General features: G+C 34.7%; 1 protein-coding gene across 1 annotated transcript; it reads left to right on the top strand.

Annotated features, from left to right (window-relative positions):
• Positions 1 to 32,570: 32,570 nt before the first annotated feature.
• BCHE (butyrylcholinesterase) lies at positions 32,571 to 95,883 on the top strand. The gene is made up of 4 exons (XM_003256400.4): positions 32,571 to 32,684; positions 38,867 to 40,391; positions 82,483 to 82,649; positions 95,281 to 95,883. The coding sequence occupies exons 1-4, from the start codon at positions 32,636 to 32,638 to the stop codon at positions 95,403 to 95,405; spliced, it is 1,866 nt and encodes a 621-aa protein (XP_003256448.2). The 5' UTR covers positions 32,571 to 32,635; the 3' UTR covers positions 95,406 to 95,883.
• The last annotated feature ends 48,296 nt before the right edge of the window (positions 95,884 to 144,179 follow it).

The raw sequence follows: 144,179 nt of genomic DNA, 5'->3' as shown, positions 1-144,179 counted from the left end.
CCATCCTTCAACCATCCATGTGACCTTCTTCTTGGGCACTGGACAAGAGCTTGGGACCCATTAAGTCTGGGTACACAGAAAGGCTGTCACACCGGCCCTTTTCCTTTGCCTATGGAGGGTAGCCACCTCACATGATGGGGCAAGGGGTCAACTGAGCTGCTAACACATTGCTGTCCATGGATGGCAGAACTAAGGGAGCACTGCACCACCACCTCCGGGGCTTTGGTGTCGTGGGCACCCTCCCTTGGGTGCCACTGCATTCCCCCACAGGCTACATGCCTGGTCTGGCTGGGGTACCCGCGCAGAGCTTGTTCCTATATTGGTGCCTGGATCCCACACCTGCTCAACTCATGTGCTTCCTCCTATGAGGGGTTGAGCCCACAGGCCGGGTAGGGGGGTGCCCCTCCAGGGAGTTCAGTGAAGGGGCTGAGAAAAATCCTGCATCACATTTTTATAAATGTTGTAGATTGCTAAGCCATTTTAGGAGAGGAAAAAAATTAAATTATAACTGTCTGGAAAAAGCCAGCTGAAATATCTAAGATGAGTGAGCAACTTATCTTTGTAAATAAATTTATATTTCCTTTCTTATGATAAAAGTAAACACTCCAAGGCTGGTAGAAGCTCTTCTACAAAGAGGACCCACATATATAGCTCTTTACTCTCCTGTTATGCCACACATGAGGCCATTGAAAATTTAAAGAGGTACTCTGATTACTTAACTAAACTGTCTATGTCCAGCAATTCCATCTAACAATAAGGAAAAAGCTATCTGAAACACCTAACTTAAACATAGGTCTCAGGTGAAATCTTTTGCCTTCAAATCAACAATGGGCAAATTGATGTTTAAGACTGATGTTTCATCCAGGGATATTGAAAGTAGGTGTTCGCCATTGCACTCCAGCCTGGGCGACAGCAAGACTCTGTCTCAAAAAAAAAAAAAAAAAAAAAAAGTAGGTGTTGTGTTGCTTCTAGGGGTTTGATTAAATGTTCTAGGTGTTCCACCCATTTTTTTCACTCTTAAAGCATTTATTTTCACAACACATTCTCAGAAGTTAACACTCTTAAGGCAGAAGTAAGACATACACCCTCAGTTTCCCATGTGTTTTGTGTGAAGAGATGCTTTTTGAACTATACCCAACCCCAGAAATCCTGATATCCTTCTAAATTGGGTTTTCCACTACTTACATTTTTATACTATGCCCTCAAAAATCATATTCTTTAAAGGACACTAGAGGCACCCTGAGGTCATGGAACAACTTGATTGCCTGTTGGTTTTATGGTATATACACTGGTCAAAACTTATTAAACTATACAATTAAGATTATGCATAAATGCCCCCAAAATAAATCTTCTTCAATTGAAAAAAAAACATGGGTTGTGTTGGTATTGTTTATTTGCATTTTAAGATAGACTTTTGCACTTGCCATTTATTTTTTATTAACAGAGATAAATATGTGCTCACTTCTAGGTAAATCAAAAGGAATTAAGCTTGAAGTCTGGAATATGTAGCATCATTTTCACCTAGTAGCAGTATATTACTATTGCAAGATTGAGATTGGCAAGGAATTTCAGCACAAAGCTGAAAACAGTGAAAAATCATGGTTTCACAAGGATATAGCCACCTTTTAATTACTAGGGTTTCAGATTTCTTGTATTATCTCAGGACCAACGTCTGCTTTAAATCTACAAAGAGCGTCTAGAGTTTAAAGAGGCCTAATAAACATTTTACATCACCCAAATGTTTCTAACAGATTGAGAAAAAAGGCAAAAAAGTACAAAATGTCAGTTTTATAAGCCTATCTTGATTGATAGAGTTAAGTGAGATCATGTGGGCTTAGTATCTAATGAGCTTCCATCCAGGCCTGGCAGAACTCACCTGGGGAAGAGTTTAAGTCTGCAGAGCAAGTGCTCCTGTTTTGTTTTCTGTTTTACACTGGTTTGAGATGGAGATGGAAGAAGAAATACGATCCCCAGTGTTTATATTGTTTGGTAGATTAGCTCTGTCAAATAGAAAAATGCATACCAACAGATTTTGTCCAACAACCAGGTAATTGCTTACATCTGTGTGGATAAAAGTAAGAAGTGGAGAAAGGGAGAAGTGTTTAGGGAACATTAAAATCCAAAGGATGAAGGTGGGTCATTTCCCATTTAAAAATAATTAAAAGTCATATACTGAAAATATATGAAATTAGAATATGATTTTAGGCATCACTGCCCTCTGTCCCTGACTTACATTATACAGATCACTATCATCAGATTTTAGTGACCTGCAAATACATCAAAATTGTCCTTTGCCGACTTAGATTTTGTTTTATGTTCATATACTACAAAAACATCAATATAAAAAATAAAATTTTAAAGCACATTCCTCAGGTACTGCTTAGTTAAAAGGCAAAGGTATTTGTCAATCCCTGAAAATTATTTCCCAGATCATAATCCAGCAGTATCACCTGCTGGAATTAGGGGCAAATGCAAGGTCGGGAGATTTCTGTATGTTTGATAGGATTATTATAGCTTGGAGGTCAGAAAGAGTAGGAACTGAAATCAGTCACAGAGGAGGACACTGAAGCCTCCTTGTAGGTGCAGCATCTCACCAATAAAATTTCCAGGCCTTCTGTTACGTGTCTAAACACTCCAATAGCTTCTTATTTCACTCAGGGTAAAAGCCAAAGTTTTGTTAATGTCCTAGAAGGTCCTACATGTTAAGGTCTTTCCTTACTTGTCTGTTCTCATCTATAACTACATACCCCTTGTTCAGTCTCCTCAGAAAACTTACCTCCTTTTTATTCCTCAGACACAGCAGATGTGACTCCATCCCAGGACACATCTGTACAGCTTATGCCTTCACTTTCTTCAATAATTTGTTTAATTGTCACTCTCAGTGAAGTCTATTTTATAGTTTACTCAATGCTTCTGAAACCCCTTGCCCTATTAGTTGTTTTCCATGGGACTTATCAACTGTCATTATTTAATGTACATATTTATTATATGAAAGTCTGATTCCCTTGACTAAAATACCAGACACCACAAAAGAAAGTGTTTTCATCTCTTTTATTGACTGCTATATTTGATGAATGAACGAGTGGCCTCACATTGGATGACTAAAGCAGAGGGCATTCAGGATTTCTTGATGCTGTAGGGCACATCTTCTGTCTACCACAGTCTGTTACACTCCTGACACGTGCAGCCAGCTCACCATGTGGCAAGCATTATCTTCAAGAACAACCTCCTTCTTAGGGATTTTCTCAGAATAATACTCCAAAGACCTTGCTGCTTAGCTGTCTCTTTGATCCTTAACTATATGCCTCAGGACCGAACCTCAGTTTCTGGTCGCTTCATGTTGATGATTGCTTTGGAATACCATTGAACTGCTTGCCCTTCCATCTAAGTCTCTATATTACATCCTTGCTCACCATTCATCCAGAATCACCTCCGCCATCCTTCCCAATGGAGGAGGAGCAGCCCGCAGCCTGCTTCACATACATTTACGTCTTTAAAATATGCAGCCCTCAGGGGATCAATTTGCCACCTACAATTTTGTACTTACAGCCAAGTCTGCGTTTTTTAAAATATTCCAGATAAAACATGTAGAACATAAAGAGAGGAGTCTCCCTCCACTCCTGCCATTTCCTTCATTTTATTGTCTTATTTTCTCTGTTGCTCAGTTGATTTTCCAATGCTTTCTGTTGAGTTACTTTCTGCTTGCCTTGGGGTCTCTCTTCCCAGACGGTGTCCTGTGGGCCTATTTCCCATGCCATGCCTCTCTGTATTTGAAATTTCAGAAGCAGGTGTGGAGTGCAGGCATCTGAAACACATCAGCTGCCAACTAGGTACAGTGGTGAATACTGAGTGAAGGCCAGGGATGAAGCTGGGAAGGGGCTTGAAGCCAGGGCTGAACTGACTCATGCTGCTAAGCTGTGTAATAGAAGTCAAAAAGCCAAGAAAAAGAGGCAGATACAAACTTTTCATCATATAGAGGTTTTAATTCTGGGAATAAGAGTGATTTATTTTTAAATACTGGAGTCATCATTTGCTAGTGATGTTAAAACTTCAGAGAAAGTTTTATTTATGCTGTTTTCATCTAGGGCTGATAAAACCTGTTTTTAATGAATACATACACCCAACAAGCTCGGGTCTTCCTGAGGTTCACACCTTTGTGTAATAATCTCCCTTTGATTGTGGACAGGAGGTGTAACTTGCTTCTAATACATAGAATTTGGCAAAGGAAAGTGAAGGGATGTCACTCCTATGGATATGTCGTATTATATAATACTCCATCTTGCTTTCAGACTGGCTCTAGGGACACTCCTTAGTGGCTTGATGAAGTAAACAGACATGTTAGGAAACCCAACATGACAAGGCTGGTAGCCATCTGCAGGAATTGGGGGCAACCTACAACAGCTGTGGGTGATCTCTAACCACTACCCAGCCTGAAGCTGGGGCACTTAGTCATACAATTGTGAAGAAAAATGAATCTTGCCAAAAATTTGAGTTAGCTTGAAAATAGATCCTTTCTCTGTCAAGCATCCAGATAAGACTGCAGCCCTGGCAGACCTATGCTGCAACCTTATGAGATGCTAGGCACACAAAAATCTCAGCTTAGCTCAGGCTCCTGACCCACAGAAACTGTGAAGTGATGAATCCTGGTTGTTTTAAGCCTTCTATTTTTTTGTTTGTGATAATTTGTTACCAAGCAACAGAGAACTAAGACCTAGTGGCTTCTCAATGACAAAAAGAAAAGAAAAGAAAAAAAAAACATTAAAGGATACTGTCATATCAATAGACCCAATAGGAGCCCTGAATTTTATCAGATGAGATCATTTTTCCTACTATTCCAACCACATTAGATTATACTAGGATTGAGCAACTGCCAGTTCCTAGACTAAGAGATGTTTCGACCTTACTGATCACACTTAAAAATTGAACTGGACCAATTAGATTTTCTTTATGCAGTTGAAACTAAGAAATGTCCTACGTGTCTCACCGGTTTTTAGAAAGAGCATAAAATTTGAGTGTGCATGTGGATGTGTTTGCTATAAAGTGCTGCTCTACCCACAAATAAGATATTAATATTTCATTTTAATTATGACTTTCAAAATAAAATGTGCCTAAACGTCAGGTGTAGACAACATAGATTTATAATTATCTCTTCCGGATTGTGTTGATGTTTCCATGTAGATGGATTTTTTAAAAAAAAACCTTTGGTGATGTATCCATTTATATTATTCAACACTCTCAAGTAAGAGCTTTTTAAATCCTAACTTTTTTCCTGATGGAAGCGAAGACAGCATAGAGCTCCTGAATTTAGTAAAGTTCAAAAGTGTGCTAGTAGCAAAATGGTGTAGAAGGTACAGAAAAATAAATTTGTTAAATCATTTGAAATGTTTGGAGCAGTGCCTGGGACAAAGGAAGTGCTTGATATATGTTAGCCATGATTATTTTCATTGTGTTTATCACTCATTACCAGTGTCATTGTTAGATATTTGGTGGGTGGGGATAGAGTTGAGTAAGAAGCAGTCCTCAATATTAAAGAGCTTGATAGGAAAGGCATAGTATTTTTTACAAAAAAACCAAGTGATATGTGGTAAAGTTTACTTCAAAAAAGGTTATAAATAAATACTGAACTCAGGTCAATGATATGCATGCCAAAGTATTTAGGGATAAAGTGTACTGAGGTCTGCAACTGACTTTGAAAGGTATCAAAAAACTAAGATAGATTGGTAAGTGGATGGATGGATAGATATGGGATAAAACAAATATAGCAAAATGGTAATTGTAGAATCTAGGTGGTAGATATTAGGGTGTTCAGTATATAATTATTTCAACTTTTATATATGTTTGAGCCTTTTCATAATAAAATATTAAGAATAGCATAAAAAGAAATTTGTAATTTTATTATGGTTTGTCTTGATGGAAATCCAAAATCAGTTTACTTTAATAGCTGTCACATAGTGTATTTGATGTATTTATTGTTTTAAAATAACAATTATTGAGTAGTACCTATTATGGAAGATGACAGGTGCCATTGCTAAAGAGGTGAATATTTTAAAATAACTTAAAGAGTGTAATTGGATTGTTTGTAACTCAAAGGATAAATGCTTTGAGATGGGATGGATACCCCATTCTCCACGATGTGCTTATTTGACTTTGCATGCCTATATCAAAACATCTCATATACCCTATAAATATATACACCCACTATATACCCACAACGTTAAAAAAAAAAGGTTAAAAAGGCAAAAAAGGGGTGAATAGGCACAGTACCTTTTGTCAAATATTTCACACCTATGAAAATATTATATAATCTTAAATATATATGATTCAACCATGATTAAAATTAATGATCCAATTAAAAGCCAAATATTTCAGCAATTAGTAAAGGAGAAAATCCAGAAAGAAACTTTGATATTAGATCTAAAACTTTAACATTACAGAAGACATTACAGTGGTCCCTCCATGTCAATATATGCAGAACCCATGGCTATAGAGAACCAACTGTAAGAAACCTGAATATCAGTGGATTTTGGTATCTGCAAGGAGTCCTCGAATGAATCCCCTGAAGATACTGAAAGATGACTATATTCTTTTTTTAATAAAGAAAATAAATATTAGCAAATATCTACATACTAGTTGTCATCGTGAAAATCATCAGGAAGTTGAATTGTTTCAGATAATAAAATTGCTGAAGACCAATCCTAAATGATTAAAAGGTTTCCTTTCATAGTTCCAGAAATGTTTGACTTAAAAATTAGCTGGGCCTGGTGGCAGATGCCTGTAGTCCCAGCTACTCAGGAGGCTGAGGCAGGAGAATGGCTTGAACCCGGGAGGCGGAGCTTGCAGTGAGCCGAGATGGCGCCACTGCACTCCAGCCTGGGCGACAGCAGAGCAAGACTCCGTCTCAAAAAGAAAAAAAAAAAAAACTTTGAGGCCGGGCGCAGTGGCTCACACCTGTAATCCCGGCACTTTGGGAGGCCGAGGTGGGCGGATCACGAAGTCAGGAGATCAAGACCATCCTGGCTAACACAGTGAAACCCCATCTAAAAATACAAAATATTTAAAATACTAAATATTAGTATTTAAAATACAAAATATTAAAAATACTAAAAATACAAAAAATTTAGCCGGGCGTGGTGGCGGGCGCCTGTAGTTCCAGCTACTCAGGAGGCTGAGGCAGGAGAATGGCCTGAACCCGGGAGGTGGAGCTTGCAGTGAGCTGAGATTGCGCCACTGCACTCCAGCCTGGGAGACAGAGTGAGCCTCCTTCGAAAAAGAAAGAAAGGAAAAAAAAAAAAAAAAGAACTTTAAATATATAAATGCTTGTTATAGGGAACTAAATGTGTTGGAATTTTGTTGTAGAAAATAATATTGATTCACTTAAATGAGTAAACTCTGGTACAGGAAGTTGTCTGGATTGAAATATGAAAATACAAACAAGTCACTCTGGGAGCACACAGGAAAGAGCCACCAGAAAATAATTGGAGGAGTAGGTGATGGTTCAGTTTTGTTTTGGAGAATGAGTTGAAAATCAGAAAAGAAATAGCAGAAATAAGGACACAGAAGTGCAAAAGAATTTTATAAGGGCTGATGTGTACCTTTATTGAAATAATTCGTGTTAAGTCTATTCAAGAAGATCCCTTTGAATGTTTGTGGCACAAACCTCTTAGTTAATTACTTTTACTTAGTTTTAAGGTCCCTTCTCCTTTCTAAATAGTTCTAGGGTTATGGTCCTATTTAAATTTTATAACCAGCATGAAAAATTCTAGAAATTATAGATCCTTATTACCTAGGATCTATATAACATATGAAACTTGTTATTGAACCCAAACAGACATCTCAGTCTATAGGGGAGTCATATACTCACTATATTTTTAGAATACACTTTGTAATGGGAATTTCATATATACTAAATTCTGTGAAGGGAGAGTGATGTGTAAGAAATACCATGAAAGGAAATGTATAAATACCCAAAGAGTTCCCTCAGCAATGGAAATAGAACATTGAAAGTGCAATGTAAACACTAGTGTGAATGGCTAATTTTTTTGTATCAACTTGGCTGGGCCATGGTTTGGTCAAACACTGTTCTGGATGTTTCTGTGAAAATGTTTATTGGATGAGTTTAACATTTAAATCACGGGACACCAAGTAAGGCAGATGACCTTCATAATATGAGTGGGCCTCATTCAATCTCACTTGAAGGCCTGAATGGGACAAAGACTGACCTCTCCAGAGAAAGAAGGAATTCTGCCAGCAGACTATCATTGAATTTAGACTGTGTCTCTTCCCTAAGTCTCCAGCTTGGTGGCCAATCCTGAAAATTTTGGACATTCACTTCCAAAGTTACATGAGTCAATTCCTTTGAATAATTTTTTCTCTCTCTGTCTCCATGTGAGTGTGTGTGTATTCTATCCCCCTGAGTAATACAACTAGTTTTGTAACATTGAACATTTAATCACTGTGAATAATAATTTCCCATCTCTAAAATAAAGGAGTTGGACTAGCTGACTTCAAATTTCCTTGCATCCAGATTGTCTGTGAACTACAATCTTAGGTCATTTTCTCAATGAACAGTGATATAGCAAAGCTTGGATGCATTGCGTTTTATTTCCAGTGTTAATCACTTATAATATGATCTTTAGTTCTAAAGGACAATAATTGTAATTACAAATAAATTGCAATAGGAAATTTTACATACAAATTAAATAACCATATGTATTTACTATGTTTCTGTAAAAATAAGTTTGTAACTATATGAGACCAGCACAAATGTTTAGAGATGGAATATTTTTCTCCCCAAAATATCACTTTGCTTATTTCTATGCATTTTTTCATGAACTGACCAGAACAACTGATACTTGGTTATCATTTTGGTTAAGAGTTATTGCTTTGATTGGAATTAAATTTATTTTCAATGGTTTTTCCATGTTTACAACGTTATTTTGCTTTGAAAAGCTAATGATCTATGCAGAATTTTCATGCATATATCATCGAAAGCATTTACAAAAAGACACAAAATACTTTATTTTTTCTGATAATCCATCCATGTTGGCAACTATGTTTTTTAAGCAGATGGCACTATGATAAATTATCCAATATGTAGGAATCATGGCATGAATCTGGAAACTTTGCACAGATGCTTATAATGAGATGTTCATGATCACATACTACTTGTACATTCAGAGAATAACAGATCCTTCTGTTATGAAAGAAGCTTATGTGGTGAGTTTTTTAAGAAATGTTTAGTGGCACTGCTTTGGTTTAAAGATGATGTATTCCCCAGGGAATATATTTGTTACGTTTGGTGGTTTCAATCTTTAAGGTAAAATATTTCTAAGAGAAGATTTTGATGGAATGTACCAATTTAAAGTTTATTCATTTTTTTTTAAAGAAGCTGAAAATGCCCTGGGCTTAAAGGTGTTTACAAAACACCTTTTGTTTTGTAAACACCTTTAAGCCCAGGGTATTTTCTAGATCTCAATACAATTTTCGTCCTTAACCACAGAGCTCTCCAGTCTATCATTTGAGAATAACTGCATTTTCTTACATGGAGAAAATGTTATTTCAAGTGAAAAATAAATGGTGATATCAAGATATATGAATTGAGGTGCTATATCAATTATCCCCTAAATACAGGTTACAGAATAGGTAAAATGAACCATTCAGGAAAAAATAAAAGCTGTTATTCAAAGGAACAAGGCTAATCAAACTGGAGTTGTAAAGGACTTTAGATAATAGAAATAGAGAGCTAGTGACTTGGAATCTTGAGTGATAATTCCCAAGGAAGTCAAATAAATCACATATAATACAAATACAAATAACTGGCAGAAACATAGATCATAATGGTGTATTTCTCAGTTCTTTAATACTGAGATATTAAATCTCTACTATTTGAATGTCTGAGCCTCAATTCTGACATCAGTGTTGTTTCTCTGATTTATGTATGGAGAAAGACACAAAGGTTCTAGCATATTTTAGGTCCTAGCTTATTTATATTACTCTCTGTTCTGTGTGTATGTCTCTCATTTACTACTCTGCTTACAAAAACACACTTTCCAAAACTCAGTGGAAGAAGATATGAGACCATTTGGAACATGCACAAATATTTCTGAATGTTTTAATTTCATTGTATGCTTTATATTTTGATATTATAAATAACAATTCTCACCTATCTACATATTTATTATATTGGCAGTCATTATTGAACTTTAAGACTACAAACCACAGCTGATGAATTATATGCCAATTTATGTGCCACTTATCTTTCAGTTTTATATTTCAAAACTGAATTACAAACACTTTTTACCTAGGCACATTTGAGAGTTGCTTTGAGTGTGTATAAATTTGAATTTGGTTGATATATAATAAATTTGGTGTCTCCATTTTATTAAAATTTCAATATATCTGGAACTTTTATTGAAATAAATGATGACAGCATTAAAAACTAAAATTTAATAATTGCGTGATATTTTGATTCTTCTTATGTGGTCCTAAGTTGTCATATTTTTCTCATTAAGAAAAATATAATACACATTTTTTAACCATATCTTTGTAAATGTACCATACAAAACAAATCGATACAAAAATGTGGAAACTTTGTTTTTCTTCATTCAGTTTGTACTTCACATTAAATATACTCTGGTTTAGGAAAATTTTTTAAACATACAGGTATATTTATAAGGGTATGAATTAAATAGACATAGAGAGAATGAATAGTTTTTCCCTCTATCTCCTTTGTTTCTTTTGCTTATCTATTTACTTTTACATTTTTTTAATTGTTGAGGATTGTATTTAGTGGCTATAAGAAAACAACAAAACCACCCATGAATAATGAGGCTAACAGTTTTTAAAACGTGATCTCAGATGCCTCCATTTCCCTAAGACCCTTTCAGGGTTTTCATAAAGTCAAACTATTTTCCTAATACGAAGATCTTGTTTGCCTTTTCACATTTATTATCTGAAGAGTATATAGTGAAGTCTTCCAGAGGCTGCACAACATGTGATATCACAACAGATTGAACTCAGAAGTGGATATGAGAGTCCAGCTGTCTTTTATTAATGTAGATATTTAAAAGAATTTTCAAAAATGTGAAGCAATGAAACTCTTTTGATTATATTGTTTGCTGATCTGAAAAAGAGTTATTTTATATAAAAATATATTTATGTTAACACATAAGTTTATTACTGAATTAAATACATTAATCCATAAATATTTTTAATTTTTTTCTATTTTAAGATCTAATACTGTAAATATTAATAGGTATAGTTTATATTTTTAAAATATTTAAAATCCTCAATAATTTTTAAATATATAAAAGTGTCCAAAGTCTCAAAACTTTGAAAACTTCTGTCCTAGATCAATCTACAATTCCTGAGATTATTGTCATTTTCTCTATGAATATAAAAACTTAAAATGACTAGGATCTCCTGTTTTTCTCTTATCCTATTCAGTGAAAATATATTAAGAATTTTAATAATCAAATTACTGTACTAAGCAATGAGGCTAAAAGGGTCCATAAAACCCCATGTCTATATCAGAAAAAAACAGTGTCCTGGAGCTAGTATATGCTAATCAATAAAGGAGTGTTACCCGCTTGTGATACTGTAGCATGTTTCTGACACAAAACATTGTTTAGTGAATAGTGCTTTCAGTATTTTTACATTAATTATTTTGCCTTAGCTATTCTTTTAGCAGAAATCATAGCACTAAATCAAAGTTACTGCCTTCCAACACCTAAGATCCTAGTGCTTGAGTTGCACAAGTTCCAGAGTGCATCTGGGCAATACATGCTGCCTCAAGGAAATTTAACATAGCAGGTGTATAAAAAGAAAGAAAAAAAGTCTTTACAATATAGGCTTTTCGAGGGTCTATTTTAAAGTCAAAGCTTTTGATTTATATAATTTAGCTTTTGTAAGAGAATAAAATTGTATTAATTCGCTTTCACACTGCTGATAAAGACATATCTGAGACTGGGCAGTATGCAAGGGAAAGAGGTTTAATGGAGAACTGACAGTTCCACATGGCTGGGGAAGCTTCACAACCATGTGGAAAGTGAAAGGCATGTCTCACATGGTGGCAGGCAAGAAAAGAAGGAGGCTTGTGCAGGAAAACTCACTGTTATAATGACCATCAGATGACCACCAGATCTCGTGAGACTTACTGTTACAAGAACAGCACGGGAAAGACCTGCTTCCATGATTCAGTTACCTCCCACCAGGTCCCTTCCACAACATGTAGGAATTCAAGATGAGATTTGGGTGGGGACACAGCCAAACCATATCAAAAATATTCTCGAAAAGCGAAAGAGAAGTCATTTTAAAAGGCAGGATATATGTTGATGTCACATCAATAATTGGAGAAATGATAAAGATGGGAAGCTTAGCCCCTAGAAGATATACCTCATCTGGTCTGAAATAGAGTTTAGAAGATGATAATGAAATCTGCAATAGTGAGTGCTGAAACTTACAGTGACCATGTGTCAAGAAGGAAATACAGCATCATAAGCCTGGCAAGCATGAGCCCTACCACTCTCACTGAGCACCATGGAAGACAAGCCAAGGCTTGAAGCATACCAGTTCTCACATAAGCACATGCCTTACATAAGCTGGACTGAGAAGTCATGTAGCTTATGTTTTTATTGTTGTTTGGCAAGGTCTTCATCAACAATTTCCTGCAGGTTTCCTGTGAATCATCCCATGGAAGTGATTCTCACACATGCTGCAAGATTCTTCGGAGCTTTATTCAAAATTGCCAATGTGGACACTCCAATATTTACTTCTCGTACAATTGTAGGCCTTTTGAACATCATAAGAGAATTCACGAAGTTACAGTGATATACACAGGAAAGACCTTAGTGATTGCACTATGGAGTCCAGTCCCAAATCTGTTATTCATGAGGACTTATATCCATACGACAGAATCATTACCAATCCCTATAATAAAAACCAGAAGCCTAGTTATTTGAGTTCAAAGTCATGATCTTTTAGGAAAACAAACATGTATATATGCACACCAAGGAAGAAACAGGTTTTTCAGGGAAAGTAAGAAAAGAAGAAAAAGAAGGACCTATAAAATCATCCATAAATCTTCTAAATCTTCTTTCTTGGACTCTGAATTGTCACCATATTAAGCCTCTTTTCAGGTACAGAATGAACATATCCACAGCAACATCTTAAGCTCAAAGTGTTGTGGCCTAGAGAATATTTGAAAGGGGTGGGATTTATAGGAAAAGACCAGAGCCAATATGAAGGCCAGAAAGAACATTTGCAGCTAGAAATATGGACACGAAGTCACTTTTGCGAGGTCTTGGGAAGTCAGAGAAGAATATCATGCAGAGTTTTGTTATTGTTTAAGATATAAGGACATCTCCATCACTCTTGAGCCAGATGCCATTGTGAGTGACAACAGGATAATGATGCACAATTGCTCAAAGAAAGCTCTGCCTGTGCTGGTGGTAAAGCTACTAATGAAGAAAATGTAAATTCATGGGCCCAACTCAGACCTAAAGAATCAGAAACTCTGAGGATGGAGGTCAGCAATATGCTTGAATATGCGCATTAGGTGATTCTGAGGCACAATTATTTGAGAACTACTGTTTTAGGGAAATGCGTAGTGCCCTCTAGTGTTCACATAAGATAATAAAAGTTAGTTTCCAGATTTTACCTAGCCAAATTTGGAGAGATGGCAAGTGATGGAACAATCAAGTTTGATAATATTCAGCTTTCAACTTCTAGGATTAAATGGCACACTTATGTAAGAGGATGTGTCTTTTCCAGGTAGGAAAAGTCTTACTGAGGTAGGATGAAATCGAGATTATATTTTGTAGATTAAAGCAATAAAATTCTATTCCTAATAACCTAGGTTGTACCCTGGCTTCCATACCTATTGAAATAATGGCATGCTTTGTATTACAGCAAGGTCAAATACAGCCCAAATAAAGTATTTATTGTTCAATTTTTACTTTTAAGTTAGATGTCTTTTTTAGTTTACAGAAAGATAATAGGCATTGTTAATTTTCCCCCTACGTTTTAGAAATTTCATTTCAAATATCTAGATGCAACTTGAAAATCTGAGCATGGCTCTTTGCCAAAGCCAAAGTACATAGGGGACATAATAGATAAATGATATCATGGAAGCTTTACTGTGACTTCGAAATGAAATAAATGTTTGAAAAGTGCTAGGAATATAAATATCCAGATATTTAAGGTCTTGAGGTCTCTGACAAGGACCCAGGCCCCAAGTCTTGAATTGGGAAAAGATAAAATAAACTCATGGTAGGGAAAGGGGTGAGCTGAAAGAGAAGACCTTATACCTGAGGTACATGATAACCAAGAAGACTAGAAATAGAGGCCTGACATGCACATGCAGAAGGAATGGCAAAAATGGTGCCACAAAGATCTCACAGCTTGCTTGAGGCATGCAAGAGCTGCAGAAATTCATTTTCTCTTTGGACATGTGACAATACCAAGAGGATCTGTGACCTGCAAGACACCCCAAGTTAGAATCAGAGAAGAACAGAATCAGGTAAACTTGTGATCTGAGGCTGTTGGAGGCTACAGTTATCCTCAGTGAGTGCTGGCCTGATAATCTAGAACCAGTTAGAACCAGGGGGCACACCTACAGCCACCAGTTCAGGACTGACGGCCAGTGTGAAGTTCAGTGAGGACAAGATGATGTGTATGGATAATACCTTTGATAAAGATTAAAATGCTTCACACTGAAGCAAGGCACTGAACTCCAGAAAGTCATGGCAGAAAGAGACCCTTTGAAGCAGAAAATAGTTCTCGTAGTGTGTTTCAACTTTATATTGACAGAATATTTAAGTGAAAACAACTATTTTAAACCAGAAAATATCAAATTATGTTTAAGAAACAAGTGTAAGATCCACTCCTCTGCCACCACCATCAGCAAGAAAGTGTGTTCTGAGAGACAATGAGTTCTGTTATAGACAATAAATTTACATTTTCAGAGTTAAAATTATAACTCATCACAGAAGGAGCCATGATCCATGGACCTGTCTTTTCCAATAGTCTTCTTAGGTCTTCCAAGTAAAGCTCTTCTTGCAGCAAGTGAGGCACTTTGGTAACATTTCATATGAGTAGATCAATTTTCTATCCAAAGCAATATTATATTTGAACTTAAATGCACATTCTTTATCAGGAATAATAGTTATTGGCAATTCATGCACTGCATAAAAGCAGCAATAAACTGTATTTGTTGAAATGGAATTTCTGCTTTCATACTAGCATCTCTTCAAATGAATTTGAGAAGAAGCTACAACAATCAAGATGGCATATTATTTTTGAAAATCAATAGGACTTATTTACCACAGATAAGTTGAGTAACCTGGCATGTGTGTTTTTCAGCATTGACATCCATTCCAGGACATCAGATATATTGCACAGCCAAGATTTGAGTGCAAACAATCCAAGATATGCTACACAAAGTGATGCCAAATGTGATAATAAATGCCTTCTACAAAAACAAGGCTTACTCATAAAAGACATTCTTTGTGAACAGATAACTCATGCTGACAGCTTGTGAATTCCAGAATTCTTTAGGCAGTTTTTCTACTGCCTTTCTCTCTAGCCCAAGTTTGTAATGTTAACTGATGAGCACAAAAAGATAGTTAAGAATGCATTTTTAAAACAGAGTTTAGATAATCTGGTGTTTGCAATAGCATACAACCAAAAGCTTTAATATATTATCTTCTACATGTGTAGACTGGCACAGAAATCTAAGCATTAAAAAAAAAAGATTCTAGCAAAACATGAATGTGCATATAATTATTTGTTGCTTTATCCTTGAACAAAAGTTTCCAAAGAGTGTATGTTTTAAAATGCAGCCATAAATCTACTTAAAGTGCTTCTTTATTCAGGCTTGCAAACATAGCATTGTCTTTGTCAATTTATCTGTCGTCCATTCTGGTAAGTGACATTGTTCTTGAGTAGTAATCAATTGATGTCTCCGTGCCATCTGGCATTCTGTTGCTAAGCACAGCTGCAACACTGTAAGGTGAAGTGTGAGTGGCAAGAAGCAGGGTTTATGTTCATCACTATGTAACATTCCAGACTGCACAGTCAATAAATCCTTTCTCTGCCAGGCTGATACCATGAACTGCTTTATCTTAACAGGTGATGAAATGCCTTGGTAATTTAAGAAAATATGATGAAAAGTAATCATGCTAATGAGATTTTGAAGATCTTTCTTTGTTTACAGAGTGATCTCACAAAAAGGATACTGTTTTTCTTCTCTTGAATATATATAAATCTTTAATAGCCATATCATTACACAAAAACATGTTACTAAAAACTCTGAGTTCACATTTGTTTTCTGTCACGTAGAAATATGTTGTAGTATTTCTCAGTGACTTTTTACCATCAGTAGGGGTTTATGTAATCGGTCATTAAATATCTTAGAGTGAAAGCTTGTGTTACTAATAAATATACAGAGAAAACAGGCATATACCAGAAGTCTCCCAGACAAATGTACTTCAAGTCTTCGATTACAGAAATTGAGCCCCATTAAATATTGTAAAATTTAAGTAAAAACTTAAATTCTGATTAAAGTAGTTCTCAAAACATTGCTAATGATCTGCCTTCAAAATATCATAAATAATCAGCTGTTACTATGATTGGGTGTGGTATATTAAAATTTTATACAAACCTTCCTCTAAGCAGGAACAGTAAGGTTTTGATTGGAGACATGATTACTAATGCCTGCATGCACCTATACATTCCATGAAGTCTCCCTTTGCCATTGTATTTCATGACTACAACCATCGGCATAATCACCTTGGGTATGTGTCTAACTAATTCAGGAATATCTTTCTGAATTTGATGTTCCAGATTTTCTTTTGCCTTCCTTAGATAAAAGAGATATGCTCAATCTTCAGATAAATTGCTTCAATGAGTGCATCCAGTTGGAATAAAACTGGCTGCGAAAATACCCTGGGGAAAGGTACTGACAAATCCCTGTAGTGGATAACCACCTATAATAGATGAATGCCTTCAAAAAATATCCCCAGTGAGGAGGAACGTTTTTTAAGTGTGCTTTCTCTTTTTAGCAATGAAATTCTTAGAGAAAGAGGCACACTGTACATTGAAAGAAGTTTTAAGAAATAGACATACTTTATACTTTGTTAATATAGTCAAGCATGTACCAAATTTTTATATAGTATATATTATGTGCCAGGAAACTTGCAAGGTGAATTTTATCTTCGTAAATTCACAAAATCAAACAAAATTAGGTCCCTTTTATAAATTTGAATACAGGAGTGTGACATAAGAAAATTAACATGTAAGCAACAATAAGATATTTACTCTAAGTGCATCCCTTTTGTTTTCTGTGACTACCTACCCCAGCTGTTTCAGATGTTTAATTGACTTAAGCACTGAGTACAACTTACACTTAAAATTATGCCTATATTTTTTAGGCAGATGAAAAGGAGGAAAAATAGAAATAGGACTAATCATTGTTGGCACTACAATTTGTGCTTTAGGAAACAGAATATGCTTAGCAATAAAAATAAAAAATATTGGCCGGGTGCGGTGACTCACACCTGTAATCCCAGCACTTTGGGAGGCTGAGGCAGGTGGATCACCTGAGGTCAGGAGTTCGAGACCAGCCTGGCTAACATGGTGAAAACCCAGCTCTGCTAAAAATACAAAATTAGCTGGGCTTGTGGAGGTATGCACCTGCAATCCCAGCTACTTGAGAGGCTGAGGCAGGAGAATCGCTTGAACCAGGAGGTGGAGGTTGCGGTGAGCCAAAATCGTGCCACTGCATTCCTGCCTGGGCAGCAAAGTGAGACTCCATCTCCAAAAAAAAAATACAATAAAAATGTTTTTCTGGTCATATATTTACAAACTATTGCCAATTAGTGTAAAGTTAACCAAAGACATACAAAAATAGATAGGATATCAAACATATTTTAAAATATATCATAATTCTTTTACATTAACTTTTAGGTACATGGATAAATAAATTGAGAGATATCCATTTTACTTATAAGAAGACGCTTTTCCTTAATTAATGAAATTAACTGATGGAACTTTTAAAAATACTACACAATGGTAAATATTAATAGTTTTCTATACTATGCAAATTTGGCCTTTTCCTTACTAACAAAATACAAATTCTGTTCAGGGTTGCAACATGGCAGACTAAAAACACCTTCACTTTTTAGTTTCCTTTCATGGCCATGTACCTCCAGATTCCTTACGTAAGAAAAATAAAACCCATGCTGTCTTAAGCTAATATGAGTTGGTTTTCTGTTGCTTTTGTATACGCCAGATTCTAACGGATGGATATATTATTAAGTTTTTTTTTTTAAATGACATTTCATCTGGAAAAATAAAAAGGTCCAACGTCAAGAAACAACAGATGTTGGCAAAACTGCAGAGAAAAAGGAACACTTACACTGTTGGTGGGAGTTTAAATTAGTTCAACCATTGCGGAAGACAGTGTGGTGTTTCCTCAAAGATCTAGAGGCAGAAATATCATTTGAACCACCAATCCCATTGCTGGGTTTATACCCAAAAGAATATGAATTATTCTGTTATAAAGATACATACATGCGTATGTTCATTGCAGCACTATTCACAGTAGCAAAGATATAGAATCAACCCAAATGCCCATCAATGACAGACTGGATAAAGAAAATGTGGTACATATATACCATGGAGCACTATGCAGCCGTAAAAAGGAATGAGATCACGTCTGTTGCAGGGACATAAATGGAACTGGGCACCATTATTCTTAGCAAACTAATGCAGGAACAGAAAATCAAACTGTATGGTCTCACTTATAAGTGGGAGCTGAGCAATGAAAACACATGAACATGAACATATTGTGGGGGAACAACACACACTGGCGCCTTTTAGGGGAGCAGGGGAAGGGGGAGCATCTGGAAGAATAGCTAATGGGTGCTGGGCTTAATATCTAGGTGATGAGTTGATCTGTGCCGCAAACCACTATGGCACACGTTTACCTATGTAACAAACATGGACATACACATGTACCCCGGAAATTAAAATAAAGGCTGAAGAAAAAAAGTTCATATTATTTAGTTACAAAAAAAAAAAAAACCTCAACATAAAACATGCAGATCCAAATATAGTGTGATATATAAAAAAGAAAATATACAGTAATAGAACACAAAATGGAGTCAACAAATCCATATTTTATAGCATGAAAGTATATAAAGAAGGGAGAATAATGATTAAATTAAGCATATAAAGGTATTTATACCCTTTAGTAACTTTAGTAATTTATAATTACTAAATTCTCTATTTCACACTAGAGAGGGAAAATAATCACATACTATTATTTTAAATAAAAAATTATAATAGAAGAAAAATACATTAAGATTTAACTGAAATGGAATGGAATAATTTTTCAGAATATACAAATCATATAAATGAACGTTCAAAGAGAATTTTTAAATAATAAGTATACAATTATTAGAAAAAGATAATATCAAATGTGGTTGGGAGTATACAATATGGGGATTTATTCATTCAATAATTATTTAATGAACACCAGAGTCACACTGTTAGGGCTGAGCACTAGTGGACTATGACTGGACATGGTCCTTCTTCTCGTTTTAAAATCCATGACTATGGGGAAAAAGACAAAACTAATAATGAACATACAAACAAATTTAAAATTCAAAATTTTCTAAGGGCTATGGTGAAGAGTCAAGAGTCAACAAGTTCAATAAATAGTACAGATATATTACAAATATATTACCTCTCCATATATAGGAACTATCCAAACATTATATTCATCCAAGCAAATGCATATGCATTGATAAACAAAACAAAAATTAGTATGTACTTAAAATGTATTAAAAACCCATCATGCTATTCCACATGTCGATGTTTTCTCTCAACCTTTTAGTATTGATGTTTATCGTTATTCTTTTTTTTTTTTTTTTTTTTTGAGACCCAGTCTCGCTCTGTCGTCCAGGCTAGAGTGCAGTGGCATGATCTCGGCTCACTGCAAGCTCCGCCTCCCGTGTTCACGCCATTCTCCTGCCTCAGCCTCCGGAGTAGCTGGGACTACAGGCGCCCGCCACCACGCCTGGTTAATTTTTTTTTTTTTTTTTTTTTTTTTTTTTTTAGTAGAGACAGGGTTTCACCATGTTAGCCAGGATGGTCTCGATCTCCTGACCTCATGATCCACCCACCTCGGCCTCCCAAAGTGCTGGGATTACAGGTGTGAGCCACCAAGCCCGGCCTATCTTTATTCTTGATTATTACATGCTATTCTACTCTAGGACCATGAAAATTTGTCTAGTCATAATCTGGTCCTTCCTAGTATCTTTATATTATTAAAAAATTATAAAAATCTAGACTTTTTGCATGACTTTTGTGTATATGTGCATGAGTTTCATTAGTGTATATGCCTAGAATTTTGATTTTAGGGTTGATATATTCAATAATATTTTTAAAAATTTATACCAACATAAAATTCACTAACATGTTTTCACATTCCTAGTTCCCTTCTGGGCTAATATCGAGCAATAACAGACACACCGTTTGGACAACTTCTATTTGTGTGAATTGGCATCTAATTGTTTTTTAATTTTCATATCATCAGTGATTAGAAAAATTGAGATTTTTCATGTTGATTGGCCACTAGGCTTTCCATTTCGTGAATTGCTTGTTCAGATCTTTTTATCATTTTTTTCTTTGAGTTGTCTTCTTATTTTTAATTTCTAGTTCTTTCTATATTCTGAGTATAGTTCTTTCTTGGTTATATGCATCTTTCTGTCTTTGTGTATTTTTTAACTTTTTAAGCTTTTCTTAGTAATTTTAGAATTTTAATTATTCCAATTAAATGTTTCTCTATAATGGCCTTTTGTGTCTTATTTAGAAAAATTGCCTTTACCTGAATGCCACTGAAGTAGTCTCACGCTTTTTTTAATTTTAAAATTTTGTTTTTCATACATAGGTCTCAAATTCATGCAGAAATATTTTTGTGTATGATTTATAGTTAAAGTAGAAATTTAATCAAAATGCTTTCTATATGATGAACTATTGTTTCATTTCACTTATTACATAGGTCAAGTTCTAATATCCCTCTAATATACCATATAATATATCCTTATATACAACTGAGGATACAGAATCTCTATTCTCTTCTACAAGGTTATCACTATCCTAATGCAATATATCCAAATGCTATGTAATTTTAATCATTGAAGTGCATTATTAAATATATCTAACGAGACAAATTAATTTCTCTTTATTTTTCTTCTCTAAAACTATACTGGCTATTTTGAGCTCATTACTTTTCATAACTTTTCAAGTGAATTTTCAAGTTCGTTAAAAATTTTGAAGGGAATTTATTTGGAATTGTGTAACAAATAGAGACTGAACATCTTACAGGGCTGAGATTTCCCATGTGTGAACAAGATATAGTTTTCTATTTGGGGTAGAAGAGGTCATCTGTTCATGTACTTAATAAAAATGTAAAATATTTATCATACAGAGTTTATATTTTGTTACAATTATTCCCAGATTTTTGATATGAATATTTCAAAGAACTCGGTTCTGCTTTTGCTGCTCCCATTGTCGTTCCCCCATCTTCTATTTTATTAATTTCTCATTACTACAATTTCTAACGTTATATTTTCTCTTGGTTGTCTTTATCATTCTTTTCTTTAGATCTTGCATGGGATTCTTCACTGTTTACAATTTTGTTTCTTTTCCAACAAGCATTTACATCTATCAATTTTCTTTTAATAATAATATCTATTCAGTTGCAAGTTACAATGGGTTTATATGTAGTTTTTGTTATACATTACTTTGTAATATCAATTTGATTCTTCTTTTTTAATCCAGAAATAGTTTATAAGTGGTTTTCAATATGTATACTTCTGTGTTTTACAAAGATGTGAAAATCATAAAATATCTATAGGATAAGAGATGGGATAGGTGATAAATGGAACTTTTGGCAGTCTCATAACAAGATTTCTGTGCATTACTCCATGTGATTTTTTTCCCCAAAACTTAATGAAATAGGCAAGACAGAAATGCATATTCTCTGTTGAGATCTCGTATTAGTCACGGTTCTCCAGAGAAAGAGAACCAATAGGATATATAGAGAGGGAGAAGATGTGATTTGTTATGGAAACTGGTTTTCATGGTTATGGAGGCTAATTCCCACAATATGCTATCTGCATGCTAGAGAGCCAGGAAAGCTGTTGGTGTAATTCAGTCCAAATCTGAAGGCCAGAGATCCAGAAGAACTGATCAATGGTGTAATTTCCAGTCCAAGGTCGAAGGCTCGACAATTGAGTGGGGATGATATATGTCCAAGAATCAAGAACCAGGAGCAGAAGGTGAGCAGAGGATGGGCAGAAGAAAGATGGATGTCCCAGCTCAAGAAGAGAGAGCAAATTCACTCTTTCTCTCCCTTCTTGTTCTCTAGGAGAGGCCTCAAGGGATTAGATGACACCTGCCCGTATTGGTGAGAGCTACTCAGTCTGATTCAAATGCTGATCTCTTCTGGACAGACCAAGAAAAAAAGTTTTCCCAGTTATTAGGGCATTCATTTACTCAGTTAAGTTGACACAATCATCACAGAGCTTTTCATGCCTTTTCTGTGACTACTGATTTAAATTTACAAAGTTAATGTAGACATAGTTTTAACAATTTGTCCATAAAAATCAGTTAGATATGGTTGTCTATTTGCAGAAGAATACTTTGTGAGGCCTGCAAATAAGTTGTCCCTTCCAGTCATGTTTCTGGGGATTTGTAACACTAATCTGTATGTTTTATGTCATGTTGATCATTTAAACAGAGCCAAAAATCTGACTTCAGAACAATGATGATACAGAAAAGGGCTAAAGTACCATTAATTGGGTTTAAGGAGGAAGTCAGAAATAAAACAATTACTTGGAGGCAGTAAATCACACTGATGTTTTTTCATGGCCAGCAAAATAAGCTTCTATGTATTTAGAAATACACCCTGAGTAAATCTTTTTATGATAAAATCATGCTGTGAATATAATCACCAAATATGAGCAGACTGAAAAACAATGTTAAGATACAGATTGTACTAAGACATATCAAGATTAATTATTATTTGCCTAATTATATTTAGTAATTGCAGTCATATACTAGCAATACAGTGTTTAGCTAAATGTCAGATTATTTGGCATTACATTGGTGATCCAGTTCCAAAATAAAGGTGAATCTCAGCACTTCACAATTTCTGCACTGTAGCTTTTGACTCCCCCCACGAAATAAGATGTAAATTTTGGCATTTACAAAGCTATTCTGAAGTAATAAAATACAGTTTCAAAAAAAAAACCAGAAAGATGGATATCTGGGAATATTGCAAAGATGATAAAGGGAAAGAAGACCGAAGACAAACATTGAGGCAGAGAAAAAAGTCTGAGAAGACAGCACCAGATGACCCTGGTTTTGAAGGTGAGACCCTCCTATGGAGGGTGCCACTGGATGCTCTTCTTTAACTCTCATCTCAGAAATGAATGCATGGCTCCAAAATGTGATCTTATGATGATCAAATTTATTTTATAAGAAGTTTATTTTTACTTGAACATATTATATGCAAATTAGGAAACTTTTCAAATTATAGAAATGATGAAATACAAAATGGTATAATTTTCTACCTCAGAAACATAATAGCATAACAATTTTATTTTTTTAATTAATTAATATATTTAATATTCAGCCACTTTATTTTATTAAATGAGACTGTACCATTTTTTCCCTTGAAGCCCAACTCTGGATACTTTTGTATCCACTGTCTCTGTAGCACATGTACACACACACACACACACACACACACACAAAGATACACATAAACACACAAAAACCCACATACACATCTGCTCCAGAACTTTTAGAAAACAGTGTCGGTTTCTCCTAACAAGTTTGAAGATTCTCAAGAGAGATTTACACTTCACCACAAATATTTTTCTAGAAGTCTTTATTATGCATCTACCTCCCCAAAACTTCTACTCTTGAGGATGGTTTCCGAAAGTGCTCCTTTTTCTTTAATTTGTTATCTTTAGTCTTCCTCTCAATTTGTTTACTCCATTTCCTCTTAAAATCTCGTTGCCTCAGTTTCTTCAAACTCCAACTTCTCTTTTCTTTTTATTCTTTTTATTTTATTTTTTTTTTTTTGAAATGGAGTCTCACTCTGTCGCCCAGGCTGGAGTGCAGTGGCGCAATCTCGGCTCACTGCAAGCTCCACCTCCCGGGTTCACGCCATTCTCCTGCCTCAGCCTCCAGAGCAGCTGGGACTACAGACTGCCTGCCACCACGCCCGGCTAATTTTTTGTATTTTTAGTAGAGACGGGGTTTCACCATGTTAGCCGGGATGGTCACGATCTCCTGACCTCATAATCTGCCCGCCTCGGCTTCCCAAAGTGCTGGCTTTTTATTATTCTTCACTCGCTTTGACATGAAGTTTATATCATTTCAATAATGAAAATTTGGCAGCTCCATCTATTCCTGATTTTCTTAAATATAATGCAAAATAAAAATAAATTGGTTCCATAATTTTGTATAAATATCTCTGCCAAATCATCTCAGCATAGTCTTAATTTCTATTCTTACAAATCTTTCTCTGTGTGTGTATGTGTGTGTGTGTGTGTGTGTGTCTGTCTGTATACACGCATACCACAATGGGATTATATTTTTCATAATGTTCTGCAAGCCACTTCTTCAATAATTTTCACCTCAGTTATTTTTTTCTATGCTAGTACCACCAAATTATTTAAATTTCCAAAATTTATCCCCCAAGAAACCCATTTCTGGTCATGAACCACATACTACATGTGATAATGTCTCTTGCATTTTGCCCAGGCTTTCATAGAACTTAACTTTCATTGTTTTGTTGAAATGACCAGCCAGAATGTTCCACTTTCAGGAATTGTCTGGGTGCTCCATTGAGATACAATTTGTTTCTTTCATTTATTTTATTTCATATAAATATAAAGTTGAATTCATATCTTAAATGTGATAATAAAAGACTCAAATTAAAATTTTTAGATAGACTAAGTGATATTGTTTACCTAACAATTTATTGATTCTGCTATTTGTGACATTAAAATTTACCCTTTGCTTTAGTTATAAAATTTGGATTGTAATATGTGTGGTTTCTCAAGAATATCATCTATCTAGTTTTCCTTCAATCATACATCTAGTGATCTTAACACCAATTGTTAATTCTTAACTGAACGAGTATGTTCTCAAGGTTTGAAAATTTTTTCTGCCATGTTAGTCCTTCTACATATATTAGTTCTTTCTTCTTTAAATTAGATTTGTTCCATAATAACAGGGCTTTTCCTCACAAATAGTCTTATATTCTATTACCAGATTGTTGACTGAATTCACTTATTATATTTACAGCCAGAGAAAAGGGAATGTTCATAGATCTTACCAGAGTGTTAGGGGATAAAGGACATTGGTACTGCAAATAACTGAAAAAATTCAGAAAAAATAATTTGTAAATGCACATATTTTATCTTATGTATAAAGGAAGACATAATTGAAAATGGCTTAAAATATTAACACATGGTGAATCTGAGTAAATAGTATATAGAAGTTGTCTGCACTAATTTGAAAATTTCCATAAATTTAAAATTGTACAGAAATAAAAAGTTACTTTTAAACACCTGAAAAATGGGTGGTAACAGTTATAAGCAAATAAATTAAAAATAGTACATTTTTACCAAATGAAATGACAAAAGAGAAGATATGTAACAATAAATTGTGGTTTTGGGCATGAGAACAACATACAGTTTCCTAGACAGCTGGTGAGAGTGTAAATTGCTGATGTTTTGTGAAGGTAGTTGGTTGATATGTCTTAGCCATAAAAGCATAGGTAACCTTTTGAAGAATTCTGATTTAAGCAATTATTCCACGGAAAATAAGAAATATTTAAAAATATTTATAATTATTAAGTCCAATTTTATGTTACTATTTCCAGGAAAAATTTAAAATAGTCTTCATATACCATAAAAGCAAGTTAGATAAATCATATTGTACCTATACAAATAATTAATACATAGGCATATAAATGAAGTTAAAAAAATATTTGATAGCATTATTTTAGAAAAACTTAGGTTATATGAAAGTAGGCTACCAAAGACTATGTATGATGCATTTCCAAATTAGCTTGAAGCAAAAGGTACAGTTGTGCAGGAAAATAAGGAATAAAAAAAAGAAAAAGCATATATATATATATATATATATATAGTAGCACAAAAATGTCCTTAGTATCCAGGCTCCAGGACTTTGCCTCTTAGTGTGTAGTTTATGAACTTCCTCTATCAGCTTCACAGAGGACAGTAGTATAACACTGTCCTCAAGTCTACTGAAACCAAAGCCCAGGGATATGGCCTAGAAATCTGGGTGTTTAAATAGCACTTTGATTAATTTGATAACGTGTTACTTTGCAATTTTTCTGAGAGCAAGACTCCAAGGATAGTCAAAGGTTTGGGAAGAGTAAATTTAAGCCAATTCAGTAAATTAGGCGATAAACAAAGAAGCTTGCTGTTTTTCTCTCTTTTTTTATGTTTTAAAACAATGAGTTTCTCCTTTTTTTGCTAAAGCCCTGAACAATTTAGTTCAGAATTTGTTTTCTTACTTTGATTCTGCTGGCTTTGCCAATTCCATGAAAATCCACTTGGCACCACATTTCCTTAGAAGCTGTTGCTTTTTCTTGATTTTATTTCTGTTCTTAGAGTCTAATATTCTAGTGTCTAACCAAATTGTTGTTGTCTTTCCAAAACTCCTTTAACCAAACTATCTGTATCTTCATGTAAAAAGCCCCACAGACCTCCCATCACTCAATCTCCCTTAACCCCAAAATATCTATGTGTTATCCCTTACAGATGTCACTTCCTGCAAGGCCTTCCATATTAGTTGCCACAACATCACTAAAGAATTTTATTACCTGTGGCGCTGGAGCTACTTCTAATATCTCTGGAGATATCCACCTTCAAATATCTGCCACATCCAGCTGTGAGAGTCTAGTCCCTGGGCTCCAGCGAGAGGTGACAGAGTGCTGGCAGTCCTCACAGCCGTTGCTCGCTCTCGGCCTCTGCTCTGCCTGGGCTCCCACTTTGGCGGCACTTGAGGAGCCCTTCAGCCTGCCGCTGCACTGTGGGAGGCCCTTTCTGGGCTGGCCAACGCCAGAGCCGGCTCCCTCAGCTTGCAGGGAGGTGTGGAGAGAGAGGTGCGAGCGGGAACCGGGGCTGCGCGAGCGGGAACCGGGGCTGCGCGAGCGGGAACCGGGGCTGCGCGAGCGGGAACTGCGGCTGCGCGAGCGGGAACCGAGGCTGCGCGCGGCGCTTGCGGGCCGGCAGGAGTTCCGAGTGGGCGTGGACTTGGCGGGCCCCGCACTCGGAGCAGTCGGCCGGCCCTGTCGGCCCCTGGCAATGAGGGGCTTAGCACGCGGGCCGGCAGCTGCGGAGGGTGTACTGGGTCCCCCAGCAGTGCCAGCCCACCGGCGCCGCGCTCGATTTCTCACCGGGCCTTAGCTGCCTTCCGGCGGGGCAGGGCTTGGGACCTGCAGCCCGCCATGCCTGAGCCTCCCACCCCCTTCATGGGCTCCTGTGCGGCCGGAGCCTCCCAGATGAGCGCCGCCCCCTGCTGCCTGGTGACTAGTCCCATCGACCACCCAGGGGCTGAGGAGTGTGGGTGCACGGCGCGGGACTGGCGGGGTCCACTGGGTGAAGCCAGCTGGGCTCCTGAGTCTGGTGGGGATGTGGAGAACCTTTATGTCTAGCTCAGGGATTGTAAATACACCAGTCAGTACCCTGTGCCTAGCTCAGGGTTTGTGAATGCACCAATTGACACTCTGTGTATCTAGCTACTCTGGTGGGGCCTTGGAGAGCCTTTATGTCTAGCTCAGGGATTGTGAATACAACAATCGGCACTCTGTGTCTGGCTCAAGGTTTATGAACACACCAATCAGCACCCTGTGTCTAGCTCAGGGTTTGTGAATGCACCAATCAACACTCTGTGTCTAGCTACTCTGGTGGGGACGTGGAGAACCTCTGTGTCTAGCTCAGGGATTGTAAACACACCAATCAGCACCCTGTCAAAACAGACCACTGGGCTCTACCAATCAGCAGGACGTGTGTGGGGCCAGATAAGAGAATAAAAGCAGGCTGCCGGAGCTTGCAGTGGCAACCTGCTGGGGTCTCGTTCCACGCTGTGGAAGGTTTGTTCTTTCGCTCTTTGCAATAAATCTTGCTACTGCTCACTCTTTGGGTCCACACTGCTTTTATGAGCTGTAACACTCACCGCGAAGGTCTGCAGCTTCACTCCTGAAGCTAGGGAGACCACAAGCCCACCCGGAGGAATGAACAACTCCAGACGCGTGGCCTTAAGAGCTGTAACACTCACCACGAAGGTCTGCAGCTTCACTCCTAAGCCAGCAAGACCATGAACCCACCAGAAGGAAGAAACTCCGAGCATATCCGAACATCAGAAGGAACGAACAACTCCAGACGTGCCACCTTAAGAGTTATAACACTCACCGTGAGGGTCCGCGGCTTCATTCTTGAAGTCAGTGAGACCAAGAACCCACCAATTCCGGACACACCAGAGACATGTTCAGGTTAGTTCTGATTATAAGAACATTTCTCTTTTTTGCCAGAATTGTTGGAAAATTATTTCTATTCAACAGTCTGTGTAGGATTTGAGAAGATTGAATATATATATAAATATATATACATACACGCATATCTATATCTATATATATATACATATATAGATATACACACACACACATATATGTATATGTACTTTGTCCACATCATATTCAGTTATTCCAATTCTGGGAAAATAAATTCAGAAAACAATTAAAAGATGCACTCAAATATTGAGATACAAAATGCCTATTGTAGTAATATATAAAAAAAGTCAGAAACCTCAGTATCTGTATGATTTGAAGCAAGTTACTTAAACCCTTTATGGCTATATTTTCTCAAATGTAAAATAGGGATAATAATAGTGCTTATTTTAAAGGTAGTCATGAGTTTTAAATGAATTCATGTATTCAAAGTAGATAGAATAGTGCTTTCAAATAATATTTATTACCTAACATTATTATTATCATCATATAAGTAATGAGATACAATGAACCATAATATGCCCATATGATAATATACCACACAGTCATCAAAATATTTTAATAGGAAATTAATATCATAAGATAAAAAGCAAGAAGAATGATGATAAACCATTTGACTACCACTATATTTATCTATGTAACTATAACCACATACACATATTTTAAAAAACTGATTGGAATACAAAAAATGATCTTTTCATTCTCTGTGATATGTAAAATGTAGAAATATACTTTTCTGGGCTGGATGCAGTGGCTCACACCTGTAATCCCAGCACTTTGGGAGGCCGAGGCAGGTGGAGCACCTGAGGTCAGGAATTCGAGACCAGCCTGGCCAACGTAGTGAAATCCTGTGTCTACTAAAAATACAAAAATTAGCCAGATTTGGTGGTGGGTGCCTGTAATCCCAGCTACTCAGGAGGCTCAGGCAGGAGAATTGCTTGAACCCAGGAGGCAGAGGTTGCAGTGAGCCGAGATCGTGCCACTGTACTCCAGCCTGGGCGACAGAGTGAGACTCCATCTCAGAAAAAAAAAAAATCTATTTATCTATCTATCTATCTATCTATCTGTCTGTCTATCTACACTTATATGTACTTTGTTATCTATATTTATTTCAGAGAACGCAGTGCTATTGTAAAAATAATGAATAAAATTAATATAAGTTTAGAGCACTTTTTTGGCATCAGTATGCCTAAGGAAAACTAACGTATAATACAGGATTAATGTTTTTCACACCGTCTTAAATCTTACTGAATGCTGCTATCTAGAAAATAGTGGTAACTGAGTTACAATGGGACCCTAAAAGCAAAAAACCACTGTGGCTGGCTAACTGAAAGTGATCACAGAGCCAAGACCATAATGATTGTCCTGCCCAAGCTTCAGCATATATGGTTGCAAAATGTGAGCAGTGTTAATGCCGTGTCAAGTGTCTTGTAGTATTTCATCAGTGTCGCTTACAAAGCATACTCAACATTTAACAGCAGGATCATTAACTATCCATGCTGTGATGTAATAGAATAGTGCTTCCCTACTAACCCTGAAACAAGCTCACTGTGTGTGACCTACATCCTTCCGCGGGATGTGTGTGAGAAAATGATGACACCACAGAAGCAAAGCAGCTGCTGTAAGTTGAGCCACGAGGAAGAAACTCTCAAGACAGGAAGAAGAAATGCTTTAGAGGTGCACTAAAATAATGAATGAACTAATGTGGCATAGCTGTGAAATCATGTGAGGAAAAGAACTACAGGGACAGTAACAGAAGGTGGTTCTTTGAAGTAAAGACATTGAGCAGAAGAAAAATTGCCAACTTGTGTAATCAGTTGATGTTGCTAGTCAGCCAGTTTAAACATGGGTTAAAGATAAAGATCGGCTTGAAACCAATTATTTTATTGTTTGGCTTCCTGTTTAAAGATGAAAATGAAATATGTGTATATATGTGACATATTTTACATAGCAGTGAGTAGATACAGGAAGCATGTAAAATGCTCTGCTGAATTCACTAACGTCACAACATATTCCTTAATAATTGCCGGGTTTGATAGGCTGACTGTATGCTAGCACAGGAAACAATGCAGTGGACTTGTGTTGGAGAGAAGAATTTTGACATTTGGATTTTTAAAAATCATGTATATTGAACCCATGAACTCTCATGTGGAACATCAGATTTACTACATTTTAAACAGAAATGCCATCACTATAAAAACCATTGCAAATTTGTCAGCATACTTCCATTTAAAAAGCCTTTTCCTGCTTTTATTGATTTATTAATTTATTTTTTTGAGACAGTATCTCACTCTGTCACCCAGGATGAAGTGCAGTGGCACAATCGTGGCTTGCAGCCTCAGCCTCCTAGGCTCAGGTGATACTCTTACCTCAGCCACCTCCCAAGTAACTGGGAATGCAGGCGTACACCACCATGTCTGACCCATTTTCTTGTAGAAATTGAGTTTTGCTATGTTGCCCAGACTTGTCTTGAACTCCCAGACTGAAGCAATCCACCCACTTAGGCCTCCCAAAATGTTGGGATTACTGTTGTAAACCACTGTGCTCCACCTCCATTTCCTCCTTTTTAGGTAGATTATGTATTCTGTACCTTTTGTGTAACTAACTTGTTATTACATAAACTATATTCTAAATATATTATAAATTATTGTGATCGTGATATTTGTTATTGAATTAATACTGCCTAAGTAGCAATTTTCACAGAAAAGATAATTTTAAAAGACCAAAATGGCTATTCTCTTGGAAGCAGTTGACATAAAATAACAGACTAATACAGATTAGAATTCTGTTTTCCAACAGCTACTAGTGGTAAGAAATATAGTAAGCTTCTGATTTGTAGAAACCTTAGCTTTCTCATCTGATGAGGTGGTTAATAATATTAACTCTCATATTTGTTGAAATAATATAAAATATTTAATATAAATTGTCAATTATAATGACTGGCATAAGGTAGAATTACAACAAATGCCAATTATATTTGTTTGAAAATTTAACACTATTAAAAGGCAAAAAAGTCTCACCTGCAAATATTAATACATGCCTTCTGTTTAGTCCATAGTGAGCCTAAAAGTAAGAGATTTAAAAGTGAAAGCTATCACTTACAAAAGATTAAGAATATATTGCATTGAGAAGATAGGGATTAAAGAGTTCATTAAAGGTTTTTTAAAAAATTGTTTTCCTGAACATCATTTCAAGAAAGATAAGCGCCAAAGACATACATATATTCTCCGGAGCATATGCACTGCAAGTTGACAAATGTGTCTCTTTTATAGAGTTTGGTGAAGGTTATTCATTTTATTTTTCCTGTCTTGACCAGAAAATTGTGGCTTCTCATCGTATGTGACTGCCTGCAGGGTCTTCTGAATAGGAAATTACTAATGTTGTAATTTGTATGACTTAAATAAGTGTTGAAGTGTGGGGGTGGAAAGGAGATACATATCAGAAACATTCATTCAGTTAATAGAGCTAAGTTTTTGATTTGCATAGCTTATATCTAGAGCATTCTGTTTCTTATTTTCTATTTTACTATCTTCTCTAACTACATAATTAGCACAGATTGAAGCTATAATGGATTTCCATAATAGCCCTTCTTTGGAATGATGTATACATCTTTAAATCTTAAGACAAGCATAGGAAATATGTATTCTTCAAAAAGGAAATATTTTTTAAAGTTTAGTGTTAAAATAAACATGCATTTTCTGTTACATTTCAGATTATTTTAGTTAAAGAGCCTTCTATGTTTTTTCTTCATTTTTAGAAGACTACCTGCAATTGTAAAGCATGAATCCTATAATACTTCTGTAAATGAATCACTATTGCATTTATACCATTAGCCTCTGAACAGATGTCAGAAAGTAAAAATTGGCTGCCTCTAGATCAAGTTGCTGCTGCCGACTCTCGCGAGCTTTGTCAGTAACAGTTGATTGTTACATTCAGTAACACTGAATGTCAGTGCAGTCCAATTCACAGGCTGGAGCAGCAGCTGCATCCTGCATTTCCCCGAAGTATTACATGATTTTCACTCCTTGTAAACTTTACCATCTTTGTTGCAGAGAATCGGGTAAGTTGCTCTGAATTTACACCTTCGTGTAGAGATCCAAGTTACTGTAAAGCTCATTCTGTGGGATGAGAGTGATCCCTTCACGTGTTTGTTGTGTCCCTTTGGTGCTCTGTGGGGAACAGTTACTGAAGCTTGCAAATGGGACAGAGGAAGTGAGCCAGCAGGCACATGCATGAAATCTTCCTATTCAGGGAATGCAGACTTTGTTTATTTAACTGCTGAGAAAATAATGAATTTATTCAACTCTATATAAAGGACCATAGGACGTGTGGAATCACTGTGATATATATTCTTAGTGAGTTTCCTAAGAAAAAACATTTCCTACTGGTTTACCCTTAAATGCATTGTTTATTGAATCTCTCTGTAAAAGTAATCTTTGGTTAGTCTTACTTTTTTTTTATTTTTAAATGGGATAAAGTTAGTAGTTAACTTGTTTTTTCCTGAACAAAATACTTTTCTCAATCAACATTTTGTCACCTAAAACTTTAACAATTACGATTGGCAAATGAAAGATCTAAGTTTATTTTATGTAAATAAAAACAAAACCTGTTTTCTAATTTGATTTACAATGATTTATGAACATGTCCCCTTTGCCCTTTTGGTTCACTTTTTATATGTTTGTTTAAATTGTAGCAAAATATTTTACATTTGCTATTATTTTACTATTATAGAAATAGTAAGCAAATATACTTTCTGCTCATCCTATAATCTTGTAAAACTATTATTTTGGTAACATCAGTTCCACTTTAACCAGGGAATTAAGTATTAAGGATTATAAAATCTATGAATGATTAAAAGTAAACTGAAATGTGATTTCATTGTTTATGATTTCTATTTATTATATACTTTTATGAGTATGTCTTCCACATTTTTATGAATATATTTCATGATAATAAACTCAGGAGCTCCTGTCACTAGTCTGTTTAATGCCTTCCTTAATATAAACTATCTCATAGTTACAATAAATAACAATGACAGTTTACTTATATAAGTAGTTACTTTGTTTAAGGATAAGTGTGAGCTTTTAAAGTGTGACTTCAACATTTGAATAAAAATCTTCAGAATTTTCTCTGGATATGAAATAAAGTAGCCTTTTAGATACCAAATAAATTTCTAATTGGGTTATCAAAGTTCTGTTTTGTTCTCCAAATTTTTTGTTGTTGTTGTTTGTTTGCAATGTCCTAGCGTTTTTTAAGTGCAAAAATATATTTGGGATGTATTCCATATTTCATTTTTATAAAACATAAGCTAATAATAGCTAAATAAGTCACATCTTATCCATAAATTTGGTTCCTTCTTTGAGTCATTTCTTGATAAGTATAATATATATTTACATTGAATATTATCTTCATTTCGATGGTTTCTAGCCAGCATCTGCTCATTCTTACCAAAATTAGATGGTCCCAGATGTTAAGAGAATTGTAATTGAGTAGATAACCACCTAAGAGAAGATTTAATTTTCAAAGAAGACTCAAGAAATCTCTCTAATAAATGTTCAAATTATTCACACGATGAAGTTTGTGAATGTTCTTCCTAATTGAGGACAGATACACATCTTAAGTTTCTTATACCTAATGTAGTGTCTTCTCTATGTATACATGCCTAAAGCATAGCTGAAGAATCCCTGAAAGACAGTGATGTAGTCTATTTATAATCAGACTTCCTCAATTCCCCACTTCACTTAGTCTGCAACAAAACAAGCTTTTTAAGTTTGATATAAAGATGTCGTTGTTCTAATTTCTTCAAATACATTTAAGAGCTCTTGTTCTAGATCATATTATCTAGATGGCTCTTTCTCTACCATTTTAAGAGGGTTTATTTCCAAGTAGAAATAAATATTTATTTAATTGGAACTTTTTAAAAGATAGGGAAATTATACACAGGGAAAATATTTTGAATATTTGCTTGAATATCTTTTAAAAATTCTTGTCTGGTCCATTATTTTGAAAATCTGGTTGATATTCAAGTTATCCCAAATAAATAGCTCTTTATACAAATTATTTTATCACACTCACATCTTATAGTATAACATTTAGTATTTTTTGTTAAAATCAGCTAGGGAATTTTGATAGTACTTTCAAAATTGAATTAAAAATGCAGAAAAAAAGATCTGTCACCTTTTTTATTTGAAAGTTATTGTTTTAACAGTTTAGTATTTTCAAAAATGGCCAGTAAATTTTCTGAATTCCAAACAAAAACTCAGTTCCTCAAAAACTCAAATTCCTCAAAAACTCAATTCCTCAAAAACTAGAATTGTCTCAATTCCAAACAAAAACTCCTGTCTTTATTTACAATATTAAATACTATTTTGATAAGCAAATTGATCTAAATTCAGATACACAGCTGTACTTGTGAAAATGTGCCCCATTCTTTATGATAATGTTTATGATATTATATTCTCTCAGAATCGTTTAATGAGACAGTATCCAATTGCACCAGAATTTATTAAAAGAAAAACGATAATGTTTTGTTGAATATCCTAATCATTAATAAAAATTTTGAGATATAGACTCAATATTTTTATTTTATTTTCATTTATTTATCTTTTGATTGCTCAATTACATGATGAACATATTAAAATGTTTAAAGTCTTTTAATGACAAAACTACAGAGCAGCATGTTAGAATAGAGAATACCAGATTATAAAAAGGGCCAAAGTGATGCTTATTTAAAAAATAAAGTACTGCAGTTAAATATAAAAACATTAGCCTACAATACACTGACAGTATATGAACATCTGCATATTTTTATAGTAAAGTACACATTAAATAATATGTCATATAACACTGCAACAATACATATGAGTTGGCATTATATTGTCTTTCTTGCAATGAATGCATGCTTACAATGGTTGCTTTGATTGCTACTAATTACATTATTTGTAAGTTGATGACAGATATTATCAAAAAATTAAAGATTTTAATTCATACGATATTATATAACAAGATTTACTCAGCACAAAATATAAATATAAACATATAATAAATTTTGTATTAAATCAAGTTAAGTGACATGGGAAGATATTACAACCATTTAGATGTTGTAGCAACTGTTTAACATAAACAATGAAACATCACATTTCACAATTACACAAAACACAAATACAGTTTTGTAGTAACTGTAGTACTTGCTTTGCAATAATATAAACTGTTTGTAGAAAAAGTTTGAAAACTATCGAGACCAAAATTTATTTCAATTTGGTGTTTGGTTTCTAAAGACAAACTAATATTCAAATAAAATCAAGGAAAAAAATAGATGATTTTTGCATTAGACTTAGAAGAACATTGACTGAGCTAGGCAAGGGGGAGAATGGGTACAACCAGGGATGATGCAATTAATTTATTAAATTGCAGCTTAGAACGAACCGCCCAATCAGCTTTGCACCTTATTCACTTTAAGGATGTTTTCAAAAAAGAAAATAAAAAAATCATACTAGTACTTTGTTTTTCTCCAGATGCTCTCCTGCATTTATTAAAGAGAAAGGGATTAGTGGTTATCAGAAAGAAAAAAGAACTGAAGCAGTAGTACCTCTAAAACTTTGATCATGTCTGAAATGTTATTAGTGTCAGGTAATAGAAAACTTTAAGTCATTGTTATATTTTATTTATTTATTTACTGTGATTTATGATACAGTCATACAATATATAATGTTTCAATCAATAATGGTGGCCTTATGCAATTATAATATAGTATTTTCACTGTACGTTTTCTGTTTACATACACATACTGTTATCATTTTCTAACAATTGCCTACAGTATTCAGGAACATGTTGTACAGATTTGTAGCCTAGATGCAACAGCCTATACCATATAGCCTAAAGGTGTGATAGGCTATGGCATCTAAGTTTGCATGAGTACACTTATAACGTGTGCACAATGATGAAATTGCCTAACTGCATTCCTTAGAATGTATCCCTGTCAATAAATGGCATATGACAGGGCTACATTATATAATAGTACCTAAATTATATGTAATAGTACCTAAATATCATGAATGTAGAAATGCTGTTAAAAATATATTTTAATTATGTTTTTTTGATCTTAGCACACATCTAATTGTACCAAACAGAACTGAAAAAATAATAATCTTGTGGCTTGATTTTTTTAAAACCTTATTATTATAGCAGTCATTTTATATGTAAATATATATGCATATACATATGAACATTGTTAGAATTAGATTATAGAAATAGATATATCCATTAAGTATCAAGCCCTGAACCAAATGCTCCAGACCATGGATTAATAAATTCAGATATTTACTGGGATAAAAAATACTTATAGGTCACTAGATATCCTATGACCATTGGTGAATTAGGCTGATTTGAAATATGATATCCTAGGTCTGGGACATAGGCATTAGAATAGTTATTTATTCTCTTTCTTTTGAGAAAATCTAAATTAAATAAACAAAGAAAAAACTAATACAAATGCTTAGTGTTCGTGGGATTTGTTTATTCGTTGTGTAGGTTGGATTACAGCAACCTAATTACAGCATGAGAAAAAATAAAGGGAAGACTTTGTACATTAATGGATCTTTGTTATTATTATGTGAATGAGAATCAGTATTTGTAATTGACTATTTTAGTAAGGTTTCTTGTAGTTATGTAAACACATTAGTTCTTTTATGGCCAGGCACGGTGGCTCATGCCTGTAATCCCAGCCCTTTGAGAGGCCAAGGCAGGTGGATCACTTGAGGTCAGGAGTTCAAGACCAGCCTGGCCAACATGGTAAAACCCCATCTCTACTAAAATACAAAAATTAGCTGGGTGTGGTGGCACACACCTGTAATCCCAGCTACTTGGGAGGCTGGGGCAGAAGAATCGCTTGAGCCTAGGAGGCAGAGGTTGCAGTGAGCCGAGATCACACCACTGCACTCTAGCTTGGCGACAGAGTGAGACTCCATCTCAAAAAATGAAAGAGACATTAGTTCTTTTAAATGATATTTGCATCACATTTTGCTGGCCCTTTTTGTCACAGTTTCCAAATCTGATTTTTAATTTCTTTTTTATTGAAAAGAAACTCACATCTGCATTATGAATTTCTGATAAAACTTAGATCTCCTCTAATAGTCTATGTCATCCATTAAATATTATTTCATAAATGTCAAATACTTATGATTTTGTAGGTCACAAAGATTATTTTTGCTTCTGCCATGTGACCCAATAGTGTCTAAGCTTTGATCCTCTAATTTCAGTCATTTTTTCCACTATAAAAATACAAATAATTCTGACTGTGCTAACACATGTAGCTTCACTAGTTGCATATACTTTAATCTGTTAACAAATTGCTATAACAAATATTAATACATATTGAGTAATACTGAGTATAAAATTCCTCTTAAGCCACAATCTTCTCCCAGACATTATAATACTAGCCCCTGGTTCTCTCTATTGACATTATAAATCTGGTAGAGAGTCCCTCATGTTTATTAAATTTTAGAGAAATTGCCTGGAATATATCCTCAGGCTTCGCTCTCTATTTTTTCCATAGCTCTTACTAGTGGTAGCATGTTTGTTAGTTTTCACAATTTGTAGAATAAATGGTGACTACCATATATTTGTTACTTAATATTCTATGAATAAATTGTCTAAATTCTCTTCAGTTTGTATAATAGGATTGTATAGAGGAAGATGTCACTTGGCAAAAGGGACCACAGAAAACACAAGGAAAACATAAAAGGACAATAATGACAATCTCTTGATCCTTAAAAGTTCTTAACCTACTTAACAATTCTGCCAAGAACCAGCCAGTCATGATATTTCAGAGAATGTATGAACTTGTATTTTCTCCTCTTACCAAGGCAGAAATTATATCTGATGTAGGTAGACTACTGTTTACTGCTCTTTTGGTGGAGTTGTACATATGGTCAGAAGTAATATTAAATTTGACTAGGACAAACATTCTATTTAAAATACTAGCTCTTCCTTACAAAGATTTGACAATAAATATCTCCAAAATGAATATTTTTAATTTTCCATTCCACTACTTTTTTTCTAAGTTGAAAACTAAAATATCTCTGTTTTCTATTTCTTCCTATGTAGACCTTTACAGAAGCAGGTTTATTTGTTTTCATAATTTGTAGAATTACTAACTACTATATTTTAGGTAATTATCATCAATAAAGTATAATATGCTATATGCAGAAGGCTTATAAAACATTATACTTACCTCTCTTTCAGAAATCAATATGCATAGCAAAGTCACAATCATATGCATCAGATTTCTCTTTTGGTATTTTTTGCTCTGCATGCTTTTTGGGAAGTCACATACTGAAGATGACATCATAATTGCAACAAAGAATGGAAAAGTCAGAGGGATGAACTTGACAGTTCTTGGTGGCACGGTAACAGCCTTTCTTGGAATTCCCTATGCACAGCCACCTCTTGGTAGACTTCGATTCAAAAAGCCACAGTCTCTGACCAAGTGGTCTGATATTTGGAATGCCACAAAATATGCAAATTCTTGCTATCAGAACATAGATCAAAGTTTTCCAGGCTTCCATGGATCAGAGATGTGGAACCCAAACACTGACCTCAGTGAAGACTGTTTATATCTAAATGTATGGATTCCAGCACCTAAACCAAAAAATGCCACTGTACTGATATGGATTTACGGTGGTGGTTTTCAAACTGGAACATCATCTTTACATGTTTATGATGGCAAGTTTCTGGCTCGGGTTGAAAGAGTTATTGTAGTGTCAATGAACTATAGGGTGGGTGCCCTAGGATTCTTAGCTTTGCCAGGAAATCCTGAGGCTCCAGGGAACATGGGTTTATTTGATCAACAGTTGGCTCTTCAGTGGGTTCAAAAAAATATAGCAGCCTTTGGCGGAAATCCTAAAAGTGTAACTCTCTTTGGAGAAAGTGCAGGAGCAGCTTCAGTTAGCCTGCATTTGCTTTCTCCTGGAAGCCATTTGTTGTTCACCAGAGCCATTCTGCAAAGTGGATCATCTAATGCTCCTTGGGCAGTAACATCTTTTTATGAAGCTAGGAACAGAACGTTGACCTTAGCTAAATTGACTGGTTGCTCTAGAGAGAATGAGACTGAAATAATCAAGTGTCTTAGAAATAAAGATCCCCAGGAAATTCTTCTGAATGAAGCATTTGTGGTCCCCTATGGGACTCTTTTGTCAGTAAACTTTGGTCCAACCGTGGATGGTGATTTTCTCACTGACATGCCAGACATATTACTTGAACTTGGACAATTTAAAGAAACCCAGATTTTGGTGGGTGTTAATAAAGATGAAGGGACAGCTTTTTTAGTCTATGGTGCTCCTGGCTTCAGCAAAGATAACAATAGTATCATAACTAGAAAAGAATTTCAGGAAGGTTTAAAAATATTTTTTCCAGGAGTGAGTGAGTTTGGAAAGGAATCCATCCTTTTTCATTACACAGACTGGGTAGATGATGAGAGACCTGAAAACTACCGTGAGGCCTTGGATGATGTTGTTGGGGATTATAATATCATATGCCCTGCCTTGGAGTTCACCAAGAAGTTCTCAGAATGGGGAAATAATGCCTTTTTCTACTATTTTGAACACCGATCCTCCAAACTTCCTTGGCCAGAATGGATGGGAGTGATGCATGGCTATGAAATTGAATTTGTCTTTGGTTTACCTCTGGAAAGAAGAGTTAATTACACAAAAGCTGAGGAAATTTTGAGTAGATCCATAGTGAAACGGTGGGCAAATTTTGCAAAATATGGGTAAGTGCTGATTTTTGTCATTTTTCTCTGGCTTGATTCGATCTGTTTTGCTTAGCTTTGCTTGGTCTCTGGGGTAGACTTTAGTATAAAGACACAGAAATGTTTTAATTATTTGTTCTATTTGTACCAAAGCTGGTTTTATTTTTTCTTATGAAGTGCATTTCAACTCCCTGTGTCAGAGTGTTTAAAAGAAATCATCATCATAGAAATTTTACAAAAAATATCTTCCGATTTCATCTTCAAAATATTTCAAAGTATTTCAACAATGTTAGCCAAAGTTTTTGTAGAATAAGATGCTTAGCTGGAGAACTAAAATTAATGTGAGAATACTTTTTAACCTACAAGTTTACAGTGTTCACAGATTTGGGTCAGAGTAGGACTATTTCTTCCCAAGCTCTTCAGCTTGGTACCATGATATCTGATACATGAAGTAATATATCTCTGCTTAGGAAATTGAAGGGACATGATGATGATGCAGTTGGCCCTCAGATTACCCAGAATACACAACATTTGCCATTGTATTGTTTGGTTTTTCTTTTTTTCCTAATAGGCCTGATCAGATTTGAGGCAGCCTGTGTTTGACTGGGGCCATGAGGATTTAGCTAAGCTGTTCTCCACCTGAAGAGTCTTATGGCTGACATTAGATAATCAGAGACATTACAAAAAACATATTTCCCCCATATATTATAAATATTGTGATATTATGTCCTCAAGAGTCAGAAAAAAATAACAATTTAGAATATATTTTCTAAATGTGTGTGTGTATCAAAGAAAATAGTTTTTTTTTCCTCCCACTACATTTGTAAACCAAAGCCACATTTTATACATGGGAGTAAATTGTACCAATGTGAATAATTTAAAAAAATTAGAAATTTAGAAATTTATTTATACAAGAAGTGTTTACATAAATGATAAACTGATGCAGTAATTCAGTCTATCACACTATCTTTTATAACTAAACAAAATGCTGACAGTTACATTACTGCTTTCTGGTGTTCTTTTCCACCCTCCATTTGGAATTCTTTGTATATCATGTTACTGTATGTGTATTTCTACAATATCAATTGTACAATTCTTTTCAAAATCGTTTAATAAGTTTTCACTGTGGATAAAGTTATAATTCTTCCACCTAGCATTAAAAGGCCTCTATAATCTTGCTGCAACTCACATTACTCAGTAACACCAGGTTCTGGGTAAGCCAGTTATCTCACTAATACCAAAGATTCTGAGCTTAACTTCACCTTAGAAATTTCTTCTTGCAATGTGCCCCATTTAGAACACCTACCTCTTTCCTCCTTAATGACAATGTCCTACTTTTTTAAGGTCTTAACCTACTACACATCTCATGCAGCATTTCTTTAATTCCTAGAGTTGCAGTTGCTTCAGACCTCTCGTTCACTCTCACAGAAGTTGACTGTAACTTGTCTATTTCCTTTTTCATTGTAAGCTGTTCTTCCTCAACCATACTAAACTACCTTCTTGAAACAGAATCTGTGGTTACGATTTGATATTCATTGAAGTACTATGATGGGTATGTATCATATTTAACAAATATTTGGCTAATGATTGAACGAGAGCTGGTAAAAGATAGTATGAGTAGAAAATATTATATTGCCTTTTCAAGATATGTGGGTATTATATTACCTGTAGCTGTAAAATATTTTATTCCTTCTCAACATCAGCATAAATTTCTGCTCAAGAAAAGAAGGATCAACTTATTTTTAGAGGTATGTTAGAATTACTTATATCTCATTCCGCTCTCTCCCTTCAGGCTTTATCCATATTACATCATTTATATATGTTTTTAATTCTTTCTTTAAATTCTAGGAACTGTAAATCATTTAAGGATTTAAGGATAATTTTTGAAATCATTGAAACCTAAATTTTTCAAAGGACTTCATTTTTTTGCATGTTGCAATCATTAAGGAATTTATATTTTCTTGTTTCACAATGGAGAACACAAAGAATCAGATGTGTTAAATGCCTTGTTTATGGCACTCATGTAACAGACCAAAGAAGAAAATCTTTGACACTTAATAGGATTAATTATTTAATGCTTAATTATTTAATAATTATTTAGTTAATTATTAATTAATTAATAAGGTTATTTAATATTAACCTTATAATGGGAAATGAATAAAAACTGATGTTTTAATAATAATAATACATATATGTCATGGAGATCATAAGCTATAAAAAGTTAAACTGTAAAGTAGTGTAGCAATAACAAGATGCTCTTTTAGTAATTTTATTTGCAGAACGATATTTGCACAGTTGAACAGAGATAATAACATTATATATTTGTGTTAAGGGTTGATTTGATGTCAAGCATAATGTTAATATCCTGATGTTCATTATCTATTTTCAAAGTATACATGTGAATTAATATAGAAGCTTTGAATAATTAAGTGAACTGCAGTGGAAACAAAGTTGATAACTGTTAGGTCTGGAAGTCTATCCACATCTTTCTGACCACAGACTTGATGTCCCATCTTAATGAACTTAACGAAATATTGTCAGTATTATCTCAGTGGTACAGAAAATTGGTGAAATTAAACTTGGGTTATGAGAAAGACCAGAGCACTAAAGAAGGAAAATATGCCAAATGTAATTAGTAAGATAGTATAAAATGGAGGTTATCATTATTTCAAAACCCCTCCAGCTTCTTTCTACTCTTGCAGATAATCTTTTCTTTACAATATCCTCCCTTGGTGCTATATTCATTCAGAGCTTCTTCAGTGTAAAATCTCAGAGAGAACCATTCACAGTGCAGTTACACAGCCTTCCAGATCATGTGTGATGGCCAATGTAATGTTCCCAGTGTCACTCTTTCTACAGATCCTTTGTATATGTAAACTTAGGCAAGCTACTTAAAATTCCCTGTATTTTTTTCTTATCTGTAAAATGGGAATATAAATATAACTCTCTCATTGACATTAAAACTTGTCATTGACAGAAAATTGTATTCCTCTTCTCTATTTAAAAAAATCAGTTCTTCCTCATGCTCTATCCTCATCTAAGATTAAACTTAGCTTCCGTAACAAAAAAAAGTACAATTGTTTAATTTCCTGACTCAAAACTACTTAATTAATCAATTAAACTTTCAAACAAATAAAGGTAAACTTCAATATTGAGGCAATTTACTTGCTTCTATACTTTTTCATTCATTCATTCATTCATTCATTCAGAGCCTCTTATTTATTTATCATTTATTTATTCAGAACTTCTCTGAAATAGTTAATATTTTCTAATGCTTTTTGCCAGGAATAAATGTTCTGACATGTCACTTTTATTTTGTCCTGTTTTGATATCATAAAATCACAAGCTATTTAACAAAGTAATTTGAAAGTAACATCATAGCACACATACTGTTATTCTCATATCGTAATATTTTATTTATTATTTATTCCCTTACACTTTAAGGAAATTTTTCACAGAATGAGCAATTTATTAAACTTGAACAAAAATGTATTAATAAATTTTTCACTACTGAAGTTAACAGATCTGGAAAAAAGTAAATGAGAACAGTTCTTGATTTTTGTAATGGGGAGTGGGTAAGGCTAAATTAAATGCTAAGCCAAATGTTGTTAATATGCAAGATATTTTAAAAATGATTGGGACAATTTGATAATAGATATTCATCTTTTTACTAAATTTTAATTGTAATAATCAGAAATTGCAGCTTTGACAGATTCCTATTCCTAAAGGAATCAATTTTGTTTCTGATTTGAGATACACACACCCACACTGAAGGAAGGGTGGCCATATAGATGGCCATAATGTCATTAAAGTACCTGAAATACACTCAATAATTTGTTCTCTAATGCTTTTAATGTAATTTTAATTTAATATTTAGCATTTAATTGGTATATTTTTATATGACACAATAAAAATGGATTGAAATAACAGTATTTTAACATCACTTATTTCCCAAATGGTATATTTTTTGGTCTGCTCTCTCTCTCTTTTTTTTTTAATTGGAATCATTCCATGTTTTTAAATGACAACAGAAAAACTGGGGAAAGGTCAAAGAAATTATGGGTGGAGAAATCATGCTACTTCATTCTAAATGCCTGTATAGGAATTTAGCATATATTTATACTTATATAGTATTTGTGCAAATCCCTTCACCAAGAAATTAATTTCCAAATTATAATTGAATTTACTTTTTGTTATATTTTTCAACTAATAAATATTATAGAACTTCACAATATAATTCTTAGAGGTCTCTTCAATATATCAAAATAATATCAGTTAAAGATACTCTTTACATAAACAGTGTAATATCACAATGACAAGGTGTGAGGTATATGCATTCTATTATTAGAATTTAAAAGTGCTGAAATGATGAGACTAACTAACACTTTTTTAAGTGAGAAAATTGTGTTCCATAGAAGAAAAGTGAATTGCAACTAATAGGTGACAGAACAATGATTAACTGTGACTCAAGGCTATTAACTTTCATTTCCTTGTATGATACATTCGCCAGGCTGCCTTCACCATGAATTCTTAAAAGCAGTCATTAAGTATGCTTACAAAATGCATTTGGTTGCAAACTTGTAATTTTAAATGTTAGCATGCTTATACCTGTTTGGTTAATGTTATAGAGGTAAGGGCAGAGAACAGACTAAAATTAGACATCATGAGACTTAGAGGCAAGTTTAAGTTTGTGAGACTGTCATCTGGCCATCTAGTCCAATTATTATCAGACTTATAATTAGATTTTCTGACAGATAATAGTTCACGTGGCTTCCAGAGTGAAGAGAAAAATTCTTACTCTCTGATTCTACAATTATTTGTGGTATGGTATATTATCATAATTAACCCAATGGAACATTTTCATGACTTTAAAAAAGAATCAGGGCTTAAATCCCCTTGGATTCATTTTATTGCCATCGTAACAGCATCAATATTCTATCACTTTAAATCCTTTTTTCTCCTTAGAAATTAATTTAGGAGTTACTCAGAAAAAAAATAAGGCAAAAATGCCAACTGTAGTATTCCTGTAACTTACCTTAATTTTAACAGATAGAATATAACTGTAGGTTTAAAAAAAAAAGGATACCCATTAGTGTAATGTATTTGAAAAGAAAGAATTGTGTTATGAGACAATTTAAAGTGTATATAAGATCACTTTCAGAACCATTTCAGAGTGCAGCAATATTTTACAATGAATGACAGTGGAATGAGGTAGAGAAATGTGATGTCCCCCAAAGGGGCAAATCTATAAAGAGAGCTATAAAATTGAGATATGTTTGATCAAATATTTCAGAATACTCTCTCGCAGTGCAGCAGAAAAAAACGAATGCACTGTTTGTATAAAATGGCTCATTAAAACATGGAAAATCTCATTTATAGGATCGATTTACTTGGAAATAATCTGATTTGTTTTCTATGTTTCTGCACATGTTTTTTAGTTGGAAAAAGTATAACATTCAGTCCACTTGTACATATTAAGTTCAGTCTAATATTAATAAATCATGTTTTTAGAAATCAAAGTAATAATTTCAGGAATGTACACATAGATGTAATGCTTCAAAAGACCTGTCAGAAATAATAGCTTAAATATTGCAAAGTAACAAAACACAGTAAATAAAATGTGAATTTAAATATTTTTCTGTATGGAGGTTTTCTGTTCCACAATCAGATATGACTCAGGCTAATGATTCTCTGTTCATTGAATTTAGCAAAAACATAAGAACAGAAACACACCTAAAATATTTTTAAAACTACAAACGCAGAAGACAAGGTTAACAGCATAAAAGAAAATAATGGTAGCAGCAAAATAGAGCCTAAAAATAAATAAGTATGTTGATTAAAAACTATTTTGTGGTTAAAACTCTTCTCATTGTATAAACAATATAAAAAGTAGTGTCACTTACTGGTAAATGCATTTATGAAGGAATGTACTTCCTAGAAAAGAATTGGAATGATAATTTTTTAAATTATAAACATTTTTAAGAGATGTAATACTATTTATTTTAATTACTTTTAATTCTAAAAATGTTGAAATAATCCCAGTTAGAAGTTAAAAACCTAGGCCAGGCACGGTGGCTCATGCCTGTAATCCCAGCACTTTGGGAGGCTGAAACGGGAGGATCATCGGAGGTCAGGAGTTCAAGATCTGCCTGGCTAATATGGTGAAACCTGGTCTCTACTAAGAATACAAAAATTAGCTGGGTGTGGTGGTGCATGCCTTTAATCCCAGCAACTTGGGAAGCTAAGGCAGGAGAATCGCTCGAACCCAGGAGGCAGAGAATGCAGTGAACCAAGATTGCGCCACTGCACTCCAGCCTGGGCAACAAGAGCAAAACACTCTGTCTCAGAAAAAAAAAAGAAAAAAAAAGTTAAAAACCTAAACACGCACTACTTAAGTATTAATTTTTTTTTTTATTTTTTCACCTCCAAAGAAAAGGCCTTGACTTTTAATTGAATTTCCAACATAGCATGATGCATCAAAAGAGCATGGCATTAGAGGAAAATAGCTTGATTTTGAAGCCATGTTTGCCACATAGTTGCCAAGTTAATTGTTCCCTCTATGTCTCTATTTCTCTAATAAAACCTTCCTCACATGGTTATTGTGAAAACTTGCCCAGTGAATAATACTTATATATGTATTTTATCGTAGATGCAAAATAGATCTGGGTATACCTATGGATAAGTCTGTAAGCAACAACTAGATTGGTAATAGGATGGTATTGTTGTTGTCTTCACTAATGTCTCTTCCTCTGCTTCATGATCTTCGTTTTGATAATTTCCATTTACTAAATGTTTCATTAAGATCCAAGCAAGGTTCTAAATATTCCAGATAGACTTTGCATGTATTCTTTACAACCACTCTGTGTAAAATGCATTAATATCCCTATTTTACAAATAAAGTCACTGATAATTGGAAAGTTTAGGTCACACAACTAACATTTGTTTTTAATTTTTAATTTTTGTGGGTTAATTTTTCCACCTGCATGTCTTGATTTTAAAATGTTATTTTAAATTATGGTACCTAAAATAATGCTTCAGTAGTCCTAACATCAGAAAAACAGTAGTTAAACATAAGAATATATTGTTGGCAGAAATATGTCTCATCCTCCTTATGAAGTTACCATTCTCAGTGTAGTAGGTAAACTTTATCCAAAAAGACATTTTATAATTTCTAATTTCAAAATCTATTTATTTTTATAGCTTATATGCTTTGTTTCATATTTTGTAATTATGTATTTATATAAAATATGAAAAATAAATTTGATCATAATTTATCTGTAGCTGTAATTATAAAGCAGTATAAAATTTAATAAAACAAGATGCTTCTGATTCTTCAGCATTCCCTCAGATAGACATTTTTGAATGAAAGTCATGAGATTGTTTCCAAGGTACACTGCTTTTAAAATCACAAGTTATTAAATAATACTTTTCAGTATAAAATAATTATGGTCAGATTGATGAGTTTTAAGAAATTATACTTGCTGCAATTTTCCTTCTTAAGATTGTAAGGCCCTTGAGGGTAAAGATTTTCTCTCTGTTCTCCATGCCTCAATGTTTTTTATTTGCTTTGTCATCTTTGCCTATTTATGTTGTGTTTACTGCTGCATCCCTATTACCTCAATAATGCTTGATGCATGTGGGCTTTCAAATATATTTGTGTCTTATCATGGTAAGAGTTCTGAAAAAACTATAAAACATAGAAGCATAGAGCAAGATGCAGATAGAATGTGTTATCATTTGTAAGGCGGTCACGAAAAGCTTCTGACAAAGTTCTATTAAAATACAGGGACAGAGTAAATCATGTGAATATCTGGGGAAAAATTTTCCCAGAAGAGAGAACAACCTCTAAGACTAAAGTATTTGGTATGTTGCAGGAACAGCAAGAAAGATAGTGCGACTGGAATAGGTATATGTGAAGGGGAAGTGATAAGAGGTAAGGTCAGAGAAGTACAAAGAGCCAAGATATATGATTTGAAGCTTGGATGAGTTTCTGAAGTCTTTCCTGAGTGAGACATTTAGTTATGAAATATTCAGGAATTTGAGTAGCATATTTTGGCTCAAACATTATAAAGAAATCTCTGACTGGTAGGTACACAAGAATGAAGTGTACAGAAGAACTAGGAGGTTATTATAGCAATCCAGTTAAGAAATGATCATAGATTAGGTAAAAGTGGGAAAAAATGATCAGAATCAGGTTATACTTTGAAGGAAGGTCTGACAATATTTGCTGATACTGGATGTGGAATATAAGAGAATAAATTGAGACAAGGATACTATACTGCAAAATTTTTTATTTGAGCCACCAGAAGAGTAGAGGTACCATTTCCTGAGATATTGACAACTATGGGAGGATGTGGTTGGGAGAGTGAAATCAAAGTGCTATTTTAGACATTTCAACTTTAAGGGACCTGTTTTTCCAGAAGTATTTAAATTAAATTGTTTAATTTAGATTTAAATTTTTATTGTGCCAAGACATTTGAAATTCAAGGGAGATAAAGGGGCTAAAGATATAAATTTGGTATCTTAAAAGTACGAAGGTGGTGTTTAAAGCTATGAGACAGGTTTATTTCACTTATGGAGGTTTTAGATAAAACAAAGATATAAATTTGGTATCTAAAAGTATGAAGATGGTGTTTAAAGCTATGAGACAGGTTTATTTCACTTACAGAGGTTTTAGATAAAACACATGTCTAAGCACCTCAGGGTTAGAGGGTGGGAAGAGGAAAACTGTAGAGAGAGAATGGAGTAGCCAAGTGAATTGGAGGGCAACTAGGAGAACATGATATCCACTCAAGACTAAATAAAGAAAATACTTCAGGAAAGGAGTATCCGTATAGAATATAGAATGAGTACAAAGAAAATTATGTGAAATTGTGTATGATTGTGGGTTTGGAAATGTGGACATATTGGTAGCAAAGATATGGTGTTTCGATGGGATGGTGGAACTAAAACCTTAATAGAGATGCAAATGAGAATGACAGGAGAGGAATCAGTAATTGCAATTTGAGGCAACTCTTTCAAAGAGCATTACTCTAAAGTGGATCAGGGAAGTCAACTCAGGGGAAGGCTGGACAAGAGAGGGTAGAGGTGTTTTTGATTGACTTTACTTTTTCATGGGGAATATTGCAACATGATTGTGAACTGATGGGAATGGTATAGTGATTATAGTGATTAATCTGGTTTTGCGTAAGCATCATCTCTACTTAATTTTATTTGCTTTCTTTATAGAAAACTATCCTCATAAATATAATGCAAGCCATTTGGTTAGAACTTAGGTCATCAGTAATTAAGACTATGTGGATCTAAAATAAAAGGAATCAAGAGACAGGTAGCAAAGAGAAAAATAGACAACATCCTAGATATTCTGAACATCAAAAAAGTATGACAAATATTACTTTGATATGTATTCCATAGAAAAGGTTGTATTGAAACCTATTGACTTGTAGTGTGCCCTAAATTTTAAGAGAATTACTCATTGATTTTTTTTTTTTTTTGATGGAAGACAAATCAGAAACAACAGTTTTCTAAGAAGGCATAGGCAGAAGGCAAGTAACCTTACAACAGAACTGAGAGGTCTCAGTATAATTGCATGACAAGAAACCAGGGGAAACTAACTTCCCATAAGGAAGCTGGTATAAGTAGTGACAAAATATTGACCCTAGACCACAAAACATGTACTTGATGCTCTCTGTGTGTCCTTGAACATTCATAGAAGTATTACGTAATGTCTAATAGAAAATTAATCTGTTAAAATATAATGAATATGTTGTAATAAAAATAATTGAGTCCTTAAAGAATATACTTCTTATGTGATATGTAAACAATAATAATTATTTAGCCTATTGTGTAGTCAGGATATTCTAAAGAAAATACTGACCAGGTAGCCTTTGGAGTCATAATTTTAAATCTATAATATTAAAAATTACATCAATTAAATTTATTAATTGCTAACATTTGCTAGCTCCCTGCTCAGGACTTCACTTTCATGGTTATAGCAATTCTCTAAAGAAGTATCATCATCCTCAACAGGTGTTGATAAGGATATTGAGGCCTACAGAACTGAAGCTACTCAAAATTCCACAGCTATTAGTGAAAACTAGAACTCCAAATTGAACTTTGTGGTGTGATGGAGGAACCAAGATCCATCTTCCCTAAACTTTGCTCCCTCTCTGTTAGAATTTTTGCATACCACTAGGGTAGGAAAAGAGCAAAAATTCAATCTCCTTTGCCCTTAGTTTTTTTTTTTTTTTTTTTTTTTTATTTCTAAAATCAAAGTGTTAATACCTGTCTCCTTGGCTGTTATGGAAATTTGAGAAACTATATGTAATATGCTTGACATTATTCCAGATACATACTGTAAGTAATATTGCCAGATAAAATACAGGACATTCAGTTAAACATGAAAAATAAGCTAAACCAGGAATATATATATATGTAATATACATTATTTTAAATATATAAGTATGATACTAATACTAACATATTTTTATGAATATAATACTAATATGTATTATAAATATAATACTAATACTAATATGTATTATAAATATTTGTAAACACTAATATATATTATAAATATAAGATTTATAATTAAATATTAGTATAAATTAAAAATTAGTATAAATATAATACTAATTCTAATATATATTAGTATAAATATGACCCATAAGTCTGATGGGACATAATTATACTAAAGATTATTTGTATTTTAGTTGGAATTCACATTTAACTGGGTGTTTTGCTTTGTTTTCACTAAATCTGGTAAACCTAACTGCAAGTTAGGGACTACAGAGAATAGGAAGTAGCCCCAAGGAACAAAATTTTGACAAAAGCTGAAAAATACATCAGAGATAAGTTTAGAGAAGTTCAGCAAAAGGACCAGGGGTTGGTAGGCAGAAAAGAAATCAGGCCAGCAAGGGTTGGAGAATGGGGACTCTAGGGACAAGCTGCATTTCTAAGATTTAGCTGAATTCCTGAAGATTGGCTCTTGGCTAGGCAGGGCTCAGCATGCACGTTTCAGGTTTCCAGTAAGGATTAGTGAGCTGAGGAAAGTAAGAATTAACATCATAAGAGCAAAAACTAAACTGTTAACATTATGATTAAAATAAGCTTGCCTTCTCCCTTAACCTGAATCTCTAAAGCTGTAACTATGTATTTGCATTTATTTTATTGTTTTTGGATTTTTCTTTCATTTTATCTTCTTAAAAAAATGGTAACGTCTGGGGAATAAATATTTCAAAGAAGGTAGTCATAAAAATTTTGAATCATATTAATGAACCCTGAAATAGAAAATGAGAGGAGAATAACATAAACCAGAAAATGTGTTATTTGTAAAACCTTAAATTCTATTTACAGCACTAGACTGCAATCTCAGATTTCATGTGCAAATTATTTATTACTAAATTTCCTAACAATAATCTTATATACTTAGTATACAATTAATTCAGGTATCATAGTATGAGGGATACTACCTATATTTATTATAATGAAATCATTGTGGAAGTCAAAGAAACCTAACACTTATGAAAAATTACTAAATTTCTAGGACGTACAAATCCTAATCTTGTTTTCGCCATCAATTTTGGGGTCAGATATTCTGTTAGTTACTCAGACTTACATTAGAGTATGTGTAAATTAAGACTTTTTTTTAATCTCTACCTTAAATTATAGATGATAGCTGAACTGGTTGTTTTTTATCTTTCTTAATTTAATTACATTTTTTATCTTCCTTTAGTATAATGCAGACCATTTATATATAAAGAATAAATAATATTACAGTCAGATAAATGATTATCTACTAAATATAAAATTAAACCTTATCTTTATAATTGTCCTTTGTTATCCTTGAAATTTCTACAGAAAATATGCTTTTAACTCATACATTTATTTTTATTGTTTTAACATTTTTTCCTTTTCTGGACTAGAAAAGATTTTGAAGTAAAGGAATCAAAATGATAAGTTCAATCACAGTTGTAACACAGTATTTTTGTAATAAACTTTTCAATGAGATTTCAAAAAGAATAAATATTATTTTGTAAATAGCATTGACTTTATAAAATATTGGTATACCATAGGTTTGAACCTACTTTAGATATAGACACATAATCAAATATCTACAAATAGAAAAGAATGAGATGATGAAAATGCAATATTTAGTAATTTTAGAATGAGAAATTATTCATTTAATAAGGAAGAAAATATAAGAGAATAAATATATGATTATTATAAAATATTAAACATAATGATTTACTTAATACCTAAGCATAATATAAAAATTAGTTCAGCAGTAGAAAGATTTCAACTACATATTAAATTATCTTGTAAATTTTATTGGTAAGTAGTCTTATTTAATAGTATGATTCAGAGCACTGTTTATTATAATTTTGCAACTTCTGTTGCTAAATCCACAGTAGTCTCTCATTTTATGATATTTTTTCTGGTAAAAAAGTTTTAAACAATTATCCTGATAGAAAAAAAAAGGGACTCTCATGGAATGCTTCAGACCAAAAGTAATGATGATAGAGTAATTAGAAAAATGTAAAAATCGGCCAGGAGCGGTGGCTCACGCCTGTAATCCCAGCACTTTGGGAGGCCGAGGCGGGTGGATCACCAGGTCAGGAGATTGAGACCATCCTGACTAACACAGTGAAACCCCGTCTCTACTAAAAATACAACAAATTAGCCGGGCGAGGTGGCAGGCGCCTGTAGTCCCAGCTACGCGGGAGGCTGAGGCAGGAGAATGGCGTGAACCCCGGGGGGCGGAGCCTGCACTGAGCCGAGATCGCGCCACTGCACTTCAGCCTGGGCGACAGGAGAGATTATGTCTCAAAAAAAAGAAAAATGTAAAAATCCTATTACATTATGAAGGATATTGAACATTTCTAGTAGCTTTCAATGAGGACACAGAGAAAGAGGTATAGAAAAAAATTCTGGAAGAACTAATGCTGGTGTAAAGTGCTATGGACCCCAGTCCTTTAATGACTAGACTGTACTTTCATATCTGAGGGGGCATTTAAGGAAGCACCTCTCCAATACTCACACACGATTAGAGTGTATGCATATTCACTGTATTATGCTTTCTTTGAGAGAATATTGAAACCTTTTTCATTATGAGAAACTACCACATTAAAATACAGCCCAAATAAATAACAATTATGCCACTGGCAATGAAAAACAAAATGAAATTTTTATGTAAAATATTTAATTCTTTTTTTGTTTTTCTGTTGTTCTACAGTAGTTGAGTTCTAAATACAAACAAGAGATAAATTTTCAAATGAAATAAAGATGTTATTATACAGAAAATTGGAAATGCCCATGCTAAATCCAGTTTAAGCATGGAACAGTCCATTTGTTTGAAAGTACACTAAAATCATTTTATTGTTTCCCTATGTGTAACATGCAAAATAATTGGTTAAATTATCATGCCAATAAGAACAGATAATGTCTAAAATTATATATAGAGTATAAATGTTGATAAATACTTGATAAACTATGTGATAAAGATTTGATAAAATACATGATAAACTCTTGTAGTGGGACCTCAAAAAAAAAAAAAAAACTCATGAGATGCATTTTTTTTTCCACTGATAGATTGATGTCTAAGAAACAGTTGGATAAGGATATTATAGTATTTTTATTACTTCCAAACTGTTCAGCTATTGATAAAATTGTGTATCTTAGAGTTGGTACTAAAATATTGAGAATGCAAAAACATTTATGTATATAAACTTGTTTATTCCTGATGTAATTCAGGTGGTCCTCTGTCTATTCTTGAAGGTCAGTATTCATAGTCTTTAGTATACAGCCTTCAGATATTTTGAGCTTGAACTAATCTACGCTAAAAGGAATCTCTGGAGATTGAAAGATGAGAAAGACAGAAAGGAACAAAAGGAGGAAAAATAGTCAAAAGGCTAGATAAGGTTTGAAATGGGCTTCTGTATCCAAGTCTTTCTGACACTAAAGCCCATTTCTTTTCACTAGGTCACCTAGCCACCTTGTCACTCTAAATTTACTGTTTTGATTATTACTTCTTAATCCTCACTGGGCTCATTACTTATTATTAATATTTCTGTGTTTAGGCTCTAACTCGATGCATTAGGAAGGTAAAACTATGGTTATCTGTGTACACTATCATCTTGCTCAGGAAATATTATTCTAAATTATTATATTGTTTTATTTGAAATTTATAAATTAAAAATATAATACTGAGAACAGAATTCCAAAAATAGAATTTTCTAAGAGCAAATCAAATTAATTTTTTGTAAGTTCAGTGTTTTTTGGTAGACACAGACAATTCAGTTATTCCTAGAGCATTACCATTGTCTGTTCGTGCAAAACCTCCCTTATGTTTAAAATAATTTTATTATTTTTTCATTCATCACATATTCTTGCATTCCACACACACACACACTTACACTGCTCTCTTAGGCACATCTACATACAACTTGTTATCCATTCATGAATATGTAGGTAAGTATGTTTTCACTTTTTTATCAGCCTGGTTTCCTTAGGTATCAAATGGAAATTCAGATAGAAGAAGCCTTAAACTTGCACCTGCATATGTAGAGATCATTTCTAAATTTAACCCTTTTGTCAAGAGTCTAACTGCCTACAAAATGGAGAGGTCTAATCCTCAATTTTAAATTCACCTACTATTTTACTTTTTCACTTCTGAGCAAGATAGTTTCAATTCTTGGGTGTTTATATTCTACTAATTAAAATATAACATTGCTGCTATTTTCATGACCGATTTTTTAAAATAAAGATTTCTTGCATCTTAAATATCAATTAGGTAATGCAGCTCTACTTTTATTATCACTGTGCAATACATTTCAGTCAATTTAAGTTATAACTCCAATAAGATGTAGAAGAAAAAGGATACTTCACTACATATTTTAGAGTTGTAATATAGTAATCTTGAGCCAAATCCTCTGTTCTTAAAAAAGTTCTCCATCAGTTTTATCAGCTGGATATGTCATGGTGTCCTTTAAGATGAAAGCACCACACCAGTTCTTCATTTAACAGTATACTAAAGACCAAAACATTTTGAAAGAAAATGAAAGAGTAACAGCAAGCTTACCTCAAATACTGCTAAGGAAGCCAATGTTGAAAAACTTACCATTCATTTCAGATGGAGGAACTTAATTCTCCAGGTAGCCCCAAAACAGAACTAATGAACACAATGCATCCCCACTCCCAGCAGCACTTCGACTAGGGGTGTTTGTTTTCATATTTCCTATCATGTTTGTCATGCCTTTAGTAGATGATTTGGCTGGCACAATATCCTAGCCTAGCCTCAGTGTAGAAATACGGCAATAAAATAACACATCCAAAGATAAAATAAGAAGCAATGTTAAGTGATTAATCCATGCAAAGTACTCAGTGAATCTCTTAAAATACGCCTATCTGCACTCACAGGAAGGAAATGGATGTGCTGGGAATCTGCATTCTTCTGGCACACCATATATAATGTCTATTGCGATATTTTGAGTGGGCATAATCTTCCTAGCAGGGATAATATGGATAACTTTCATAGACACTTTCTGTGAAGTAGAATCTGCTGCTAGAATATCACAACTTGAACAGAAGAATATCCTTACACTGGGTGTAACTGAAGATAACACAATTAATACTTGTTATCAGATATTTAAGTTTAAAAACTCAGTAAGCAAAACATAGCCTATCCGAAACATACTACTTTATCTACAAAATAAATCTCAACTCTGTAACTGATATTAAAGAATTATTTCAATCATGTAATAAGATGTCTGTCACTTAGTAAGCATGACTAAGAATAGTAATTTTAATAATAACTTATACTACCAATAATCATATAAACATATAATATACATTTTATAAACATAAAAGTTTCCTAGGAATGTGGAAAATTCTACTGACCCCTGTAAAATACTAATGAAACAGTGGAAATAGGAGCATTTTCCCATAAACTATGATAAAATAATTCTTAGCATGATCATACTTTTTTAAAAGTTGGACAGTTAAAGAAATTTAACTAAGACAATGATGTACTAGACATCCTTAAAGTGAGCTGCTGCTATTACTGTAAGTTTAATCATTATAAAAGCCATGCCACTTCTCTTAGAGGATTTGTGTACATTATCACTGGGCAGTACTATATTATGAAAGTATGCTACCCTTGTGTTATGAAAATGCATGGAAATCTGGGTGAATTATTAGAGTAAAATATACCTCACAAACATTTGTCTTAACAGACCTCTGATAAATTTGTGCAATGGATCTAAAAAGTTATACATGTAGGATTATATAGACAAATACATAGTGAAAAATAACATTTTAATGCATATTGGATATAAAAAATTTAAAATCTGCTCATTCATCCTAAATGTTTATTGCATAATAGTAAAAATATTAAAAGTATATAATAAGTAAGTTTTATTCAGAATGCCATGCAAAAAAATACAGGAACATTCAGATTTGGCAATAGTGTAAAGCTTTCACAAAAGCTGAAAACCCTCATACACGTTTAGAATTTAAATCACATGGAAGTTGGCTTTAGCTATGGTTTTATACCTGGATTTAAATATGTTTGCTTATATTGGCTTAATGTTGTCCATCCTGTCCCTCAAGGGGACCACATGAAATACAAATTAACATTTTTGCAATATAGAAACATGGAAGTCCATAACAGTTTTTCTCCCATAAGCTAAATACCAAATAACATTATGATATCCATTTAAAAATGTAATTGTGGCGATTCCTCAGGGATCTAGAACTAGAAATACCATTTGACCCAGCCATCCCATTACTGGGTATATACCCAAAGGACTATAAATCATGCTGCTATAAAGACACATGCGCACGTATGTTTATTGCGGCACTATTCACAATAGCAAAGAGTTGGAACCAACCCAAATGTCCAACAACGATAGACTGGATTAAGAAAATGTGGCACATACACACCATGGAATACTATGCAGCCATAAAAAATGATGAGTTCATGTCCTTTGCAGGGACATGGATGAAACTGGAAAACATCAATCTCAGTAAACTATCGCAAGGACAAAAAACCAAACGCCGCATGTTCTCACTCATAGGTGGGAATTGAACAATGAGAACTCATGGACACAGGAAGGGGAACATCACACTCCGGGGACTGTTGTGGGGTGGGGGGAGGGGGGAGGGACAGCATTAGGAGATATACCTAATGCTAAATGATGAGTTAATGGGTGGAGGAAATCAACATGGCACATGGATACATATGTAACAAACCTGCACATTGTGCACATGTACCCTAAAACCTAAAGTATAATTAAAAAAAAAATAGAAAAAAAAATCTTAAATGTTTATAATAAAAAAGTGAGCCATGTAAAGAGAGTCAGGGGAAGAAATATAAAAGAATGAGCAAAGGAACAAACAATAAGAGAATCAAGAATGTAATTATCATGAGATATACAATGTTGGGAACATTGTTCAAAGAATTTTGATTCCACATTATAGTTCAAACTTCGCATATAAATAGCAAATTCCAAAAATGGAATTTTAAGCCATTTTCTCAATTACCAGTTTGGGATTTTGAATGGATGCAATTTTGAGATTGTTTATACTGACTAAAATATAGAAAAGGCCAAGACAAAAGGTTCCTGAAGATTGACTTCAAATATTTGAAATGTTTTTGTCACTTTTGAAATGGATATTTTTATAATCATTCTTAAAAATAATAATACACTCCAGTCCTCCAGAAAAAAAAAATGTAATAATATTTTGAGAAATACATATGGATCATTTACTTTTTAAATAAAGTAAGCATAGTCATTGGCTTTCTTACTTTTTAAACTTAATATATGAAGTCAAAAGGGATAAAAACTGTAAGTATATTATTCCATAATTGATAGTTTTCTTTTTTCTTATATTTTACTTTCTTAATTTATCCAGAGAGAAAATTATATTTAGCATTTTTCTGCAGTATATGCCCGTGTTTTGTAGATATGAGTGGCTCTTTAGAAGTACATTTATAGCAATCTAGATGTGATTCAAAATTAGTCTTTTTGAGTTGTAGCAGAAATAAAGTAACCACAGTATAGTCATAGCCTTTTTTTTTTTTTTGAAAACACAGGATCTTTCTCTGTCTCCCAGGCTGGGGTGCAGTGGTGCAATCACGGCTCTCACTGCAGCCTCAACCACCCAGAGCTCAAACAATCCTCTCAAAGTGCTGGGATTACAGGCATGAGCCACCTCACCCGATCTATAGTCATAGCCTTTAAAATTAAATATTTATTTGTTTATAAAAGACCAAATTGGTATTCAAGTAAAATACATTTTTAAAGATAATCTTACAACATCATAGATTATGTAGCATTTGTTCATAAAAGTGACTAAAGTATTACAAATTAAACATATCAACAACTACTAAAAGGAATATATGACTTTCTCATTATTTTCATATGGTATAGGTATCTGGTATGCAAGAATTAGGTATGTATTTGACATATTAAAATAAATCTTGAAATCTATTTTCCATCAGCATATATAAATTAATGACTAGAATCTGTCATTGTTTTTCAATAGCTGGAGTTGGAACACTTAACATTATTTAAAACAAGCAACATCGCGCCTGTAATCCCAGCACTTTGAGAGGCCGAGGTGGGCGGATCACGAGGTCAGGAGATCGAGACCATCCTGACTAACAAGGTGAAACCCCGTCTCTACTAAAAAAATACAAAAGTTAGCCAGGAGTGGTGGCGGGTACCTGTAGTCCCAGCTACTCGGGAGGTTGAGACGGGAGAATGGTATAAACCCTAGAGGTGGAGTTTGCAGTGAGCTGAGATCGCGCCTCTGCACTGCAGCCTGGGTGACAGAGCAAGACTCTGTCTCAAAAAACAAACAAACAAACAAACAAACAAAAGCAACAATATACCAGGTTGTCGGTTTCCATTAAAGGAAATTCCACTCAACAAATGTTAAGCATAAAAATTTCACTATGAGTAAGTAATTTTTGCATTAAAATATATCAGTCAGGTGTAGTGGCTCATGCCTATAATCCCAACATTATGGGAGGATCAATTTGGCGGATCCCTTGAGGTCAGGAGTTCAACACCAGTGTGGCCAACATAGTGAGACCTTGTCTCTACTGAAAATATTGTACAAAAAATTGCCAAGCGTGGTGGCATGTGCATGTAGTCCCAGCTACTCTGGAGGCTGAGGCAAGATAATTACTTGAACCTAGGAGGCAGAGGTTGCAGTGATGAGCTGAGATCATGCCACTGCACTCCAGCCTGGGTGACAGAATGAGATCCTGTCTCAAAAATAAATAAATAAATAAATAAATAAATAAATAAATATCATAATAACATTTCTTTATCTTTATCTCAATCATTATTAAGTAAGTATCTGAGAATACGATGCCGCTGATGGTAACTAGTTGTTGAAAACAACTATGTTTTAGGTATATTAAAATATTATTGTATTCTAAATAGGGAGAACTTTATATTTCCTAAGGAAATTTATTAGACAAATAAGGTTCTAGGAGATATGACTTGATTTTTAAAATGGCCTTTATCATGAGAGATTGCAGAAAAAACTAAAAATCACATTATGTCAGAAAGGTAGACAAACATTATAATTCAATTATAATTTACCTCAATCTTCAAGGTTTTTGTACTAATAAAAAATACCAGTGCGAAAAATTTAAATGAATTAACGTGAAGAACTCAGTGAAACATTTTCTTCAGTTTTGTAATCTTTTAGCTCTAAAATTAAAAAGGAAATGAAAATTAGATACCATTTACATTTCCTAATCCACTCCACCAACTCCCCAAAAAAGTAATAATTTCTTAAGGAAAATATGATCGATCATAGTTGTTTTAAAGTTAGAGATTTTGATTGTATTTATTTAACATATCCTCCTAAAGACACGGTGTCATGATTTATAATTGTTTCTATAAGATTATAGCGTGCTGGTCATGCTGTTTTCTTTCTCTAATTTAACAACTGAGTTTTGCATAATCATTCAATACTGTCATAAAGGTAACCAAATATGGCCATTAAACAATTAAAATAATACTTCATTTATGATTTGGCTATTATTTAGGCAGATTTAAAAAACCATATAATTATTATTATAAAGATGTGTTTACACCATTATTTGTGTACCTGATTCTAATCCCTTTTTGTTTTATACAACATTATGAATGTAAATGATGATCATAAAATATCTGATATTTTATATTAAATTTTACCTCACATCTGTATGATTTACTATAATCATTTCACAAATATTTATTGAGCACCAATTGTGAGCCAGGCACTGGGCTAGGTGCTACGGAGTCAGTATGAATATATTGTAGAATAAAATGCAGGTCTACCGTCACCGAGGTTACCACTTACTGCTGGCAGATAACAGCAAATAAGCAATTTACCAAACCACATAATGAGAAGTATACTATGATTAACTACAGGCTTGGGAAATAAAACATAGGAGAACCTCAGTCCAGTCTTAGAAGTTTATAGAAACCTTTCTCAAAGAAATAAAAAGTTTTGGGATAAGATGAAATAGTACAGGCAAAGACCGAGAGGTGATAGAGAAAGAGAAAGTAAAAAGGCAGGTGTGATGAGACATGAATCTGGGGAGTTATGAAGAAACCAGATTGTACATTTGTAAACCAAGCTTGTTTTAGATTACGTGCCAAGAGCACCATGTGAAAAACCTTTTTTTTTTAGTGTGAGGGGAGAATGCTATCAAATTTGAATTTTAGAAAAATAATTCTGTGTGCAGAAGAGAGAATGGCATAGAAGAGAGTAAGAAAGCTGACAGGGAGAATGAGAGGAGACACATTGTCGTGTTCCAAGGCAACAATACAAATGGTCTGCACTGGGGAGTAACTTTGGGAATAAAAAGACAAGCCAGAGGATGGGTTTCAGATGTTCAGGGAGTATTATCTATGAGCTCTGGTAATCAGGTAGATATGGAGAGTGTGTGAGAAGAAAGGAAAATCAATGAATGTTACTCAGTTTTCTTACTTAGCAATACCTAGGGCCATTTCATGACTTAAGAACATATGTAGGACTGAAAATTAAAGTAAGAAGAAGTACTTTAAAAATTAGAAAAAGAATCGTGTCATTTCTAAAGGCAAAGAAAGTAAGTTTAAGAGAAATAAATAAAAGATTGGTAAAGATTAAAAATATGATCTTTATGTTTAATGATTTAGGTTATTGCTATCATCCATCTGTGCTGTACCTCAGATCTTACAGAATCATATGAAAAGACATGTCTTTCCATCTGCCTATGTGCATATGAGTGTGCAAATATCATGCTAAATAATTAAAATATGTAACAAAACATTGTATGCCACTAAGAAACATGTTTTAAAGTCCTTCGGAAACAGTTTTGTGTAACCTAGTAGTAACCTTTAGTAACCTATACTGAAATCTACACTAGTCAAACTAACACATTTTCTAAGCTTCTAAAGCCCTCAACTCTTCTTTTGGGATTTGCAATCTGGCAGCAAAACTAGCTGCACTTCCAATTTATGAACACTTCTTTTACCTTTTGGCTTTAACTGATGCCTGACTGATCGTGAAGATTCTATTTCATCTTCACCCCTCTCAAGTGATGGCTTTTTTATTCTACTACTCATGTACCATAGAGCCATATATATGTATATATGTCTACTAAGGGCTTGTTATTGTTTTCAAAACATTATTCCTCCTTCTTCCACAGAATAAACTCTCTTAAAGTAGATTCTGCTAGATTATATCAGAGTATACCATTTACATTTTATTCTTGCTGCATTCATCTGCTTAAAGCCTGCTGAAGCTTATTCATCCATTGGAGTTGTTTTAGCATCTAGCTTACTTTCCTTCTATCTACTAAAAATCTTGTAAACATTTTTAATTATTTCAGTGTTCATTCGAATAAACTATGCAATGCTTTGGCCTTTTTCTCTTAATCTTTCTCACCTGCAAGAATCACAATCTTGTTTATGTTTAAATATGTGATTGCTATCAAACAACTTAATTAATGTGTCTGGATATAAACATGTATATACACTATGTGAATAAATTCAAGACCTTAAACTCAAGAGATTCCTTAATATTGCCTGGCATTAATGTCTCTAGCCAATTTATTCCCTCAACGCTTCTAAAGGATATTTATACCTGTTCTGTCTTCTCAAAACTCAAAAATTTCTTCTCTACTCGCACAGCTACAAACTTGCTTTTTACACAGTCACACACAAGAAAACAAAATCCAAAATTAATCAGATCACAAAATCAATTAACCTATCAAAAACCATGGCCAAGTCCTCTCTATATCCCTCCAGTTGCAATGTCAATTATGCCCTTGCCTCCCACCTAGACTTGCCGGTGGGATTCTCTAGAGCCCATCCACGTATGACTATGCAAGAGTTTAGTTCTAAAAGTATTTTTCTTCCTTTTTTAAAAAATCATTTTTGCCCTCCATTTAATTATTCATGTAGTTTTACTACTGTAAAAAAATATGTATGTAATCTGAAAAAAAGACCTCACATTGTTTAATGGCTACTTTCCCATTTTCATATTCTTCTTGACAGCAAAACTCACTAATAATTTCTCTACCAATTGCTCACTTTTATCCCCTCATTCTAAATTTAAACTATTTCACTATCCCAATGATCTCATTTCAACTATTCTCATATTGGTCTGTATTTCCATGTTGCCAAGTCACTTAATTATTTCTGAATCATCAGTATTGATGTGTGTGTAGTCTCTCTCCTCCTTGAAGCATCTGTTTCAGGGGAGTCATGGAAACCCAGAAATCATCAGAGTTTATTTTTCTAACCTTTCTAGGCTTACCATTTTAGTCTCCTTTGTGATTTCTTCTCATGTCAAAATATTGTAATATACTGCAGCTCAGTCCTTGGACAACTGTTTCCTGTACATGTTTATTCCATGGGTGATATCAGTCAGTTTTACTGCTTTAACTAACATCTACATACTGATGACTTCCAATTATATCTGCAGCCCAGGTCTCCTCCTAAACCCCTGTGCCTTATGTACATATCTACTTAAGTATTTAATATGCATTTCAAACTTTATAAATTATTAATTTACTTTTAATATTCTCCTCATGTACTTCCCCACTTCACTTAAAAAAAAACTTCATTATTTCTCTTGTTTATGCCAAAAAATTCAAGATCAATATTGATCATCATTCTCCACAGCCAGTTAATTAGTAAACTCTGTCAACTTGACCTTTAGAAAAATAACCAAGCCAGAATTCTCTTTAAGAGTATACGTTGTTTATAATTATTAGGTCCATTACATATTTAGTAATTTAGAATACTCAGAAATAGAGTCTGGGAATTGGATGATATTAACAGATTGTTATTAAATGAATGTATTAAGTGTGACAGTGTTGTTTTGACTCAGTAAGAATGTGACCTTTTTTTTTAGAAGTGCATGCTAAATTTCTTAGTGTTTGTACTGAAGAATTAAGCAAGTGAAACTCATTAAAACTTCCTACACACTTAGAATTTTCCTTAGCATGTGTTTACTTAACTGATTGATCTTGCTCATCTTTCTCTCTTTCACCAAAACGTAAGCTCTAAAAAGATGGGACTTTTCCTTTATTTTGTTTGCAACTATATTCCCAGTACCTACGACATCATTAGGCACACAATAGGTAGTCAATGAATAATTTTTGAATACGTGAGTAATTATTTATTATATGGATTCTTCCCACCTTCCCAACCTCTAAATCTTCCCAGAGCTCAGTTCTTAGATCTCTTTTCTTCTCTTTTCCTGTACTCTTCCTTTAAAAAATATCATCTATTGGCCGGGGCGGTGGCTCACGCCTGTAATCCCAGCACTTTGGGAGGCTGGCGGGTGGATCACGAGGTCAGGAGATCGAGACCATCCTGGCTAAAATGGTGAAAGCCCGTCTCTACTAAAAATACGAAAAATTAGCCGGGCTTGGTGCTGGGTGGCCTGTAGTCCCAGCTACTCAGGAGGCTGAGACAGGAGAATGGCGTGAACTTGGGAGGCAGAGCTTGCAGTGAGCCGAGATTGCGTCACTGCACTCCAGCCTGGGTGACAGAGCAAGACTCCGTCTCAAAATACACAACAAAACAAAAACAAAACAAAACAAAAAATCATTTATTTCTATGACATTAAACATCATGTAAATGTTCATGAATGGATATCTCTGTAAATGTCTCCATTTACAAGTTACAAAAAAAAACAAAATAAATTTTCCTATTTTTAAAATTATTCCCCATTCCACATCAGCAAATTCTATCAGCTTGATCTTTAAAATGGACCTGAAAGTAACTTAGGTCTCATTATCTTCAGAACTACAAGCCTAATCTGAGCCACCAAGGTTATCTTTTCTGGTTTACTACAAAAGCCAGTCTCCTGGTCCTACTCTTTTCTCTCCATAGTTTATTCTCCTCCCTATGTTGGAGCAATCCTTTCAAAATATAAGCCAGATCTTAGCACTGCCTGGATAATAACTCTTCAGTGATTTTTTTATTTTATCTTGAATAAAATCTAAATTTCTTATCATTATCTAAATGTGCCCCTGTGACAAATTCTTTGACAATCTCTGATAAGATAATCTCTCTGCTCACTATACTCCAACCAACTTGGTCTTCTTGATATCACTTATTGCAAATTAATGGATAAATATGCTCTGATAATTTGAACAACTTCATGCAAATTCAACCAGCTTTTAGTAGCAGACTCCGGTTGCAAAGCTGGTGATTCCAAACCATGCAGCATACAGTTCTCACCTCAGACTGTAATGTGCTACTGGAAACAAGGTGGGGATATTAATGAAATTAAAGAACATAAAATGTTTGGGCTGGGGACAGTGAGGGTTAATATAGTGTGGTCCTGCAAAATTGAAGTGGATAATAGCTAAATATAGGTGTATATGCAATGTGTGTAATATTATGACTAGACCCCAGCACGATATTGTGGATGAAAGAATGTGGAGAGACAGATATGAATCACCATGTATAATAATAATTAGAGGCAAAAACCGATACATTTGTCAAAATAGTGTATAGAGAAAAGAAATTTGGGTGAGTTTATGTCTTGGGAACTCAGAATCTAATGGTCGTTTGATTTTTTACTTTTTACAACCTTTAAGTAGTAAGGTCTTACTTGTTTCTGGAATACTAGGTCAACATAACAGTAATTTCTTTTTTTTTTTTTTTTTTTTTTTCAGACGGAGTATTGCTTCGTCGCCCAGGGGTTGGAGAGCAGTGGTGCTATCTCAGCTCACTGCAACCCCACCTCCCAGGTTCAAGCAATTCTCCCTCCTCAGCCTCTCGAGTAGTTGAGATTACAGGCACCCACCACCACACCTGACTAATGTTTGTATTTTTAGTAGAGATGGGGTTTCTCCATGTTGGCCAGGCTGGTCTTGAACTCCTGACCTCGGGTGATCTGCCCACCTTGGCCTCCCAAAGTGCTGGGATTACAGGTGTGATTCGCCATACCTGGCCAAAATAACAGTAATTTTAAAGGTAAAAAGGGGACATATATATCTTTATTACAATCTCTGGTTGGAAAATTTAAAAGTCCTGAAAATCAGCCTGATGCCATCTGCTACATGGATGTGTCTACTAATTACCAAAATTTGTCCTCATTCTAATTTTTCTTCCCATTGAGAATCATCGATTTATAGTGTTAAAAGAAAATACTTCAGGAAGACTAAATTTAACAGAGGTTATTTGAGCAAATAATGATTCATGATTTGGGCAGCACTCAAAAACAGAAGAAGATTCAGAGACCTATTCCCAACAGCATATGACTGGCTAAAATGGTAGTAGCAAAACAGGTACAGCCTAAAAACAAATAAATACTTTGATTAAAAACTATTTTGTGGCTAAAACTCTTATCATTGTATAAAGAATATAAAAAATAGTGTGACTTACTAGTAAATGCATGCCTGGAAGAATGTACTTCCTAGAAAAGAATTGGAATGATAATTTTTAAAATTATAAAATTTTTAAAAATGTAATACTATTTATTTTAATTACTTTTAATTACATTTTTAAAAATACTTTTTATTACTTTCAAAAAATATTGAAATAATTCAGGTTAGACGTTAAAAACTGAAACACACACTTAAGTATGAATTTCTTGGGTTTTTTCACCTCCAAAGAAAATGCCTTGACTTTTACTTGAATTTCCAACATAACATGATGCATCAAAAAGAGCCTGTCATTGGAGGAAAATAGCTTGATTTTGAAGCCATGTTTGCCACATAGTTACAAAGTTAATTGTTCCCTCTATGTCTCTATTTCTCTAATAAAACCTACCTCCCATGGTTATGAAAACTTGCCCAGTGAGTAATATGTATACATGTGTTTTATTGTAGATGCAAATAGATCTGGGTATACCTATGGATGAGTCTGTAAGCAACAGCTAGATTGGCAATAGGATGGTATTGTAGCTGTCTTCATTAAAGTCCCTTCCTCTGCTTCGTGATCTTCTTCTTCCTTTTGATAGTTTCCATTTATTAAATGTTTCATTAAGATCCAAGCAGGGTTCTAAGTATTCCACATAGACTTTGCATGTATTCTTTACAACCATTCTGTGTAAAATGCATTAATATCCCTATTTTACAAATAAAGCAACAGAGGATTGGAAAGTTTAGGTCACACAACTAACTTCCTTTTAATATTTTAATTTTTGTGGGTTACTTTTTCCACCTGTGTGTCTTGATTGTAAAATATTATTTTAAATTATGGTAACTAAAATAATACCTTAGGAGTCCTAAAATCAGAGAAACAATAGTTAAACATAAGATGAATATACTATTGGTGGGAATACTTCTCATCTTTCTTATAAAGTTACCATGCTCAGTGTAGTAAGTAAACATTATCCAAAAAGACATTTTTTAAATTTCTAATTTCAAAATCTTTCTATTTATCTTTATAATGTATATTATATGCTTTGTTCCATATTTCATAATGATGCATTTATATAAAATGCAAAAAACAAATTTGATCATAACAATATTTCTGTAGCTGTAATTATAAAGCAGTATAAAATTTAATAAAACAAGATGCTTCTGATTCTTCACCATTCCCTCAGTTAGACATTTTTGAATGAAAGTCATGAGATTGTTTCCAAGGTACACTTAAATCATAAGTTATTAAATAATAGTTTTCAGTATAAAATAATTATCCTTGTGGTTTTCATTATGGCACATCCGCCTTGGACATAAGAAACAAAATCCTGTGACTGACTTAGCTGCAATTAGAAAGTCATTCAGAAATCACATTCGTCACTGTCATTTCAGAAGAGTCTAGAAGGAATTGCTTGTGCTATATTTAGCACACATGAGAGCTGTAAAGTCCAGTCTGTTCATCTTTCTCACGTTTCTGTTTGTTTGCAAAAGCTAGAAAGCTGTAGCCAAGAAGGGCAGGAAGGAAGGTTGGCTTTCAATACCCTTCTTCAGTTCAGCTGAGAACTCCTTTCTATGACTCAATAGCCAGTTCCAAATTACCACATTTTTAAAAAAATTTGGTTATCCTGCTTATATTTTCTTCATAGATGATATTACTACCTTAATTCATATCTATTAATTTATTTATTATTTATCTCCAATCATTAAACTGATGGATCTCAGCGATCAGTGGCTTACAGGTTCTGTTTACTGTTATATCCATTGCCCACATTGCTGGCACATGTCAGGCAATAAAATTCAATTATTGAATAACAAACAGCTTCCTTAAAAAAAGTCAATTCAGTTTCTTTATTGTGAATTTTTAAAAAATCAATAGAATACTGGCCCTCATACGCTATTTCTTCAGATAAGAGTGATCTCATTTTTTCACAATGAAGAGGTTATCTTTAGTCTTGAGGTCTATATATACAGAGAGAGTGTGGCAGTAGTGAATACATCTGGTGTCAAGTACAATTAAAATTATGTCATAAGGAGAATTTAAATTTATTCAATAGGAAAAGCAGAGAAACCCTGGGTAAAATTTATGGGGATATTTTTGAGCTTAGTATTATATTTGGTATTAATAAAGACATAGTTCTCTTTGAGAAAAAAATAAAAATAGCCCTGGGGCCTTGAATTCTAGTAGGGCCTGAATGCAGGTCTGTTTTTCCAACTAGATTTAGTAACAAATAAAGTTGTCAGGGATTGGAATGACCTTGTCCAGATTGTGACACATATTCCATTATTAAAAGTGAAAAAACAGAAGTTAGAATAGCTTTGTGCAGATATACTAGAGAGAATAAAACACTGAATGGAAGATTAGACAATATTACTTCAAGATAACTTTAAATTCTTTTAAAGGGCCTAATATTATTTTTGATTAAAAAAAAGTATTTAAGTAACAGAAAAAAAATTTTGGAGGAAAAAATACCCAGAAAAGTGTTACCTGAAATAATTTAAGAATAGAAATCTTTGATTATAAAATACTTCTGATTGCACGCTAATAAAATAAAGTACTTTCATGAGAAATAATTGAAGGCTAAATGGGACATTGTAATACTTTCAAATAGTAGAAAATATGGATGGGATATTTTTAACTTACTAATGATTAGTAAAATAATTGGGAAAAAAGAATTATGGAAAAATAACATGGCATTTTATATGATAGGTAGCACACATATCTTTATTGTTACCTCTCTAATATTAATATAGATTTGAAATTATTTTGGTTAAAGGTTTTCACCAATTACTTAAGTATCTGAAATCGATTATTAAAATGAAATAAGATTATTTTGTGTGTATCACCATTTTAATCGTTACAAATTCAATGTTCAATGCTCACTTTGAAAAATTCATTAAGCATGATTTAGGCTCGAGTCTGTATATATGTTTATGGTATCAAAACTGACTTACAATGTTTATTTGTTGTGCTGACAGCTTCCTCCATAAATAGTGTCATTGCTGTCTATGCACCTTAATGTGGCACATTTGGTTGTTTCATCTTACTTTCCCTATATACAACATATTTTATGTAGATATACAAATAAAATTAAATACACATAGATATATTTAAAATTTTAGCTTCACTAAATTCATTATATTACCCAAAATCCCCTCTTTGCATATTAGACACTGTGCATATTAATACATAAAATGACCCTAGGTTCAACACCTTAAAATTTTTAACCTAAATTCACTAATAGGCAGGAGTGCATGTTCATAAAAGGAAGTTCAACTAAAATAACATACGGCTTTTCTAAAGCTGGAAGAACATGTAAGGCAATTATATTCTCATGATTCCAAGACGAGATCTGTGCCATTTGGAAGGAAACACAAGGCTAAATAGAGACAAAATATTTTGAAAATTGGATAGGATTTTTGTAAAGATTTCAAATAAAATAGAAAAAATATTTCAACTTAAAAGTTGAAAACTGTTTCATTTATCAAAGTTTACTAAGTTATCTGTAAGATGACATAGGTATGTGTTTTGAATAAGTACTAAAGAAATAAGGAGATGAGATAGTCACCCACAGCCACAGATACTATCCTAAAAACTGTATTATTTGTAATTCTATCATTGAAAATGAAATTTGTTTATATTCCATTTGTATCTGTGTATGCAACTATATACTCTAGTTTTTTTATTATTTGTTTGTTTGTTTTGTTTTGTTTTAGAAAAACAGCATGAGAAGGCTGCTTTCTTCTTTTTTGTTCAGATGGGGAGCTCACTATGTTGTCCAGGCATATCTAGAACCCTAGGGCTCAAGCAATCCTTCTAACTCAGCCCAGCCTCCCAAGTAGCTAGGATTATAAGCATACACCACAACACTCAGCAAAATTGATTTTTATTAGGAAACAGTAATATCAAATTTTTTTAATGTTAATGTTGAAGTACTTCGTTGAAATCATGAAAACACCAGATTTATGTTTTTGACATTGTAGCCTTTGAGATTTGAAAATTCACCTGCCTCAGCCATTCAAGTTCTGTGATATTGGACAATCTCAGCTTCCTTATCTACATAATCTGAATAATAAAATTGCCTCTTTCAAAGAATTATAGCGAATGTTAACTGAGTTTTTGCATAAGAAGTGCTTAGTTCAGTGTCTAATAGATACAAAATTTCTAACAGATGTTTTTTAAAGTATATTCTTCTTAAATTTACTCATATACCTCTGAAACAGATCTCAACCTCAAAATATCTTAGCCAACATCCACACCTGTTTTTTAGAAGAGAAAATACACACACACACACACACACACACACTTTGATTTTTCATTTGAAAGGATACACTGTAGTTTCAAGTGTATGCAGTATAATTCTAATCACTTTAAAGGTTCTTTCTAATACAATTAGTCTAATGGTTTACTTACTTAGGTAAAACCTTTACCAAACAGCCTTTTATCAAACACTGACTCTATGCAAGTCTACAAGAATCAACAAAACAGACATATTGTCTGCTATTATGGAGCCTTAAAGTCTAATGGAGGTGATTAGTCAAATATAGGGACCTCCAGTGAATAGTGATATAAAGTCAATAACTTTGAATTCAAGAATAATTATTTGATATACTGAAACTACCCGTTAAAGAAAACATCACAATTAAGTTTTCGTATAATTTTCTTGGAGTATTATTTCCCAAGTCTTTTCTAATATTGAAGTATTCATTTAAAATCAAGCTATTTTAAGATTTGTATATGCTACTACAAAACTAAGTTTCCAGGACATTTTTTGGCAATTCTAGGCTTATTCCTGAAACTGTGGGCTTGCTGCCATCAATTTTATGGCACAGACTAAAGCAAACAGACGTGAATAAGAGCAAAACCGATAGAATTTGGAAGACTCAAAAAAGAAGCCAATTTGTTTCAAGTTTGAGATTATTTTCTTATCTATAATTAATGCAAAGTCTGCCCCCTTATTAAAATAAGTGTTCTAGTGCCATTATTTGAAAGTACATTTGAGCTTTCTACAGATCATTAGGCTGTCACTCCTCTGGGATTCATATGATCACATCCAAATGATAACATTTGCTTTGCTGTCGCTAGAAAATGAAAATGGTTACAAATATAATGCATCTTCACATTTACAAATTAGGGAAGACATCTGGATACACTTGCTCAGCTAATGAATAAAGGGAAAAATGGAAGAATAAAGGAAGGAATGAAGGAAGAAAGGAGAGACTGGAGGGAGGGAGGGAGGAAGGAAGGAAGGAAGGGAGGAAAAGAAGGATGGAAGGGAAAGAAAAAGTTTCTGATTTTTTAAATATGATTTAGTATTCAGCCCAATTCATTTTCTGAAGTTGGAAGAGGCTAAACATTGCCTAATATCTCCTCGTTAACTCGCCAGCTAATTATGCAAACCTTTATATCCAAACAATGCAGAGGAAAGAAGACAGAATAATCTTCCAGACCATGAAAGCTTTGTTCATCCATCATACCAACAGTTTACTAAAGATCTTAGAGATCTTTTGTGTGGCAACTCTTTGCCCTTTCAGCTGATGAATAACTGAAGATGTGCAATACAAAGAAATTACTAAAAGAGAACTGTGCACTGGGAATCAATTTGTTTTCATGACTCCATCCAACTACTTTAGTGAAGTGTTTAGGAGAGTGGGTTAAGTACACAAGCCTCTTTTAAATACTTATTAAGATTAAACTGTTCGCATAATATATAAAAATAAGCTTGAAGTGGGCACTTGATTCCCAGTTAAAATTTAGGATTAAAAAAACACACTACATCTCAGCAACGGTGAAAATACATAAAGATTTTGATTTGGATTAAAAAGAAAAAATATTTCTGTGTGCTTAAGGCATTTTTTACTCCATTTAATTTCTTGAACAGAACAGAGCTTAACAATACTGACTGACAACATGAACAAGGCTCTTCATTAGGATCTAGTCATAAAACAAATGATTAGAGTAAGGTAAGACTTCTGATACCAGAAATCACTCAAGAAGTCTCACCTTATTATTTGTAATTCTGTACAGGGTTCAGTTTTACGTTTTTGTGTGTATGTTTTTATTTCCCCTTCAAACCAAATGTTTCTTTCTTATGAGGCTTCCACTTTGATAACACACGTCAAGCTATATTATATCATAATTGGTCTTTGCTTATTGCTGGTGATGAAACCTCATCCCATATTTTTGCATGCCTCCATTTACTACAGCTGTTAATTTTTCTTAAAGTTTGAAACTTATGTGCAGCTAATATGTCATCTTCCTAGTATTTATTTAACTGAAGTGTAATTTGTTCCTCTTTATTAGTGCTGAATGAAAATAAGTCTTCTTTTTTATTTCCTAGAAAGTTTAGCACATTGAAATGTTTTGCCTTTGATCAAATTTGTTTACAGGATCATACAGATTATGTATTTCCTGTGGGATTCTTCTCCTCTCCTCTTCTCCCTTTCTCTTCCCTTCTTTTTCCTCATAAAAACCTATATCCAAATTCTCTGTGAAGCTGAGAATGTATTCCAATCCACAAGTCAGGAATGATGAAACAGTAAAAGTTTAATAAGCCGCTTGGCCATGGACTCTTATAGCACAGTATATTTAGATACAAGAAATCATCCTTAGTTAGTTTATGAATTTTTGCAAATTTCTAAGGTATGCTATTATAATCCTGCCCCTCTAGGTACCTTGATTCCTGCCCCAAAACAACAAACCTTATTATTTAACAAAGAAAAAAACTGAACAAACTTAAAATCTAGGGAATTGTTCTTTGGTAATTATTTTTCTCATTTCTACCGTTAGCAATAGAAATATCTGGAGATGGGAGGAAGCAGCTAATAAAAGTGAACTAGATTTAGATATTTGCATTAAATATAATCTAAATTGCAAATAATCCTCTTATATTCTCTATGCACAGCTGCATTATTATACAGTTCACATTGCTTTAGTAACTAATTTTTTCTGCCTTTATTACATCTTCCAGAAAACAAAAATAATACAGTTATAAAGACCTTCCTAACAAACTATAGTAAGTCAAGATGGAGAATGTAAGTGGGCCTTGAAAAATCTGAGTTAGATTTTAGTTTGTGAACAGGCTTAACAGAAAGTCATCTATATAATGACTCCTCATCAGCAGATTAAGGACGTTGAAGTCAAATGTTTTGCTATCTCACACACTTGAAGAATCAGTGTGAGTTTCAATCAATGTGAGTTTTAGAAGATTAATATTTACAAGACATTTGTCTTTAACTTAACACATGAGAAAAGGTGAATTTCTTTTTTAATAAAGTAAAAAGTTTTATTTTAGAACTGATACTTAATTGATCCAACATACATCCAAAGTTCCAAAAGCTAGTCACTTAATTCTCACTGCAAAAAGCATTTTTTCAGTGTATATTTTCCTAGGTTTATGATAGGCCCTGGACATGAAAATATAGATAAGATTGATTTTCTCTGAAGCTCAAAATAAAATTTTTAATTTATATAATTTGGCATTGTTACAGTGTTTCATTTGTATGTTATAATATAAAATAAAATTTTATATAAATGATATTTGTTCAGTTATTTTGGGTATTTCCAATATTCAAGTTGCAGAATACAGAGACACAAACACACAGACACACACACATATGCACACACACGTTTGTCTGCTCTATAGGCTGAAAGCTTGTGTGCCTCCAAAATTCATGTTGAAATCCTAACTCCCAATGTGATGGTATTAGATATTAGGAGGTTGGGCCTTGGGAAAGTGATTAGGTGATGAGGGCAGAGCCCTAATGTGTGAGATCAGTGCTCTTATATCAGAGACCTCAAATAGCTCCCTTCTCCCTTGTACTATGTGAGGACACAGCAAAAAGACTGCTGTCTATGAACCAAGAAGTAAGCTCTCTCATCAGACAGCAAAGTTACCAGTGCCTTCATTTTGAATTTCCCAGCTTCCAGAATATGAGACATCAATTTCTGTATTCTGTAAGCTATCCAATTTATGGTATTCTGTTATATCATCCCAAGCAGACTATGACAGCTCGTGTGTATGTGTAAATATGCAAAGAAAAAATACTTACATGTTACTTTTATCTTTAAAGATTCATCTTAGAAGCTTGTAGAAAACCATGAAATAAAAGGTTTTATAAAACTAACAAATTACCCGGGACATTGCCTTGTGGATTAAAATAGAGCCAGTGTGATTAAATTACTGGTAATGCATTCACGGATTAATACTAAGTTGCTGTAATAAAATTCAGTGGATATTAAACTCATTTTATTTGGGCATATAGTTAAGAATAAACACTATAATTAATTTAATTTGAGAAATCTGTGGGGGTTTTTTGTTGCTTTTTTTTTTTTTTTTTGAGATGGAGTGTAGCTCCATCACCCAGGCTGGAGTGCAGTGGGGTGCAATCTTGGCTCACTGCAACCTCTGCCTCCCAGGTTCAAGCAATTCTCCTTCCTCAGCCTCCCAAGTAGCTGGGACTACAGGTGCACACCACCACACCCCGCTAATTTTTTGTATTTTTAGTAGAGACAGGGTTTCACCATATAGGTAAGGCTGGTCTCAAACTCCTTACCTCAGGTGATCCACCCGCCTTGGCCTCCCAAAGTGCTGGGATTACAGGCGTGAACATGGTAAAAAATAGTTTGCATGTGAGACACTGAAAAGTTGTCCCAGGGTGTCTGATTGCCATAACAAATAGTTATTGGAAGCAGAATTTCACATTATTTGGTTTGGAATACTGTTTTTCTTAAAAATACAGAAATTGTCATTTGTGAACTATTTTCCATGTGGTAGTAGTTTTTAGACGTGAACATTTACTGTGAAGGATGAAGAGGTAACCACGCATCAGTCGTGATGTTTCTTGCTTATTTTACTCATATTTCTTGCCTGCACACTATGAGTCAGGCACAATTTCAGGTTGTGAACAAAGTAATCAAATGATAGTTTGAATGAGACTTACCCTCTCATGAGAAAAAAGGAAAAAGGACAGCTAAAGTACATAGAACAATATGAGGTGATAAACACTGACTACTTCAATTTGGTTCCCAAGGAAGGTCTGTCTGAAGAGATGGTAGGACGAGAATAGGACAAGGAGCTATGCTTTGGGGAAATGTAGGCATTGTATATCCTATGAAGTGGCATATTGCATTATGTGTGTTTTAAAATATTATAGTTGTATTGAAATTTGTAAATTGAGTAACATTGTTAGTGTAGCTGGGAGAACATTACATTAAAGAGTTTAAGACCTAAAGCCATAAAATTACTAGAAGGAAACATACAGAAAACACTTCAGGATGTTGATGTAGGCAAAGATGTTATGGCTAAGACTGTAAAAGCACAGGTAACAAAACCAAATTTAGACAAATGGGACTGTATTAACCTAAAAAAATCTTCACAGCAAAGGAAACAATCCACAGAGAAAAGAGACAACCTCCAGAATGAGAAAAAGTATTTGCAAATCAATAAAAGACATTGTTTATAGGAAAAGTAAGATGAAACAACCAAATGTGCCACTTTAAGGTGCCCAGACAGCAATGATAGTACTTTTTGGAGGAAGATATCAGCACAACAAACATTTTAAATCAGTTTTGATTGCAATACACATACATACAGAATTGAGCCCGTATCATGTTTAATGAATTTTTCAAAGTGGGCATCTAAGAACACTGAATTTGTAACCATTAAAATGGTGATACATACAAAATAATCTATTTTATCTTAGTAATCGATTTCAGATTCTTAATTAATTGGTGAAAACTTTTGATCAAAATAATTTCAAATCTATATTAATATTAGAGAGGTAACAATAAAGATATGCTTGCTACCTTCCACATATAATGGCATCTTGTTTTTCAATAGTTCTTCGCTCCCAATTATTTTACTAATCATTACTAAGTAAAAATATCCCATTCATGTTTTCTGTTATTTGAAAGTTTTATGATGTCGCATTTCAGCCCTCAAATATTTCTCATGGAAGCATTTTATTTTATTAGTATATAATCAGAAGTATTTTATAATAAAATATTTTTTATTCTTAAATTGTTTTGGTTAACTCTTTTCTGGGTAATTTTTCCTAAAAGAAAATTTTCTGTTACTTAAATTTTTTTTTATCAAAAGTAATATTATGCCCTTTAAATGAATTTGAAATTACCTTGAAGTAATATTGTCTAATCTCCTATTCAGTACAAAGCTATTCTAACTTTCGTTATTTTTTCACTTTTAATCATGGAATGTGTGTCACATTCTAGGCAAGGTCATTCCAATAAAAAATACAAGTTAAATAAGAACTTGTGGATCTAATTGAAATGCAGAGATTCTATCAGTAAAATCAAGAGTGACTACAAATTTCCAACTGTCTACTTAACACCTCCATTTGGATGTAAAATTTAACACGTGAACTTAACATGTGAACTCTTATTTTATTTTGTTTTGTTTTATTTTATTTTGTTTTATTTTATTTTATTTTATTTTTTGAAACGGAGCCTCGCTCCGTCACCCAGGGTGGAGTCAGTGGCAGGATCTCAGCTCACTGCAACCTCTGTCTCCCAGGTTCAAGCAATTCTCCTGCCTCAGCCTCCCGAGTAGCTGGGATCACAGGCATGACCAAACTCGGGTAATTTTTGTATTTTCAGCAGAGACGGGGTTTCACCATGTTGGCCACTCTGGTCTTGAACTCCTGACCTCAAGTGATCCACCTGCCTTGGACTCCCAAAGTGCTGGGATTACAAGCGTGAGCCACCATGCCCAGCCGTGAACTCTTGATATTGCATTCCAAACATGCTCTTCTTGCAGTCTTTCCTATCTCAGCAATGTCAACTACGTTCATTCTTCCAGTTTCTCATACCAGAATCCTTGGAGTCAACCTTGCTTGCTCCTTTCCTCTTTATATCTAATCTATCTGCCTAGTAATGGCTCTACCTACAAAATACATGTAAGATCTGACTAATTCTTTCAGTTTCTGCCACTACTTCTCTAGTTCAAGCAACCATCACCTCTCACCTAAATGATTTTAGTAGCCTCCTAATTGGTCACCTTGAACCATCTGTAGTTATTCCTAGCACTACAGACAGATGTCCTTTTAAACAATGTAAATGAGATCTTATTCTTTCCCTCCTGCCCGCCCCCCAAGATGGAGTCTTGCTCTGTCACCCAGAATGCAGTGCCATGGCCTGATCTCGGCTCATTGCAACCTCCACCTCCCGGATTCAAGCCATTCTCCTGCCTCAGCCCCCCGAGTAGCTGGGATTACAGGCGCCCGCCATCGCTCCCAGCTAATTTTTATATTTTTATTAAAGACGGGGTTTCACCATGTTGGCCAGGCTGGTGTTGAACTTCTGACCTTGTGACCTGCCCACCTCGGCCTCACAAAGTGCTAGGATTACAGGTGTGAGCCGCCGTGCCTGGCCAATCTTGTTCTTTCTTTGTGCAAACCCTCCAATTCTTCCCTCTCTTACTCTGAATAGGCACAAAATGCTTTCAAAGACATACATGGCACTAAATAATGTGACCTTACTGTCCCCTCTCCAACCTCACCTCCTACACTCATTCCCTTGTGCCCTCCACTCTAGTCACACTGTCCCTCCTGCTTTCCTTGGAAAACTCTAAGCACATGTTTTTCTCATGATCTTTGTTTTCCATCCCTTCTGCTGAAATACTATTTCCCCAAACAACTGTTTGGCTCATCCCTTTTCTCCTCAAGTCTTCACTTCATTTTCTATTAAATATTACAAAACTCCCTTACCCAGAGTTAAAGTCAAGTTTAATCTTCCAGTCTGCGAAATTGGTCCAAGATTTCTCACACCAGTCAGAAGTTTAGGGTCCGTATGTCTACCCTCACTTCAGACTAGCTGTTGACAAATATGGAGTCCCTGTGGACTCCGTCAGATTTTATAACTCACAAGAGCTATTCATAGAACTCAGGAAAGCCCTGTAATTACAATTACAGTTTTCTTATAGCAAAAAGATATAAATTAGAACCAGCTGAGGAATGAGACACATAGAGCATCGTGGACTTAGAATGTTCCAAATGCAAAACTTCTCTGTCCTCAGAGATCTATTATCTTCACGACATCTATTGTGCCTGTGTACTTATGGAGTATTGCCAATCTAAGAAGCTCACCTGAGCTTTGTATCTCTCGTTTTTATTGGGATTTTATTATTATATATAGGCATGATGGATTGAATCATTGCTCACATGGTTAAAATCAATCTTCAGCTCCTTCCCCTCCATGGAGGTCAGTATGATATCACATGGCTAAAAGTCTCAACCCTCTAATCACATGGATGGTCTTTCTGGCAGGGCCAGTTCCTACCCTAAGTTGATCAGTGTGGCCATCCCCACCCTGAGTCATTTCATGAGCCTAAGTTATTAGATAGCATAAGGCATCATGTTAGCATAAGCTATCATGCATAGCATGAGATTCCAAGTGTTTAGAGATTACATTGCGAGAACCAGAGACAAAGGACAATCACATATTTTATTATGGACTCCCTCACCATCCCCCCCCCCACACACACACTGATACTCACCTGCCATTTCTATTTATTCCCATTCCTCATTTTATTATCACTAGCACCTAGTGTCATCTAACATATTACATCATTTCTTTATTGATTTATTTATTGTCTTTCTCATCAAATAAAAATGGCAAGATAAAGGAATTTCTATTTTGTATTTGTTGAATCTCTTATCACTCAAATAATACCTGATCTAGTACACACTTTATAAATATTGGTTGAACAAAGGAATGAATCTGTTTTCTAAATTTAGGTCTTCTTATAGCCCTTCTATTCCTTATTTTAAAATAGAATTTCATTTAAGTGACATGGAATGGAATCTATAAATATTTTAACATTTTAAAACTTATTCAGTATATTTTCCTCAAACCTCTTATGACAGTGAAAGATTTCATCTAGGCTTTTAATATATAACTATTAACTATAGCTTTATTTTACTAGATTTTAAAGTTAATTAAAATATATTCTCTCAAAAATTACTATAGCTTACTTAGAAATAACTGTCTCTGAATTCCTAAGGATAATTTTAATTCTCATTTTAGGCTTGGGTAGGCAACACTAGGATTCTATAATTCCAAGAATATTTTTGAAGCTAGATGCATAATTTTTCTTCATATCAGGGCATCCTGAATCAATTGATGTCTTTTTCTTTAATCTGTTCATAAAATGAATTATCAACTATGTGCTCAAATATCAATGACAAGCAAGTAATTTTCTGTAACACAGATGTAAAAAAAAGATACTCTGCTTTTTTGTTGTTGTTAAATTAGCTCTGTCTTAAAACCTTTCAAACCTACATATGTAGAAAATTCTAATGGGTGATCTGTAGAGCATTTTGGTACACCACAAAGTAGAAAAAGAACCTGATACTAAAAATAGAGCACATACAACTTCATGGAAAATTTTAGTTATTACCATTTTGAAGTATTTATTTTGTGATGAGAACAAAAAATCCTTTGAGTAATAGCAAAATCAAGATGTTTAAATTTATCTTATAATTTTGAAGTAACAAATATGTAGTGTTTTGGAATTGTGTATAGTGGAAATATGTTGTATTTCACAAAGTTTTTAATTGATACAGACAGAATTGTCTCGTTATTTTGTAAGTCTTTGGAGATTTCTTCAAATTATAGAATAAAATACTTCATCACTTCAATAGCTATTTCAATCTTTTGAAAACTGTATCTGCATCTATAGGCAAAGGAATTTTATTATCTCTAAATTACAATTCGGTATGTCATGAGTTATTTCATAGGACAAACTTTGTTAAATGAACACTCACTGACAGTGTCATTAGTGCTTTGCTCTTGAACTCAAGTACGAGTCAGCTCTGTTTAAGTCGCCATTCACAGAAGACAGAAATGAATGTGCAGTTAAAATGGTGCCATAAGTAAATTAGAGCAGAATTAGAAGAAAAGTGGGCAATTTAGGAACATCAGAATTGCTGTACTGAATCAGACCATCGGTTCTCCTGGTTTAATATCCAGCCTCCAGCAGCTGTACTTGTTAGTTTCTACAGCTTTAAAAGAAAGAAAAAAGACTACATAATTTACCTAGACAATTGTGCCATCTGTGATCTGGAGAAATTTTCTCCTTGACCTCTCTCATATAATACCCTAAAGCAGGAGGTTTCAATCCTACTATGACATTGGTTTAGCGTGAATAGCTCTGATTATTAATAGTTCTTATTAAATTATCCAATTCCTCCATAAAATAAACTAGTACATCAAGAAACTCTTTGTCTCTAAAGCTCCTGGATTCATGGTTGAACATGTCTGCATCTATGATAAAATATGAATTTATGGTGCATATTCAATATAAGTTCTTGATGGCAAAAATCTGCCTCTTGATAACCATACTGGATGAATGTTTACTTCTCCTTCCAAATTCTACTGGACTTAAAGACTTTGGCCAAACAAAACAAAGCAAAACAAACTTAGATCTGCTCAAACTACTCCAAAATTTCTATCTATTAATAATATACAGAAGGTATCTGAATTATGAAGGATTTTTTGTGTTGAACTTTCAGAAAAGTTCAACCAGAGTTTTTCTTATATGATTTAGCATAAGGTAGAATAAGAGCAAGGAATGAATTACTTATCTTTGTCACTTTAATCTTTTGTTTATGTTAGAAAAGGCTGAAAAACTTTATAGTTTCTTGATTATTCTAAATACCACCTTCAGATCAATATTTCTAAAATATTATGCTCACACTAGCCATTTAGTCAAAAGTTCCTCAAGAGTAATAAATGCCTACAAGTTCAGTTTCAAACAATTTTCCAGGGCTATTAGACCTTAATGTGACAACACTAATATCCTAAGTCCATAAATTCAGTGGTATCTCCTTCTATCCTAGAATTCAACAAAACTAGTTTTTTTTGCCATTATTTGAACTAAGAAGTAGATTAATCATTAATGTCTATGTTAATTCTATCCCTTTTTCTAGCTTTCCCAACTTTCCTTTCTAGCTCAGGTCCTTATTTGCTCTCTTTCAGCCAGATTCGCATTCCATCAGGTAATTTCTTTTCAAGCATGTAATGACTGCTCCCTCTTCTGAACAATTTGTGGCCCTTTTTTTAGACTTGGTTTATGCTATCTTATGTTGTAGTTCCTTGTTTCCCTGGATTTTCTTGCTTACAAATTCCCTGAGGAAAACTTTGTGTTTCATATTTATATTTCTAGAGGCTAGATCCGTGTCTAACTCATACTAATAACATGAAGATATATTATAAGGAAATCTACAGATGTAGTGACTCTGTAAAGCCACTTTTAAAAAACTCTGAGTTCCTGTTTGTGTGACCTTGGCATTAATATATTATTGAGTGCTATAAAGGTATAAATGAGTTCAACACTGTAGATATTGAAAAGATAGAATCGACAGTTATTCATTTTCGAATCACAACTATAAGCATGGGAAATATCATAAAAAGATAACATGAAAGTTTTGAATGAGTTTAGACACATAAATTTGGAAAATAAAAGAATTCCAAGCAAAAGTAACAGCTGGAGCAAGGAGAAGAAATGAAAAAAGGAGGGATGTACTGGGGAACTCTACCTAATTCTCTAATTCCTATTGGCTGGGTTTATAAAAAGAATATCTGAAAATAAATTTGAAAATGTGGGTGGTACCATGTTCATTAACATTAATATGAAACCACTGAAGAATTATTGAAAGATTTTTAATTAGTAAACAGATCTATGAGATGTTAGATAAACTTAAAAGTGGGACTGAAAGAAGTTTCCTGGAGTAAAGAGATTATTACATAACAAGATTTGTAATTAAACTTGTCTTAAACTCAGGCAGTATTAATAAGAGTATATAGAATGAAATAGATGAAAAAGATGAGTAAGTGATATGATTCCTTATTGTGAAATTTTTGGGCCTAGGATAAGGGAAGATAATGAAACAAAAGTAACACCACCCTTTGAGCATGTTTAAGTGTGAATGAAGATATATTTTATTGAAATAAAAAATTTCTTCTTCCAATATGTTAAGCAGAAATGCATATAAAAATTCAACTTTAAATTTTAATTCTTACAATTTTAAATAACATAGTGGTTCTCAGTACTAAAACCACTAAGCCCAGTTCACTTACGTTTCATACCATCAATATATATCCACATTTTTTCTGTCTTAAACTCTTTAAAGCTCTTGTGAACAGTGTAAGAAAACAATATTCTTTTAAATCTAACAATGATTTCAATTTTACTATAATGTCTCTATTTTATTATTTAGGAATCCAGATGGGACTCAGAACAATAGCACAAGATGGCCTGTCTTCAAAAGCACTGAACAAAAATATCTAACCTTGAATACAGAGTCAACAAGAATAATGACGAAACTACGTGCTCAACAATGCCGATTCTGGACATTATTTTTTCCAAAAGTCTTGGAAATGACAGGTGTGTGTGTTTTTAGTGTTTGGTTATTTAATAGATGATGGGTTATGTGAAAAAGGGATGAAGTATATTCTCCAAGGCATGGTGATGGAGTTACTATATGTATCTTTGACTTTAAAATAACTTGATTTAATGAATACATTATTTTTAAGACTTTCTTCTATCAAGTTTAGATATGTTTTGAACTCTTACTATGTGACCAGTACTTTAGTAGTTAAAGAAAGAAAACTAAAATATGAATTTCACCCTGTGGAAATATAAAATAGAAAAAGGAAACTAAAATAGAGCCCTACTTGTTATTCAGAAAATCTTTGTGGAATTAATTAATGGACAAAGAAGTAAATATATCAAATAATCATAATGTATAGAACTAAAAAATAAGTATGCATAAATTGGTAAAAGCAGATTTATTGATAAACAATAGAACCTTGATTTAAATGGAGAAAAAAACTTCAAAGTTTACATATTTAAAAACACAATAAAAAACTTCTAAATATTCTGAACTTGGAAATATTTATCTAAGAGCACACACACATTACATAATATAATATTATATAATATTACATATTATAAATGAATAGTTATTTAGTTAACTAGTCTTAAGGAAGTGATTGATGAGAAATAGATAAGGAAATACTATGAAAATTTGTTCAGATTATTATCTCAATATTCATTATTAAGAAAATATTTCAATCCACTTGAGTGATCAAACATGTGTCACCTTAGTTTGATCTTCTCTGACAGATATGACATATATCCAACTCACTGTCAAGTTTTTAAAATTTCAGCTGTTTATAATCCATGTGCTTCCTTAAGTATACTTTCTAAAAGTAATTGATTTTCAGCCATCAGACATATTGCTGGTCAGGTCCTTCCCTTCGGAGTTTGCTGTTCTGTTCACCATGACGCTCTGTAATTTTCAGGCTGTATATTAGGTATCATAATACAGTAGATGTTTTCCATTTCTTGTTTAGATAAGTTGGGGGCTAGTTTCAGCAAATATGGACATCTCAGAGCTGTATTTGATTGTTTAATACGCCTTTTGATTATCAGACATTACTCACAAAAATTATAATTATATACTCCATCTGCTTGGGAAATGTTTCTGATATACCAGTGCTCTGTGTATTACCAAATGTTCTGTGACATAATATATAACCAGAGACGGGATTCTGCTTCTCTTGGCAGAGCAACAGTGCCGTCCTTGTGTCCTCCGGGTGTAAATAACGATGAGGTAACTCATTAATCTGCCAAGAGACCCAAAGAGATACTATCATTTATCATATCACATACTACATATTATTAATCTTTATTTAAAATATTTTTATATGAGAGGGTTATAATTTGAGATACAATGAGTGGGTTATTTTAAGTGACTTATTTATTATAAGCCAAGCTGAGCCCTTCTGGTTAAATCACGTGTGATTTATTGCAATTTATGTTCTGATACAATAAAATTTGAATATTAGCATTTTTAAAAACTATCCTTCACAAATTTCTATTTCCAAATACTTACCTGCCAGAAAGCAGATTAAATAAACAAACTCCAAAGTTTGTGGCCAGCTGCTGCTATTTCTCATACAATGTTGAACAAATTCCTAGCTTGTGTAATGCTGGAAATACCTACCTAGCTGTGGTCTAGGACCACGCTTAAGGTTAGGTTCAGTGGGTCTTGAAAATATAATTTTGTATTATATCATTTTTTCTAATTAATTCCCCCATAATAAGGTTTTCATACTAGATATATTTTATAATTTCGAAGTAAATGCATGATACGATTATTGTAACATGTATTCGTTAGTAATAAAAATGTTACATTTGAACAAAATCAGTTTGAAGTTACAAGGATTTAGGTTTTATAAATAAATAGTGTGGACAGATTAAAAAGATTAAGGGCCCATGTTCTTGCCATACCTTATATTTTTCAAGTCACAAAACTTCAAATATTTTAATCTTTAATGTTTTGAGAATGCGTTATTCAGATGACCTAGGCTAAAGTTTTTGGAATTTTTTTTAAAGCAACTCCATACGTAAAGAAAAATTTCAGAGAATAACTACTAGCTGGCTTTCTTGAAAGGAAAAATATTTACCTTACTCAAGATGGAAGCCCAATAAGCTTTGTAAGTACCACCTCAGCAGCAGTTTACATTTGAGCAATAAACGTTCTCAAATAAAATGATTCTTAAGACTTGTTTAAACACAAAAATTCTAACACTTAACTTTCAGACCATACTTCAGCACATGGCTATGCTGTTATTGCATGCACCTGCAAGAAATAAAATTCACAATATTTATTTCAAATGTTATCAAATTCAGATTTCCACAAGGATATAACTATTCAATATTACAATCTCATACCTATTTGAAAAAAGAAAAGGAAGTAGAAAAATGACGCATTGTCAAGGATAATAATATTTTTTCACTAAAAGTGGAGGAGTAAATTTATTTAAAGAACAAAAGTCCTTCATATTATCCTAATGAAGAAAAAAGGTTAGATCCACTAATTCCTCCATTGACCTTTGAATAAATCGTGCTTGCCAACACTAAAAAGCACGTGTAAATTTAAGGGCCAAAATACCCTTTGAACTGGTTACTTTGAGAATCATTTACTACTATTTGCTAATCAGTTAGCAAGACTGGCAGTCAAAGATGAGTGAGGGGGTGCAGAGGTGATTTGGAGAAAATAATGAAACTAGTTTATTGTCTTAATATGCCTGAATTATTAATTCTTCATTAAAAGCAAAACAAAACAAATAAACAAGTGGCTTTGAATAATTTAATAATCAAGTTAAATTAACTGTTCCACTTTAAACTACATGAAGTCTTCATAAAGCCTAGCCTAAGTTTATACTAGTTCACTCTACGATCTTACCCCATACTCAAAATTACAACAGAACAATTAATGATTGAGATTTATTGCATAAAGAAGTATGCATTCCATGATAAGTTTAATAACTCATCAAAAACAGAAAAATAATAATGCGATGGAGACAGAAGAGATTTTCAGGGAACACTCAAATACATGAAGAATGTTGTTGTTTCTTAATTATGATGGCAGACTTAATTAAATATCAGTATAATCTCTTCTATCTTCACCTCCACTAGCAATTGTGGGTTAATTCACCTTTGCATTCTCTTCTGCTAGGGTCTGAATGTTTGTGTCCCCCTAAAATTCATATGTTGACATCCTAACCACTAAGGTGCTGGTATTAGAAGGTGAATCCTTGGGGGAGGTGATGAGTTCATGGAGAAAAAGCTCATTTAATAGGGATTAATGCTCTAAAAAAAAAAAATCCTGAGGGAACTCCCCCATCCCTCCATGTGAGAACATAGCAATGAGACTGCCATCTATGAACCAGAAAGCAGGTCCTCATCAGTCAACAGTCTACTGTTGCTTGATCTTAGATGGAAGTATAATCTGCTGGAAAGCCTCCTCAATTGTGAAAAATAAATTTCTGTTGTATCTAAGCTATCCAGTGTATGATGTTTTGTTATGGCAGTCTGAATGGAATGAAATATTTTCGAATTCCTTAGACTTTGTTAAATAGACTTAGCTCTGGTGAAAATTTACTCAGTGTCCTTTTTGTCTAGACAAAAAACCACACAAAAAAACGTATCATTATTATTTTCATAGGAGAGAAAACGACTTTTTTTAAAATGAGACAATGCATGCAAAACAAAGATCACAAAGAAGTGAACTGAAAAAATTATGCCAATATGTTTATAAATTTACTATTTCACAAATTGCCTTCCACGACTGTTCCCTTCTCTTTACCCTGTGAGGCATTAAACAAAACACTGATTCCCATCTTTTCTATCTCCCCAAAACCCACACACAAAGCAAGTTTTCTCTGTTTTACAATCACAACAAGACTTGGTGACATTTGAAATAATTTTAAAGTACTGAAATCACTCATATTACTGAATTGGTTAAAAAGGATATTATTATTGATTTAAAATTGGGCATAGTAAGCTGAAGAATAAAAATATAACAAATTAATAGGTCATATATATCAAGGTGAATATATGTATGTGATATATTCATATTTATATAGAGAGCCTCTAACCTCTTATTTATGTCCTATTAATATGCTTTGAAAATTTATACTAAAATTGCTAGCCCAGGTATAAAGCACTATCCTTTTTCCAAGGAATACTCAGGTCAACAATATGAGTTGTTACATTTACTTATGCATATTGTATCATACAAATTCACATTTCTGTGTGTGTTTATCATTCATCCATTAGGCAATTATTTTTTTGAAAATAAAAACCTTATTATTTATTATTTTTCATACCACATAAAAATTTATAATCTGCCAGATTTTAACTGTTTTATGTATACTGAGCCATTTGGTCTTTTGAAGAATTTTCTTTATTTTTTTATTTTACTTTAAGTTCTGGGATACATGTGTAGAACGTGCAGGTTTGTTACATAGGTATATGTGTGTCATGGTGGCTTGTTGAGCCTATCAACCCGTCATCTAGGTTTTAAGCCCCTCATGCACTAGCTATGTGTCCTAATGCTCTCCCTCCCCTCACCCTCCATCCCCGACTGACCCTAGTGTGTATTGTTCCCCTCCCTGTGTCCATGTGTTCTCATTGTTGAGCTCCCACTTATGAGTGAAAACATGCGGTGTTTGGTTTTCTGTTCCTGTGTTAGTTGTGTTAGTTTGCTGATGATGGTGGCTTCCATCTTCATCCCTGTCCTTGCAAAGGACATTATCTCGTATCTGTTTTATGACTGCATAGTATTCCATGGATATATGTACCACATTTTCTTTATCCAGTCTATCACTGATAGACTTTTGGGTTGGTTTCATGTCTTTGCTATTGTAAATAGTGCTGCAGTAACCATACATGTGCATGGGCTTTATTTATTTATTTATTTTAGATGAAGTTTCACTCTTGTTGCCTAGGCTGGAGTGCAATGATGTGATCTTGGCTCACCACAACCTCCATCTCCTGGGTTCAAGTGATTTTCCTGCCTCAGCCTCCTGAGTAGCTGGGATTACAAGCATATGCCACCATGCCTGGCTGATTTTGTATTTTTAGTATAGACGGGGTTTCTCCATGTTGGTCAGGCTGGTCTCGAACCTCTGACCTCAGGTGATCCACCTACCTCGGCCTCCCAAAGTGCAGGGATTAAAGGCGTGAGCCACTGCACCTGGTCATGCATGGGTTTTTATAGTTGCACAATTTATATTCCTTTGAGTATACACCCAGTAATGGGATTGCTGGGTCAAATGGTATTTCTGGTTCCAGATCCTTGAGGAATTGCCACGCTGTCTTCCACAATGGTTGAACTAATTTACATTCCCACCAATAATGTAAAAGGATTCCTATTTCTCCACAGCCTCACCAGCATCTATTGTTTCTTGACTTTATAATAATTGCCTTTCTGACTGACTGGTGTGAGATGGTATCTCATTGTGATTTTGATTTTTATTTCTCTAATGATCAGTGATGTTGAGCTTTTTTTCATATGTTTGTTGGCCACATAAATGTCTTCTTTTGAGAAGTGTCTGTTCGTATTATGTGCCCACTTTTTGATGGGGTTGTTTGCTTTTCTCTTATAAATTTGTTTAAATTCCTTGTAGAGTCTGGATATTAGACCTTTGTCAGATGGACAGATTGCAAAAATTTTCTCTCATTCTGTAGGTTGCCTGTTCACTCTGATGATAGTTTATTTTGCTGTGCAAAAGCTCTTTAGTTTAATTATACCCCATTTGTCAATTTTGGCTTTGGCTGCAATTGCTTTTGACATTTTTGTCATGAAGTCTTTGTCCATGCCTTGGTCCTGAATGATACTGCTTAGATTTTCTTCTAGAATTATTATTTTTTGAGGTTTTACCTTCAAGTCTTTAATCCATCTTGAGTTAATCTTTGTATAAAGTGTAAGGAAGGGGTCCGGTTTCAGTTTTCTGTATATGGCTAACCAGTTTTCCCAGCACCATTTATTAGATAGGGAATCTTTTCCCCATTGCTTGATTTTTCAGGTTTGTCAAAGAACAAATGGTTGTAGATGTGTCATGTTATTTCTGAGATTTCTGTTTTTTTTCATTGGTCTGTATGTCTCTTTTGGTAGTAATATCTTGCTGTTTTCATTACTGTAGCCTTGTAGTATAGTTTGAAGTCAGGTAGCGTGATACCTACAGCTTTGTTCTTTTTGCTTAAGATTGTTTTGGCTATGCGGGCTCTTTTTTGGTTACATATTAAATTTAAAGTAGATTTTTCCAATTCTGTGAAGAAAGTCAATGGTAGTTTATGGGAATAGCATTGAATCTATAAATTAATTTGAGCAATATGGCCATTTTCATGCTATTGATCCTTCCTATTCATGAGGATGAAATGTTTTTCCATTTGTTTGTGTACTCTTAGTTGTTTGAGTAGTGGTTTGTAGTTCTCCTTGAAGAGGTCTTTCACATCCTTTGTTAGCTGTGTTCCTACATAGTTTATTCTCTTTGTAGCAATTGTGAATGGAGTTCATTCATGATTTGGCTCTCTGCTTGTCTATTATTGGTGTATAGGAATGCTTGTGATTTCTGCACATTGGTTTTGTATCCTGAGACTGCTGAATTTGCTTATCAGCTTCAGGAGGTTTTGGGCTGAGATGATGGGGTTTTCTAAACATAGAACCATGTTGTCTACAAACAAAGACAACTTGACTTCCTTTCTTTTTATTTGAATACCCTTTCTTTCTCTTGTCTGATTGCCCTGGCCAGAACTCCCAATACTATGTTGAATAGGAGTGGTGAGAGAGGGCATCCCTGTCTTGTGCCAGTTTTCAAAGGGAATGCTTCCAGCTTTTGCCCATTTAATATGATATTGGCTATGGGTTTGTCATAAATAGCTCCTATTATTTTGAGATATGTTCCATCAATACCTAGTTTATTGAGAATTTTTAACATGAGGGGATGTTGAATTTCATCGAAGGCCATTTCCCTTGCAGAATTTTCAAACAGTTTCTTTTCCTACAGAGTGGAAAATGTACTGGCATCCGTAGTACGAGATTAATATGTTGTCAAAATTACAATGAGTATAAGTAATGCTGGTATAATCCCCTCTCCAAAACACCACTTAACATTTTTGTTAAAGTCAACGTAAGTATTTTGTGGGTGGGGAGGGCAACTCGTTTGCAAAATGTTTATTAATGAAAATTAATGTGAATTGTTCCTAATAGCAATTACCCACAAAAGTATAAAAAATTGAAAGAGAAAAAAAATTCTAAATAGACATTTGTGGTGGTTTTAATGGGTTATCTTTCCTAGGTAGTTGACAGTTAACTAGTTTCTGAATGTTTTTCAGGACACCTTATCAGATGTATAACAAGATACCTAATAGAAATATAATTTATCTTTTAAAAAATCTTTTTTGTCAACTAATTTGATAACATTTACAGAGCCTATATGCTGCTGCTGTGAGCCAGGAACTGCACTAGCAGCTAGAGCTGCACAGATGAAAATGACAGGGTCTGCTTACTCACAGTGAAGTGGAGTCAGGGCCCAGGACCATGGAAAGCTTTTAAGAAGAGAAGATACCTGCACTGAATCTCAATGTGAAGGCAAAGTGGAGAGAAGCCAGATAAGCAGGAACCAGAGATGAAGTGTCTTGTGCATCATGCTAAGGAATTTAAATTATATCCTAAGTAAAGCCATTTAGTAATTTTAAATGAGAAACTGACATGTTCTGGTTATTGATTCATAAATGTATAAGCTTTTACTATATTCACGAGTTTTTTTTTTTTACCTTTGTCTTCTTAGAGTCTAGATTGTAAGAATATTATATGGCATCAACATAATAATTTCATTTCTGAGGTAGGGTCTTTCTTCCAAATAGCTGCCTTTGTTTGCTGGTTCATTCGCATCAGGAATATATTCACTTCTCTTATATTTATTTTATTTTATTTATGCTTTAAAAATTATTCTAAACTTGCTTTTTCTTGTTTTCGTGTAAAAGTATTTACTAGTAAATTTACCTCTGAATGCAAATTTGGAAATATCATCTATGTTTGCACAAACAGTTGACTCTGGAAAAACAACCTGGGGGTTAGGGGTACCAACCCCTGCAGAGTTGAAAATCTGCCTGTAATTCTTGAATCCCCCAAAATTTAACTACTGATCAAGTTGACTAATTAAGCCTACTTGACTGGACCTTACCAATAACATAAACATTTGATTAACATATTTTATCAATAATATTTGTATTATATGCTATATTATTATAATAAAGTAAGCTAGTGTAAAGAAAATGAAAATCATAAGAGAGAAAATATATTTACTATTTATTGAGTGGAAGTTGATCATCATAAAGGTTTTCATACTTGTCATCTTCACATTGAGTAAGCTGAGGAGGAGGAGGAGGGGAAAAGGAGCTGTTGGTCTTGCTGTCTCTGGAGTGACAGAGGTGGAAGAAAATCCACATAAAAGTGGACTTGTGCAGTTCAGACTCATGTTGTTCGAGGTCAACTGTGTGTATATTTTTTACCTTTTCTTTTAAACGTTTGTACTTGCAAATTTGCTTTGTCCTTGCACGCAGACATTTGCTTTGGAGAAATTTGTTTTTAATATCTCTATACATATGTGTACGTTATAAATATTCACAAACTATCTTAAGTATTAGATAATCTTTTTAGCTGATATGTCTATTTGATCATTTGAAATCTTGACATAAAATTTTATTTTGTAAACATAGATTATACAGTTCCCTATTTTACATATTTATATATTTATTAAATACAAATTTAATAAGCTTTATTGGGGTGATAATTAATGTAACAACACATTATTTTTAACACATTATTTTTCTTTGGCAAAAAGTAAATTATCTGTCTCTAAGTTTACACATGTTTCAAATCAACTATATTCTTACTACATAGTTATATGAATAAGATCCTGAATATCCTTATTTGTTTCTGCTCTATTTTTATTTAAGAAATAGTAAAGATGCATGAAATTGTACAAGAATGAAGATATTTCTCCGAAAAATAGTTATGATAATTGTAAGCTTTATTAATATTGAAGATTTAAAATCCTATTAATATATACTTATTTACTCATTTATTTTTTGGCCTTGATTTTTACCATGCCTGCTATACATTTGCCAACTCTAATTTTTTTCTTTTATTTACATTTCTGCTATATATTTGCCCTTGTTCTTTTATTTTCACTTCTCTATATTACTGCATTTTACACGTATTATTTAAATGCCATCCGCTGAGGTTAATGGATAAATACTGTGTGACCTATTGTTGATATTATGAATTAAGACACTTTTTATACATATTATTATGTAGTATGATCATTGTAGTATGAATAAAGAGGACTTTACATTTACTCTCTACATAAAAATCTGGAAAGGTCAATCAACTGATTCATTTTTCTTTATAAAATATAATTAAAACCATAATATATTATGGTAATCTTTCCATTATGTTCACAGTGTCCAAAACACAAAATGTTACTACTATAAAGAAGAAAAAATAATAATAAAACTTTTTCTACAAGTTAGGGTTCTTTATTTCTAAAATTAATTTTTATCTTCTTTAAAGAAAACGTCACATCAATATTTGACCTGTGAATTTAGTATCAAGGCTCCACTTTCTTTTTCTCTTTTCTACACATTTCCTTTTCTTCTCTCCTTCAGAATTTGATTATTTTTTCCCTTTCTCATAAAAAATATTTATACTTACAGAATGACAATCAACGTTGCTATTATCATTATATTTGTGGACTTTCAGACACCGTGAGGCATGAAAAGAAACATTGGTGGCAGCATTATTCTTCCTTTGTATCTCTGAATTCATACAAAATATATATTGATCCCCTTCACAATAAGTACATTGAGTTAGAAGCCTGCATTTTGGTTGAGGTTACAATTCTAAGAAACCTACATTGTTTGAGCATTATGACTGTTCTACAATATAATTATGTTTTAATTAATCAATTGTAAAGCAAATACATTGTCTACCATAAAGGTCTTTATTCCCTCCAATTTTAAATAAGTTAAAATTTGCTAATCAAGTTTAATCCTTGTTTATAATGTGCCAGCCCTAAATTTTTTATTATGATGTTCCAGCCATTTAAGTTACATGGTTTTTAATCATGAATATTGCTGATGTTGATAATAATGTGAAATTGACTTGTGACTAGATTTTGTCTTCTTAGTAATAAACAAGCCAATATGAAATAAGAAGACAAAACAAAGAGAGAAGGACTAAGAAAAGGAGAGGAAAGAGGAAAACGTTTAATTTTGAATTCGATTTATTTCAAACTCAATATTTTATTTACTCATTATGGTGTATTCACTTTCTCTGGATTTCATTAGGAAATAATTAAATGTTTCATATTTTATTGTCTCAATCAATGACCCCTATTTCTAAAGCAGATTTAGATTTATAGAGCATTTGTGAACTAACAAGCATTTCAAAATACTAAATTGTATAGACATTTGATTAAGACACATAGGAGAAAATGTAAATTTATGTACATCAGTGAATTTGGTATTATTCCATGAACAAGAAAAGAAAATCAGATCTAGGACACTTTCTATAAGGATGAAAATTCATGGTCTAAATTTTAAATTACCAAAAATTTATTTATCAAAAAAATTTTTTTCTGGGCTTTAGAGTTTTTATTTTATATAAGTAATATTTAAAACAACATTGTGTTATTTTTTAAAAGACCATAAAAATGGATGATTTGGTATGATATTTAACATCTTCCACATCTAATCTTTTTTGACCCTTTATAGAAGTTCTATTATTCACAAAAAAATAGTGATTATAGTGATTGACCTTTTTAAAAGCCATTTTTACATGAAAGTGAAACATTTTATGTAAACTTTCAAATATTTTTCCAGTGTCCAAGCATTGTGAACATTTCAAGCCTAAATATATCCTAAGTTACAAGGGACATTGTAATGTCTATACAAATGTTTAAATATTTTTATTTTTGTACTAGCTTAAAATTAGCCACTAAATTTTCTCCTCTAAAGTAATATCTTACAAAGTTTAATTAATTTCAAAGATTTCTAACTGAAAAGTATATATTAAAAGAGTTGCCAGTTCCTATTTTCAGTATATATGAAATTACTTAAAATTTTTTGTTAGTGTAATGACTATAGCTTAGCATTCTAAAAGTTTAAAAAGTAAGAAAACCACAGTTATATATAATGCTTATTATGCCTTTATACCAGGAACAGAAATATGTGTCTTAAAACATTGTAATTTAATAGTTTTTACTGTTCACAATCTGTATTTTTTAACAATACACTTCCAAATAAATCAGAATTTCAAAGTTCTTGAAGTATATAGACCATTTGTTGTTCACTGCCTCACACTATTCCTGCCTACACACTCCTTTCTCCTAACACATGCATATACTTTGCAAACTACTTGAAAGCAGGAATTATCTTAATCATCTTTCTATTTTACAACACAATTAATAAACTGCTTTCACGGTAAGTGGCTGAAACAATGACTTAACATTGTTTCCTATTAAAATGTATTGGCCAGGGATGGTGGCTCATGACTATTTATTCCCAGCACTTTGGGAGGCCCAGGCGGGCGGATCACCTGAGGTCAGGAGGTCGAGACCAGCCTGGCCAACCAACATGGTGAAACCCCATCTCTACCAAAAATACAAAAATTAGCCAAACATGATGGTGCACGCACCTGTAATCCCAGCTACTCGGGAGTCTGAGGAGTGTAGAATCTCTTGAACCCAGGAGGCAGAGATTGCGGTGAGCCGAGATGGCACCATTGCACTCCAGCCTGGATGGCAAGAGTGAACTCTGTCTCAAAAAAATAAATAAATAAACAAATAAAACGTTGTATTATAATAAGGGTAAAATCCATGTGGAATGATAATTATCCTTATGCATTAATAAATACAGTGTGCCTTTTGTATTTGTGGGTTACACATCCATGGATTTAACCAACCATGAGTCAAAAACGTTTGATAAATAAATGCATCTATACTAAACATATACAGACCTTTTTTTCTTGTCATTATTCCCTAAACAATATAATATAATAAACATTTACACAGCACTTTCATTATATTAGGTATGAATTATCTGGGGATGTGCATAGCTTATGTGAAAATGTTATGCTATTTTACATTAGGGACTTGAGTATGAGAGGATTTTGGTATCCCTGAGAGGTCCTAGAACCAACTCCCCACAAATACTAAGGATGACAGTATTCATATATAATTTTCATCAGAAATAATTATCTGTTATATAACTATATATGTAAATGATACCATTAAATGAAATTTGTGTTATTTTAAAGCAGGTCAAGAAAAGAGCATAATATCTACATATCCTCTTGAAAACTAAAGAAAATATATGTAATGTAATTATACATAATGCAATATATAAACTCACTTTCCATTTTATATGTTATACATTATATAAATTATATATATATTATTTGCATTTTCACATAATCTGTAAAGATTTTATTAAAATCTCTTTTCAGGCAGATAGAGCTAATAACAAATAATAAAGAATAAATAAAATAATGCTGTACAGTGTAGTTATAGAAAATGGCTTTTGTATTCGAAATTATTTTTCAGTTAATGAAACAGATAAAAATTTAGATTAATACAACTTATTCCATGTTTTACAGGAAATATTGATGAAGCAGAATGGGAGTGGAAAGCAGGATTCCATCGCTGGAGCAATTACATGATGGACTGGAAAAATCAATTTAACGATTACACTAGCAAGAAAGAAAGTTGTGTGGGTCTCTAATTAATAGATTTACCCTTTATAGAACGTATTTTCCTTTAGATCAAGGCGAAAATATCAGGAGCTTTTTTACACACCTACTAAGAAAGCTATTATGTAGCTGGAACAAAAATGCCAGAAGGATAATATTGATTCCTCACATCTTTAACTTAGTATTTTACCTAGCATTTCAAAACCCAAATGGCTAGAATGTGTTTAATTAAATTTCACCATATAAAGTTCTACAATTAATTATATGCATATTAAAACAATGGCCTGCTTCAATTTCTTTGCTTCCTTAATAAATTTAAGTTTTTCCCCCCAAAATTATCAGTGCTCTGCTTTTAGTCACGTGTATTTTCATTACCACTCATAAAAAGGTATCTTTTTTAAATGAATTAAATTTTGAAACACTGTACACCATAGTTTACAATATTATGTTTCCTAATTAAAATAAGAATTGAATGTCAATATGAGATATTAAAATAAGCACAGAAAATCATTGGTCTCTTTGTTTTTTGTATAAAGACAAGAAAGAATCTTAAAATGAGAGGCTCAGCCACTTTAAAACACCTTATAATAGAAACAGAATGCTGCTACCAAGAAACAAAATATAAAATCATGTAATTATTTATGTAATGCCTTCAAATTATATTCTTCATTTGACTCTTGCTCTCCCTCACCTCCTCTATCCTCAAATCGTCACAAACATGTACATATGTGAATTACCTTTCCTTAATTCAAAAATTTTTAAAAAGTGGATACATAGAAGTCTAAAGTTAGGTTGTGTACCTTCTGGGACAGGGCAACCCTTGCCTGGACCCAGAAATATTAACATATTAATAGGAAAATTGTTCAATTCCAGAAAAGGAATGGTTGTACTTTCTATAGACAAACTGTCTTATTTTTGCAATTAAAAAAATTACAGAGCTGCATTTATTAGCATGCTTGGCAAGGGAGCACATGCCATTGAATAAATTCACTTAGTAGTTTACTAAAGGAGAGAAGTCAGAGTATTTTAAGTTCCAGAACAAGGGAGTGTATATTATTTATGCTAATTAAGCATTGAAAATTTGCCTTCAGGATAAGACAAATTGAATGTATAGGTCTGTATACTGATGGTTAAAGCATGCCCTATTGTTTCTTTGTTGTTTTGTTTTGTTTTGTTTTGTTTTGTTTTGTTTTGTTTTTGAGACAGAGTCCCCCTCTGTCACCCAGGCTGGAGTGCAATGGCACAGTCTCAGCTCACCGCAACTTCTGCCTCCCAGGTTCAAGCAATTCTCCTGCCTCAGCCTCCCAAATACCTGGCATTACAGGTGTGTGACATCATGCCAAGCTAATTTTTGTATTTTTAGTAGAGACGGTGTTTCACCATCTTGGCCATGCTGGTCTCGAACTCCTGACCTCAAGTTATCCACCTGCCTTGGCCTCCCAAAGTCCTGGGATTACAGGTGTGAGCCACTGTGCCTGGCTGCAAGCCCCATTGTTTATTGGTCAAAAAGTGTCTATAGTTAGATATAGTATGGGTCTGCCATCCTCACTCAGTCACTCAAAGTTCATGGTACTCTAGTTACAGTTATAATAAGAGCCAAGTCAGTGTTTCTATTACTTATGAGTTATTGTAAATAAAGATATTTGCTTTATAGCTTCTCCCTCATTCTGAGAAAAAACAACCACACACAGGAAAGATGGGTTATTAGACTCACCATCTTTGTTTCAGGTGTCATTCTTACCGGATTCCACTATGTTTTTCTCAATCACTTAAGTCTCTTTTTGATGTAGAATACTCTGATATATAAAACAGGATGACACCTGTTCAACACCATTAAAGACCCTTTAAAAATATACTTGTTAAGATTAATCATTAGGAAAACAACAAATGTGCATAGAACATCTGTAAACTGCTTGATATGACAAGTCCTAGTCATATAAAAAGATCCCATGAACTACTTTGTCCCATCTTGGACAACCAATTGGTGTGCTCTTGAATTATATCTAAACATTCCTTGACTTACTGTAAAGCATTTAGCCAAATGCAACAAGAAGTGTTAGCCAGCACATAAACCTCTCCATGTTTGTTCTATAAAAAGCTAACATGAATCTACTTTTCCCAGCACTGTTGCAGAAATCTAGGTTAAGATTATAACAACAACAACAACAACAACAAACCCACAAAAAAAGTTGCCTAACAGAATCTATGTGAATTTCTTTACTGATACCACCACTTAAAGTTCAGTTTAGAGGGAGGATTCTAATTCAGGGACTCCCAAGTGATGGTAGACACATGGAAGTCAGTATCTTTGGCTTCTCCTTGGTACTTCAGTGGGCACATAGATGGCAAAAAGTTTGGTGAATTTAAACATTAACAGTGTATAAGTATTAAAACACCAAATGGAATAAAACCCTTCCTACAGGGCAGACTGTGGTGAGATGTTATCTTAGCATAAATACACAAAGCCACAGGCATTTGTATTTGATACAAAGCCACAGGGGCTATTACCTAATTTTGGTAAACTTTTTAGGTATATTTCTCCAAAGTGTGAGAGAAAATTAGCTCTAAGTTTAGAAAAGAACAAGTGTAGTAAGTCCAACCAGTATCAGGGCATTTAGCCCAAACGGTTTTTTAAGTACTGGAAGGCAATTATTCTTTATCATTTGGTATTTATGTAGTATTATAAGATTAACATAACAAGTCACATTCCTTAAAAAAATTACAGCTAGTTGTGTTTTTCCAGAAATTGGCTGCTGAATATTAGTAGCATGAAGAGCATATTAGTCCATTCTTGCACTACTATAAAGAAATATGTAAGACTGGGTAATTTATAAAGAAAAGAGTTTTAATTGGCTCACAGTTCCACAAGCTGTACAGGAAGAATGATGCCTTCTGGAAAGGATGCAGAAAATTTTCAATCATGGTGGAAAGTGAAGGGGAAGCAGGCACGTCTTACATGGATGGAGCAGGAGGAAGAGAGAACAAGGGGCAAGTTATTTTTAAATAACCAGATTTTGTGTGAACTCACTCACCATACAGTACCAAGGGGGATGTTACTAAATCAGTTACAAGAATTCTACTCCCATGATCCAGTCACCTCCCACGATCCAGCCACCTCCCACCAGGCCTCACTTCCAACACTGGGGATTACAATTTCACATGAGATTTGGGTGGGCACACAGATCCAAACAATGTTAAAGAGAATAATTTTTAAAGTTAAGGTAATTAATTTCTGGCCAATCCAAAACTAAATTTCATAGATAAATTTTAACATAATTTTAGTTATGACATTTATGCATAATATTCTAATAAATAGAACTTTCCTGACATTGCTGAAGAGGGATGAAAAACTCAATACTTAGTACAATTTCTTGTTGTAGCTATAGTCATACTGGATTCCATATTCTCTATAATGTAAACAGTTTGTTTTAAATTGAGACTATCAAGAAAAAAATAGGGTTTATTTTTTGAATAAATACACTTAATTTAAATGTAAATCAGAAGCACTATTTATCAACACCATCTTGGTGCTACCTTCAGACTGTAAAAGAATAAAGCTGGGACACCAGTTTTATAAATGTATACGCGCATGTGTACATGTATATTTACATAAATTTATACATACAGGAGCCTGTTGATGTCCAACATACGATTACAGTGATGAAAATTGCATTTTATTTTTAAGGAGTCATTCAATAAATGTCTCCACAAGAAGGAAAAAAGAAGAATATTTTGAATCCTAGAAAAGGACAGTCTGTGGTGATCATATGGAGGTCATCTAATTAAGCATTAAAAAGTAATGTAAAATAATATAAAATATTTATATGCACATATGATTTTAAAATTAAAATATATAATATATATTAGGGCCAGTTGTCATTTTTGATTTGTCATTTTCAACTGCAGCTGTAACTGTTTACAATAGTTACAGCTATAACTATTTACAATTTAATTGAATAAAAAATTATATTACATTGTCAGTAATTGAGTAAAAAATATTATCAACAAAAATAGGAAGGCATTACTGTTTTACTGGAGGAAGAAATAATAAAAATATCTATATAGCCACACTGAAATTTAATAGTATATCCAAAAGTAAACAATATCTATAATTCAGAATTTTTTGAAAAGTGAGAGAGTGAGTGAGAAATTTTCCTCTACAGTTAGCCATTAGCCCCCAGATTCAATGAGGTTAACTTATCTTGACCTGTCTTTCATCTGGTTAAAAATCACCCCATTAGAGTTTGCAGTAGAAAGAGGAGGCAGAGCAAGATGGCAGAACAGAAACTGCTACAGGATCGTCCCCTGTCCCCACAAAGACACCAATTTAACCGCCGTCTACACAACAAAAGCACCTTCATGAGAACCAAAAATGAGATGAGTTCTCACAGTATCTGGCTTTAGTTTTGTTTAACTAATAAAGACTCTGAAGAAGTAGAAAAAACAGTCTTGAATCGAGACACCACCCCTCCCCCACTCCTTAGCAGCTGTGATGTGGTGTGGGGAACATTTCTGTGCACTGGGGGAGGGAGAGTGTAGCAATTGTGAGGCATTGAACTCAGTGCTGTTCTGTTATAGCAGAAAGGAAAAGCAGTTAAAACATATCTGATGCCTGTCCACAGAGGGAGCAAACAAGCCCTAGCCAGAGGAGACTTGCTGATTCCAATAGTCAGAATTTGAGTTCCTGCAAGCCTCACCATCACAAGCTAAAGAGCTCTCGTGCCTCAAATAAACTTGAAAGGCAGTTTAGGCCACAAGAACTGCAACTCCTAGGAAAGTTCTAGTACTGAACTGGGTCAAGAGATAGTGAACTTGGTTGCTTGGGGGTTGGGAGGGCAGCTAAAGGACAGCTAGCGAGCTAGCATCACCTCTCCCCTAATCTCAGGCTGCACAGTTTGCAACTCCAAAAGATACCCTTTCCTTCTGCTTAAGGAGAGGAGAGGCAAGAATAGGGAGGACTTTGTCTTTCATCTTGAATACCAGCTCAGTCACAGCAGGATAGAGCATAGGTCAGAGTCATAAGGCTGCCTTTCCAGGGCCTATCTTCTGGACAACAGTTCCAGACACACCCTGGGCCAGAAAAGAACCTGCTGCCTTGAAGGGAAGGACCAAGTCCTGGCGGTATACATCACCTGATAACTGAAAAGTCCTTGGGCACTGAATAACCAGCAGCAATACCCAGGTACTATGTCGAGGCCCTTGGGTGAGACTCTGAGACTTGCTGGCTTCAAATGAGACTCAGCACATTTCCAGTTGTGGTGGCTAGGGAGAGAGCCTACCTATGTCTGAGAAAAGCACAGGAAAAAGTAAAGGTGATTTTTGTCTTGCACCTTAGGTACCAGCTCAGCCACGGGGGAATAAAGCACCAAGAAGGCTCTTGAAGTACCTGATTCTAAGCCTTGGCTCTCAGATGGTGATGCTGGACCTGCCCTCGGTTAGAGGGGAGCCTACTGCCCTAAAAAGTGAATGCTAGATGAGGCGGAGCTCAGCACAAGCTGACTGAAGAACCCTTTAGGCCTTAAAGGAATATCAGCAACAGTCCCCACAGTCCTATGGTGGCAGTGGCCACAGGTTCAGGCTCTTCTGCCTCATAAATTGAAGGAAGAAGTAAAAATAAACTCTCTCTTGTGGTTTGAGTGCAAGTTCATCCACAATACAATAGAACAAGTGGTCAAATTCTAAGGTTTTTGACTCTAGTCCTTGTCTCCTGGACAACACCTCTGGACTTGCCCGGGGCCTGGGAAAGCTTGCCACTCTAAAAGGAAAAACACAGATCTGAATAGTTCTTGTGGAGGCCCAGGGCCTTGAGTGAACATAGGCAGTTGCCAGGGAGTGATTACAACAGGCTTTGGGTAAGATCCAGTACTGTGCTGGATTCAGGTTTGACCCAGTGCTGTCATAGTGGTGGTGGCCACAGGGGTGTGTCACTCCACCCCTCGCATCAGGGGGCTCAGAACAGACAGGAAAAATTCTGTTTGTTTGGGAGAAAGTAAGGAAAGAGAATGTGACGCTCTTCCTGGTAATCCAGATAATCCTCCAGGATCTTGTCCAAGACCATTAATGTGGTATGCTATGAGTCTATAAGAACCACAATGTCGCTGAGCTTTGGGTGCACTCTAAAGCAAATACAGCTTAGATCACAACACCTAAGTCATTTCAAATATCTGGAAAACCTTCTCATGGCAAACAGGTACAAATAAGCCTAGACTGCAAAGACTACAATAAATATTCAAGTCTTCAATGCAGACACAAATGAACACCTCAAGTATCAAAATAATCCAGGACTACATGACATCACCAAATGAATTAAATGAGGCAGCAGGAACTACTCCCAAAGAAACAGAGATATGTCACGTTTCAGACAGAGAATTCAAAATAGCTTTGTTGAAAAAACTCAAAGAAATTCAAGGTAATACAGAGGAGGAACTCAGAATTCTATCAGATAAATTTAACAAGGAGATTGAAATGATTAAAAAGAACCAAGCAGAAATTCTGGAACTAAAAAATGCAGGTGGCATATTGAAAATACATCAGAGTTGGCTGGGCACGGTGGCTCACGCCTGTAATCCCAGTACTTTGGGAAGCTGAAGTGGGTGGATCACGAGTTCAGGAGTTCAAGACCAGCCTGGCCAAGGTAGTGAAACCTCATCTCTACTAAAAATACAAAAATTAGCTGGGCACAGTGGCAGGCACCTGTAATCCCAGCTACTGAGGAGGCTGAGGCAGGAGAATCGCTTGAACCTGAGTGGCACAGGTTGCAATGAGCTGAGATTGTGCCTAGGCAACAGAGTGAGACTCTGTCCAAAAAAAAAGAAAATACATCAGAGTCTTTTAATAGCAGAACTGAGTGAGCAGAAAAAGAAATTAGTGAGCTTAAAGACAGATTATTTAAAAATACACGGTCAGAGGAAACAAAAGGAAAAAGAAGACAGCAATAAACCATGACTACAGAACCTAGAAAATAGCCTCAAAGGGACAAATCTAAGACTTATTGTCCTTAAAGAGAAACTAAAGAAAGAGATAGAAGCAGAAAGTTTATTCAAAGAGATAATAACAGAGAACTTCCCAAACCTAGAAAAAGATAGCAAAATCCAAGTACAAGAAGACTTTAGAACACCAAGCAGATTTAGCCCAAAGAAGACTACCTCAAGGCATTTAATAATCAAACTTCCAAAGGCCAAGGAGAAATAAAGGATAAAAAAGCAGCAAAAACAAACAAACAACAACAAAAAACCTTATATTAGAGCTCCAATACATCCAGCAGCAAACTTTTCAGTAGATACCTTACAGGCCAGGAGAGAGTGACATGACATAAAGTGCTGAAGGAAAAAAAAAAGAAGTTTTAGCCTAGAATAGTATATCCGACAAAAATATCCTTCAAACGTGAAGGAGAAATAGACTTCCTCAAACAACAACAACAACAAAAAGCCAAGGGATTTCACCAACAGCAGACCTGTCCTATAAGAAATGCTAAAGGGAGTACTTCAATCAGAAAGAAAAAGACTTTAATGGACAATAAGTAATCACCTGGAGGTACAAAACTTACTGGTAATAGTGAGTACATAGAAAAACACAAAATACTATAACAATGTAACTGTTGTGTGGAAACTATTCTTATTCTAAGTAAAAAGTCTAAACAATGATCCAATAAAAATAACTACGAAACTTCTCAAACATAGAGCAATAAGTTATAAATAGAAACAACAAAAAGTTACAAAGTGTGGGGACAAAATTAAGGCATAGAGCTTTCATTAGTTTTCTTTTTACTTGTTTGTTTATGCATACAGTGTTAAATTGTTATCAGCTTAAAATAGTGGATTATAAAATATTATTCACAATCCTTATGGTAAACTCAAACCAGAAAACATACAATGGACTCATAAAAAATAAAAAGCAAGAAACCAAATAATATCACCACAGAAAATCACCTTCACAAAAAGGAAGACTGGAGAAAAAGAAAGAAAAAGGAGAAGACCACAAGAAAAAAAATAAAGTAACAAGAATAAGTTTTTACTTATCTTTAATAACATTGAATGCAAACGGATTAAACTCTCCATTCAAGAGACATAGACTGGCTGAATGGATAAAAGAAAACAAGACTCATTGAGCTGCTGCCTGCAAGAAACACACTTTACTTAAAAGACAAAAATAAATGGAAAATAAAGGATTGGAATAACATATTTCATGCCAATGGAAACCAAAATAGAGCATGAGTCACTATACTTATATCAGATAAAATAGATTTGAAGAGCAAAATATAAGAAAAGACAGTCAATATATAATTATAAAGAGGTCAATTCAGCAAGAGGATATAACAAATGCAACTTTCTATGCACCTAACATAGGAGCACCCTGATATATAAAGCAAATATGATTAGAGCTAAAGAGAGAGATAGACCCACATATAATAATGGTTGAAGACTTCAACACCCTGCCTTCAATATTGAACAGATCTTTCCGACAGAAAATCAACAAAGAAACATTGGGCTTAATGTGCACTGTAGGCCAAATGGACATAATACACATTTAGGGAACATTTCATCCAACAGCTGCAGAATACACATTCTTTTCCTCAGCACATGGATTATTCCCAACAAAAGACCTTATGTTATATCATAAAACAAGTCTTAAAACATTCAACAAATTGAAGTAATATCAAGCATCTTTGACCACAATGAAATAAAACTAGAAATCAATAACAAGAGGAGTTTTGGAAACTACAAATACATGGAAATTAAATAATGTGCTCCTGAATGACCAGTGGATCAATGAAGAAATTAAAAAGAAAATTGAAAAATTTGATAATGGAAACATGATATACCAAAATCTATGGGATGCAGTGAAAGCAATACTAAGAGGAAAGTTTGTAGCTATAAGTGCCTACATCAAAAAGAAAAGCTTCAAATAAACAACTTAACAATGCATCTTAAAGAAGTAGAAAAGCAAGAGCAAACCAAACCCCAAATTAGTACAAGAAAATAAATCATTAAGATCAGAGCAGAAATGAATAAAATTGAAATGAAAACAATACAAAAGACCAATGAAACAAAAAGTTGATTTTTTAAAAAATTATAAACAAAATTGACATAGCTATAGCCAGACTAAGTTAGAAAAAAAATAGGGACGATACAAATAAATAAAATCTGAGATGAAAAATGAGACAAAACTGATACTGAAGAATTTCAAAGCATCATTAGTGGCTACTATGAGCAATTATACACCAATAAATTGGAAAATTTAGATGAAATAGACAAATCCCTAGACACATATAACTTACCAAGACTGAACTGTGAAGTAATCCAAAACCTGACCAATAACAAGTAATGCGGTTGAAGCCACAATAAAAACTATCCCAAGAAAGAAAAGCCCAGGAACTGACAGCTTCACTACTGAATTCTACCAAACATTTAAAGGAGAAATAATAGCAATCTTAACACAAACCATTCTAAAAAAAAAAAAAAGAAGGTAGAATACTTCAATCTTATTCAACAAGGCCAGTAATACCCCGATACCAAAACCAGACAAAACAACAAACAAAAAATAAAAAAGAAAGAAAAAGAAAGAAGAAAGAAGAAAGAGAAAGAAAGAGAAAGAAAGAAAGAAAACAACAAAGAAAGAAAGAAAGAAGAAAGAAAGAAAGAAAACAAGAAAGAAAGAAAGAAAAGAAAGAAAGACTGACTACAGGCTGTTATCGCTGATGAATATTGATGCAAAAATCCTCAATAAAATACTAGCAAACCAAAACCAACAATACATTAAATAAACTACTTATACTTCCCAAGTGGGATTTATTCCTGAGATGCAAGGATGGTTTAACATACACAAATAAATAAGTGTGATACATCATGTGAATAGAATAAAATACAAAATCAATATCATCATTTGAATTGATACTGAAAAATCGTTTGATAAAGTTTAGCATCCCTTCATGATAAAAAACCCTCAAAAATAGGGTATAGGAAGAACACACCTCAATTACATAAAATTGCAAAACACAAAATCTTCATACAAAAATCAGTAGCATTTCTATATGCCAACAGTGAACAATCTGAAAAAAATTAAAAAGTAATTGCATTTTCAATAGCCACAAATAATATTAAATACCTAGGAAGTAACATAACCAAATAAGTGAAAGATCTCAATAATAAAAAAAAATACTGCTGAAATAAAGGAGATACTAAAAATGGAAAAATATTCCATTTTCATGGATTAGAAGCATCAATATTGTTAAAATGTCCCTAATATCCATAGCAATCTACAGATTCAATGCAATCCTTGTCAAAATACCAATGACATTCTTCACAGAAATAGAATAAAGAACCCCCAAATTTTGTGGAGCAATAAAACACCCAGAATAACAAAAACTATCCTAACAAAAAGGATCAAAACTGGAGGAATCATATTACCTGACTTCCCAAAGCAAACTACAGAGCTTTAGTAACCAAAATAGCATGGTACTGGCATAAAAACTAATGGAACAAAACAGAGAACCCAGAAACAAATTCACACACCTAAAGTGAACTCATTTTCAACAAAGATGTCCATAACATCCACTGGGAAAAAGACAGTCTCTTCAAGAAATAGTGTTGGTAAAACTGGATGCTCATATGCAGAATAGTAAAACTAGACTCCTATGTGTAACCATATACAAAAATCATATCAAAATCTGAAGACTTAAATCTAAGCAAGACTTCAACCTATGAACCTACTACAAGAAAACATTGGAGAAATGCTCCAGGACATTAGTCCTGGCAAAAATTTCTTGAGGAATACTCCACAAGCACAGGCAACCAGAACAAAAATAGAAAAATGGGATAACATCAGGTTAAAAAGCTTATTCACAGCAAAGGAAACAATTTACCAAGTGAAGAGACAACCCACAGAATGGGAGAAAATATTTGCAAGTTACCCATCTGACAAGGGATTAATAGTAAGAATATATAAGGAGCCCAAACAATTATATAGGAAAAAATCTAATAATCCAATCAAAAAATTGGCAAAAGATTTGAATAGACATTTCTCAAAAGAAGTCATGCAAATATCAAACAAGCATATAAAAAGGTGCTTAATGCCATTGATCATCAGATAAATGCAAAGCAAAATTACAATGAGATATCATCTCGCCCCAGTTAAAATGGCTTATAACCAAAAGAGAGGCAATAATAAATGCTGGCAAGGATGTGGAGAAAAGGGAACCCTCATACACTGTTGGTGGGAATTTAAATTAGTACAACCACTATGGAGAACATTTTGGAGGTTTCTCAAAAAACTAAAGAATTACCACATGATCCAGCAGTCTCACTGCTGAGCATTTACCCAAAAGAAAAGAAATTAGTATACCAAAAACATATCTGCATTTCTATATTTGTTGCAGCACTGTTCACAATAGTCAGGATTTGGAAGCAACCTAACCGTAAGCAATAGATGAATAGATGAAGAAAATGTGGTACATACACACAAGAAAATACTATTTAGCCATAAAAAGAATGAGATCCTGGCATTTATAAGAACATGGATGGCACTGGAGAGATAAACATTACATGTTCCTACTTATTTGTAGAATCTTAAAATCAATACAACTGAACTTGTGGAGAGAGAGAGAAGAAGGATGGTTACCAGAGGCTGGGAAAGTATTGGGGCTTGTGTTGCAGGGGATGTGTGGATGATTAATGGGTACCAAAAAATAGAATGAATAATACCTACTATTTGATAGCACAACAGGTTGACTGTGGTCAATAATAATTTAATTATACATTTTAAGTATCTAAAAGACTATAATTGGATTATTTGTAACACAAAGGATAAGTGCTTGAGGGAATGAATACCTTATTCTCCAAAATATGATTATAATGTATTGCATGCTTATATCAAAACATCTCATGTACCCTATAAATGTATATCTACTATGTATCCACAAAAATTCAAAATAAAGAATTTAAATTAAAAAATAAAATAAAGTTACCAATAAGTGAGATAATAAGTCAACAAAAGTGGCATAATGTTTTAGAGCTGAATCCTAATACAAATAGATACACATATGAAACAGGACATTTCCCTGGCCCCTTCACAGGCAGGAACTGGGGTGCATGGGCATCAGGAGGGGTGAACACCGCTCACTCGCTTCTCCACCCATTACAGGATGGGGAGCGCAGGTGAGCAGGTGCAGGAGCCAAGGCTAGAGCTTTTGGGAGTCAGTAATAGCAAAATCCGTACTAGCCCCACAAAAGTATCTAGGAGAGGGTGCCCATGACCCCTGAAGCCCCAAAGGAAGTGTTACAGTGCCCTTTTAGCTTTGCCATCTGCAGATGGCTTAACAGCTCAGTGGAGAGTCAGTGTGACAGCATTTTGCACCCAAACTTATGGCACCTGAGTTCTTGTTCAGAGTGCAGGAGAAATGAGGTTGCACGAATGAGTTGAAGATGATAAATGCAAGGGATTTTATTGCAAATGAAAGTAGCTCTCAGTTGGAAGGGGAGCTAAAAAGGGGACAGGGAGGGAAGGTGACACTCCCCTGAAGTCTGCTCCTCTCTGAAGCTACACCATCAAGCTGACCCTCTGAAGTCAAGCCACTTATTTCCAACATCCAACCATAGTCTCAAATGTCCAGCTGCTTCGTTTTTCTCTGCCGTCTGAGTCTAGGGCTTTTATGGGCACCAGATGGGGGTGGGAACAGGCCATAAATGGTTTTGGAAAAGGCAGCATTCAAGCAGGAAAACAGGGATGTAAGTTGTCACTTTAGGTCATGGTGTCAGGCTTTTCGGCTTGAGGATGGGGCCCTTGCTTGGGGCCCACACTCTTCTGGCAAGAATTTCTCTGCCTCATGTCCCTATCACATAGAGCACAAAAGAAACTCATATATCTCACCAAAAGAATGCTTATTTCTCTTTCATATATTACCCAATTTCTTAGTTTAATACTTTACTGTTACTCTAAAGGCAAAAAACCCCAACTTTTAAAAGCAGTTAGCTTTCACTGCCTTGATAGTATGAGATTCACCTCTGGATATCTAGTTGATATTAAGTGCTTGCACAATGCTTCCATAAGTGTGTTTGGTGCTTATTAAGTGGATGAATGAAATAATATATGAAAGAGTTTCATTCTACTATGTGGGAAGAAAATTTCACTGTGAATCTTTGGGAAGCCAGGAGGACATATGAGGAACCAAGGAAGAGGAGGAAAGGAAGGAGAAGGTGGAGGAGGAGGAAGAGGAGAAGATGGAGGAGAATGAGGAGTAGTGGGTAGTGGAAGAGGAGAAGAGACATTACTGCAGCCACTTGTAACTGAGTTTCTCCAAATGAGCTGTCTAGGCATTTGAGAGTTTCAGCATGGAAGAGGTAATAGATAGGGAAATGGAGATACATACAATGGGTAATTTTATGTAGATTTATGGGGCATTTAACTCAGTGATTCCTAACTTTCAACCTTAACTATACTTTAGAATCCCTGGAGATAATTGTGGCCTGCTGCACACTCAGCCAAGTAAATTAGAATGTGTGGGAAGAGAGCCTAGATATCAGTATTTTTTTAAAGTTTCCCAGGTGACTCTGTTTTATTTTTCTATGACAGCATTTTTTATTATGACAGGTTTAACGGCAATGCTTTCTCCAGAGAGGCAAGTATAGGTCCTAGATCAGTAGTTTCCAAAATGTGTTACATATTAGAATCAGCTGGGAAGTTATTAAAAATTCCAATATTCATGCCACACCTTATCCTAATTAAATCACAATGTGAGAGTGGGAGTCAGGCATCAGTATTTTTTAATGATCACTAGTTGGTCCCAATATGCAGTGAAGTTTGGGAACCAATGACCTATTCTAGATAGTTAATTTAAAGAACTGGAGGAATATCCATATTGCTAGAGTACTCACAAGCACATAGATATAAAACCTGTAATTTTATGCTAAAAAGAAATGAACTTGTTAGTGAACTAATTGTTTCTCTCTGAACAAAGAAATGTACAGGGTTTACTGATTATTTAGAATAAATTTGTAGTATAGCCTTTTTTTCATGACTTCTTCACTAAAAAGTTATATTTTTAGGTGGGCCCAGTGATTCAGACATGTAATCCCAGCACTTTTGGAGGCTGAGGCAGGCAGATCACTTGAGGCCAGGAGTTTGAGACCAGCCTGGCCAAAATGGCAAAGCCCTGTCTCTACCAAAAAAATACAAAAATTAGCCAGGTGTGGTGGTGCACGCCTGTAATTTCTGCTACTAGGGTGGTGAGGCCAGAGAATCACTTGAACCTGGGAGGTGGAGGTTGCAGTGATCCAATTTCAGTGAAAGATTAGCCGGGCGTGGTGGTGGGCGCCTGTAGTCCCAGCTACTCGGAGAGGCTGAGGCAGGAGAATGGCGTGAACCCGGGAGGCGGAGCTTGCAGTGAGCCGAGACTGTGCCACTGCACTCCAGCCTGGGCGACAGAGCGAGACTCCGTCTCAAAAAAAAAAAAAAACAAAACAAATGAAAATGTAAAAGAATGTTACTAGTGTATCTAAACCAATTAATGTATGAAATACAAATTCAAAATTATTAGCCTTGACCAAGATAGCCTTAACTTTCTTCAGCATGACTAAAGTTTAGACAGGTTTTTGCTTTTTTTTTTTTTTTCCCCTGGCCATAGGCCTTGACTTCTCTTTTCTTAAAGCAGTTAGTTGCTGTAGAAAACTTGCAATTTTTTGTATCTGCCCTTTTGAAACATAAAGAAATCTTCTTCCAGCTTCTTACCAGTTTTATAATCCAGGATATTATGGTTTTCTCAAGGACTGGGGAAATAATCACTTTAATATGTTAACGTCAAAAGAGATAGTGTTTCCATTCTCCCAATGTAAGTATGAAGGCAAAAACCTAACTTCAATGGGCACCAATTTCCAAACACAGACGGCCCAATCACTGTGAAAAACATTCGCAAACTCGGGAATTACTCAATGTGCTCCGCACATCCCACTGATTAACTCTCTTCTAATGCCCTCTAGTACTTTCCCACTAGCTCACCTCAGCACTTAAAACCCATGTTTTTTGGTTCAATAAAGTTGAGTTCAGTCTTTTTCCCCTATTGAAATAGTCTTAAAAAAAGTCTTCCTTGTCTGTTTAACTTTATCTGGTGCATTTTTTACTTTGACAGTAACCAAAATCCAACACTTCTTAAAGTGCCTAGGGCACACTCTAAATTTTACTGATTTTCTATTACCATATCAGGAGAATAAAAATATGTGCCTACAGCAGAATTCCTTTAGAAATAGTGATTAGTGATTCCCTTGACAATCTAATGAAGTGAGTAGCAGAGACTGAATTTATAAGAAGTCTTGAATACCTACTTTTTGTGTAATCTTTTGCTAATATCTTTTAGACCCCAGGCAGATAGTAATTTGCATACCTGTGTTAATCTCAAGTTGTTGGCATTTGCATTTTTAGTATTTATTAATGTTGTCAGAGTTTTTTTTCCTTCTTCTTCCCTTCTATATCAAATTTAAGTTTTCATGGTTATACTGCTTTCCTGACAGAATGACTCTGAACAAATTAATTACTTTATTTTGTATAAAGGGTTTCTTTTCTTTCTTTTTCCATTAATGCAAAGGAATAACTAGAGAGCTTGAGTCATGGTCTAAAAGTCACTGGTGATTTAAAGGATTACACTTACATCTGTAATGCAAATTTTCATTATATCTTAGGACTTTGGGAGCAGGCCCTGGAAAATAACATTCTGCCAGAAAAAGAGTTAACAGGAAGCTAAAATAACACGTTTTAGAGATACTGACTTGCAAAAACCCCCCTCAAAGGCACTGTGTATAATTATATATTTGTAAATTTATATTATTTTTCTTAAAGTGGGTTCCCTGAAGAGTCTGAGTTTCAGGATGCATAAAACTTGGTTTTGCTCTTGTTTTTCAACACATCAGTAGGAATTTGTCTTTATAGTCTCAGATACAAAGCAACATTTCTAGTCCTAGAGGGTGCTTCCTCTCCCATTGCTCTTAAAGACATCTCCCTGGTTTTCTTTTGTTGAAATGTGCTATCTTTGTTTTACAACATTGTAATATGACAATTTTGAAGTTACTATCTTTGTGCAAGGTAATAAGTGAATGAAAATCTCAAATGCTAACATCTGCTGTGGCATTTCAATATTAAACTAAATGTGTGCATAATATTCTCTTTGGTAAGTGAATTAACATTTTCACATAACCATGAAAGATAAAATTTTAATAATCTCCCTTGGAGTTGTCTCTTTGAAGTCATGTGCAAAATATTAAATGAGAATTCCAACAGAACACTATTCCTTCTCTCTTTTCAGATTTTGTAAGCTCTCAAAGACAGGAAGTTAGTACCATGCCCTTCCTCCCAGTTCATAGTATAACAGCCAGCTAGAGAAGTAGCCATTTACTTATAGTGGATTGAAGGTGACCAAGGAAAGCCTCAAATTCCAAATAATCTAAAGTTCTTGATTAGCAGTTTGCACTGGTATATAAAATTCTACCATTTTGCATGCATTCTTCATTGCCTGAAAAACATTCTAACTTTTCTAACTTTGTCTAGTACCCTTTCTAACTATTTATTCAACCTCTTTTGTAACTGCCACTATCCCTTGAAAGGAGAAAAACTCAAACTATTATATGCTAAACTCCTAATGAAAAGTATTTAATGGATCATATCACTATTATCACTGCAATGCCTAGGGTGTCAATTTCAGTAAAATAAGTCTAGCTTGGATCCCATCTGAAGATATTCAATGATGGAATCTTTTGAGACATTTTTCCATTTAAGGTGTTCCTACTGAACAGATTTTTAAAGAAGTCTTAGAGAAGGACTCCTTGGTACCACATAAGCGGACAGGTATTCTAGGTCCTCTATCTTCAAAACAATTTGATGGTTGTATATTCATGTTCCAATTAATTATCCTCTATTTTTCTTTTTCATTTATCTGTAGAAAATGTTACTAACATAAGTCCTTATTTTAAAAATATGTGTTCATTAAAAAAATCTTAGAAATATGAAAAAATGGAATTATACTGATTAGAGATAACCTCTATTTTTATGATATATTCCCACATGCATGTATTAATGAATGTTTATATTTTGTAAAATTGCATACATATATATTATATATATATATAAAAATATTTCTCAGGATATACTGGGATATATATATACACATTTTTATTTACAATTTAGCAGCTATTATTATTATTGTCCACGTACAGTTTTAGGCACTTGTGATATGACAGTGTTCAAAGTAGAAAAATCTTCTCTCATGGAATTCACATTCTACTGGTATAGGATACACAATGAAACAATAAACAAGAAACAGTAAAATTGCATAATGTGAGGGCCATGAATAAAATATAGCAGAGTACGAAAATAAAGATGTACAATTGGGCAAAGTCTGTTTGATAACAGATGATATGTCAGCCAAACCTGAAGGAAATGAGGCAGCAAACCATGCAAATATCTTGGGGAATATCAGTTCCAACAGAAGAAATAAATGAGAAGGCTCTAGGGAGGCTTCTCCTCATAGATCGCGTTTAGAAAATCGCAAGGAGGCATACTGCTGGAGAAAACAAGGGAGGCTGGTAGGAGATGAGGATAGGAAGTGGGGAGGGGGCAGATAGGAAGCCATTACAAGGCTTTGAGCAGATGAGCAACAGGATCAGAATTATATGTGACTTCAGAAGGGTGACTCTGGCTCCTTGGAGACTAGCAGGGTAAGTGTGTGATTGGAGGAAGCTATTTAACTATTCTAGACAAGAGATGATGGTGTGGCCTAACCAAGGTCATAGCTTTGAGAAATGGCAGTTATTATATTTACCTTTGTAAACAACAGCTAATACGATTTGCCAAAAGACAAAGGAATAGGCAGCCAATAAGATTTTCTGCGTAAATAACTTGTTGAATAGAGTGATTACTTTCTAAGACTGAGAAAACCATCAGTTCAGCAGGTCTAAATAGAGAAACAACAAGAATTTGTTTCAGGGCATGTTAACTTGCAGTTTCTCATTAGATATCTATAATATCACTTTGTTTCATGAGAGTGGAGCTGAGGGGAGATGTCTGTATTAGTGATAGAAATCAGGGAGTCTCCAACACAAAGATGGTATATAAAGCCATTGGACTGAAAGAGATTACCTAGAGATTGTGTGCAAATCCGGACTGAGCAGAGCTGGCATTCCAGGACCGAGACTCAATTTTATGGCATAAAATTCAAAGCAATGGCATCAAGCTGCTCTTCTGAAGTCACGCTGCTTCTCTCTGGGGTCAGACCACGGTCTCAGACATCCAGCTGCTTCTCCCCTTCTCCCCATCTCTGTTCTGAACCCAGTTGGGTCAGGGGTTTTTATGGGTACAGGATGGGGGAAGTAGGGTGGGCCATGGGTGGTTTTAAAAAAGGCCACATTCCAGCATGGAAACAAGAATGCATATTCTCAATCTGAGCCACAGGGGCCAGGCTTGAGGGTGGGGCTTTGCCAGGGACTCAGCACTATTCTGCCTAGAATTTCTCTGCCTTCCGTCCCTATCATTATTACTACCATCATTATTTTACTTTAACAACCTTTATTTTGCATTTTATATAGGCTTTCTTATTTCAACTTAATCTTTCCTTACACCTCACTGTTACAGTTTTATAAATGCAGAAATATCCCATTAATTATTTGAAAATAAATTCTTATATATTAATAAATATTTTTTAAAAATCCAAATACTTCTATACTAAAAGAATTTCAGAAGTAGGTTATCTTTGGTTATATTCATTGCTTTTAAATAAAGGATTTTTTCATAGGCCTATGCTAACAACACACTATTATAAAGGTTGAGATGAGTTTTGGCAAAAATTGTTGGGGCTTCTTGGTCAAACTCTCCAGGCACGGGCAAAGGAAGAAGAGAAAGATTATATTTAACATGACTGATTTATCAATGTGGAAATCCAATATCTTGTAGTGTTTAAAGGAAATTCCAGCAGAGTGCCCTCCCACAGAGGAGATATTTATATGGATTTTAGAGAGTTATTTCCCAAAATTGTTCAGAGAGACAGAAAATTGCCTTAGCAATGCTACATTTCATTTTGGTTTTTATTGTGTTTATTTTATTTTATTTTATTTCAGCCTCAAATGAACATGGTCGTTGGGATCACCATCAAGGTCTGTTTGCTCTTTGCCTAACTCCCTTTTCGGTAACAGGAAAATTATTAATTTAAATGGTAGATTCCAAAAGCTTCTGACTGCAGTGGTATAGATTTTTTAAATCTTAAAAACGTGAAGTGACATAGGTTGAGATTATGTGTGACTTGGTGCAGAAATTCCTATCTTGGAAAAAGTAATATAACCTGTATATCCTCAAAAAGTTTAAGTAAATCAATGTGTCAGAGGTCTTACATCAGAATTTCAAAGGGCAACATCCCCCACAAAAAAGTGAGTAATGTGGCTACATTAATATAAACAGGTAATCATAATACTGGTATTAATTGTTCTATTAAAAGAGGCATCCAAAAATACATGTTAGCGCAATCACATAATAGTTACAAGAATTCTAAAACTATTTTTACTGAATCACATTGTGTCCGGAATTGGTGGGTTCTTGGTCTCACTGACTTCAAGAATGAAGCCGTAGACCCTCGCGGTGAGTGTTACAGTTCTTAAAGGCGGCGTGTCTGGAGTTTGTTCCTTCTGATGTTCAGATGTGTTCAGAGTTTCTTCCTTCTGGTGGATTCCTGGTCTCGCTGGCTCAGGAGTGAAGCTGCAGACCTTCGCGGTGGGTGAGTGTTACAGCTCATAAAAGCAGTGTGGACCCAAAGAGTGAGCAGTAGCAAGATTTATTGCAAAGAGCGAAAGAACAAAGCTTCCACAGTGTGGAAGGGGACTCGAGCAGGTTGCCACTGCTGGCTGGGGCAGCCTCCTTTTATTATCTTATCTGGCCCACCCACATCCTGCTGATTGGTAGAGCCAGTGGTCTGTTTTGACAGGGCGCTGTTGGTGTTTTACATCCCTAGCTAAATAAAGGTTCTCCACATCCCCACAGATTAACTAGATACAGAGTTCGATACAAAGGTTCTCCAAGGCCCCACCAGAGTAGCTACAGTGTCGATTGGTGCATTCACAAACCCTGAGCTAGACACAGGGTGCTGATTGGTGTGTTTACAAACCTTGAGCTAGATACAGAGTGCTGATTGGTGTATTTACAATCCTTGAGCTAGACATAAAGGTTCTCCAAGGCCCCACCAGAGCCCAGAGCAGCTAGATACAGAGTGTCGATTGGTGTATTCACAGACCCTGAGCTGACACAGAGTACTGATTGGTGTGTTTACAAACCTTGAGCTAGATACAGAGTGCCAATTGGTGTATTTACAATCCCTGAGCTAGACATAAAATTTCTCCACATCTCCACCAGACTCAGGAGCCCAGCTGGCTTCACCCAGTGGATCCTGCACCGCGGCTGCAGGTGGAGCTGCCTGCCAGTCCCGCGCCGTGCGCTCGCACTCCTCAGCCCTTGGGTGGTCGATGGGACTGGGCACCGTGGAGCAGGGGGTGGCGCTCGTCGGGGAGGCTCGGGCAGCACAGGAGCCCATGGAGAGGGTGGGAGGCTCCGGCATGGCGGGCTGCAGGTCCCAAGCCCTGCCCCTCAGGAAGGCAGCTAAGGTCTGGCGAGAAATCGAGTGCAGCGCCAGTGGGCTGGCACTGCTGGGGGACCCAGTACACCCTCCGCAGCTGCTGGTCTGGGTGCTAAGTCCCTCATTGCCCGGGAACGGCAGGGCCGGCCGGCTGCTCCGAGTGCAGGGTCCGCCAAGCCCACTCCCACCCGGAACTCCAGCTGGCTCACAAGCGCGGGTGCAGTGCTGGTTCCCACACGCGCCTCTCCCTCCACACCTCCCTGCAAGCTGAGGGAGCCGGCTCTGGCCTTGGCCAGCTCAGAAAGGGGCTCCCACAGTGCAGTGGTGGACTGAAGAGCTCCTCAAGTGCCGCCAAAGTGGGAGCCCAGGCAGAGGAGGCGCCGAGAGCGAGCGGAGCGAGGGCTGTGAGGACTGCCAGCATGCTGTCACCTCTCAACATTATCCCAGTTTCAGTTCAACTAGTACTTCTACCAAGGATTTTATTTCTTTTTAAGAGGCAGAATAACTCTGACATATTTTATTATAACATGCTTACATGTTCAGTAGCATTTAAAGACTGCCTTTATTATTCATTGAAGTATTTTTTAATTAAGAGTTAAGAGGCATAGTTCTAACCCTGAGTTGGAATAAATCAACTCTTTTCTCTGTGATGTATTCAAATGCCTCTTCTTTTTATTATCTTAAGATAGCATTGGTTGATGAAGGTCAAGTTGAACAAGTGGGACCACTAAGCTAAGAGTTTTTAAGATGTATACCTAAATATAAAAGTGCATTGTGAATATAATAATTTATTTCAATAGTAAAGTTAGGAAATGATGTCTTAATTTAATAATACCCTAAAAAAATTTCTGTCTCACACAATGTTTCTGTAAAAAGTTGGTCCTAGAACTCAACACAAATTTGGAAACTGGCAAAAGATGTACAGGAAAATACTGGGGTGAAAAAGGAAAATAAATGATGAACACAGAAAAACACACGTAGAAAAAGAAAAATGATTTAAAGGAGCAGCTATAAATAAAGTTGTTATTCAATAAGAAAATAATAATGCAATAAGAAGTGACATAAATCAGCAATTCAAAGCCCAGAAATAAGAATTCAGGAAAGAGGTAGTAGATTCCAGTGACAATGCATGAGTTAGCAGAACACAGGAAAGACACAGAAGAAAAAAAAAAAAAAATCTCTCAGTTAAGAAGTCAACATTAGGGACAACACAAATTAGGACAATCATGAAAAAAAATAGAATGAAAATACAACAGGACTGAAAAGTAAATAAAAGGAAAAAAGTTTTTTAAAAAACAGACAAAAAATGTAAGAAAGATTTTTAAAGAAAATCCAATAAAATCCGCACACTAAAATCTGAAAACTAAAATTGCAGGACAAAAAAATAAAATAAAATAAAGATGTAATTAAAGAAAAAAGTGTATTAAATGAAACTTTTGTTTGTAAGTTAAAAAAGAGCATTATTTCTCAAGGGGAAAAAAGTGTTAGAGTAGTACATATATTTTAGAAACGCTACTAAGCTTTAAAAAACTCTACTTTATTAGAAAAAGATTAGAAAACAACCTAAGTGTCTACCAGTAAAAAAAGAATTCAAGTTAATTTGATTTGCTCATAAAATGAAGAATCATACAGCAGTTAGATGAGGTAACTCTTTATGTGCTAATATGAAAAAATCTCCATGATTTTTCTTAAATTAGAACAAATCAATGTACACAGTATTATATATGTATTATGATTTCTATTTTTAAAATATGCATGATATATATGCTTGAAAATGCATACATTATCTCTAGAGGCACACATTTAAAAAGTATAACATAACGACAAATACCTGTGGGTAGCGAACGGGAAGGCCGTGGTACAGATATAAGACTGAAAATGATTTCTCATGTTCGCTATTTGAGTGCCTTTTATACTTTGTAGCATGTGTATATATTACCTATTCAAAACAAATAATGAAATTTAACTTTAAAACGGCTGCCAAACCTGTTTAATTTTTCTCAGGGGAAAAATTACAACAACAACTGAATAGCCATACTGTTCCTTTTGGAAGGTATTTTTCAGCATTTTAATAGATAACGCTAAATAATTCCTTCCAACATGTTAATGCCTTCAAATACTTGGAATAGCACTTTACTGCTAACTAATCCTGAAGGACCCATGAAGACAGTGGTACTTAAAATTATACATTTGGCAAGGGTTTGGCTAAAGTTCCCCAATAATTGGTAACATTTCCAGGGAAATATGCCTCTTCCATGCTCTGTGGTACAGAACTCTGGGATCTCAACCAAGGCATTGGTTCTTTCACAAGAAAGGAAAATAATCAATAAGACCCTTAAATACAAATACAATTTATATTCTTCAATTTACATAATGGAGTGTTAACATTATAACTATGGTTTTCTTCCATCAATATCTGAATCTATAGATACCCTAGGTTGTTGGAATATAGACAAAATAGACATTAGGACTTGCCTAAAGCCCATGTCATTTCCCCACTTCAATAAGAGGCACCAAAATTTTGGTGTCATAACCACACCCAGACAGAATTCCTTTAACCTTCATGCTACTCACATAGACTCCTTTCTTTTTTTCATTAATATATAAGGATAATAACAAAGAGCAAAAAAAACAGAATAACATGCCCAGTCAGGTTCTTTATCAGATTCTCAGATCTGTTTTCTGATCAAGATAGATCCATCTCTCTGCAGAATTTTCACCATAGAGGCTTCCGTAGTTTACGAATAAAGGAAGTATGACTCTTACACAAAAGGTATTATATTTGCCTTTTTTTAATACAGCAAGTCTTTCTCAGTAAAGAAAGTGGTGCCTTGTTTTACATTCTGGCTCACATTTCTTATTTCCATTTCTGACTGCAGCACTCAGAAAGAGCTTACTTAGAAAGGCACTGTGATAGCATATGCCTAGAGGACATCCTTCGGTTGAGTGGTCAGAAGTCAATAACACTTAAATCTGAGATGAAGATGCCAATAATGAGACTGTCATGCAAAGATCTGAGGAAGAGCCTTCTAGGCTAGTGCAAAAACACCAAGACAAAAATAAGCTTATTGTGTTTTAAGAAAAAATTGGAATTTAGAAAAAATGGAAAAGCTATAGGAGATGAAGTTGAATTATGTAGGGTCTTATAAGAGCATTAGGCCTTGTTATTTTATTTTTAAGTTCAGTGGAGAGATATTGGAAGGATAATGAGCATTGTAATAACATGATCTGACATAGATTCAAAAAGACTACTGTGACTCTATGTGACATATAGATTCTTGGGAAAGGTAACCCTAGCAGAAACAGGGAGACCAATAAAAAGGCTATTGAAATAGTCCATATAGGAAATGACTTGGGCTGAAATAATTGTGGCTTGAAAGAGAATAGTAGTAGCTAAGTTTCAAACGAGAAATAAAATATACTTTGAAGGTGAAATCATCAAAGATTTTTAATGTATTAAATATGGAGTGTGAAGGAAATGAGTACTTGAGAATGACTAAGATTTTTGGTTTGATTAACTGCACATTGTGGTGGATACTGTGGTGAGATGAGATAGGGAAGCTGAGATGGGGAAGCTCAGGAAGTGGAACAAATCTGTTAGCTGAGTGTGTAATTCAAGTGTTCAGTTCTGGACATGCTTATAATTTGCATTGCTTATATTAAAACTCATACTTCTAGGATAAATTATTAGATCTTCAATTTTGATCCAGAATCTTTCTCCAACCACCTCCCTAGTTAATCCCAATAAACATACATAAATACTATCTTCTAAAACCAACTGCCATTTTGTTTTCCTTTGAATTACTAACATCTGCATACTTTCCTAATGAAATATTACACATCCTGTATAGTAAGCATATATCAGTTTCTTTCTGCAGCTTTCCATGACACTTACCAGGCACAATTGCTTCTCTCTAGGAGCAGTCTTTCACTTTATCTATACATTCTAATAGAAGGTATGAAGAGTGAGTCAGTATTTAATTCATATAAAAATTTCTGGAAACTAGCTCAGCTAGTTTCATACAAGCAAACTTTTGTATGGACTAATGCTGAAAAATAGCTCACAAGCAGTATTTTCAGTTCCACCACATATAAGAATAGTAATCACCCTTCTTAGATACAACTTCAAGCAGGAAGGTCAAAGGTATAGTTGGAAAACCAAAGGTATGATTTGAAAACTACTAGCAAAAATATGACTTTTCTCTAAGCAAATCTTTTATAAGTATCTTTCTATTTTTATTGTAAAACATTTCATTTTGGTTGAAGTTAAAGTACCATCTTCAACTTTTCTCATTTCCCACTACTTTGCTAGTAGTAGATACTGTATGAAAGAACACAACTATTTCCATTCTAAATTTACATATTTGTAATTAAACCACAACGTTTTTTCTCAACTTGCAGATATGGGTCAAGAATCTAACAGTAATTCAAAAACTAAGAGGCAATGATAGCAGTGGGTTTGGCTCAACTGTGGGACCTATGCAGAGAAGGATGAGTGCCAATTAAATGAGTATGTGCTCTCCCTCTGATTCTTTTTACAACTATAGGAGTCTGCCAAAAATCTGTATATTGCTGGCAGGCAAGCAAAGCCAATCCAAGCACCTGTGTTGCAAAACTCAGCAATTGTTTGATTGCCACTACTGATCCATCTGTGAGACTGGTACTTGCCACATGTCAGATGACTCACATAAAGTGAATTGGAAGGGAAATTCCATTAGATAAGAAGGACAGCAAAATTAATATATAATTTGTTCTTTGTGATTGAAAAAACCCATAGAAAGTGAGGATTTTACAAATATCAGAATAGATTAGTAATGGCTGTTATGTGACAAAGGAAAACTTTTAGTTTAAAAAGGAACTAAAAAAAATTCTATAATTTGAGGAACATAGCCTTTGCTTTCATTAATGACTTGTTACACACAATTGGATTACCAGAATCAGTAGTCCAGTAAAAAGGTAAAAGAATGATGTCTTACCAAACAATCCAAAACATTAGGTGAGTTTTATTAATTTAGATTCTTAAGTAACAAAATTTTCATTAACCAAGACTCAAGAAAAATTCTTTTTGAGTCAGAACTTGTCTGAGCTGAAAATACCAATATTGCATTATCAATGAAAAGCCACTTAATAAAAATATAAATGTAAAAATATTTATGGGAAAATGTTAAAACTTATTTTAAAGGCTTTTCTTGTACATTTTTGTCTGCCAATATCCTAACAATGTATAAATTAAAAATAATATACAACAGCAACTGCCACTTAGATTTTCTGAGCACCTGCCAGATGAGGTGCTACAAGTATTTTATTTTAAGCCTCTTAAAACTGTTAAAGTTAGAAAACTGGGGCTCGGAGAAGTTACCTATCTCAACCGTTCAACAAAATGACCTAGTTAACATGTTTTAAAGTAAGTTTTATTTCTCTTTATCTTTTTTTTCTGGCACTATTCATAGTGGTACTTATCAAGTAGTAATTAATAAACATTTCAGTCTCTAAGCTATGGAGACAGTACAATCCAATAATACTATATTATAAACTACATGTACAATATTCTACTAGCTGAGAAAATCAATAGAACACAAAATACCCATGCAATAGGTCAACGAGAAATATGAAGGATAGAAAAAAATATTTGTCACAATAAAGTTCAGATGAAAAATGATAAATTTGTATGTTAAGAATCAAAGTTTCTGGCCAAATCAATTAAATGACAAAGATAATAAATGCTTCCCATATATTTGCTTTAGTCTCTTCAACTTTTAAAAGGGCATTTATTAAAACAAATCTGTAAAAGTTTATCCTAAATATCTCAGTGTAGTGAGTACACAGATAATTTATATTTCAGAATTTTGCTCCTCTGTATTTTAAAATACCTACCTATTCACAGTGAAATAAAAAAACTGAAAGGCACATTTAAGATTACCTACTAAAACAATTATCAAGGTATACATTGAACTAGATATCTGAAATTAAATTAATTTAAAGGAATGTAAGATACTATCATGAAACTAGTAAGAACAGATTCTTCTGAATTCTCAAGTGCATAGAAATATTCACTGAGAATGCGTTCTTCATGTTAAACTGTGCTGATTAAAAAGGTGTTCATGTTTTCTAACATTTTATTAGAATAATTTTCATATAGAAATGTTGAAATAATTTTACACTAAAAATTCATATATATACTGTCAACTCTGCAATTAACATTTAATATATTTACTTTTATCAGATATCTCTTCATCTTGATGTATCTGAACATGTTTCTAAGGAACGATTTATTTTATTTTTGATGCATTTCAAAGAAATGTACAGACATCAGTCTATGTATTTTTGAAATGAGAGAGTTCCCCTGACCCCTTCATGGGACTTGTCAACAGGGTGGTTCATTTACTCAGCCCACAGCTCTCAGCCCCTCACAGGAGGGGAAGCACGCAGGTGAAAGGGTACAGCAGCTGGGGCGAGTGCCTTTGGGCACTGGCAGGAAAGAACCCCCTGCGGGCCCTGTGGCAACATCTAGTGTTGCCTGATGCCTTGGAGGGAGTGTTATAGTGCACTCTCTTAACTTTGCTGTCCGCGGAAGGCTAAGTGTTTAACAGCTCAGTGTGACAGCTCTCTGTATTCGGAGCTCTTGTTCAGCGTCCAGGAAGAATCAGATTGCACAAACGAATTGAAGATGGTAAATGCAGGGGATTTTATTGCTCATAAAAGTGGCTCTCAGTGGGATGGAGAACTGGAAAGGGAATGGAGAGGGAAAGTGGTCTCCCCCTGCAGTTTGGCCCTCCCCCACCAAACCCTTCCCCAAATTCCTACTGTCAAGCTGTCCCCCTGAAGTCAAGCTGCTTCTCTCTGACATCTGGCTGCTTTTTCTCTTCTCTTCTCTGCCACTCCACCACTCTGCCAGTGGAGCCTGGAGTTTTTATGGATACAGGATGGGGGAAGGGCAGGCCAAAAACAGCATTCAAGTGGGAAAACAAGAATTCCTGTTCTCACTTTGGGCCTTGGTCCCGGGATTGAGGGTGTGGCCCTCGCTGGGGTCCACTCTCTTCTACCCAGTATTTCCCTGCCTCCTGTCCTTATCATTTACACATACTTCAACATGCATATTATTAACTAGAGTTCAATATTTGTTTTCAGTGATTTTGTCATTGTTGTTTTTGAGGTAAATTGCACATAAAGTTAAATGCATAAATCTTTAGTGCTGCTTTCAATGAATCCTGACAAATGCATCTAGATGTTAGTTTAATATGGACTTAAGCTCATCTTCTTGTTATTTTCTCAATGTCTTTCTAGTTTGGTGGATTGAGGGCTATAAATAAAAGGCATACAATCAACATTAATAAATGACATTTTATGAGCACTTTCTCAATATATATCTAGAATTCTAATATGTAAGCAAAAGAAACAAATGCAAATGGATCAAAATCTTTTCTGCTTAAGCAGCAAAGAAATTTACTAAAACTGTTTTGAGTTTACATGCTTCCATTGAAGAGCATTGAAAAGACGGTACTAGGAAGCTAGAAGAGTCAGGCTTTGACACAAGTGGAAGCGAAAACCATGGTAATAACTAGGATGATTAAACCTGGTCAGGGAAGACACAGTGTAACAGATACTGAATACTGACACAGATGCCATCATTAGCTGGAATAAGTTCATTCTGAAACAGCTAGCTGAGCTGCCATGGCCCACCACCAAAATGAGTTTACTCTGTTTCTATTCATAACTCTACATTGTGATGCACAGTCCTTGGTGGATTCTCCTTCTTGGTCCACCTAGATTATATGTATTATGGAAACTCTAACTGTAAGAATTTAGCAATTTTTTAACTTCTATAGTGCATGAAGGAGTTTAGCATCCTAACAAGAACCATAAAGAAAGACATTTTCTAAATATTGAAGGGAAGTTCATATGATTAGCACCAAAAAATTACAAGTATTCAGTAAAAATGCATAATTTTATTTTTCTGCTAAACAATCCTATAAAGTCATAACTAGGGGTTATAGAGATAGAGAAAAGAGCAAAGTACTTTTCTTATTATCACACAGCACTCAACGCAATGCTTCTGACAGCAGAGTCTCCAGCAGACACCAGCTATGTGTCCTATAATTCAGTTCTGACATGGAGATATTTGTCACCTATACTTCTGACCTATCAGCTATAAATTTGAGTTCTCAAAACTATCTTCTTGAGTTTGACTAATTTGGCATGATGGCTCCCAGAACTCGGTGAAATGTTTACTAGTTCAATAAAGAAGGATATAGTAAAGGATACAGATGAATAGCCAGATGAAAAAATACATAGGACACAGTATGAAAGGGTCCCAAACACAGGAGCTTCTGTTCCCATGTGGTTGGGGTGAGCCACTCTTCTGTCACGCAGATGTATTTGTCAACCTAGAAACTCTCTGAACACCACATTTCAAAGATTTTTTGAGGCTTCATCACGTAGGCGTGATTGATTATTAACTACTTTTCTAGCCATTCTCCCTTCTCCAGAGAATGAGGAGCTCCAAGCCTCTCATCATGGCTTGGTCTTTCTGGTAACAAACCCCCATCCAAGAGCCCACCAAGATTTGCTTCATTTGAAGAAGATATGCTCTTATTATCCAGGAAATTCCAAGAGACTCAGAAGCTCTGTGCAGGAATTTGGGGGGTTAAAGACCAAACATTAGATAAAAAGATCCTGCTTAGCACTTCTATCATTCATAGAATTACAAGTTTTAGGAGCTCTGTGCCAAGGACTGGGGGCAGAGACCAATATGTATGTATATATACTATTATTTCACACAGGGCCATCAAATATTCTTATTTTATGGATAAAGGAACCTTATTTAGACAGCTAATGCTCTGCGAATTTGTTCTGGTTTAAATGGTGAGTTCCTGTCAAATTAGAACAGTAAGACCTCTCCATCTGGACACAGTAGAAGGGATGTGAAACCTGTTGAGGTTAGACTAGCGATGGTGTAGGCCAAATAGTTCCTTAGCAAAGATTCTAGACATTTAATCTCTATTATGACAACCCTTTACAATAAAGGAGTCTAAACTTGAAAGCTAAAGGCAGCTTTTTTCATCTACCAGAGGAAGCTGGTCATCAGTAAGACTGAATAGACCCAAGTAATAACTGGAGAGAAAACACTGATGACAATCATATTGGCAATTCCACTTATTTTGCTGAGTCCTGGCCACATGAAGCCCTCATGAAGTATGAATTACCCTTATTTTCTATGCTAGTCATAAATTGTCCTTTTTGGCCAGGAGTGGTGGCTCACATCTGTAATCCCAGCACTTTCAGAGGCTGAGGCAGGCAGATCACTTGAGGCCAGGAGTTCAAGACTAACCTGGCCAACATGGTGAAACCCCATCTCTACTCAAAAAAAGAAAAAATACAAAAAATTAGCCAGACATGATGGCACACGCCTTTAATTAGAAGTGCTCAGGAGGCTGAGGCAGGAGAATCGCTTTAACGTGGGAGGTGGAGGTTGCACCGAGCCAAGATGGGGCCACTGCACTCCAGCCTGGGCAACAGAGTGATAGTCTGTCTCAAAAAAAAAGAAAGAAAGAAAGAAATCCTTTTGATTAAGCAATTCCCAGTGGGTTTGTTATTTGCCAGTTTGGGTTATAATCATTATATTAATTATTGCTAGATAATCCTGATCTTAAACCTCCCTTTACCCTACATTGCAGAAATATATCTGAATTTATTAAATGTGGACCTCAACATATTTCAACAATAATCTTTCATGTAATTAATACTAAATGTATTCCCTTCTTAATAAATAATGCCATAGAATAATTACTTTCTTTTAATGCAAGGAATACCTGCTTGTACTTTTAGAAGTAGATGTGAGCTCAAAAAAGAAGCAAGAAGTACAGAAGAGCCATCTCTACTTCATTTAAATTATTATCCATTTTATCTTCTCCACCATTTCTATAAAACATTAATAAGGCTGTACATCTAAGCTCTTATGTCATTATAACTGTACGTAGCTTTTGGACTCTACAAAAGATTGACTCCAAATATGGCATTTTCTTGCTACAAGTAATGTGTGTAGAAGAGGCAATAACTTATCTCTGCAAGCTCTCATCTCATATTAATTTATTCCAAGCCCTTGGCAGCTCATACGTCAAGCACTATTAATAGAAAACTGTGCAAGTAGTGTAGGTGGCACTTTCAGTTTAGTAATGCTGTAGTTAATTTCTTTAATTTATAAAGTATTTATAAATCTCATTTCTGCAGAGCTGCTGAAACCTTGTAGGCAGAAACCAGTTATCTCCTCATCTCAGAGGCTTCCAAATTCTATCAACTCCTGTAGCCTGAATGATCACTTATATTCCTCCTACTAATTCCATGTGTGATCCCCCCCGACCATGGATCACTGTATTTTATAAAATAGCTGTTTATGGCTCATAATTAGGAATTATTTTGCTATTCCAATTACTCTACAGAAGTTTTTTTTCTTCTTTATTTACAGAGGACCTGAGGGCTTGCTACCACCCCGATTCTTGGGCTCTATCCCACCACTGTCAGCAGAACTTTCAACTTTTACCTTTATAACTTCCCGATATTTATGTGATACTGGTATAACCATATCAGCCTTATGTTCAGGGTTGGCATAGTATAACTTCCCTCATCTGTTTATTTTCAACTATCCTGTGTTCTAATAAAATACTATTTATAGACATAAGTAGGAATTTCATATAATTTTTCACATTACAATATTTTCCTCTTTTGATTTTTTTTCACAATAATTTAAAATGTGAAAAACCACACTCAGCTTGTGGGTCATCCAAAAACAGTCAGTGTGCTGAGTTTAGCCCCTAGACCATTGTTTGCCAACCTCACTCTAAAACACAAAATAAAGTTGATGATATTGCAAATGTTAATTTAATATTTACAGTTTATTTTTATTTGCTTAATTGATACTTATTCTCTAAATCAGACAAGGCACTGCAGAATTGTAAAAGTAAAGAAGTAACTCAGGCAGGATTCTAAAATTTCAACAGAAGAAATAATACATACAAATATGTAGATAATCCAATATTGGATGTGGCGAGTGACAAAATGGTATTATATAGAACACTGGGCAGTGATTTGAGGTTTAGTTGAGATAGAATTTTCATGCTATAAAAAGCACAGATAAATGTATAGCCTGAGGTGCTTGACAAATTTGTAGACCTGCAAAACCACCATCCCAATTAAAACCAAACAAAATTTGCATTACCCTGAGAAAATATTATTTGTCCCTTTAGAGTCAAACCCCTATCAAGAGCAACCACTATTGGGATTTCCCTCAGATTAAATAAATATTTGATGTTCTAGAAAGTTATATAAATAAAATTGTACTGTGTGTTCCTCAGACAACAATTGTGGATTTATTTAGTTTTCCCATTTAGTTCTGCCTGTTATTGCTTCATGTTTTGTTGAAGCTCTGTTATTCAGTACATACAAAATTTAATATTTTTAGACCCTTTTGTTAAATGGATTTATATCATTAAGATAGTCCTAATATCTGATATTAACCCATGTCTTGAAACCTACTTTGTCTGGTATTAGCACAGCAATATCAGCTTTATTACGCTCTGTATTTACATAGCATGTCTTTTCTCATGTTTTTACTTTCAACTTTCCTGTGTTTGCAAAGTTAAAATGCATCTCTTATAAACTGCCTTTAAATGAGTTTGCCTTATTCAATTTGAGAATCTCTGACTCCTAATTGGATCAATAAGTCTACTTATAATAACATAATTGTCGATACGTTTGGGTTTAATTAGACTCTCTTGTTATTTTGCCTTCTATTTTTTATCTCTGTACTTTGTCTCATTTTTCCTCCTTATTTTGCTTTATTTTAAAATAGTAGACTATTTTTATCGTTCCATTTTACCTCCTAAATGTAATTTTATTAACTCTTTCAGTTAGTCTTATCATGTTTATTTTAGAAATTATAATATGCTTCCTTAACTTTTAATATATCTTGAATTAATACCTACCACTTCACAGAAAGTGCAAGAAATTTATAGGTCAGAATTGTTTTCAGTCTCACTTTCTTCAACCTGATTAACTTCCTGTAGTGGCTCTTAGATTGCTGGTCAGTTAGTAACAAATTCTTGTGGGCTTTTTAATCTAAAGTTTTTCCATGTCACCTTCATTTTGAAGGATACTTTTACTATTAAAATATTCAAGGTAGATGGGTTTGTTTCTCATTTTTGAAAGTACTTTTAATATATCATTTCATTGCTTTCTGCCTTTCATTACTTCTGGTGAGAAATGTTTATTGTTTTTTCACTGCATGCATGATCTTACCTTTTTTTACTGGCTCCTTTAAGATACTTTCTTCTATTTATTTTTTGACAGTTTTTAATTGTGCCTTTATTCAATTTAAGTCATTAAAAATATACTTGTTTTGAGCGGGCAAGGTGCCTCATGCCTGTAATCCCAGAACTTTGGGATGCCAAGGCTGGTGGATGACCTGAGGTCAGGAGTTCAAGACCAGCCTGGCCAACATGGTGAAACCCTTTCTCTATTAAAAATATATATTAAAAAAAAATAGCCAAGCATTGTGGCAGGTACCTGTAATCCCAGCTATTCGGGAGGCTGAGACAGGAGAATTGCTTGAACCCAGGAGGTGGAGGTTGCAGTGAGCTGAGATGGCGCCATTGCACTCCAGCCTGGGCAACAAGAGTGAAACTCTGTCTCAAAAAAAAAAAAAAAAAAAAATATATATATATATATATTTGGCAAGCTGCCACTTGGTTGCTGACACCCTGGTATATACAATTCTTCACATTGCATTTAAGTTTTCCAATTGAGTGACTTCAGTCCTCACTGTAACTCTGGCCTAAAGAGAATAGCAATCATAGAGTTCTGGGGTTCCCCTCAGAAATCTAATTTTTTACGTATTGGTGAAAAGTATGCCTTTTGGAGCTTCCCAGGGTGGGTAAGTAGGTTTTAAGTGAAAAGCTGATTCTTTCATTCCAATCTCCCTAAGCCTTTTAAACTCTTTCTCTATGTTAAATCAAAGGAGATTGTGTATCTTCACCTTGCTCATAGTAGGTCATTTTTTTCATCCATATTTTAGTCAGTTAACCAACCAAACAAACAAATAAACTGTTAGCATCTTTTCTAATGACTTGAGCTGCAACATTAAATGCAGAATTCTTGCTTAGTGGGCCCATTTCAATTAATTCAGCCTGGTCCAACTTTATGATCCTTCCACTATTATTTCACATTTGTAACATCCATTCCCACGCATGTTCCCCATATTTCTGCTTGCATAAATTGGAAAACTCAAGTGTTTATTTTCAAGTGTTATGCAATTCTTCATAAGTCACGCTTTGTATTTCACTTTTAGGAACCTGCTGGGACTTGAATCTAGTTATAGGTAGAGAAGCAAACAGGGATGTGAGTGGGTCCTGAGGCAAATCAGCATTATCTTTCTTGACGACTGCCTTAGGGGAGGCCCTTACTATTTCCTCAGGCAATATAGGTATAATCCCAAAAGACAGACGTGGAAAGGCTGATATCATTGTGTATGTGGAAGTTATTCCTGCTGTGGGTAGGGAGGCCACTTTCACTGGTAAAAAAAAAAAAAAAAAAAAAATCAGAATTTAGGAGTTTAATGTTCCGAGCTTCATCAGGATCTTTTCACATCTTCTCATCCAAACTTATAAGATACCACTTTTTTTTCCAATGAATGCCCTCTCTTGAATAGTAGACACTTGCTAGGCTAAGATCTTAATTTTCATTGTAATTCTGCCAATTGCATGATTAGGGCTTATTTTGACCCTGTGGCTACAGGAAAAGAGATTCTCTCTTAGGACACACACAGAAGCTTTTAGGCTATTGATGTGATGGGAAATTTGATTATCTGAGCTGCCCTTTTTTTTCATCACTTTGTGGAACGACATTAGAAACAACTAAAATCATTATATTCCTTAGTTTTTCATAAATGTTTGAAAGTTCCATTTACAGAGTCATCAAATTCCTTGCCACTTACAAGTGGTATTTAGGTATCCAATGCAGGTATTTTGTGTATTTCTATTAACAGGGGTGCCACAGATTATCAGTACCATTGGAAGTAGATTTTTTTTTGCATTTTAAAGTCTAATAAGATTAGAAAATAAACTCAAGAAACACCAAAATGAATTGCAAATACTCACTCTTAAAATTAGGTTCTTCTAGAACCACTTCTGGTATCAAAATTTATACTAGGGGCCGGGCGCGGTGGCTCACGCTTGTAATCCCAGCACTTTGGAAGGCCGAGGCAGGCGGATCACGAGGTCAGGAGATTGAGACCACGGTGAAACCCCGTCTCTACTAAAAATACAAAAAAATTAGCCGGGCGTGGTGGCGGGCGCCTGTAGTCCCAGCTATTAGGAGAGGCTGAGGCAGGAGAATGGCGTGAACCCGGGAGGCGGAGCTTGCAGTGAGCCGAGATTGCGCCACTGCACTCCAGCCTGGGTGACAGAGCGAGACTCCCTCTCAAAAAAAAAAAAAAAAAAATTATATTAGGGTTCTCCAGAGAGACAGAACCAATAATATAGACAGATAGATAGATGATGATGATGATAGATAGATAGATGATAGATAGATAAATAGATAGATAGATAGATGATAGATAGATAGAGGGGGGGCTTATTAGGAAAATTAGATCACACAATTATGAAGGCTGAGAAGTCCTATAAGCTGTCTGCAAGTTGGAAAAACAATGAGGCCAGTACTGTGGCTCGGTCTTAGTTTGAAGGCCTCAGAACCAGTGGAGCTGATGGTATAACTCTCATTCCAAAGCCCAAGGCCTGGGAATCCTGGGTGTTGCCGATGCAAGTCTCAGAGTTCAAAGGCTAGAAATCCTGGAGTTCTGATGTACAAGGGCAGGAGAAGGGTATCCTAGTTCCAGAAGACAGAGAGAGAAAATTCACCTTCCTTCTGACTTTGTGTTCCATCCAGGCTCTCAGTCAATTGGATTGTGCCTACCTTCATTAAGGGCAGATCTTCTCCACTTGTTCCACCAACTCAAACGCTAGATTCCTCTGGTAACATGGTCATAGACACATCCAGAAATAATGCTTTACCAGCTACTTAGGTATCCCCAAGTCCAGCCAAGTTGATACTTAAATTAACCATCACATGGTACTTCAGATTAAACAATTTCTGTTAACTAGTCTCTAAGAAAACAGATTCTTTTCTCTGAGATGCCCTATCTGCCATCAATCCCATTTAATAATTTTATTTTAAATATTTTTCTTTTTTAGTTTTAAGATTTCTGTTTGGTAGTTTTTAAAGATATTTAATCTCTCCCCTGAAATTCCATACGTCTTCACTATTATGTCCATTATGTTCATTTACTGATACATTATTTAGCATATTTTAATCATGGCTATTTTGATGTCTTTGTCTATCAATGTCAACAAACATGGTATCTGAATATCTTTTTCTATTCATTTGTTTTCTTCTTTGATGTGGATTATGTTTTTCTGCTTCCTCATATATCTAGTAAATTTTAATTATATGCTAAATGTTATAGATAATATGTTGTAGGAAGTTTTGATTTTATCTTCATCTTAAGAGTGTAGAATTTTTCTACCTGGAAGTTAAATTCTTGGTGAATTTCCTTTACATTGTGAAGGCTTTGTTTCAGAATTTATTAGGGTAAATCTATATTTCTGTATTATACCTACAATGTAGCTCTACATTGTGAGAAAGGCCCTTACTCCTAAAACATTGGCCTGCCTTTATTTCACTGGAGTTCCCGAACTGCTTGCCAAGATGTGCCAACTGCACAGAACTTAAGTTTCAAATTCTGACTTTCTAAGACTGAGAAGCTGCTAATTCTCTGGTCAGATATTTTACCATTACAGCTGTTGCTTTCCAAGTGGTTCCTTGGAGTTAAGCTCTTTGATCTTAAATCTGATCACTTAAGATGGTTTCATCATATTGTTTTCCATTTTATACTAGCATTGATTTTTCCTTTGTAATTAATTACTTATCTGTAAATTCACACAAGCACACATCTTAATTTTCACCAAATGATCCATTGATGTTTCTTACCTGCAGGATTATAATTATTACAGAAGTAATTGCAATTTGGTAATATTCTAATTCTATGGTTCCTTCAATATTTTATCTAGTTTTTTCCATAATCATTAAAAATAACTTTTAAAAAAGGCATTTTCATCTCTTTACAATTTTATGAATAATTATAGTTTCAAGGATTCTTTTTCTTTCTACACAATTTATAAAAACTTTAACTGTCTTTTTTTATACTCAAATTGTTCAAATATTATCTATCTAAGCTTTATAGACATCTGTAAAATTTTGATACACCTTCATCAATATTTTAGCTTTTTTTCCTCTTTTCTGTGTAGCAAAAATTTCTAGGCTTATTTTTAACTTTTCCTGTCTCATTTCTGAAATCAGTCATTGCTCCAAGAAGTTCTGGTTCATTTTAGTGGTTAGCAGCATTTGGAGCACGGTTCTGGGTACTGGTATTCTTATATGTGTGATATGTCATTACATCTGGACCCCTTCAGTAGAAGGAGAGAGAAAAAAGACATTTTTTTCTTCTATTAATAAGTAATATTTTACATATTTATGTAGTACACGTGAGTGTTTGTTACACGCATAGAATGTATAACATTTAAGTCAGAGTTTGTTGGGTATCCATCACCTTGAATGTCTACCACTTTTACGTGTAGTCTTTGGTCTTACATTTATGTTTTTAAACCACCTTGAGTTGACTTTTGCATATAGTGAGAGATAGGAGTCGTTTTATTCTTCTACATATGATTATTCAGTTTTCCCAGCACCATTTACTGAAGAGGGTGTCCTTTCCCCAAAGTATGTTTTTAGCAGCTTTGTTAAGATCAGTCAGTTACAAATATTTGTATTTATTTCTGACTCTGTTCTATTGATCCATGTGTCTGTTTTTATACCAATGACATGCTGTTTTGGTTACTATAGTCTTGTACTGCGTTTTGAAATCACTTATTGTGATGCCTCTAGCTTTGTTCTTTTTGATCTGGATAGCTTTTTTTAATTCAGCCTCTTTTTGGTTCCATATAAATTTTAGGTATAATTTTTATATTCCTGTGAAAAATGATGTTGGTATTATGATAGGAATTGCATTAAATCTGTAGAGTGCATTCAGAAGTATAATCATTTTAATGATATTAATTCTTTTGATCCATAAGTATAGGATGTCTTTCCATTTTTCTGTGGTTTTCTTTTTTTGAAATGGAGTCTCACTCTGTTGACCAGGCTGGAGTGCAGTGGCATTATCTCAGTTCACTGCAACATCCGCTTCCTGCATTCAAGCGATTCTCTTTCTCTTACCTCAGCCTCCTGAGGAGCTGGGACTACAGGTGTGAGCCACCATGGCTGGCTAATTTTTGTATTTTTAATAGAGATGGGGTTTCACTATGTTGGCCAGGCTGGTCTCAAACTCCTGACCTCAAGTGATCCACCTGCCTCGCCCTCCCAAAATGCTGGGATTACAGGCATGAGCCACCATGCCCGATCCATTTGTCTATGTTTTATAAAATTTCTTTCATCACTGTTTTGTAGTTTTCCTTGTAGAGATCTTTTACCTCTTTGGTTAAATTTATCCATAGGTATTTTATTTTTCACATAGCAATTGCAAATGAGATTCCCTTCTCTATTTCTTTTTCTGTTATTTCATTATGGTCTTACGAAAACTGTGGGAATGTTTGTATGTCAACATTGTATCTTGCAAATTTACTTAGTTTGTCAGTTCTAAAAGTTTTTTTGGTGGAGTCTTTTGTCTGTTTGTTTAAACATAAGGTCATGCTATCTGTAAAAAGCAACAATTTCAGTTCCACTTTTCAAATGTGAATTCCTTTTATTTCTTTAACTTATCTAATTGCTCTGGATAGGAGCTCCAGTACTATGTTGAATAAAAGTGGTAAAGGGGGGGCATCCTTGTCTTTTAGCTATTCTTAGGGGAAAGATTTCAACTTTTTTTTTTTCTAGTATGATCTCACCTGTGGGTTTGTCTTTTACGGACTTTATTATTTTGATGTATGTTCCTTCTATGCCTAGTTTGTTGGCACTTTTTATCATGAAGTGGTAATAAAAGTTATCAATTTTTTTCTGTGTCTATTGAAATGATCTTGTGGTTTCTGTCCTCTATTCTGTTGATTTAATATATGATATTTATTGATTTTCATATGTTGAAACATCCTTGCATCCTTTGTATAGATCCCACTTGATCATGCTATATTATCTTTTTAATGTGCTGTTGGATTTAGTTTGCTAGTATTTTATTGAGGATTTTCTCATCTACGTTCATCAGGGATATTGCACTGCAATGTGTTTTTTTTTTTTTTTTGGTTGCGTCTTTGTAATCCGATTGAGGCCAGGGTAATGCTGGCCTCATAGAATGAGTTAAAGAGAATTTCCTACTTTTTAATTTTTTGGAATAGTTTCAAAAGGATTAGTATTAGTCTTTATATGTTTAGTAGTATTCTGCCATTAATCGACCAAGTACTGAGCTTTTTTTTATTGGCAGGCTTTATATTATTGACTCAATCTGACTACTCATTATTGGTCTGCTAGGTTTTCTATTTCTTCCTAATTCAGTCTTGGTAGGTTGTATGTTGCCACGTATTTAGCCATTTCCTCTAGATTTTCCAGTTTGTTAGTATACAGTTGTTCATAATAGTCTCTAATAATCATTTGTGTTTCTGTAATATCAGTTGTAATGTCTCCTTTTTTATTTCTGATTCTGTTTATTTGCATCTTCTCTCTTCTCTGTTTAGTCCAGTTGCTGGCTTACTAATTTTGTTTATTCAAAGAACCAACTTTTCAGTTCATGTATTCGTTATATTGCTTTTAAGTCTATTTTGTTTAGTTCGACTCTGATCTTTATTTCTTTTCTTCTGCTAATTTGGGGTTTGGGTGTTTTTTTGTTTTTGTTTTTTGCTTTTTTTTTTTTTTTCAGACAGAGTCTCGCTCTGTCGCCCAGGCTGGGGGGCAGTGGCACAATCTCAGCTCGCTGCAAGCTCCGCCTCCCGGGTTCATGCCATTCTCCTGCCTCAGCCCCTCCGAGTAGCTGAGACTACAGGTGCCCGCCACCACGCCCGGCTAATTTTTTTTTTTTGTATTTTTAGTAGAGACAGGGTTTCACCGTGGTCTCGATCTCCTGACCTCGTAATCCGCCCGCCCCGGCCTCCCAAAGTGCTGGGATTACAAGCGTGAGCCACCGCGCCCGGCCTGTTTTTTGCTTTTATATTTGCTTGACGTGTATCATTACATTGTTTGTTTGAAATCTTTCTGGTTTTTTGCTATAGATGCCTATTGCTATTAATTCTCCCCTTATCACTGTTTTTGTTGTGTCTCACAGAGTTTGGTATGTTGCATTGTTATTTTCATTTGTTTCAAGAATTTTTTTATTTCTATCTTAAATTTTTTTATGTATCAATGATTATTCAGAAATATTTTGTTTAATTTCCTTGTATTTATGCAATTTCCAAAGTTCCTTTGGCTGTCGATTTCTACTTTTATTCTATTTGGTCTAAGAAGATATTTGGTATGATTTTGATTCTTAAAAATTTGTTGAGGTTTGTTTTGTGGACTAACATATGGCCAGTGCTGGAGAATATCCCATCTACTGATGAGAAGAATGTGTATTCTGTAGTTATTTAATAAAAAATGTTGTAAATGCCTCTTAGGTACATTTAGTCTAAAATCCAGCTTAAGTCCAATGTTACTTTGTTTATTTTCTCTCTATATGATTTTTCTAATGCTGAGAATGAGGTATTGGTTTCCCCACCATTATGGTATTAAGAGTCTATCTCTTTCTTTAGATCTATTATAGTCATGTTTGCTTTATGAATCTGGGTCCTCCAGTATTGGGTGCATATATATTTAAAGTTGTTTTATCTTCTTTTTGGATTAATCTATTTATCATTATCTGAGTGGTCAGATCCAGCCCAGTGGCCCAAGCAATACTCATCTTGCCACCCCTAATGCACACATAAGAGGCCCTAAGATAACTTTTGATGGTCTGGAACTCCTTGGGAAAAACAGAAGAGATGCCACTGACCCAATTTTGTAAAAAAAGAAAAAAAACAGAAACAAACAAAAACCTGTTTTTCTCATGGAACCCCAGGAATCAGAGGCAGATAGATCTCAAAATATGTTTTTGTCTTCCAACTATGCCTGCTTATTAGGCCCTAGAAACTGCATAGTTTCATAGCCCTGTTTCTTAAAGGGCTCCACCCTGAGGCCAGTAAATCAAATTAGATGAGCAAATGAAAATCTAACAACTACTGGATCTTCTTCTGTCTTCCTCTGTAGTTATGTATGTATTATATGTGTGGTGCTTATATAAAAAAAGAGCTTTAATTGACTGGTTTAAAGAAAAAATAAGCATTTGCATCAAATATTTTTAAAGGAAAAATAAAGCTGTAATGCCTTTTCATTCACATGACTTTAATCTTTGAGAAATAAAAGCAGCTTTAAAGATTATTGGTAAAATAAAAATGTCTTCAAAGTGTAGACATATGGGCTGGGTGCAGTGGCTCACTCCTGTAATCCCAGCACTTTGGGAGGCCAAGGTGGGCAGATCACGAGGTCAGCAGATTGAGACCATCCTGGCTAACACGGTTAAACCCTGTCTTTACTAATATGCAAAAAAAAAAAAAAAAAAAAAAGTAGCCAGGCGTGGTGGTGGGCGCCTGTAGTCCCAGCTACTCAGGAGGCTGAAGCAGGAGAATGTCGTGAACCTGGGAGGTGGAGCTTGCAGTGAGCCAAGATCGTGCCACTGCACTCCAGCCTGGGCGACAGAGCCAGACTCTGCCTCAAAAAAAAAAAAAAAAGTAGACATATGGTCTACATTATGCAGGTCAGATACTAGGGTCGCTAAAGGCTTTAAAGTCAGGAAATGCTTCTTTGGCTTTTGAAAATTGTTTGACTTGCCTTCTTTTCAGCTTGGTAAGGCCTGGGGACATATGAAGTTAACCACACCCCGATTGTGTTGGAAAGCGTCAGGGCTTATCTGCACCTAGTACATAATTAAAATAACTTATCATGTTTTACACCAAAATTTAAAAAATTGCTAAGAGTTACTATTTAACATGTATTGAGACTACTGAAAATAGATTTACGTGCAAGGTGTTTAAGGTAAGTAAAATGTGTTTTTAATAAAAGATTATAGGAAGATGTAAATTTTTTCTTACTGTAGAGGGTTAAAGAATTATTTTTAATTAAATAAGATAAAGCTAAAGGTTTAAACGAGTTGTGGAAGGTTTGTAAAAATTAATATTGTAAAATAAAATCTGTGTGTGAACATACTGACTAAATTCAAAATGGTATTATTCGATTTTTCCATAAATTGAGCATTGGAATAAAAGCACAAGCATTTCTTAAGGCACTGATCTACTCTTTAACAAAAATTGGTTAAGAGTTATAAAAGGTTTGTAAGAATCTCACCTCACGGTCAAACTGATTAAAATTGGATAGATTTTTCTATAAGTTTTCATTAAAAAATTGGGATTGACGTTAAAAGACTAACACAAGGGGTAAATTTGTCTTTCTTTCTTGAACAAGATTTTCATGTAATGTTAGGGATAATGAAAAATTTTAGTTTGCTTTGTGAATAAACTACTGAAAAAAGAAGGAAAAGACAAGAGACTGATGGTTTGGAAAGCTGAGTCTGCCCTAGTAATGAGTAAAAGTTTTTGCTTTTTTAAAAAAATGTTGAACCGGCTGGGCACGGTGGTTTACGCCTATAATCCCAGCACTTTGGGAGGCCTAGGTGGGCGGATCACGAGGTCAGAAGTTCGAGACCATCCTGGCTAACACGGTGAAATCCTGTCTCTACTAAAAAATACAAAAATTTAGCCAGGCGTGGTGGCAGGTGCCTGTAGTCCCAGCTACTTGGGAGGCTGAGGCAGGAGAATGGCATGAACCTGGGAGGCGGAGCTTGCAGTGAGATGGATCATGCAACTGCACGCCAGCCTGGGCCACAGAGCAAGACTCCGGCTCAAAAAAAAAAAAAAAGTTGAATCATCATTTTGGCTAAGTAAATTACTTGTGGTAATCCGTAATTCTATTTTTTAATATCAAGTGTTTTAAACCTTTAATGTATTTGATAGGCTTCCCCAAATCAAATTTCATCTTCATAATTATCTTTTCTGACCCCTAATTTTGGGATGCTACAGAGGGTCCCTGGAGCATTCAAACAAGAGCTAAACAGGATTATTTGACATGTTTAGTTACATGGGATTTTCCAAATAAAAATAAGGTTTAATCTTGTTTAGGTTGTATTTTAGTAAATGTTAATGTATGTTCCAAAATTGTATGGGATTTCTAAAATTCAAATGTCTGAGTATATGCTAGCAATCATAAATAGCATTATTATGTTAAGTTACTGTAAGCCACAGAAATAACCAAATTTCCTTGTCAATTGCGTTTTTGACTGTGAACTAACCTAAGACATTTTGTCATCCACAGGAAATTGTTGTCTTGTTTTTATTCTCTTCAAAGGATAGTTTATAATCAGTTATAGGACTTGGATAGGTTCTCATTGGTTGTTTTTAAGTCTTTCTCTGCATTTTAGATTAACCCTGCTTATTCCTGTGAACTAGCCAACTATCTCTGACTGCAGCTCAGACCAAAAAAAAATGGATAGGTAAAGTAAAAATCTGGATAAACATTCTAATTCTGGGCAATTATCCTGTAAATCCTGCCAGCAGATGGGGGGTAAATGGGGTGCCGATAACCCAAAGGTTTCTTTTTCGGGAAAATAAAATCAAGGGATTATCTACTCCCCTAAACAGTTATTTCTCTTTTAAACTTTAACTGCCCACATACAAGATTTAATTTCTTTTACCAGGGTGAAACAGCTCTAGCCACAATATTGTTTTCTGAATGATTAGTCTATTTTACTTCTTATTTCTGTTATCCTTGACACTAGATTTTTTCCTTTGCATAATTAACCTCCTTGTAAAATTTGTTTCTTCTTGCCTAGAGGCTATCAGACTCCAAGTGGTCATGCAACTGGAGCCTCAGATGATGGCTCCCTTTTACCAGGGACCCTTAGATAGGCCTCTGAGAAAGATCTAACTGCGTTTTCCCCGAAACAGTGCCTCCTATCAGCATGAAGCCGTTAAATGTGGTCATCATCCCTATCCTAATGGCAGTTTCCTGTACCTCTTCAGAGGGAGGATTGATGGCAGCACAGCCCATCTGCAGTGGCTGCTGCTAAGACACCATCTGCATTGGGGAAGAAACTGCTGGGGTTGCACACTCCATGGAGCCAGCAAGAGCTGGGAACAGGAGAGGGCCCTGTCCCCTTCTGAGTTGGCAGGGCTGGAGCCCCCCGACCCCCACCCAGGTGCGGCTGCAGCCACCCAGCTGTGGCTGTGGACCCATGCATCCCTGCACTCTCAGAGGCCTGGGAATCCAGTTGCCCCCATAGACTCAGAAGTTGCTACTCCCACTGCCTGGCCTCTCCTCACTTCCGGTGCCTGATCCAATTTCAGACCAAAGTGGAGGCCCCTCCTGGATGATGTCATGACCCGGCCAGGTGTGCATGCACTTGAGGCAGTGCTGACACACCAGCCCCCTGCTGTCTCAGCCCCCTCCGGACTTTGGGTGTGGAGCACAGGAGAGAGACTGAGTAGGGGCTGAGGCTGACTCAGCGCAGGCCTGGAGGCACCCCCTCAACAGCATGGACAACATGATTGATGGCAGCTGGAGGCAGACAGGTTCCTTTGTGGAAAAGAGTGGATATCCAGTGAAGCCTCACCTTCAAGCCAGGTAAAGCATAGGGCCTGGGCTGTCAGTTCCCTGTGGAGACAGGAGCCTGGAGTGATAACTTATGGTGCTTTATCTGGGCCCACCCATGGCTGTCCATGGACCAATCAGCATGCACTTCCTTCCTTCTGAAGCCCGTAAAAACCGTGGATTCAACCAGACTCACAGAGGTGTCAAGACTACCAGCTTTAGGAATGAGCTGCCCAATGTGGATCTCCTCTCCACTGACAGCTGAACACTCGTCGGGATGACCTGCTTGTGGAAAGGAGCTACCCACTTCACATCTCCTGAGTGCTATTCTGTTGCTGAATGAAGCTCCTCTTTGCTTTGCTCAACCTCCAGTTGTCCATGTACCTCATTCTTCCTGGATGCAGGACAAGAACTCGGGACCTGCCAAAGGGCAGGGCTGAAAGAGAAAGAGCTGTAACACAAACAGGGCTGAAACACACCTCCTGCTCACCACATTGCATGTACAAGAAGGAAGAAGCTAGTTGCAGCCCTCTGGGGAGTCCAGACTTAGGGTTCCTTGAGCCAGGGCTGCAACACCATCCTTGGGGCTCTGCAGTTCCTGATATCGCTAAGTTTTGAGGCACTACCGCATTCTGTGGCACCCACAGTAGAAGCTGCTTATGGTATGCCTGGTCCAGCTGTAGCGTCTCATGGAACCAGCACCTGTTCCAGCTCTGGGAGCTGCCCACCCTGCTGCGGCCGGCACTCCTGACTGTACACAGTGGCACGACCCCCGTGATTGCTCTGTGCCAGGCTTGTCCTTGGCAGGCATGAAATCCAGGCTGATAGTGTGAACTGAGTGCAGCCTGCTGGGCTGAGTGGTCAGATCCAGCCCAGTGGCCCAAGCAATACTCAGGCAGAAGGCACCAACACCACAGAGGTTTTGGCTGGCAAGGCAACATCCCAAGGATCCTGTGTCATAGGTACATGAAAAAGGTGGGCAGGAAATTTTCATAATATCTTTGACTTCAAAGGTATAACCTGTGTATATCTTTCAAATTACAAATGGGAACCATTCAAAAGTGTTTTACTAAGGGAAATAATCTGATTTTAATCAGTAAATTTGATTAAGAAAAAAGGTTGAATACAAGGAAGACTGAGTGCTATGCTTTCATTTATAACACATTGTTGAGTAAAAGTAGAATCAGGATGAGGAAAGTCATACTACCACTGTCCAGAGACACAGGAGGTAGGAATAAATTAAAATGAGGCAGTGGGGGCAGGGAGGTTGGGTTATTCAAGCGTGTAGTAAATATTTAATGAGAGTTGACTCTTAACAGGTCTCAGATGAGGCCATGTGTTATTTGGAAGTAAGAAGGGCCTTAACTAAGAAACTGAAGAACTAAAATTTAAGAAAAATAAATAGTGATAGTGCTTGAGTCCTTGACAATAAAGGTGGACCAAATATGCAAGAAAAAGTTCAAACACACGAGACAAAAGCAAAACATGCTCAAATTAACTTATCCCCAACTAAACATAAACTAATAGATAATATCAGATACGATATTTAAAACATCTTAAAAAGCAAAACAACATAGACATTGAACAAAAAGAATAGATACAGTCCAGTCTATCCATCAGGAGAATATTCACTCTTTGTCAGTTCTGGATACAAGATTCTTCTCAATGGATGCCAATTTATATTTAATTATATGCTAGGAATAACTTCAGAGACTATTCTTTGAAAAGTAAAATTATTAACATTCAGTGTCTTCTTGATCTAGCCCATGATTCTATTTTTTTCTTAAGCTAGTTGTTTAGTCACCTATTTAGATTTTGAATTTTCAGCAGTTTTTAATAATACTGACTTTTCATAGTTTTTGCTGCAATTTAAATTACAATTTCCACCAATATTTCTTTTCAGCATTATAATGTGCTTAGTGATATTAAGAAGTATAATTGCTCTTTGGCTGAAAATGCATGGTCCAATAAACATGAAGATGATTTTCTTCTGCCTTCTCAAAAAATGGCTTCTGAACTGGAGCTAACAAATATACCATAGATTTTTAAGAAATACATTTATATATAACAAAATTATAAGTGTGTATGTGTGTGTATGCATTGATGTCTTTCCAATATGACATATGGTATATCTTATTTTTTTCATTTGCAGACCCAGATTGAGGAATTATATAGATACCTCCATCTCTTTTTTTCCTTCTCTTCAAAAGAACAAAGCCTTCCAAAATGACTTACTCATGCCACAGATATAACCTTTTTTCTGAAAAAATTTAAGCTTTTGGATGAAATAATTGGGTAAAATTATCAAAATGTGAACAACTAAATAAAAATTTTAAATTTCTGCTACCTACCAACTCCCCAGATATGTACTATAAAGATATACCTATCCTTCAGGCTTCCAGTCTTTCAATAGATATTTCTTGAGCATTTACTGTAAGCCATGTGTTTCTTTAAACATTAGTGACAAACAAAACAGACAACGTTTCTACCCTGATGTTTACCCATATTCTAGAAAAAGGAAGGCAGTAAACAAACCAATGTATATTTGGCTTATGAGAAAATGATAATTATTATGGGTATAAAAGAAAGCTGGATAAGAGCAACATGCTAGCCAGTCTCTAGAATGCCATCAGGTGATCTTTGTTTTCTGTTATTCACACTTGTATATGCCATCCCTGACAATACTAGTCTAATACATTCTGTAACAATATTTGAATACAATTTATAGTAAATTGTTACCAATAGCATGCAATAAAATACGATGGTATATCACTTCTAAGATTAAGTTATAAAAATACTCCAGCTTCTGTCTATGTATATCCTCTCTCTAGGATGACTTGCTCTAGGGAAAGCCAGCTGCCATTACAAATGTACGCTATGGAAGCCTGCAGAGAGGCTCATGTGGCAAGAAACTTAAGTCTTCTGCCAAGAGCCACTGAGAAACGTAATCCTGCCAACCATCACATGAGTGAGCTTGGAAGCACATCTGCTCCCATTTGGATTTTCAGATGAGACTACAGTCCCAGTTCACGGTTTGTCTATAAATTCATGAGGGATATTGTCTCCAACCACCCAGCTAGGTGACTCCTGTATTCCTGACCCACAGAAACTATGAGCTAATAACTGTTATTCAAGATGTCAGATTTGGGGGTAGTTTCTTATACAGTAATAGATAACTAATATATGGAATATAAAGGGAAATCTTGGGACAGATAATTTTTGTTTTATTTTTGTTCTTTGAGACAGCATATTGCTGTGTTGCTCAGGCCAGAGTGCATTGACAAAATCATAGCTCACTGCAACTCTGGACTCCCAGGCTCAAGTGATACTTCCACCTTAGCTTCCCAAGTAGCTGGGACCATTACCCAAAGAGGTTTTTATTTGGTCGATTTTCATGGAGTTTTTTGACTTTGAATCATAAGACTAATCAAAGTTTACCCCTCAAAAATAAGTTTAATATCATTTTATGTAATTTCTCATTAGTCAAATATATGTTTTCTCTTTAAATATTGCTTAATGATTTTTCTAATTAAGAAAGTAATGTATTTTTCTAATGTACAAAGAGTAAATATTATGGAATATATTAAATTGTATCCACTGCTACAAACGGAGTTTGATGACTATTTTAGCAGTTTTTTTCTATACCTCTTTTAACATGGTATGCATTAGTTTATGTTATCCCCTAAATAAAAATAAATTATGTTATATGCATTTGTCAAACTTCCTGTTTTACATATACCTTGAACAGCTCATACAGGCATAACTCATTTTTTTCCAAGCACCTTACCATTCTTAGTTCTATGGATAGAATTAACCCAAGTGGGTTAATTCTGATTATTTGGGTTAATTCTAATTATTTTCTATCACAGAAAACATTTTGTAAAATTTTGTGTGTCTTTAACAAAATATAAATCATATTATTTAGAAAATGCTGGACTTGTAAACTGTGTCTTAAAACCCCTGAAAGAATAAATTCAATTTACCAATTTTCTTCAAGATTTAATGGTTATTTATTAAACATTTAATTAGTCAAGTTAAAATGATTTCTTTATTAAATACAATGCAATGTCTAAGTATTATATCCTCAACTCTGTATTTTTTCTTTAAAAAATAGTAATTGATTGGTTGGGAGTATAATTAAAATAGGAAACACTAAAGATAGAGTGGCTACTAAGTCAGCTGACATTACATTTTAAATAGAAGCATATTAAATGGACTGCATCAAACTAAAAATGGGGTTGTCAGATATTGTATCATATAAAAAGTGAAACTTGAAAGTAAAATGTAAACAAAGTCCATTTTAGAGCTCTTTAAAAGAGGGAGAAGTATTCCCCTTCTTTAAGCTTTTCAGATCATGGACAAATTCCTCACAACCTGAGAGATTGTTGCAGAAGCCTATCTTAACCTATGCCATTAAATAATCAACTGATCTAACCAGAGCAGAGCCATCTACAATTCGCCAAATATTTGAATGCATTTT

This window comes from Nomascus leucogenys, chromosome 11 (genome assembly GCF_006542625.1).
Source record: "Nomascus leucogenys isolate Asia chromosome 11, Asia_NLE_v1, whole genome shotgun sequence".
Taxonomy (NCBI): domain Eukaryota; kingdom Metazoa; phylum Chordata; class Mammalia; order Primates; family Hylobatidae; genus Nomascus; species Nomascus leucogenys.
Note: the sequence above shows the minus strand (reverse complement) of the source record. Positions and strands in the feature narration are given on the sequence as shown.

Coding starts and splice junctions, on each gene's coding strand:
- BCHE (XM_003256400.4), top strand. CDS start 32,636: ATGATTTTCACTCCTTGTAAACTTTACCATCTTTGTTGCAGAGAATCG. Junction 32,685..38,866: donor TCTTTGTTGCAGAGAATCGG/GTAAGTTGCTCT, acceptor CCTCTCTTTCAG/AAATCAATATGCATAGCAAA. Junction 82,650..95,280: donor AAAAGTCTTGGAAATGACAG/GTGTGTGTGTTT, acceptor CATGTTTTACAG/GAAATATTGATGAAGCAGAA.